General features: G+C 59.0%; 1 protein-coding gene across 7 annotated transcripts; it reads left to right on the top strand.

Moving 5' to 3' along the window:
- Nucleotides 1-7,859: 7,859 nt before the first annotated feature.
- On the top strand, nt 7,860-102,549 carry ADGRL1 (adhesion G protein-coupled receptor L1). 7 transcript variants are annotated; one of them, XM_043532836.1, is made up of 24 exons: nt 7,860-8,888; nt 45,754-45,933; nt 52,079-52,292; nt 58,592-58,701; nt 69,057-69,074; nt 77,178-77,978; nt 79,383-79,697; nt 80,496-80,599; nt 80,938-81,123; nt 82,809-82,847; nt 84,005-84,188; nt 85,659-85,781; nt 85,862-86,067; nt 86,338-86,508; nt 87,062-87,271; nt 87,731-87,951; nt 89,512-89,578; nt 90,239-90,330; nt 90,525-90,693; nt 91,336-91,464; nt 91,968-92,064; nt 92,651-92,779; nt 93,557-93,574; nt 94,835-102,549. In XM_043532836.1, the coding sequence occupies exons 2-24, from the start codon at nt 45,864-45,866 to the stop codon at nt 95,611-95,613; spliced, it is 4,452 nt and encodes a 1,483-aa protein (XP_043388771.1). In that variant the 5' UTR covers nt 7,860-8,888; nt 45,754-45,863; the 3' UTR covers nt 95,614-102,549. The 7 variants fall into 7 exon arrangements, with proteins under 7 accessions (XP_043388771.1, XP_037743853.1, XP_043388772.1 ...); XM_037887925.2 differs by having other exon boundaries at nt 69,060-69,074; XM_043532838.1 differs by having other exon boundaries at nt 7,861-8,888; nt 93,557-93,605; nt 94,835-95,058.
- The last annotated feature ends 13,302 nt before the right edge of the window (nt 102,550-115,851 follow it).

Consider the following 115,851-nt stretch of genomic DNA (forward strand, 5'->3'; position numbering starts at 1 on the left):
GTCCTGGTGGGAGCCTGCTATAGACCACCGGACCAGGGGGATGAGGTGGACGAGGCTTTCTTCCGGCAACTTATGGAAGTTACTGGATCGCAGGCCCTGGTTCTCATGGGAGGCTTCAATCACCCTGATATCTGCTGGGAGAGCAATACAGCGGTGCACAGACAAGCCAGGAAGTTTTTGGAAAGTGTAGGGGACAATTTCCTGGTGCAAGTGCTGGAGGAACCAACTAGGGGCAGAGCTCTTCTTGACCAGCTGCTCACAAACAGGGAAGAATTAGTAGGGGAGGCAAAAGTGGATGGAAACCTGGGAGACATGACCAGTTCAGGATCCTGACACAGGGAAGAAAGGAGAGCAGCAGAATACGACCCTGGACTTCAGAAAAGCAGACTTTGACTCCCTCAGGGAACTGATGGGCAGGATCCCCTGGGAGAATAACATGGGGGGGAACGGAGTCCAGGAGAGCTGGCTGTATTTTAAAGAATCCTTATTGAGGTTACAGGGACAAACCATCCCGATGTGTAGAAAGAATAGTAAATATGGCAGGCGACCAGCTTGGCTTAACAGTGAAATCCTTGCTGATCTTAAACACAAAAAAGAAGCTTACAAGAAGTGGAAGATTGGACAAATGACCAGGGAGGAGTATAAAAATATTGCTCGGGCATGCAGGAGTGAAGTCAGGAAGGCCAAATCACACTTGGAGTTGCAGCTAGCAAGAGATGTTAAGAGTAACAAGAAGGGTTTCTTCAGGTATGTTAGCAACAAGAAGAAAGTCAAGGAAAGTGTGGGCCCCTTACTGAATGAGGGAGGCAACTAGTGACAGAGGAAGTGGAAAAAGCTAATGTACTCAGTGCTTTTTTTGCCTTTGTCTTCACGAACAAGGTCAGCTCCCAGACTACTGCACTGGGCAGCACAGCATGGGGAAGAGGTGACCAGCCCTCTGTGGAGAAAGAAGTGGTTCGGGACTATTTAGAAAAGCTGGGCGAGCACAAGTCCATGGGGCCGGATGCGCTGCATCTGAGAGTGCTAAAGGAATTGGTGGATGTGATTGCAGAGCCATTGGCCATTATCTTTGAAAACTCATGGCAATCGGGGGAAGTCCCGGATGACTGGAAAAAGGCTAATGTAGTGCCCATCTTTAAAAAAAGGAAGAAGGAGGATCCTGGGAACTACAGGCCAGTCAGCCTCACCTCAGTCCCTGGAAAAATCATGGAGCAGGTCCTCAAGGAATCAATTCTGAAGCACTTAGAGGAGGGGAAAGTGATCAGGAACAGTCAGCATGGATTCACCAAGAGCAAGTCATGCCTGACTAACCTAATTGCCTTCTGTGACGAGATAACTGGCTCTGTGGATGAGGGAAAAGCAGTGGACATGTTATTCCTGGACTATAAGGTGGATAGAAAGCTGGCTAGATTGTCGGGCTCAAAGGGTAGTGATCAATGGCTCCATGTCTGGTTGGCAGCCGGTATCAAGTGGAGTGCCCCAAGGGTTGGTCCAGGGGCTGGTTAATATTTTCATTAATGATCTGGAGGATGGCGTGGATTGCACCCTCAGCAAGTTTGCAGATGACACTAAACTGGGAGGAGTGGTAGATACGCTGGAGGGTAGGGATAGGATACAGAGGGACCTAGACAAATTAGAGGATTGGGCCAAAAGAAATCTGATGGGGTTCAACAAGGACAAGTGCAGAGTCCTGCACTTAGGACGGAAGAATCGAATGCACCGCTACAGACTAGGGACCGAATGGCTCAGCAGCAGTTGTGCAGAAAAGGACCTAGGGGTTACAGTGGACGAGAAGCTAGATACGAGTCAAGAGTGTGCCCTTATTGCCAAGAAGGCCAATGGCATTTTGGGCCGTATAAGTAGGGGCATTGCCAGCAGATCGAGGGACATGATCATTCCCCTCTATTCGACATTGGTGAGGCCTTACCTTGAGTACTGTGTCCAGTTTTGGGCCCCACACTACAAGATGTGGAAAAACTGGAAAGCGTCCAGCGGAGGGCAACAAAAATGATTAGGGGACTGGAACACATGACTTATGAGGAGAGGCTGAGGGAACTGGGATTGTTTAGTCTGCGGAAGAGAAGAACGAGGGGGGATTTGATAGCTGCTTTCAACTACCTGAAAGGGGGTTCCAAAGAGGATGGCTCTAGACTGTTCTCAGTGGTAGCGGATAACAGAACAAGGAGTAATGGTCTCAAGTTGCAGTGGGGGAAGTTTAAGTTGGATATTAGGAAAAACTTTTTCACTAGGAGCGTGGTGAAGCACTGGAATGGGTTACCACTTTTGTAAAGCACTCTGAAACCTACTGATGATAAGACCTAAGAAGTGTTGCTATTCCACCTCCTCTCTGCTAGCAATGCATATGCTAGGGTTGAAAAACACACATTGATTAAATAATGTCATTAACCAATTACATCTGCTAGGTTTCTCCCTGTTCTCTGGCTTTGTATTCCTTAGCTAAAGTATGGAGTGAAGAATCACTATACACTGATGAGTTTTGTTAGCCAGAATAGCATGGAAAGCAGATAAGAAATCACAGAAAGCAAAAGGAGATGGTTAGATGATAGGCGTTTACAATATCAAAATTGAACTCTGCATGGGAAGTTACCATTTGTCAAGAGCTAATAAATCAGTTCCATTTGTTCATGGTCTTGGCACAACTCTGTTACACAGACAAACTTTGATGGCAGTTCTATACTACTCTGGCATCAGCATGAAGCTATGGATCTTTAAACATGGATCCAGTATTTAATTTGTGCCAGGGCTTGCCAGGGCTGAGCCCCAGAAGCTCTAGGTTGGCAGTTCAGAGCCCCAGGGCCTCTGTCCTTGCTGCAGCAGTTATGAAAATAACAATTTTTGCTTGAGCCCCAGCACCTAACTGCTTGCGCGCATTTCTTTATTTGTCTCCAGTCAAGCTGATCTGTCAGTTCCACCAAACCATCCTAAAGGAGAATTTGGACATTTAGACAAGTGTCTAAATGATCAAAAAATGTTAATTCAGTTCAGAATGACCATGTCTAGCGGATACTTCTAGCCAAGTTGTGCCAGTTATACATGCCCAACTTTATTACACGTTAATCCAAAAAATACATGCCGGCAATCATTTTGAATCTATTCTAATTTCGCTGGAATTTCACCCATACTGGGTGCTTTTATGCCACTTTAACCAAAGTTTCAGGCAGTGGTAAAATCTTTATCTTACAAGTCCGTTCCTCTGAGAAGTTGTCTAGGAATTGCCCGCACCCTTTATACCAAAATCTGTGGGACTTCGAAACTGAACTCTCGGAACTCAGGGTTTTTTGCAGTAACTTTTGCTGTAGGGAAGCCCAGTTTCCTGTTAGAAATAGGCTTAGCTAGGGCTTGTCTATACTCCAGGTTATGTTGGTATAACTTGTGTCGCTCAGGGAGGTGAATAAGCTGCGTTGCCGTAGCACTTCTAGTGTAGACTGGCCCCTAGTGCGATGAGTTTCTCCCAGAGCTCTCAATGAGTGTAAGTTCTAGACACATGTGAGTGAAACACAAGCTCACGTCCTGTGTTCAGACAGCTGTAATTCAGGTCCGGACTCTCAAAGAAGCATTTAGCTTAACATAACCGAGTCATAGAATCATAGAAGATCAGGGTTGGAAGGGACCTCAGGAGGTCATCTAGTCCAACCCCCTGCTCAAAGCAGGACCAACCCCAACTAGTCGCTACGTAGGGAAACAATACAAAACCTTGTTTTGCGACTTCTCCGTTGGAGCTGGCATGATGGGCTGCATTTCCAGGTCCCTGTTGCAATGACTCAAGATTAGAGCTGGGCAAACATTTTCAACCAACCCTTTTTTCCAGGAAAAAATACAGAGTCAGCAACAGCAAAATGTTTCGTGAATTCATGCCTCCTCCTCCTCCTCCCTGGCTTTAAAGGTCCTGGAGGTTCTAGGCAGCTCTCCCAATCTGCCCCAACCTCTTGGTGTCAAGGGCATACGGTCAGGAGACAGCTGATCTCCCTTCCCTCCCCGCGTGCTGGAGTTGGGACTGCACTTTGGTTCCTAGGCTTGATTCTCCACAGGCTTCCCGCAGTTCCCTATTAGATCTTCTACACACCTCACTGGCCCAAGAATTCATCTCTGCACTTTATTTTTAATGCATTTAGTTGGCTTTCTTTCTTCTTCCGAAGTGCCCAGGTCTCACATCCATATAAAACAGGCTTCATATAATGGTTGGGTCTAGCTGAAGCTTGGTCTTTTCTCAGTAGCTGTCTGGCGCTCAGATTTCTCTCGAGAAAATTAACACAGATTCCTGCTGCTTCAGATTGTTTTGGGACCTCACCCAAAAAAACCTCTCTAAAAGACAAACTCAGAATGTTTCGTGTCAACATTGTCCAGATGAAATCTTTCAATTCTTTGGCTCAATTCTTCATTCAGCCCTGAAATGAATTTTTTGCTACGTTTCCATTTGCGGAAAATTTCAAAACAATTCAGTTTCCATTTGACCCAAAAGGATTTCGTTTCAGCTGGAATTGACGGCGAAACGAAATGCCATTATTTGCCCAGCTCTGCTTGAGACAGAAAGTTCCTTCGGGTGATTCACTCAAGGTGTACGTCTGTATTCTCTATACTCTTCACAGATTTCACAGTGGTCTTCCTGGATCGGACAGAAAGACAGAGTTAATGGGACGCTTGTCAGTGACAAGACTTTAGTTGCTACCCAGCAGGGGGCAGTGTCTCTGGCCAAGCCATGATGGTCCCTGTCACAGGGTCTCTGGTCCATGTGTTTTGGTTTCAGAAAGCAACCTGATGAGCAAAACAGGGCATGGTATCCATTTCTGGCAGAGCACCTGGTTCCTCTTCTTGGCCAAGCTACGGTGAGACAAGCACAACGTGGCCCTGGTGAAGATCTGAAACCTCCACCCAAGGTATGAGTTGTGTCCCTTCTCAGAGAGAAAATGAGCTACCTCCTTTGTGGCTTCTTGCAACATTGTGTCTGAAAGACTCCAGTATTTTCCCTGAAAAAATTCTCAGTTGGCATCAGAGAGTTTGACCATCTGTTGGACGTCTGATGACTAAGCTCCAGCCAGTAACTGAGTCCCACAAGTTACTTCCTGTGGGCCCCTTTGCCGTGGGCTCCTTTGGCCAGATCTGTACAACTCCGTGCTGTTTCCGCCAGCACTCCTGGCTGTCCGCAGCCGTGTCCCGTTTGAGGTTAGTGGGTCTCTTCCCACTCCTGAATGGTTCTGTCTTGGTTTAGTTGCTCATCATGGAGCCACATAAAGTCATTCGACTCATTTGTTCCATCAACAACAATGAGGGAAACACAAAACAGCTCTTCACGCCTCTGTACCAGTATGTGAGAATTCCTCCTGTACCCATATGCCAGAATTCCCCCGTACCAGTATGCAGGATTCCCTCTGAACCGGTACGCCAGGATTCCCTACACCGCAGTGTTGAAGTTAGTAAATTCACTTCCTATATGAAATTCTCTCTTGTGCAGCTGCAAGTCATACAGATCAGGCTGGATAACATTTTGGTGGGGTCCCCTTTAAATATTTACACTTCACATTGGCTTTTTTACATACTACTTGACTGTATCGGCTTCTTTAATACAAAACAAACACCTTTCCGAAATATATGTATCTATACACACAGCTCTGATGTAAAGTAGCTACATATCTACCTGGATTAGTTCAAACTCAGCTTTAACCAAGGTGTGGGAATATATATATATATATATATATGGCAACTGTGTATCTCAAATGACAACAGGGCGAGCATCAGTCCAGGCCACTTAGAATGTCCAGCTGCAGCATCGCAAGTGGCTAAAAAGTCCAATTCTGGAGTGACAGCCTGGGCCCCAAAGTATGCAAACACAAGGCGCAGGGCCAGCGTAGATGCCAGAGCACTACGAGCACTTGAGGCCTGTTACACTTTCCTCTGCTCCCTTCACTTTCCTCCATCTCATCCACCTCTCTGTCGCCTTGGTGCAGCGCAGTGCTCCAGTGGGGCCTGTGGCTTTATATCTAAGGTATCTTATTGATTACTCTTCTATTGCAAACTATTTGCAATCCTTTTTGGGATCAGGTTGCCTGGGAAACTAAACTTCCCTCCAGCTGACTGGATCTGGTACCTTAGAGGATGCTGTTAGACAGCTTTAATGTCTGATATAGTTTTTTATATCTTAATGGATTTCTTCTCAATTGATTTTATCTAGTAATAAAATGACACCTTATGATGCTGGTTCAAATGGCATAGCCTGGCGTTCTGTATCTTTATTACAGATTGATGGGCACAAAGTGTATAAAACAGAAGAAAAAGGTAACTGAGGAAATTACTTTGCAGTTTAGCAGGAGTTTGTGGGTAACCCCAGCTGCTATAGTCACTCCACCTACATCTCCTTGAATCCCCTTCTGGAATACGGGCCAGGTTTTCTCTCCAGACAGCCACATACATGTGCAGTTTAGCCTCCCTTCTGGAATATCTGCCCTGCCATATGTCTATGGGGTCACCCAGGACTGGATTATCCTTAATCCCTTCTGCTAGAGCCCAAGCTCCTGGAATCCAGACCTGGGTTTGCCTTCTTCCAGCTGCCAGTCCTGTGACTTTGTAGGGTCTATTCCTTAATGGAGATATCCAGTCCAGATTTTGACTCCTTTCCACAGCTGATCAGGTGTAGTTTTCCCATCCGTTCCCATGTTGTAGAGTCCAGATCAGGTTTTATCTCATCCTGGCTGTTACTCAGGGGTATCTGCAGCCTACACTCCAGCAGGTGGGATCCAGTCCAGGTTTTGTCTCCTCCCTGCCTCCCGCAGGTGTCTGTGCAGTAGATCTCCAGGGCTGGGAATCCAGACTAGGACCTGCCTCCTCCCCATGGCCAGCCGGGAGGAGTCGGTTTATTCTTTGTCCAGTCCCATGCTCAGGAATCCAGTGCGGATTTTGCACTTTACCTGCTCCAGGTGTATTTCCCACGTCCCTTTCCATGGGTGATACTCGCTTCAGTGTTTTGTGTCCCTCCTCCGCCCCCTCCTCCATCCCCACCAGGTGTATTGCTCCCCTCTCCTTCCAGAGATAGGAACCCAGTCCGAGTTTTCCCTCCTTCCCCTTCCCCCCAGGTGTGCCCCTCCCCTCCAGCCCCTCCTCAATCCACCCCAGCTATTCCCCTCCCCCCAGGTGTGCCCCTCCCTTCCATCCCCTCCTCAGTCCATCCCAGCTATTCCCCTCCCCCAGGTGTGCCCCTCCCTTCCATCCCCTCCTCAGTCCATCCCAGCTATTCCCCTCCCCCAGGTGTGCCCATCCTTTCCATCCCCTCCTCAATCCACCCCAACTATTCCCCTCCCCCCAGGTGTGCTCCTCCTTTCCATCCCCTCCCCAATCCACCCCAGCTATTCCCCTCCCCCCAGGTGTGCCACTTTCCTCCTTCCCCCCTGAATCCACCCCAGCTATTCCCCTCCCCCCAGGTGTGCCCCTCCTTTCCATCCCCTCCCCAATCCACCCCAGCTATTCCCCTCCCCCCAGGTGTGCCCCTTCCTTCCATCCCCTCCCCAATCCACCCCAGCTATTCCCCTCCCCCCAGGTGTGCCCCTTCCTTCCATCCCCTCCTCAATCCACCCCAGCTATTCCCCTCCCCCCAGGTGTGCTCCTCCTTTCCATCCCCTCCCCAATCCACCCCAGCTATTCCCCTCCCCCCAGGTGTGCCCCTTTCCTCCTTCCCCCCTGAATCCACCCCAGCTATTCCCCTCCCCCCAGGTGTGCCCCTTTCCTCCTTCCCCCCTGAATCCACCCCGGTTTTTCCCTCCCCCCAGGTGTGCCCCTCCCCTCCCTCCCACCTTCCCCAGACTCCACTCCGGCTTTTCCTCCCTCCCGTCTCGCTGAGCCCTAGCGCTGAATGAAGCCCCTGGCGCCCCATTGCTGCCCGGTGCCCGGACCGTGCCGTGCCGCGGGGCGCTCCGCAGCCGCCCGGCCGAAGGACGGAGGGGGAGGCAGAGGGGCGCTCGCACCCCACCGTACGCCTGCGCCCGGCTGGCGGCTGCTGCCTGGTGCGGAGCAGGCGTGACCTCCCGGCCAGCCTCCCATCCCTGCAGCCCGGGACCCTGCCTCCCAGCCTCACCCCGGGGTGCCGGCGGCCGAGGGGCACCGATCGCGGGGCTACCGAAGGGGCGGAAGAGCGGGGAGCTGCCCTGCGCCCCCCTCCCGGCGCTGCGGGGGGGGCGACGGTGGCGGAGCCCAGCGGGGCTGCCCGGCTGCGAGGTCCGGGAGACGGCGACCCCCGGAGGAAGAGAAACGCCCCCGAACCTCCCCCCTGCTCCGTGGAATTGCGGGGTCCCCCCACCCCGCCCCGCGTGTGCGCGGGCAGGGCTGGCGGCGCTGATTTCGCTTGCACGCTGGCTCCCCAGTATGCCCGGACTGCCTGTCACGCGTGGATCTAGCCAGAGACACCCCCCGGCCGCGCTGGAGCGGACTGGGCGCCCGGCGGAGACTTCCTGAGAGCCGGGGGGTTGTTTTTTTTTTGGAGCGGGGGGATCGGGGTTATTCGGAGGCGGGGAGGGCCGGCTTGGACGATTTTTCTCCCCCTTCCTCTGCTGTGTTTGTGTGCGGGGGAGGGGATCCTTTCGGAGCAGCATCCAGCGGGGAGGAAAACGAGCCACCCGAGGACACCCCCGCCCCGGCACACTGCAGGGCAGAGGATCCGGAGCGATCCGCGCCAGCTTGGAGCCGACCCCCGAATCCAGCCCTAGCTCGGCAGACGCTGCCCACCGATCTCCATCGCTCGCTCGCTCCGATTTCGTAACACCTTGTGGGGGGGGGAGGGAGGGCGAGGGGGGGCAAGGAAAGCGAAATGTCTCGAGCCGGAGTGGAATTGGACTAGCTGAATGGAGCAGCCCGCTGGAAGGAGAAGTGAGGCTGGATCGCTAAAGGTAAGTCACTGGCTTGATTGTTTCTCGACTGGTGTGTGTGTGTGGTGGTGGTGGGGGGGGTAGATCTGACAGCCCCCCCCCCAGGTAAATAACCGATCCATTGACCCTCTCTCGCTTTGGGTTCTGTGCTAAGCTGCAGGGAGATGGGGAGGGGGCCGGGGGGGGAGAGGTGAGCGGGGGGGCAGGAAAAGGGGGAGAGGGAGGGTTGGGGCGATGGGAATGGCAGAGCGATCAGATCTCTGGAAATATGGACCCCCCCCATTGCTCAGATACCTTTCCCCCCCAAGCTGGAATAGAGGGGGGGGCTGTCATCTGTTTGGTGTTTTTTCCCTCCTCCTGTTTTCCCAGACAGGGATCGTTTTGCGCCAGTCCCCGGGAGAGGGAAGGGGGCGGGGGGGGGGGGGGGGGGGACACACGCTTCCTAGCAGCGATGCTCGCAGGAAGGGATGCATCCAAATCCGCCCCCCCCTTTCCTCGGGAGAATTGGTAGCGGGGAGGGGGGCGCCCCTGCGTCTGATCGGTGGGTGCAGCAGACAAAGCCACCTGCCCGGTACCCCGCGATCCGCTCTTACTGCAGTATTTTCTGGTGTGTGTGTGTGGGGGGGGGGGGAATTACCCCTGAGTACCGTAATCTGTGGAGGGGGAGGGCAGAAATAATTCTTCCAGCTCTGGGTGACTCTCGATCCCCTCTCGCTGCGGGGAGATGGGGGGGGGCAGGAATAGATATAGATACAGAACAGCTCGGACAGGGGATTGGGGCAGCCCCCTCCCCCCAGTACGTGTCTTTATGTAACGGGCTTTATCCGGGGGAGAGGGGACACACTTTGTTCATATGTACCCTTCCAAGATGGTAGGATGCGGGCGGAATGGCTAATAAGGGAGGGGTGGGGGCTGTTGCCAGCCGTAGGGTGCGGAAGAGCTGTGCCCAGCGCCCAGCACCCAGCCCTGGGGCCAATCCTGATTTGGGGGGGCGTTGAATTGGCCACCCCCTTAAAATGGGGTGGGGCGCCCCTTTATCCCCCCCCCGACCGGCCTGTGTGGCTGGAACCGGGGCGGCCTCACCTTTTGGCGCGGGGGAGGGGCCCGATCCTGCTCCCCTTACACGGGGGGGAGGGGTAGGTTCTGCTGTCTTCCCCTTCCCCCACGCCCAGTAAATGGGGAAGGGACTCCATGGTGCGGGGAAGGATTCGGCCCCCTTGGCATGTCTCAATCCGGATTGACGTCGGAATACAGCAGGATCCGGCCCAGAGAGAAGTAAACAAAGCGAGGAGGCGGTTAATACAGAGAGATCGGAGCCCCTCCTCCCCCACTGCACCCGCAATTATATCACCTCCTTTGCCCACCCCCCCTCACAAAAGCCCTAGACCCCGGTGTACCCCCCCCCACACACACACACACTCAGCCTTGGCCCTGAGATCGGTGGCGCGTCCGACGTGGGTGGGGGTGGGGGTGGCGTACGGGGGGGGGATCTCTGCAGCCGTGGCTGTGTGTGTTGGGTTTCTTTAAAGGATCGAGTCCAAAAATTCCGCCGATGGGGGTGGGGGGGGGACGAGCCCGGGGTGGCTCCTTTAAAGCCCGTTTGGGTTTTGGGGGAGAGGGTCCCCGCATCTCCGGCTGGGTCCGTGGATCTAGTGCACCCCGCTGGGCCGCCTCTGCTGACCTTCCCCCCACCCTCGATTGGGGGGGGGGAAGAAACAGGGTACATAGCTGCTTCCCCCGCACCCCAAAGCGGGGGGGGGGGATGGGACCGGACGCTCTCTGGGGGGCTTAGCCCCAGAGCGAGGATGGCTAGAAGGAGGGAGGGATGGAGGGAGGGAGAGATGGATGAGTGGACAGAAAACCCTGTTACTACGCTCAGCCTCCCGGTTCCCTCACTCCCACCCCCGCCCCAGGTTAATGGCATTTCCTGGATTTCGCCCCCATCTAGGATCTCAAGCCCCCTCCTCCAATTGCAAACGCCCCCCCCCTCCCACCCAAAATCAAATTCGCCCTGGGTTTTCATAATAAAATGGCGATTTGCCGGCGGATGGGGTGGGAGTAATTGCTTCGGGGGGAGGAAATTGAGGATGAGGGGGTTATCGTGGGGGTCCCTGGAGATCTCCCCACACACACACACGCACCCCAACGAGCAGAAGGAGGGCGTGGGATGTTGCAGGAGGGAGCTGGTTGGGGGAGTTGGCCCCCTGCCATCTGCTGGGGAGGTGGTACATGGGGGGCTCCCCCACTGTACCCCCCAGTGGAGGGGACCAATGCCCCAAGATAGGCACACTGTTGGGGAAGGGGGGAGCTTCCCAGTGCCATGCATTGGTCTCTCTGGCTCCCCTCCCCCCCACAAAAGCCTTAAAAATATCCCCTGGCTTCTCCCACCCCAGGGTGGTGGCCGGGGGTGGGGGGTAGATGCCTCTGGAATATTAACCAGGCAGCAGGGCTGGGACCCTGGAGCCCAGTTCACTGCTGGGGAGAGGTTCCTTCGGGAGAGAGATGCTGAATTTTGTCCCATGGTCCCGGCCCCTGGTCAGCCCCCCCTCGTGTCATGACAGCCCTCCCCCCGCCCAAGCTGTCCGGCTCTGGCGATTTGCTTTCTGCCCCCACAGGCAAATTGTGCAGGGGAGGGGCTGCTGGGCCAAACTCCAGCTTGACACCCCCCAGGATGCACAAAACACCACCCCCCCCCAAGCTGGGCAGTGAATATTAAGGCAACACACAGTAATTTGCTCATTGCTTCAGAGGCAGGTTATTGCTGGGTCTCAAGGTGCCCGCTGAGGTCGGGGATGGCTGACCCCATTGCGCCAGTCCCTGCCCTGAAAAACTCCCAGTCTGTACAGATGGGGAGAGGACAGACACTTGTTCCCATTTTACAGATGCGGAAACCGAGGCACAGAGCTAGCTGCAGGGACTGGCCCAAGGTCATGCAGGGAGTCAGTAGCAGAGCCAGGCTGTGAACCCACAAGTCCTGACTCCTTGCCTGGGGTCTTCCTCCCCCACCCCCTCCCGCCAAGGCTTTTGGCATGTGGGGCAGGGAGGGGGCTCCCTGTGGGCTGGGTTGCCCCTCATGCCCTCAGAGTGGGTCACAAGGACCTCCTTGCTGACTGGGGACCTTGGGGGGAGGGGTAACTGGAGCCTCTCCCCAGGAGATATAACTCACAGAGCACCACCCCACCCCTGTGGGAAAGTCCCTCCCATCTGGCCTGACAGAGCTGTTTGGGGGAGGGAGGAGGAGGCTCTGACCTTACAAAGCCCCCCTCCACCACATCTGGATCAGTCCCACTGGTTTGGGGGTGTAGAGGAGAGTTCATAGGAACCAGGATCTGGATCAAACTGAGTTGGGTTCCACAGAACCAGGGAGGGAGTGGAGGCCTGTTTTATCTTAGACTTTGAGTAGGGAGGTGTCTGGATAAACTGGTCTCCAAGCACTGCCCCTGCTAGTTCTGGATCCCGAGCTCCAGAGAGCCAGGACTCCTGGGTTCTCTGCTCCCTGCCCTGTGGTCTGGGGGTTAGAACAGGGGGAGGCTGGCAGCCAGGACTCCTGCAGTCAGTAGCCAGCGGGGGGTGCAATGGGTGGGCAGCCCCAAACTGGCAGAAGAGTGGGGGTGCCAAAGGCAGTGGTGTCTAGCGGCTAGAGAAGTGAGGCACGGGGACTCCTGGGTTCCGTCCCCAGCTCTGGGAAGGCAGTGGTGTCTAGCGGTTAGAGCTGGGGCCCAGGACTCCTGGGTTCTATTCCTGGCTCTTCCGAGGCCAGACCAGCAAACTCACATGGCTGCCAACCAAAGGGCTGCACATCCCCCGGGAAAAGCAGAGGAAGGGAATGTGACTGACGCATGCCTGCTGCACCCCACACACCCTTTGAATACACCCCCCCCCGAACTTCCTTCCCCTTCACAGATGCCGCCCAGCCCCTCAGTCTTTAGGACGCTCCCTACACCATGTGATTCAGCTGTGAGTGCCAATCTCTGCTAATCCCCGCCCGGCACTGCCTGCGAGTGGAGCTGGGACCCCCCGTGCCAGGTGCCCTGTGGCAGCCATAGGACTCCCTGCTCCCCCGCCGGGTCACTTTCCCTTGGTACCACGAGCAGGGGTCCACTGCACAGCCCGAGGTACCAAAGCCTCCTGCTCCCCCGAGTGGCGTAGCCAGGGCACGGCTGGATCATCACTCATGACCCTGCGGTCCCCTCTGGCTGCCCAGCCTGTGCTGCCTGGTGTTGCCACTAGGGGGCTCCCCTAAATCCCAGTCTGGACTCAGCCATGGAGGGTTACACTGCACCCCTGTCAGGTCCTAAAGTGACAGGGTCTTGCTTTCATGGGCGGGGCTAAGATTGGCTCCTCCTCTTGGGAACTGTCCTGGGGCTGGGGTGGGAGGTGAAAATACACCCCCGCTCCTGTGGGTTGAAGTAGGCTGTGTGTGTGCCCTGCTGCCGCCTCCTACCAATCACATCCCTGCTCCATGCCTCAGTTTCCCTTCAGGGACTGTGAGCTTTTTGGGGCAGGGCCTGTCTTTCACTCTGTGTCTGTGCAGCACCCAGCACAACAGGGGCCCTGATCTTGGTCTCTCTAGGAGCTGCCGCAGTAATAATAATTCCAGCTATGGTGGTGAAGTGTAAATGAAGCAGAGGATAAAAGCCTTAGTACTGCTGCAGTGAAGGGCAACTCCCCCGTTTAGCCTGGGCATCTCGATAGGGCTGTGTTCAATGCCGGACGCTTGCAGTGCAGCCCACAGAGCCATATTAGGTGGCACTCGGCAAACATCACCACCTCCCTCCCTGCAGGCAGATTTAGGGGCTGAATTTCCAGTGGGAGCTGGGGTGGGGGCAGCCCTCCAGTGCCCAGTGGGTTAATTGCACAAGGGAAAGGAAGCTTGCTTGTCTGGTGCTAGTTCACATGCAGGAATCACCATCTTGTTTTAGATCAGGGGCCCATCTAGCCCGGTATCCCGTCTGCAACGGTGGCCATAAGGAGACCCCTAGTAGGGTAATTCTAGGACCGCCTGACCCCAAGGAATGTTTCCCCAAATAGTAAGTAGCATTTGGCTCAAGGCTATAGATCCCTGCCCTGCATCTTGGGTCTGTTTTAATTCTTGTTATTGTTCCACGGGAAAGTCTCCTATTCTGTATAATTGTCCAGTTCTTCTTGGAACAGGGGGTTCTGGTGGCAATGAGTTCCACAGGCATCCCCCCCTCCAAGTTCCTGGGCTCAGTGCAGGAGAACTTGGGTAGAGTCCGTGGCCTGGAAGAAGTCAAGAGGTCAGACTGGCTGATCAGAACAGTCTCCCTGAACCTGGAAATCTAGGACTTGGGTTTGCCGAGGCCTTGAGAATTTCACCCCATTATAAAATGCACTGGGTGTTTTCATGACAACCCATAGACTCACAGAAGATTAGGGTTGGAAGGGACCTCAGGAGGTCATCAAGTCCAACCCCCTGCTCCAAGCAGGACCAACCCTGACTAAATCATCCCAAGCCGGGCCTTAAAAACCTCTAAGGAAGGAGATTCCACCACCTCCCTAGGGAACCCGTTCCAGTGCTTCACCACCCTCCTAGTGAAATAGTGTTTTCTAAAATCCAACCTAGACCTGTACGGTCTGAGGTGTGGGGAAAGGGGCTCCCGTGGGGCAGGCTTTGGTGCAGCAGACAAGTGGGCCAGACCCCCAGCTGGTGTCAATCAGCCATCACGCAATGGGAGCTGCCTGGGTATGAGCATCCGCCCTTCTGCTTCTCATGCTGCATCTGCCCGGGCCAGGGGCTGTCCTCTGGCCAGAGCCTGCACCCTGCGCCCACGACCTGTTGTAGTGAATCCACCCCCACCCCCGGGAACGCCCAAAACAGACATTGCAGAAAGAAAAAAACCCCAGGAGCTGAGAGCCCACGGCCTCATCTCAGCCGCCATCTCCCCCTGTCCTGAAGCATCTGCCCTGGGAAGCCAGCCCCGATGCCCCACGCGGGGGTGGGGGTGGGGGTGGAGGGGTGTCATGCCACAGTCAGAGAAGGCAGTTAGCACCCCGGAGCGGAGGGATCCCAGCTGGTTACCAACCCCCGGCCCCCAACACCTCGAGTCTTCATTTCCGGGGGAGACGTTCAATGCCCCCCCCCCCTCCGGCCAGTGCCTGCCATCCAGGGGTGATTCTGCAGACAGACAGGGCCAGGAGGGAGGCGATTTTGGGGTGTGGTTGGCAGAGGTGGCGATTTTAGCCCCAATTCCGGAATCCGGGGGGGCCGATCCGCTCCGCCCTTCTTTTCATGGTTATTATTTAGCCGGCGACAGAGCGGGGGCGTCTGCCATTGGTTTCTGGAGCCGCACTACCTGCCTGGCGCCCAGCTCCGGCGGGCGAGGAGGTGGGGGGGATATTTCCCAGGGGGCCTCCTGCGGTAGTGCTGAATGCATTACGGCCACCCCATCGGCTGATGCACACACATCTCGGGGCCAGCTCCCCGCCCCTGCCCAGGCAGATGATTTTGGGGGGTGGCTCACCAGTTTGGAATCACATCGGGGTGGGGCGCCGGGGGCGGGGGAGGGAGCATCAGACAGCGGGAGAGAGACAGAAATTAGGGATGGGAGAGAACTGCTGGGCTCTGCCTCTCCACGGATCTCCCCATCGCCATGTTATCGGCTCGCTCGCTCCCCCACCCCTGGGCAGGGGAGGAGGCTGGAGCTAGGGGGGCGGCGGGGGGGGCGGCAGTGCCCCCTGGCTTGAAGTGCTTTCCATCACGTACAGGGTTTACAGTTTGGTTCAATGGCTCTCGGCACCCCCACTATACAGATTGTTCCAATGCCGCTGTACCCCCCCATCTCTGTATCTATCCGCCCACCCATCCCCCACCCCACCCCGTCTCCGCCCATCCCCCCCACACCCCTTGATCTCTGTATCTATCCGCCCACCCATCCCCCACCCCACCCCGTCTCCGCCCATCCCCCCATCCCCCACCCACCCCTTGATCTCTGTATCTATCCGCATACCCATCCCCCACCCCACCCCATCTCCGTCCATCCATCCATCCCCCACCCACCCCATCTCTGTATCTGTCCACCCACCTGTCCCCCACCCCACCCTGTCTCCATCCATTCTCCCATCCCCCCCCACACCCCTCGATCTCTGTATCTATCCGCCCACCCATCCCCCACCCCACCCCATCTCTGTCCATCCACCCCCCAACACACCCCTCGATCTCTGTATCTATCTGCCTACCCATCCCCCACCCCACCCCATCTCCGTCCATCCACCCATCCCCCACCCACCCCATCTCTGTATCTGTCCACCCACCTGTCCCCCACCCCACCCTGTCTCCGTCCATTCCCCCATCCCTCCCCACACCCCTCGATCTCTGTATCTATCCGCCCACCCATCCCCCACCCCACCCCATCTCTGTCCATTCCCCCCCCACACCCCTCGATCTCTGTATCTATCTGCCCACCCATCCCCCACCCCACCCCGTCTCCGTCCATCCACCCATCCCCCACCCCATCTCTGTATCTGTCCACCCACCCATCCCCCACCCCACCCCATCTTTGTCCACCCATCCCCCGCACACCCCTTGATCTCTGTATCTATCCGCCCAACCCATCCCCCACCCCACCCCGTCTCTGTATCTGTCCCCCGCATTCCCCCCCACCCCTTGATCTCTGTGTCTATTCACCCATCCATCCCCGTCCCACCCCCCTCTGTATTTGTCTGTCCACCCACCCACCCCTCCATCCACCCACCCCACCTCTGTATCTGTCCATCCCCATATACCACCACCTATTGCTGTACCCAGCTAGGGTGGCCAGACAGCAAGTGTGAAAAATCAGGACCGGGGGGGGGGGGGAATAGACACCTATATAGGACAAAGTCCCACATATCAGGACTGTCCCTATAAAATTGGGACATCTGGTTACCCTAGTACCCACCCACCCTGTTATACCTCCATCTATTTCTGTGTCCACCCATCCACCCCCAGGCACCTCCCTATCTACCTATCTATCTGTCTATCTATCCCCATCCACCCCTCTATCTATCTATCTATCTATCTATCTATCTATCTATCTATCCCCATCCACCCCATCTATCTATCTATCTATCTATCTATCTATCTATCCCCATCCACCCCATCTATCTATCTATCTATCTATCTATCTATCCCCATCCACCCCCTCTATCTATCTATCTATCTATCCCCATCCACCCCCTCTATCTATCTACCTATCTATCTATCTATCTATCTATCCCCATCCACCCCCTCTATCTATCTATCTATCTATCTATCTATCTATCTATCTATCTATCCCCATCCACCCCCTCTATCTACCTATCTATCTACCTATCTATCTATCCCCATCCACCCCCTCTATCTACCTATCTATCTATCTATCTATCTATCTATCCCCATCCACCCCCTCTATCTACCTATCTATCTATCTATCTATCTATCTACCTATCCCCCAAAGATTTGCCCAACAAAACCACATGGATCCTCTTGGATTAAACCCAAGGATGAACCCTGTCCTGTTCCCCGTCTCACCCCATCCCACTGGGGCGAAGGTGCTGGGCCTGCTCCCACCTTGAGGCTGGTTTTAAGCCCTCGAGCGCTCTGAATGCTGTTCTGTTGGGGCGGGGGGCATTGTCTACGCTGGGGGGGGGTGGAGCAAGGTTACAGCAGAGAGAGAGGGAAATGAGGAACTTCACCCCACATTTGCTGTTAGGCCCCCCCCATCTCTCCTCTGGTGCCCATAATCTGCTGCCCTCAGGTCCCTCACTCTCCCTGCTCAGCTTCCCTGATCACGCCCGTGGCCGGGATGAGGTGGATCCCAGCTCGGGATCGGATCTCTCGGACACTAGGGGCCCCTTCAGAGAGCAGGATCCAGCAATTCACCCCAGCAAGGGATCTGCCCCATTGACTCCAACGGAGCGATGCCCAGGGACCTCAGCTGGGGAGCTGGACCCATTGACTTGGGATGAAACAGAGCCGTTCTGAGCTCCTACCCCTGTCAGCCCCCCAGGCCACCCCCTCAGAACCTGCCGCTGGCAGACCATTGGGGTGTTGTTTAGATATCTGCAGCATTTAGGTTCCAGCTGAGATCGGGGGCCCCGCTGGGCCGGGTGCTGCCCGGAGCCCGAGATCGGGGGCCGCGCTGGGCCGGGCGCTGCCCAGACATGCAATGAGAGACTGTCCCTCCCTGACCCAAAGAGTTTCCAGTTTAAACAAAGGGAGGATTATCTCCCTTTTGTAGGTGGAGAAACTGAGGCACAGAGCGGTGAAGCCTCTGGTCCAAAGTCACCCAGTGAGTCAATGGCAGACCCAGGAACTGAACCCAGACCTCCTGAGTCCCAGCCTAGCACCATGAGACCCTCCCTCCTCTTTTTCTGAGCACATGGCCCTGGCAAGATGCTTTAGCCCATTGTCTTTCCTGCCTCCCCCTCCACAGCCCCATGGAGCAGAGCAACGGGCCCATCTCACCCTGTATCTTGTCTCCACGATGGCTGGGGCTGTCACCTTTCTCCCAGCAACTGGTTGAGGCTCTCTGCAGACTCAGGCAGGCGCTGACACCAGTGACCTTCAGATCATTCCGATGGTGACACTGAGTCACCCCAGAAGTAGAGGCCCTGGGAGCTGGCCCATAGCTGGGGATCTGGCCCCGTCGACTCCAGCAGAGTGACACAGCTTTACACCCGTTGGGGATCCAGCCCATTGACTACAGGGGAGCTAGGGGTCGGTTCTGCCAGCCGGGGAGTAGGCCAGGGTGCGCTCCCCGTTACGTGTGTCCAGCGGTTGAGATGAGCAGCACTAGAGAAATGGCTGAGATAATTCTTGTCCCTCTGCCATCTTCCATCATCTCTCACCGCTCCTCATTCAATCACCCTCCCCACCCTCCGTCCCCCGTCCCGTCCCCCCTGCCCCTCTGTGGTTTCTCCACACACCCCTCCCGCCCCCTCCCTCCAGCCGTGGCATTGCCCGTCTCGCAGCCCAGCTCCCGTCCAAGGCAGTGGCTAATTGATATGATAACCCAGCGCAGACTTGATTAGGGAGATAATTGGCTGGTGCCGGGCCGGGAAGCACGGTCCCCGTTTAATTTGGCCGGAGTCCACAAGGGCTGTAAGAGTTTGGAAAATGCCCTAATCGAATTTCAGCCCAAGGAAACCCAACCCCCGACCCGGGCACCGTGCTGGATTTGGCCGCTCGTACGGGGGCACAGAAGTGGCTTTGGGCTGCATGCAGCAGCTCCCTCTAGGGCTGAGGGCTGTGGGGCAAGAGCCCTGGGAGTGCCGCTCCCTAGAGGACGATGCACCTGCTCGGGGACCAGAAGATTGAAGGTTCGAATCCTGGTTCTGCACTTGGGATTTTTCACCTGCCAGCTGTGATTGTCGCAGCTTCATTCCCGCTTCCTCTTGGCTTCTGGTGTGTTGTCCCAAAGCCATAGGAGGAGGTACAGCTGAGGACAAACCCAGGAGTCCTGATTCCCATCCCGCCCCTGCTCTAACCATTAGACCTCACTCCCCTCCCAGAGCTGGGGATAGAACCCAGACGTCCTGACTCTCAGCCCTGCCCCCAACCACTAGAACCCCCCTCCCCCAAGCCAGGGGAGAACCCAGGAGGTTCACATAAGAGGATAATAGCCTACTACTGCTGCCAGTGAAGAGAGTTCCCCGTTTAGCTGAAGTAGTAGAACCCCGCTGGGAGTGCTGTTTGGCATTCAGGGCCTAGATCTTAATATTAGGTGTATTAGGGGGGTGCCAGCCAAGAGTGGGGTGCCAGGTGCTGCAGAGACACTGAGCGAGAGAGTCCCGGCCTCGAAGAGCTGCCAGCCTGAACAGACCTAGGGTGGGTGGAGAAACTGAGGCACAGAGAGGGGAGGGGTTTGCCCAAGGTCGCCCAGCCAGGCAGCAGCCAAGCCAGGAATAAACCCCAGGTTTCATGCCCGAGCATCCCCGCCCACTAGGCCTCACAGCCACGGCCTGCGCTGCTTTGCGCCTGTGTTGTCTCAGCGGTCGGAGCGGTTAAGCTAAGGCCAGGGGCAAACATAAACGCAGCCTCCAGCACGCACAGCTCCTGGTGTCCCCCCAGACCCCTGCCACCGTTCAGCTGGGCCTCTGCATGACACTGGCCCTTTAAGACTCCAGGGTCATTGAGTGGCAGGGAAGCCTGTGAAGCAGGACTATAAAAATTGACCAACGCTGAGCGAGGGGAGTCCCTGCAAAAGCCAGCCGGGGGCTGTGTGTATTATCGATGGTTAATTAGCTGCGCGTGGCCCATCAGAGGGCCCCAAAGCGCTTCTCAGACAGGACTGAGCCAATGCTTGTGAGCTCAGAGTCAGTGCTGTCGCACGGGGAGGGAAACTGAGGCACGGGACGAGGAAGTGACTTGCCCAAGGTCATGCAGAAAGGCGCAGCTTGCGAGGAAACCTAGGAGTTCTGATCCCCAGCCCCCCCCCCATCTAACCACTAAACACCACTCCCCTCCCAGAGCTGGGGACAGAACCCAGGAGTCCTGGCTCCTCCCACCACCACTACCCACTCAACTTCATTCACCTCCAGCACAACGGGGCCCTGATCTCGGTTGGAGTCTGTGCAGTGCCCGGCACAACTGGGCCCTGATCTCAATCAGGGTCTGTGCAGTGCCCGGCACGATGCGGCCCTGATCTCGGTCGGGGTCTGTGCAGCGCCCGGCACAATGGGGGCCCTGATCTCGGTCAGGGTTTGTGCAGTGGGGTGCTGACGATGGTGGGTCTGAGTCCAGTGCTGCCCGCATGGTGTGGGCAGCCGTTCGCAATCCAGTCACGCCCCCTCCCCAGGGAATGGCTCGCGGGCCCACGCCGTCCTGTATCACAGCCACGGGGCCCTGCCATGGGCCTGGCGGGGCCCCTGGGCACAGGTTCGCTCTCCTGCAGGGCGGGTTCCGGGCCCTGTCGCTGGATCAGGAGCTAGAAAGGAACCGGACAGATCTGCAGGGTTGTTCCCCACTTCATCAGGGTTTCTAGGAGCAATGGAGACTTTCCCCCCACTTGACTTCCCAGGACATTAATTAGGTGTGTTATGGTAACATCTAGAGACCCCAGCTGAGATCAGGGCCCCATTGTGCCGGGCGCTGCACAGATCCCAGCTGAGATCAGGGCCCCATTGTGCCGGGCACTGCACAGACCCCAGCTGAGATCAGGGCCCCGTTGTGCCAGGCGCTGCACAGACCCCAGCTGAGATCAAGGCCCCGTTGTGCCGGGCACTGCACAGTCCCCAGCTGAGATCAGGGCCCCGTTGTGCCAGGCGCTGCACGGACCCCGACAGAGATCAGGGCCCCGTTGTGCCGGGCGCTGCACGGACCCCTACAGAGATCAGGGTCCCGTTGTGTCGGGCGCTGCACAGACCCCAGCTGAGATCAGGGCCCCATTGTGCCAGGCGCTGCACAGACCCCAGCTGAGATCAGGGCCCCGTTGTGCCAGGCCCGGCACAGCCCCTGCCCCAGAGAGCTGACACTTTACATAGACAAGTGGTGGAAGGTGAAACTGAGGCACAGAGAGGGGAAATGAATTTCCCAAGGTACCTAGCGGGTCAGAGGTGGAGACAGAACCCAAGTGTCCTGCGTCCCAGGCTACTGGCTCCTGATGCCTCCTTTTATGGATGGAGGGGGAATCTCTCTGTCTCATCCTGTCAGTTTCAGCCCTGTTGCAGCCTGGGGTTTGTAGTTCCCAGGGGTTCCGGGCATTAGGTTCCCAGCTAGATGAGGACAGTGCAGAGGAGGGGCAGAGTTAAGGGTATCTGGGCAACCTTTGAACTCCCCATTTCTGCCCTTGGGCTGGCGCATATCGTCCATGGGCAGCTCTGAGTTCTCTGCCCATTGCAGCCACCAAGGGGACGGGCATTTGCCCAGTGTCAATCTTCAGTCCCCTCTCGTGGCCACTTGGCACAACAGGACAAAAACCTACTGCCGCAGCTGGGTGGAGGCACCTGTCTGTTAGCTCGTGATGCTGGTGGTGCTTTTGGGGTTCCAGGCTTGTTGACGACCCAAGCAGGGAGCAGCCTGGCACCAGTACAGCTAATTAGACCCTTTTCCTGCCCCCCGGCCTGTGAGCTGAAAGCAGGGATCCCGACCTCACAGGTCATTGCCACCTGCCCCACACCCTTAATGCTGGATTCATTATTTAAAAGCAGGGTGGAGAGAAGAAGGAAAGCAACCTTCATTATCATATCGAGAAAATTACCCCCATCCCCCTAACTAGCAATTTTCCTGCCACATAGTTCAGCGCTGACTAGCCCATTAATTATAGAGATGAAAAATCATTTGGAAACCAGGAAAGGAAACTAATTGGCTCTTCCCCCAGCTAAAACGAGCCGGTGCTAGCTGGAGAGGGGAGCAGGGATCTCGGTCACGAGAGGGTCCCGACAGGGTCTCCTCCTTGGGAAGATTTCTCGAAACTCTCCCTTTGCTCAGAGCAGTCTAGGGAGTATGGCATGTGGTCAAGAGGAAAGAGGGGCCTGTGGTTAAGGTGTGGGGCTGGGGGAGATTTGGCTTCACTACCCTGCCTCAGGATGACCTCGGCTGAGTCAAGGCACCTCTGTGCCTCAGTTTTCCCATCTTTAAAATGGGGATAATGGATCTTCCTGTGTCTATTCAGACTGTGAGCTCTTCTGAGCAGGGGCTGCCTCTGACTCTGTGTCTGCAGCTCCCGGCACAATGGGGCCCTGATCTCGGTCGGGGTCTGGGCAGCGCCCGGCACACCGGGGCCCTGATCTCGATCGGGGTCTGGGCAGCGCCTGGCACACGGGGGCCCTGATCTCGGTCGGTGTCTGAGCAGCGCCCGGCACACCAGGGCCCTGATCTCGATCGGGGTCTGGGCAGCGCCCGGCACACCGGGGCCCTGATCTCGATCGGGGTCTGGGCAGCGCCCAGCACACCGGGGCCCTGATCTCAGTCGGGGTCTGGGCAGCGCCCGGCACAACGGGGCCCTGATCTCGGTCGGGGTCTGGGCAGCACCCTGCACACGAGGGCCCTGATCTCGGTCGGGGTCTGGGCAGCGCCCTGCACACGGGGGCCCTGATCTCGGTCGGGGTCTGGGCAGCGCCCGGCACAACGGGGCCCTGATCTCGGTCGGGGTCTGGGCAGCGCCCGGCACAACGGGGCCCTGATCTCGGTCGGGGTCTGGGCAGCGCCTGGCACAACGGGGCCCTGATCTCGATCGGGGTCTGGGCAGCGCCCGGCACACCGGGGCCCTGATCTCGGTTGGGGTCTGTGCAGCGCCCTGCACAACGGGGCCCTGATCTTGGTCGGGGTCTGGGCAGCGCCCTGCACAACGGGGCCCTGATCTTGGTCGGGGTCTGGGCAGCGCCTGGCACAACGGGGCCCTGATCTCGATCGGGGTCTGGGCAGCGCCCGGCACACCGGGGCCCTGATCTCGATCGGGGTCTGGGCAGCGCCTGGCACAACGGGGCCCTGATCTCGATCGGGGTCTGGGCAGCGCCCGGCACACCGGGGCCCTGATCTCGGTTGGGGTCTGTGCAGCGCCCTGCACAACGGGGCCCTGATCTTGGTCGGGGTCTGGGCAGCGCCCTGCACAACGGGGCCCTGATCTTCATTGGGTTTCTACCATAACATGAATAACAGCAGTGGATCAGAACCAGCCTCTTGGTTTTAAGACAGCTGGAGTCTAGGTTACTGAGCATTGGCTGAGGAGCCAGGACTCCTGGGTTCTACTCCTGCTCTGGAGGGGAGTGGGGTCTAGTGGCTACAGCAGGAGGGGGCTGGGAACCGGGACTCCTGGGGTCTTTCCCCAATCTGCTATCGACGTGCTGTGTGCGCCAGGGCCTGCAGCGTGGTTTGCCCGCAGCCCAGCGGCCCCGTTGACCTGCTCTGTGCCAGGCCCCAGCGCCGAGCGCAGACGCGCACTCCACACAGCCAGCTCCCCGGAGCGGGGGTGGGGCAGCATGTGCCCTCCTCCCGGCCCCCAGCGAAGGGGGCATGGCTGCTCTCCGCTGCGAGGGCCAGGGTCATTACAGGCCAGGACCAAGGGGCATTAGCGGAGCAAAGCCCAGCGAGGAGGAGGCTGGTCAGCATGGAAGCACGTCAGCAGGGCTGGGACAACGGAAGGGGCTGCGGGTCAGGAGTGAGGAGCACCCCGTTCCCCAGCCCGGGGCTCCCCCCCCGCACTGCTCAGCTGGTGCTCCTCACTCCTGACCCGCAGCCCCCGCTATCCCAGCCCTGGGCGCCCCTGAGCGGGGGACAGGTCCCTTCTCCATCCTGACCTTCGCTCCCAGGGAAAGTGCTGAAGCGAGGGAACCTAACACCGGGCTGGGGGGGCTCGAGGGCTGCCTGATCTCCACTCCCCTCCCCTCCTTGTCTTCCAATCCCTCCCCTGGGGGAGCCGCATGTCAAGGGCGTCCGGGCTCCTGTTTCATGCTGCGGTGTCCCGTGGCCAGGTGAGGCGGCTGGGGTGAAGGCCCGGCTCCCAGGGGGGCACCGCGTGATGACTCAGCCCCTCGGGGGCCAGGCCTGCAGCTCTGGAGCTGGCGGGGGGGAGGGGGGCCACGGTCACTCAGTGTCCTTCCCACGCAGCTGGGGTTTGGGCCAGGGGAGGAGCGCATCTGGGGAGGAGCGCGTCTGGGAGCTGTGCACACAGGGCCCCCAGGCTCCTGGCCTGCAAAGGGGCCCCCGGGCTGTGCAGCGCGGGGCCCGGGTTCCTGGCCGATGTAAAGGGGCCAGGCTGGACCCCGCTGGTGTAACGGGGATACAAGCCATTCTCCATGTCTCTGGCTCCATCATTGTGGCTGCAGCATCTGTAGGGGGCGCTCTCCCCCTCGCCGTCAGTGCTGGCTCTAGGGGGCCTACACAGGAGGGCATTGGGCTGGGGGCCGAGTGCTGAGGTTTGGGGGTTGTAAAGCCAAAGGGTCCCCTCCCCTCTGTCTCGGAGGAGGCCTCTGCCCCCCTGCGATGGACCCAAGCAGCTTTGCCGTCACTCCTGGGGAAGGAGCCGGGTGGGAGGAGATGGGGGAGGGGAAGGGAGTCTGGGAAAATGGACCCGAATTGCGGGAGCTGCCCCATTCAGTCCTGTCCCTGCTCCCAAACGATGGCCCCATCTGACCCAGATCACAGCCCATGTGAGGGTGCTGGATGGAACAGGGGCTTCCCATGGGGGCTGCTTTCCTGGGGGGATCCCCAGGGGTATGAACAGTGCCAGGGGCTCCCCACGGAGTGGGAGGGGCCAAGATCTTGCCGGAGCGGGCCTGCGGAGGCGCCCCGCCTCCCCCCATTTCAGCGCCTTTCTGAGCAGATCCAGGTAATTGGGGCCGGACCCTCGGCCCAAAGCGGTGGCAGGAAGGACTTCAGTGGGCTTGGACTCCCACTCCCGAGGTGGAAACACAGGCATGGCCCAGTGTGCCCATCTGCCCCAGCACATCACCACAAGCAACGGCTGGTACAGAGGAGGGGGAAAGCCCAGGGGAAGTGACTGGACACCCTGCAGCAGGGAGTTCCACACAGGTGGATCAAATGGAGGTGCTTCCCAGGAGAGGCCACTTGGAGGCGGTGACTCGGGATACCTGGGTCCTGTTCCCGTCTGACCGGCTTGCAGCCTTGTGCAAGTCCCCTGTGCCTTAGCTTCCCCTCCATTGTGTGTAAATCATTTATGTCAGGGACTGTCTCTCTCACTGGGGGTCTGTGCAGTGCCTGGCACAGTGGGGCCCTGGTCTTGCTCCAGGTCTGTGCTGTGCCTCCATCCCCAGGGTGCTACTGTGATATAAATAACAATGAGTTTGAAATGCATTGCCTTTTTGCTGATGCTGTCTTCTCCTGGTTGCTTGCGTCTCTGGAAAGGCACCTTTGCTCTGCCTCCATCCGATCCCGAATGGGGTGAGATCTGTTCCTGATGGGAGGGACCAATGAAAATCAGCTCTCTGGAGCTTGGCCTGGCTGCTTCAGTTGCGTTGTTGTTTGAGATCTGGGTTGATCAAAAATGGCAGTGACTCAGTTTCCTTTTTCCCGAGATCCCTGCTGAAAAGAGACAAGAAGTCAGGTGGCATTTGTAGGAAGAAAGAAATATTGACATCTCATCCGAGAAGAACATTAAGGTGGCAAAACCAAGAGCTACAATGTTGGGAAATGCCAGAATTAAGGCTGCCTGGGTAACCTTAACTCTTCCCTGTGGAGTGTCTGCATTGTGAGCCGCTCTTTCATGGCATCCAAAGCTATTCTTTTCACAGTACCCCTGCCTCATTCAGTGCACAGGATGGATGGCGTTCACCGGATGAGCAGTTATGCCAGCTTTCTTTTTATCATCCTCATTCAATGTGTGGCCCCATTCACTGCCATTCACTGCCCCATTCACTGCCACTGTCCGAACCCAGAGTTATTAATGTCCTCATTGACTTTTCTGTGGCACTCATCCCTGAGAGCTTCTGGGATATGAATGAGTTTCTCTTCCCAACACCCCGCGAGATGAGTAGTATCCCCACTTACCATCTCGGAAACGGCGATGCAGAGAGATTAAGGTCACCCCCCGCAGTCCCAGCACCCCAGTGCTAGCGAGTGCTGGGATCCTGTCATTCTGCTGAGCTCTGCAGTCCTGGTCCCCCCCCTTAACCACAAGACCCTCCCTGCTATTCCTGCCAGCCCCTGCCTCGTTCACTCCGCACCTTCCAGCTCTGCAACAAAGGAGGCAGGGTCCTAACACAGCTGTTTCGCTCCCTGCATAACAGGGATCCAGGCCTGGAGCAAGGCCAGCCAGTGCCCACCCTGGGACGGGGTCCTGTGGGTAGAACCAATGCGACTGTGTCACTAAAGAGCGTCTCTTAATGCAGATGCACCAGGCAGCAGTTACGGACGCCCGGGTAGCCGCTGTTCTGGGGTTCCCGATTCACCTGGGTCGCTGCAGGGAACGGGGCAGAGGCTCAGCAGGAGGCGCTGTCCCCGGCCGGCCGTGCTGACCCCAGGGCGCCCTGGGCGGCAGGGGAGGAGATGGTGGCTCAGAAACCGGTGGTCCCCCTGCACAATCAGGGCCGCCCCCCATGCCCCAGTGCTAGGGGGCGCTGCGCTGCCATCCCTAAGTGCAGCTCCGGACCCGAGGTTCCGGCTGCTCGTGGTCATTTGAGATCTGGTGGGCAGAGGGGGACAAAGCTGGAGTCTCGGTTAAATCCGGCCCCGGGGAGGGACATGCCAGCAGCAGAGAACTGCCCTGGCCCGAGCTGAGAATCAGCCACGATTGACAATCTACCCATTGGTCCACCCCCATCAGCCCCTCTGTCGGTCCATCTGTCCGTCCACCTCCATCACCCCCTCTGTCAGTCTGTCCAACCCCATCACCCCCTCTGTCCGTCCGTCCGTCCACCCCCATCAGCCCCTCTGTCGGTCTGTCTGTCCATCCACCCCCATCACCCCCTCTGTCTGTCCGACTGTCCGTCCACCCCCATCACCCCCTCTGTCCGTCCGTCCACCCCGATCATCCCCTGTCTGTCTGTCCGTCCACCCCCATCATCCCCTCTGTCCGTCTGTCCGTCCGTCCACCCCCATCACCCCCTCTGTCAGTCTGTCCACCCCCATCACCCCCTCTGTCCATCCATCCATCCACCCCCATCACCCCCTCTGACCATCCGTCTATCCATCCCCATCTCCCCCTCTGTCCGTCTGTCCACCCCCATTAACCCCTTCTGTTCATCTATACATCCCCATTCAGCCCCTATGTCCATCTGTCTACCCATTCCCATACACCCCTTTGTCCGTCCATCTATCCATCCCCATTCACCCCCTCTGTCCCCGTGTCTATTCATCCCCAGTCACCCCCTCTATCTATCCATCTATCCCATCCCTACCCACACACCCCCTCACTGTGGGCTGTGGCCAGGGCCCCTTCACCCTGTCAGCCCCATACGATTCCCGTGCTCTGGTGCTGCCATGAGTCGCAGGCTGGGCGGGGGGGACCCTGAAGCGCCCGCGTGCACCGGTGCCAGCAGCTCCCCGTGGCAGAGACTGTTAATCATCCCTGTCTGCCAGGGACGCTCCGCGAGGGGGTTCTCCAGCCAGGCCCGTCCCACTCCCGGCCCCCACCCAGGCTGGACCCACGCTGGGCACTCAGCAACCTCTGGACAGTCACACAGAGCAGGGCAGGGACAAGGCAGGAGGACACGGTGGGGGCTGTGAGTCGGGATTGGGGGGCACCGGCAGGGCTGTGATGGAGGATTCGAGGCTGGGCTAACAGGGGGCTGCGGGTCAGGTTTGGGGGGCACCGGCACAGCTGAGGGTGGAGGAGCCGAGGCTGGGCTAATGGGGGGCTGCGGGTTGGGATTGGGGGGCACCGGCAGAGCTGAGGGTGCAGGAGCCGAGGCTGGGATAACGGGGGCTGCGGGTCGGGTTTGGGGGGCACCGGCAGAGCTGAGGGTGGAGGAGCAGAGGCTGGGCTAATGGGGGGCTGCAGGTCGGGTTGGGGGGCACCGGCAGAGCTGAGGGTGGAGGAGCCGAGCTGGGCTAACGGGGGGCTGCGGGTTGGGTTTGGGGGGCACCGGCAGAGCTGAGGGTGGAGGAGCCGAGGCTGGGCTAACGGGGGGCTGCGGGTCGGGTTTGGGGGGCACCGGCAGAGCAGAGGGTGCAGAAGCCCAGGCTGGGATAACGGGGGGCTGTGGGTCGGGTTTGGGGGGCACCGGCAGAGCAGAGGGTGGAGGAGCCGAGGCTGGGCTAACGGGGGGCTGCGGGTTGGGATTGGGGGGCACCGGCAGAGCAGAGGGTGCAGGAGGCGAGGCTGGGAGAACGGGGGCTGCGGGTTGGGATTGGGGGGCACCAGCAGAGCAGAGGGTTCAGGTGCCGAGGCTGGGCTAACGAGGGGCTGCGGGTCGGGTTTGGGGGGCACCGGCAGAGCTGAGGGTGGAGGTTTCTCACTCAGAGCTGCGCTTGGCCTCCCCCCATTCTCGGGATTAGCCGGATCCCATTTCACCGAGGGAGGCAGGGACATGTCGCTCGTGCTCAGATTTGTGATTTACGCTGCTCGATGCTAATGAGGACACGGAGAACGGCCTGTTCCCAGCGAATTCGGCTAATCCTCCCGGCCGTGCTGCGATGCCCAAACAATGGCAGCGCGGCACCGACAGGCCGGATCCCCCCTCGGCTCCCCAAGCAGCTCCCCTCCAGCCCAGGCCCTGGGATCGGCAGAGCAGGGGGTGCCAGGGCTGGGCTGGCAGGGGGCTGCGGGGCGGGATTGAGGGGCACCGGCAGGGCAGGAGGGGGTGAGCCCAGAACCCAAATCCAAAATGTGCATGTGCCATTAACCCTCCCCCCGGCCCACACACTTCCTCTGGCTCTCGTCAGACTCTGGCCTCAGCCTCCAATCGCGGGGGGGGGGGGGGGGGTATAAAGAGCCCCAAGCTGGGGCCAGGGTGGAGGCGGGAGATGGAGCAAAACTGCAGAATTTCTAATCCGCCCCCCATACACACAGCCCCAGCCCTGCCCCCGTCCCAGCTCTGCTGGTGCCCCTCACTCCCGACCTGCAGCCCCCTGCTAGCCCAGCCCTGCGCCCCCCCGCCCCCAGCTCTGCCGGTGCCCCTCACTCCCAACCCGCAGCCCCCTGCTAGCCCAGCCCTGCGCCCCCCCGCCCCCAGCTCTGCCGGTGCCCTCCACTCCCGACCCGCAGCCCCCTGCTAGCCCAGCCCTGCACCCCGCCCACCCCCAGCTCTGCCAGTGCCCCCCACTCCCGACCCGCAGCCCCCTGCTAGCCCTCAGTCAGTCAGTCTCAGTCAGTCCGAAGCTATCTGGGGCTGCAGACATTAACCCTTTCTGTGCCACCCACCACCATCTTCCCCACTTGAGTCTTTGCACCGGACCTGGCTCCCCGCTGAGCTGCGCTGAAGGCTTTGGACCGTGCCTGGTGGGCAAATGGCGGGTCCCTGAGCTGAGGGCAGGGTCCCAGCCACACCACCGGGGGGCTGATAACAGGGGCTTCGCCGAGACAGGTTTGTGCCCCACTGCTGAGGGCGCTGGGGCGATCTACATGTGACACGGTGCTGTGGGATATTGGGGGTACCTGCCCCCTCCCCGCAATGCTTGGGGCCGCTGCCTCTCGCTGCATGGAAAGATTAAAGGGAACTACATTTCTCAGCAGCCCGCTCTCCTTACAACACCTGGAAAACCACAGCCCTGCCAATTACTGGCTGGGAGCTCCGAGCTGGCAGTGCAGCCTAGTGGGTAGGGCTCTGCCTTGGGTCTCAGGACTCCTGGGTTCTCTTCCTGCCTTTGCTGGGTGACCTTGGGCAAGTCCCTTCCCTTTTCTGTGCCTCCGTTTTCCTCCATTTAAAGAGTGAGCTCTTTGGACCAGGGACTATATCTGCGCAGCGCCTGGCACAACAGGGTCCTGATCTTGGTCAGGGTCTGTGCAGCGCCCTGCACAACAGAGGCCCTGATCTCAATCACAGCCTCTAGGAGCTCTTGTGAGACTCGTGCAAATTGCCCTTTGCTTGGCTACTGCTTCAAGGCCTGTTACAAAGATGGATCCCCCCCTCCCCCCAACGTGGCACTGTTTGGCAGGAAGATCGCAGCCTCGCGGTGTAGTTGGCAAATACCAAGAAAGAACATGCCCACAGGGCCCAAAGGGGATGGGCTGGACCATGGAGAGTGGGGCCGGTGCTGCATGGGCAGAAACTGAAACTGACCAGCAGCCGGAAGTCCTGGGAGCCCTTCACAGCCGCCCCCAGGGGCTGCTCATGGGCCCTTCAAAGCTGCCCCACCCTGTCCTGATGCTGCAGGGAAAGGTCTCTGTGCTCACAGCGGGGTGCGAGGGGAGGGGCTAAAAGGATCTGTAATAATGCCAAGTGTGTGGGGGGGGTGGAGGAGAAAGGGGATTAGGAGTGTCTGTTCGCTGAAAGGGGGCAGATTCAGAACTGACCAAAGAAAATCCCCTTTTCACACCAGGTGGCGTTAGCCTGTGGAACTCTCTGCCATTGGATGTTGGCGAGACCGAGAACCTAGCGAGCTTCCAAGGGGGATTGGACGTTTCTTGGAGAAGGAGACGATCCAGAGTTAATCGGTCCAGCCAGCGGCGTATTGGCAGGGAGATAAAGCCTCCTGCTTTGAGGCTTAAGCCGATCTCTGGCTATTAGTGTCCAGGCTAAAACCTGATGTGGGGGCAGATTATCTCCCGGCTGCCACTGCAGGGTTCTTACACTTTCCTCTGCAGCAGCTGGCCCCTGTCAGAGGTGGGACACTGGACTAGATGGGCTGTTCTGGGCTGGAAATGTTTTTATTCATCTCCACAGGAAATTGATTCATAGTTTCCCAGGCCAGAAGGGAGCATTGTGATCATCGAGGGCGACCTCCTGCGTAATACAAACCCTGGGGCTTCCCTGGAGTCATTCCTGTTGGAACCAGAGCACGGCTTTCAGGAAATCAGCCACCGGGGAGTCTGCTAGTGTAGACAGAACCTGCACAGGCCAGCCTCGATCAGGGCGCTACAGACCCACCAAGGGTCTTGCTGGATGCCCCTAGCCGGTGGTGGGAGGCTGATGTCACTGCCGAGCAGGGGCGAGGGTCGACGCTCCAGTAGTGAAGGAGAATGGGTGGGGGAGGGATGGCCCAGCTCCCAGAGCACGAAGCAATGTGACTCTCTCGTCTGTCCTGTGTGGTTCAGTCTCTCTCTCCAGGGTTAGAGCCGTGCGTGCTGTGCACTGGTTTGCTGTGATGGGGTCTGTTTTATATGCCTGGGCCGCACTTCTGGCAGAAGGCTGGTTGGAGGAAGGCACCCAGCTCCTGGTGCAGGATGTTTGGGCTGGTCCATAGTTCATGTGGCAGGTAGTTCCAATGTCCCAACCAGCCCCTGACAAAGTTCTGTCTCCTGTAGACACGAGCTTTACCCTGTGGCTAGAAAGTCCTCTCTGCTAAGAGCAATGATCATGCTGGAGGGGAACCATGTGATGTCCTAACAGCAGAACTGGGACATACAGAGATTCCCAGTGGCCAGAAGGAATGATTAGAATTAGATGATCTAGTCTGGCCTCCTGGATATCACAGGCCAGAGAATTTCACCCAGTTTCCCCCTGTATTGGGCGCAATAACTAGCCCAATTCCTAGGTTCCCAGGCAAGAACAGCCAAGGCCAGAGACTCAATCCCTGGGCCACTTGTTCCAATGGAAAATTCCCCCTCCCTGGTAGAAATTCACACCTGGTTTGTCCCATTGGATCTGGAGTGGCACAAGCTGGGTGTGAGCGAGCCCTGAATTGGTGATGCATGGTACAGCCAATTGTGTGACACACTTGCAAATAACCCGCCGAAGCCAAATGTATATTGTCTGAAGACAAAACAGTATGAAAAGGAGACCTACCCCGGGCTGGATCGGCACTGGGGGCTTCAGCCCAGGACCTCGGATTTTGAGGGCACCCCCGAAATACCCACCATTCACTGCATTGTTCTTCAGTTCCTATCTCACAGCATATTCCCCGTGTGCGGAAGATACACCCCCTAACCCCCCATGCGTTTATAGGACACGTTAGCGAGCGTGTGAGACCTCATCTAAGATCCAGCCCGCCAGGTGGTACCAGCTCGTGAGCTTGTTGTTCTGGTCTGGACCTTTCTCGGCTGTGTTTTGGCTGCTGGCGTTCCGGGTATCGGTCTGTGATATTTGTGCCAGGGCCGGATATTCACGCATTTTGCCTTTGCAAGTTTCCCTCTCCGCTTAGGTCAAGTGCTGAGCTGGCCTGTTGCGAGGTATTGTGGGGGATAGCGGTGAGCAGCACTGTGGGAAAACTGATACAGTTCAGCTGGTCTAACTGGCCAACACTCATGCCTACAGTATTCGTGTTGTGCACCTTACCGCGCGGTAATGGGGGGTGCGGGCTGTGTGCCTGTGGTTAACATGGCCCCCATCACCCTAGGTCTTTACCCTTCCAGCACCCCTGGGAGGCCAGCCAGTGCTAATAGTCCCATTGGGGGAAACTGAGTCACAGAGCGACTCATTGACTCACCCCGGGAGGCTGCGGCTGGGCAGAAAATTTAACCTAGGTCTCCTGTCACAGACTCACACGCCAGCCAGTGTGTCCCCTTCTTCTGTGAGATGTGCTGGCAAACGCTCTGCCAGCCCTGGATTGTTATTGCGAGGTGACGCTTCCAGGACCCTGTCATACCCAGAGCCAGCTGCAGCGTCTGCGTGGCCTGTCGTGAGTGGGTTTCTGGCAGCACACAGAGGCTCCAGCGTGGCAGGTACTGCACAGAAACACGGTCCCTGTCCCTAGCAGCTTTCAGGGAAACTGAGGTACAGAGTCAAGAAAGGACTTGCCCTAGGTCAGATCTCATGGGGAAAGCACAGTGCCCCCTAGACCTGTTCCAGGGGGAAAAGCAGCCCCTTCCAGAGCCACCCGCCCCCTCCGTTTCCTCACTCTCCCACCCAAGCACTAACCCCGCCTTGCGGTCCCCTGCACACCACAGTGACAAGCCCGGGTGTCGTCTGCTGTGGGTGACAACGGCTGTGTAATTGGCAGTTGCCCGCTGTAATGCGGAAGGTGTCTCTCTCCCGGTGATGGAGTTTATTGGCTCCAGCCTGGTTGAACGGTTGAGTGTAGCAATGTGACCGTCGCCTGCTAGGCTATCAGTCCTGACCCGGGGATCCAGGACCAGGCCGGGGCTGCGAGCGGCCGGGCAGGGACAAGACATAAACACAGGCCGGGCCGTGTGCCCAGCAGGGTCTGCCTGCAGACAGCGCCCAGCCCCCCGGATTTCGATGGACCCAGCTGATTGCCAACAGGACCCACCCCTGAGTGCTGCCTGGAAGCCCCAGGAAGGGGCAGATCTCCTGATCCTGGAAAAGGTGATTTGGGGACACTGGACCTCTGGGCTCCTGGGAAGTGTGGGAAGGACGGCGCAGCCATGGTTAGATTGTGGGAGGAGCTCGGAGTCAGGACTCCTGAGTTCTATCCCCAGCTCTGGGAGAGGAGTGGGGTCTAGTGGGTCAAGCAGGGAGCTGGGAATCAGGACGCCTGGGTTCCAGTCTCAGCTCTGTCACCCACTTGCTGTGAGACCTTGAGCAAGTCACTCCGGTGCCTCAGTTTCCCTGTCCCCCCAGCACTGATAAGGCCTCGCGTGCAGGGCTGCTCACTGGCTGCAGGGTGCTTGGAGACCCGTGTGAGGGCTGGGCACTAATCCTGGCCCCCAGGGGCGCTTTAGCGGCTCACTGAGGTGATTAGATGCCTTTCATTCCCGTTCCAGGAGATTTCATTTCCCTGAGTCATGGCTTTCAGGGGGGCAGAGCCGCCGGGTGGAATCGGAGGCAGCTCTCTTATCTCACCACGGGGTCCATAGTCTAGCCTCAGCCGGGGGGCCAAGGCCCAGAGTTTCCCAGCATGCACCAGCACAGCCAGGTCTGTAGTGGTGCATTGTGGTAGACTCCCCGGGGTGCCCCGCAGTCGCCAGGGGGGCCAGGCCCATTCCCTGGGCTGTGAACGGCTCCCACCGGCGGCCAGTCTGCCGTAGCCACGTGGCTAAAGCAGTTCCTGTCCAGGCTGCAGCTCCTGGCGTGGCCGGCTCGACATAGTCGCTCTCTGGGCATGACCACGGTGGGTCCAGCTGGGGTCTGTGGGTGCAATTGGAGCAGCAGGCAGATGGGACCCTGGCCGGTGCCACCATCTCGGCCCTTCCCTGCCCCGGACAGCTCCCTGAGCATCTCCCCATGGCGTGGATACTGTGCCCTGCGGTGAGCGGAGGATTTACCCAGAATGCAGTGCTGCCCCCCGTGGTGCCGTGGGACCCCTGGGTGTGCGCCCTGCCCATTCGCTGAGGCATTGTGGGATGGCAGCTGGCGTGCGGTCAGGCCCGCCGCCCCACACGCCGCAGGAGAGCGCCGTGAATTGCTAGGCCAACACGGGTGCGCCTGGTAGTGTGGACAGAACCTTCCTAGGGGAGCTGGGACCCGAGGCCGAGTCCACCCGCCCCATTGTGACAGCTCCCTGGTCATGGCTGCAGCCGGGAGGCCCCTGCCTGGGGCGATCTGCAGGGCCTGGCGGGGGCTCCGGGCCAGAGGGCAGGGATTAGCTGGCAGCAGGGCTGTGCCCGCCCGCAGGTGCGGGGGAGAGCAGGCGGTCCAGCCTGCAAATAGCTCTCGCCCGCTTCCGGGAGAGCCGTAGCAGAACATTGTGTTTCCTGCATAATGAGGAGACTAAATCCAGCCCCGGCGACTCCTCGCCCTCCCGCGCCGCATATGGGAGCCGGGAGCGCCAGGCCACACGGCCGCCGGGACAGGGGGGCAGAGCCACGCTTCCCTTCTATCTGCTGTGGGGCACCGTGCCATGGGGGAGGGCAGCGCCCACTGGCTTGGCGGGGGATAGAGGGGCCAGGGGCATCATCGAGGCGCGCTGAGGGGAGTAGGCAAGGGGGGGCTTGTATCTACCCCTGTTCACCACCCGTCTGTCTGTGCCCGTACATCCCCCTCTTTCTGTCCGTCTATCCCTGTACACCCCCTGTCTGTCTACTGGACGGGCAGCCTGTCAGATCCTATCAGCTCAGCAGGGGGCGCTGTGCTGCAGGGAGCGGGGTGGGGGCTCGGTAGGGGGCGCTCGCCTCACGCAGTCAGCGCTGACCCCAGTACCCCAGTGTGGTGCTAGGGGGCGCTGTGCTGCAGGGAGCGGGGTGGGGGCTCGGTAGGGGGCGCTCTCCTCACGCAGTCAGCGCTGACCCCAGTACCCCAGTGTGGTGCTAGGGGGCACTGTGCTGCAGGGAGCGGGGTGGGGGATCGGTAGGGGGTGCTCTCTTCACGCAGTCAGGGCTGACCCCAGTGTGGTGCTAGGGGGCGCTGTGCTGCAGGGAGCGGGATGGGGGCTCGGGACGGGGGGCTCTCTTCACGCAGTCAGGGCTGACCCCAGTGTGGTGCTAGGGGGCGCTGTGCTGCAGGGAGCGGGGTGGGGGCTCGGGACGGGGGTGCTCTCCCCACGCAGTCAGCGCTGACCCCAGTACCCCAGTGTGGTGCTAGGGGGCGCTGTGCTGCAGGGAGCGGGGTGGGGGCTCGGGACGGGGGGCTCTCTTCACGCAGTCAGGGCTGACCCCAGTGTGGTGCTAGGGGGTGCTGTGCTGCAGGGAGCGGGATGGGGGCTCGGGACGGGGGGCTCTCTTCACGCAGTCAGGGCTGACCCCAGTGTGGTGCTAGGGGGCGCTGTGCTGCAGGGAGCGGGGTGGGGGATCGGTAGGGGGTGCTCCCTTCACGCAGTCAGGGCTGACCCCAGTGTGGTGCTAGGGGGCGCTGTGCTGCAGGGAGCGGGGTGGGGGCTCGGGAGGGGGTGCTCTCTTCACGCAGTCAGGGCTGACCCCAGTGTGGTGCTAGGGGGTGCTGTGCTGCAGTTTCTGGTTTTCGCACAAAGGGTCGAAGCAAAGCTGTGACTGTCGTTAAAGATCCCTTGTAATAACCCGGGTGTAAAATTCTCTCCTTCCGTAAATCCTCAGCCCATCCCTGTCCTGCGTGATAGGAACTAGGGCTGACAGCCAGAACTCCTGGGTTCTATCCCGGCTGTGTGAGGGGAGTGGGGCCTAGAGGAGGCAGAAGCTGGGCGTCAGGACTCCTGGGTTCTGTTCCGAGCTCTGGATGGGTTGTGCCATTTGAGGAGGGAGGCTGGACTCGTGGGAGGGGAATGAGATTCAGTGGTTACTGCAGCGGGATGAAGTTCTGAACTCCTGGGTTCTGTTCCCAACTCCGCTACTGACTTCCCTCGGGGCAAGTCACTCCATGCCTCAGTTTCCCCATGGCAGTAGGAACTTTACGAAGCCGTTGGAGCTGTCCGGATAGATTATTATAAACCGGTCTAGTTAAAATGGTGCAACCCCCTCCTGCAGATGCAGTCACGCTCGTGTAAATGTGCTTATTTCAGTGTAACTCTTCCCCTTCGGGAGGGGGTGAAGGGTACAAGCCAGTTTAGCTGCGTCCACCGTAGAATTTGGATCACTATCACTGTCGGTAAAATAATCACACTCCTAGCTCCCCGGCGATGCTGGTGCAAACTCTGTCTGTAGCTAGCCTGGGCAGGATTCCATTTTCATCCAGAGATGTTGGCAAACGTCCATTTCACCGGACACACACGAACCCGCGAAAAAAACCCCAGCGAGGATATTTAGAGGCGAAGTAAGAAATATGCTGCTTGCGAAGGTTTGATTTAAGGCAATTTACTGGGTGTGTTTTGAGATGTGACAGTGACAATGTGCATTGGAATGGTTATAAACTGGTTTGAATCTCAACCTCTACTGTCATCAGAGAATTATTGTCTTTCACACACCCCCATAATTTCCCGCGAGTGTGAAAACTGAAACGGATAAAACTGGGGGGGGGGGCAGGGGAGGAGGAAATGGTTAAAAATAAACATTGATCTTATCTGCCGAAACTATACAAAAATGGACTTCTGCCAAGGCTAGCTATAGGCCAGGCGTCACTGACACCTTCTGTAGTTTGGCCAGAACAAAATCATTGTAAAAACCCACGGTAGCTGCGATTGGCACTGGGGTTTTCATTTGAGTTAAGCTAGCTTGAGGGAGCTAACTTGATTGCAAGAAAGCTACCTGCTCCCTCCTCCATGTGGACTGCTAGACCATGTCCGCTGCTTTGGCTACCCCGGCTCGTTTTTCCGTGTAACCTAAGCTGTGAATTTATTTGTTCTATGGGCCAAAACCCCTAGGGGATGAAGCCCCGAACTGGGACTCTATTCCCAGCTCTGCCACTAGTCTGATGGATAACCTTGGGCGAGTCACTTTCCTGCTCTCTGCCTCAGTTTCCCTATCTGCAAATTGGTCCTGCCCTCCTTTGTGAAGGGCTTTGAGATCTACGGATGCTGGGTGATCGATGAGAGCTAGGGATTATTGTTATTCTAAGAGGGGCGGTGGGGGGGAGGTAGGTTAGACCTGCTGTAGTTTTTGTACCAGTATAATGATGTCGCACGGAGTGATTTGTTCCAGAGACAGTTATATCAACACAGCCTTAAAAACCCAGGGCCTAAAACGGGTGTGCACAAGACAATGTGGATTTTCAGCCCATGCTAACTGGCTGAGTAGGAGCAAATTCAACACAACTAGCTAGTGCAGGGGTGGGCAAACTACGGCCCGGAGACACATCTGACCCTCCAGACATTTAATCCGGCCCTCAAGCTCCCACTGGGGAGCAGGGTCCAGGGCTTGCTCTGCTCTGGTGCTCCAGCCAGGGAGCAGGGGAGGCTTGCCCCACCCCGCATGGCTCCTGGAAACAGTGGCATGTCCCTCCTCCAGCTCCTACGCGTAGGGGCAGCCAGGGGGCTCCGCCCGCTGCCCCCGCCCCACGTGCCATCCCCACAGCTCCCATTGGCCGGGAACTGCAGCCAATGGGAGCTGCAGGGGTGGCGCCTGTGGAGGGGGCGGCGCACAGAGCTGCCTGTCCGTGCCTCCACGTAGGAGCTGGATGGGGGACATGCCGCTGCTTCCAGGAGCTGTTTGAGGTAAGCTGCTTGAGGTAAGCGCCACCCAGAGCATGCACCCCTGACCCCCTCCCACGCCCCAACCCCCTGCCCCAGCCGTGTTCCCCCTCCTGCCTTTGAACCCCTCGATCCCAGCTCCTGCACCCCCAACCCCTCATCCCCAGCCCTATCCCAGAGACCGCACCCCGAGCTGGAGCCCTCATCCCCTCCCACACCCCAACCCCCAATTTTGTGAGCATTCATGGCCCGCCATACAATTTCCATACCCAGATGTGGCCCTCGGGCCAAAAAGTTTGCCCACCCCTGAGCTAGTACCTCAGAGCAGGTCTAGACTAGGTGTATTTTAAAAACGGATTCGCTCACATGTTTTAGAAGTCCAATGTGGACAGGCCAGGTTGTATTTCAGCTCATGTCTCTGCTTTGCTGTCCTGGGCTTCATCCTGACTAGCTAATGTGAGTAAAAATACAACTTGCCCGGTCTAAATAATGTTAGCTAACCTGGGTTAAAACAAGCCTTCTATCCCCATCTAGACACGCCCTTAACCAGCCGATGTTAGCAACCACGTTTTAACGACAGAGATTGAAATCAGAGAAATCAGCTCTAATTGGAAGCGCAAGGGGGTGAGGTGTTGCTTCTTTAACAGAGGCATATTTTCTCCCAGCTGCTCCTTGGGTGTTTGAGTTCAATAGCCATCACCAGTACTAAATGCAAACTCTGCTCCTGGTTGATCCATGACTTTGAGTGCTCATTTGCACCAGCGTAAGGGGAGTGTGAAACGGCTGTGTTTGACGTACACCATGCCCTGGTGTAAAAGGGCAAAGCAGTGGGAGCGTCGGACCCTGGGATTTGAAACAGCTCAGATATTTTTTCAAACCCTCTCACTTCCCAGTGTGAATGAGCTGTGGTGTGCGTGGAATCACTGCTCTCAGAACCCGGTCTGATCCCTAGTTTTCCACAGAGACACGCAGAGTGGACGGGACTTGAATTTCAAGCAGGAAAACCAACCATTTCAGGCTTTCTTTGCCCCAGATAAAGGAGCAGGGATGACCCTGATTTCCCAGCTCAGTTCCAAGACTCCTTCAATACACGGCACCTTAACCACTTGCCCGGGGCTGTCGATTGCCCCATGCCAGGACGCCGGGCTAGATGGGCCTGCTGGCAGCTCAGAGCAGCTGCCATTCGCACAGGCTGGGAGAGCACAACGTTTGCGGGGGGAGGGCGGCTGGGCCGGGATGCGGCTGACAAGGGCTCGGCCAAGGAAATGGGTCGTTTCTCTCTGGGCACCCCCAGATCCGGGGGCAGGGTGGATGCAGGTGGGTTTGATTTTGCCTGATGAGCAGCCGGGGGCTTGATTGCTGATTTCAAAGCCATCCCGCTCCCCCTCTCTTTGTCCCCCTCCCCCCTTCGCCTCCCCCTCCATCCTCCAGCTCCCCCCAGCCTAACATGGATCTGAGTGTCAAGGAGCTGCGAAGATGAGCTGTTACCATGGAGATGCGTCACGGGTTCTAGAGTAAGGGCCTTTGTCAGTAAAGATCCCACTGTCTAACGGGAGGGGGGCTTGCCGGGGAGCCAGGACTCCTGGGTTCTCTTCCCAGCTCCAGGAGGGGAGTGAGGTCGGCTGGGTAGAGCTGGGGGTGGGGTAGGGTCTGAAAGCCAGGACTCCTGGGTTCTCTTCCCAGCTCTGAGAGGGGAGTGAGGTCTGCTGGGTAGAGCCAGGTAGTGGGGGCGCTGGGAGTCAGGACTCCTGGGTTCTATTTCCGGCTCTGGGAGTGGAGGGAGGTTGAGAAAGGCAGCAGGGACTCCTGGGTTCTCTTCCCCGCGCTGCCATTCACTCGCACCCGGGTGAGCTGGAGTAAGTTCCCCGACCCTCCTCGGGAAACCAGGGCGTGTGATCCGGAGCCCACCCACGAAAGAGCTCGGCGGCGTGGTGAAAGGACCAGAGGGAGAGCTCCAGCAGGCTACCAAGGCCGGAGGGCCGGCTACTCACCCAGGGCCGGCCCGTGGCCGATAGCACAATCCACCGCTGCGGCTTTGCTGGATCTTGGGTTTGCTGCCCCACTCATGCAGCATGACGTCGTCCCGTTAATTGCGGCTTTTAATTGCAAACCCTGGCGGAGCTGCAGGGGCGAGTCTGCCTGGCAGGCTGTGCTGTGCCCGCTGGCCACATGGCGAGGGCTGCGGTGGAGGAGACTCTCTTGCCCTGGGAGGAAGGATTGTGGGTGGAGCCAGGATCCACAAAGGCCCCCTCGCCCTGGGTCGGTCCTATCCAGTGCATGTCCCCTCGGATAACCTCTCCATGCAGTCAGAGACTGGACATAGACTGTCGGTTCTTGGGGGCGGGGCCAGCTTTGTGCTCTGTGTCTGTGCAGCGCCTGGCACAATGGGGTCCTGATCCGTATTGGGGGCTCCTGGGTGCTACCACATTACAAGTGGATCACGATCCCTGACTCTGACCTAGCCCTTTTCATCAGTCGGGCGCCAAGCACTTTACAAAGGAAGGTCAAAAGCATTATCCCCTCTTTACAGCTGGGGAAACTGAGGCACAGAGCGGGGCAGGACTTGCCCCAGGTGACCCAGCAGGCTGGCAGCAGAGCCGAAAATAGAGCCCAGGGCTCCGGAGTCCCAGTCCTAGGCCACGCAGCCCCACCCCAGAATAATAAAGAATGGCACCAACTGAGCTCAGCACCCGTTGTGCCAGGGGCTGTACAAACATAGCAAGAGATGGCAGCGTTGCCAGCCCCGGACATGAACCGGGCCCCCGACACTGTGAGACGGGCTTAAAAATCATGAGATTTGTTTTACAAAATAGCAATGAATTCGGGTTTCTTTTTTTCTCCTCTGAAGCCAGCTTTTCCCTGCTGCCCTCAGGGCCACAGGAGCCAAGGTTCTTCTGCTGGGGCTTGAAACCCCTCACCGCCGTGGTACTAAGGCAATCCCAGCCCCTAAGAACCCCCTTCCCATAGTATCTGAGTCCCCCTGTGCGGTAGGGCAGGACTGTTATCTCCATGTTACCTATGGGGAAATGGAGGAACAGAGAGACTCCCACAGGGGTCGCAGAGAATATTTGCCGCGGAGGGGAGCCCATTTCCTCATAGCCCGTCTTAGCGCCCTAGCTGCCTTACTCTAAGCCCAGCATCGTCCTTCTAACAGACCGAGAGAGGATTTGCAAATTGCAGGAGAAATGGGGGTACAAAGCAGTGAATTGATTCACCCGGCCTGCTGGTGTTAGCGGTGGGATTTGAGCCCAGATTTCCCGCATCCTGCCCCAGTGCTTTACCACATGACCACGCTGCACTTGAGTTTAAAATCTCCTCTCAAATAATTCCCGTCCCACCCACCCCCCGTTCAATATTTACATCCTTCAGCTACTCCCAGACAATTATCTGAGCACTCCTTAGCCGCCGTCTAGCCAAGCTAGTCGTGTTTAGTTCTTTTAATCTCCCCTTGTAATTTAATCCTCCGAGACCCTTAATAATTTTCGCTGCACTGCTCCAAATTCCCTCTCATTTGACGGCAGCTTCCGTGCCCCGGAGCGCAGAGGCAGGATCCAGGCTGGAAGGGTCCCTGGAGAGGGTTGAGGGGGTGGGGACCGTCCTGCCCACCGGGCACTGAGATATGGCATGTCCTAAAATAGCCCCGGCCCTATAGCTGGAGCAGCCAGACAGGCACACAGGGGTGCTGCAAAAGGCCCGGCCCTTCGCTGCAGGGCTAACAGGTCGTGACCCACTGATGCAGGTTGGGCTTGTGGGTCAGATGCTGGGAGTCAGGAGAGCTGAGCTCAATTCCTGCTTTGCCACTGACTCCCCATGCAGCCTGGTGTGAGTCACTGCGTCCCCTGGTGCCTCAGTTTCCCCTTCTGTAAAATAAGGGGGTATGATCCTTCCCTTTGTCTGTTGCGGTGAGCTCTACGGGGTAGGGGCAACCTCTCGCTGTGTCTGTGCAGCGCCTGGCACAAGGGGGCTCTGATCTTATTCGGGGTCTGTGCGGCACCTTGCACAATGGGGCCCTGATCTCGGTCAGGGTCTGTGCAGCAACTGGCACAACGGGGCCCCCCACATCCTGGTCACAACCTATGCCGTAGAAAGGAGCCTCTTGTATGTGCAGACTTAGCAGCCCCATTGCAGGCTGTGGGGAGTTTCCAGGGAGCCGCTGTTGCTGGGTCAGGAATCCAGGGCTCCGAAAGCCAATAAATCTGTTGGTGCTGGAGTAGGAGATTTTCAGGCACTTGTTCATCTCGCTGCCCTTTGCTGGGGCTTTCCAGGGAGCTTGGGAGGCACCTTTGTGAGGAGAAGCTAAAGCAGGGACATGCCGCAAGCAGGGTGTGGGGGGATGAAACCCACTTTGTGGCTCCAGGATTAGTCTTGGGTTTCAGACAGTGTATTGCACCCTAATGGAGCTAGGGTGCTTTATAAACTGAGCATTGCAGCCAGCTCTGGGGTGGGGTGCGGTTGCTCTTTAACAGCCATGCAGTAACACTGTATGAGACTTGCCTGCCCAGCATTGAAAGGCAGCCACCTCTGGTGTGGAGCATGGCAGCTGCTTTTCAGGATTTATTGACACTACACAGGGGCCTCTTGGCCAGTACTGAGATTCTGCCACCTCTGGGATGGGGCACAGCCAGAGTATAAGCACACAGTACTCAAAAGTCACTCGTTCAGAGCAGAGAAAAACAGCCACCTCTGGGGTGAAGCATGGCAGCTGCTTGGCAGCACACAGAGACACCACATGGGGCTCATTCACCCAGCACTGAGGTTCCACTGCCTCGGGGGTAGGGCTCACTCAGCAGCTGTTTAGCAGTCACAGGGATCCTTCACCCAACCCTGAGATGCAGCCACTTCTGGGGTGAGGCATGGCAGCCGGTTCACTGCCACCCACCATCACTGCCAGACACTTTAGAACAAGAACAAGTGGCTATTCCACGGGAAGAAGCGACAGGAGGGAAATTAGGGGACCAGGATTGTAGAATTAATGCTAGAATTTGGCCTGGACCCCTCAGTTCCCACTCCGACTTGCTGGGAAAGGACTCTGATGCAGGGCCCTCATCTGAGTGATTTGCCTGGCCCTAGCTAGGTCACCATGGTGATCATTTTGCCCCACAGCGACCCCTGCAGTAGTGTGAGGGTCCCGTTCTGGTTCTTCCTGATAACGATCAGCACCCGACTTGCATCTAGCAAGGGTCCCAAAGCGTTCGCATCACCAAAACCTTCCAGGTCGCCTGAGCGTTGGGCCCACCTTCATTAGTTTCATTCTACACATGGGGAAACCGAGGCACAGAAGGGAGCAAAGCACTTGCTCGTGAGTCACACCAGGATGTGGCAAGGGAACCCAGGAGGCCAGATGCCCAACCTCCCTGCTGTGACCACTAGACCCAGCTCCCCTCCAAGAGCCGGGAATAGAACCCAGGAGTCCTGGCTCCCAGCTGCCTGCTCTGACCAATAACCCCTACTGCTCTCCCCCGAGCTGGGGCTAGAGCCCAGGCATGTGTTCCGCCTGCTACACACCAGACCCCGCCCCTCCCAGCGGACCTGCCATAATTTGGCAGTTTTAGATGTAATTAGGCAGTTTCTTAAACCGCGATGTCTTCGCCCAAGAGACCGAGCCGCCTCCTGGAGAGACCAGGAAGCCGTAATTAGGAGAGCCTTGGAAAGCTCCGCTCACATGGGCTGCCTGCACGCCAGGCCCCGCTCCTGCTGCCGGGCAGGAGGGAGAGATGCGTGTGGATGGCACAGCCGGGGTCCTGCTGGCCAGGGCCCCAGGCCACGGGGGACCTCCCAGTGTCTGGGATCCCTCGCCAAACCCAGCGTCACTCAGCCTGGCCTGTTCGAACCGCTACGCCCCAGCCCTCTTCCAGAGCCGGGAAAAGAACCCAGGAGTCCTGACTCCCAGCCCTCCAGCTGTAACCACTAGATCCCATCTCTGGTTAAGCAGGGATGAGCTGGGCCCGCAGATGGTGGGGAGATCCGCGGCCTGTCTCTAAGGGGCGAGGCCAGGGGCTCTCCCCTCACAGTCGGTGCTGACCCCAGTGCAGTGCTGGAGGAGGGAGGGGCTGGGTTGCCATCTCCCGTGCCTGGGGACTGGGAGATGAGTGGTTAGGATGTGCTGGCCTCAAGACATAGCCGGGGGGAGGCCCTCCTTCCCAGCACACGCTGTTCTTCCCAGGCTGTAATATTGGGGGGGGCAGCTCCACCCCCAGCCAGCCTCCTTTGTTCTCCACTCAGGGGCTGGGAAATTTATGAGGGGCTCAGACACCCCTGCGCCCTGCCCTCCTGCTGGCCCATGCCCCGGGCCCATTGCTACGTGTTGGCATCCCTGGCTTGGCTCATCCCCGGGTGAATGACTAGAACCCCCTGCTCCGGGGGGGCTGCTGGGGCTGCCCTGTCCTCAGCCCCCCCCATGCCCCCAAGAGCCGCCTGTCTCTGACCTTCCCCCCCAATCCACCCTCTCTCCTGCCCAAGTGTCATCCCCCACAAGCCCAGTGCAGGGCTCTGGGGGCCCCCAGCCCCATTCAGTGCTATGAGGCCTCCAGCAACAGCTGAGGGGGACAGAGCTCTAGTTTTTCGTGACTATAGAAGCTCTGAGAGCCTCACCCCTGCCCCCACCGGAGTTAGGAAGGGCTCTTCTTCCCATATCAGGGGTGGAGAAACTGAGGCACAAGGGGGACTGACCCAAGTTCACTCAGCAGAGCTGGGAGTCGAACCTTAGTCCTTACTCATCTTCCCCTCCCATAGCCAGGGATGGAACCCAGGAGTTCTGACTCCCAGCCCCCCTGCTCTCCACACTAGCTCCCCCTCCCCTCCGCAGGCAGGGGGAACGGGACCCAGGAGTCCTGTCTGAAGCCAGCTCTGTGATCCAGCACTCTGCTCTTTGCCCAAGGTGGTTCCACCTTCATGGCTCAGCTGTTCTCCCCCGGGGCCCCCTCGAGTCGCCAGGGTCCCCCGGGGCCACCGAGTCGCTGCGCTGGAGCTGTGACACGGATGAGCGCAGAGGCCCCAGCCGAGCCGTCGGGCAGGAACCTGCAGGGGCCTTGCCAGCCGGGGCACTGGAGCCTGGCACGCAGGTGTCAGCACTGCCCTGCGGGAGCTGGCATTACCCGCCCGGCTGGGCCCCCGGCCCGCGGCCCCCGGGAGCAGCGCTCCCCACTAAGGCACAGGAACACCAGAGCTGGGGAGGGAACCCAGGAGTCCTGGCTTCCAGCCCCCCTCCTCCGTTACCACGACACCCCACTCTCCCTCGGATCTCACAGAGCTGTGTCAGCCCGTTATTAACCCTTCCCGTGCCAGGGTTGGCCCTACCTGGCAGTGGACTTGGGAAGCCAGTGGGGCTGGGTGTCATCAATCCCTGCCCTGGAGAATAGATGGTCTGGGGCGGGGGGCACCCCTGTTAGCCCCCGGGTCAGAGGGGGGAACTCCCCTCTCCCATGGTGGTGCTACTGGTGTGGGAGATGGAGGAGGGGGCTCTTGCCGCGCTTGGGATGGGGTGAACCCTGCAGCCCCCCCCCAGCTTGTTTCATGGCTTCTCCCCGCTCCCTCCCCCAGGCTTGCCGTCTGCCGGATCGTCCCTCCTGTGTGATGCCGGGAGAGGCCCCGAGCTTGGGCCACTGAGAGCCCTGCCAAGGAGCGAGTGTGCCAATCGCCCGGCCGGCACCATGGCCCGCCTCGCCCACGCCCTCTGGAGCCTTTGCGTCACCGCCATCCTCGTCACCTCAGCCACACAAGGTAGGACGGGGGCTCCACAGCGGGTGGGGGAGTATGGTGGGAGAGGGGCTCTGGGGATCTCCAGGGCGCGCCCGATCTCCAGCTGCACCAGGGACGCAGATAGACCCTGGGTTCCCCCAGGATCTGCAGCCTGCATTGCCTAGTGTTACCACTAGGGGCTGCTGAAAAGCCTGCCCCCCTCCCCCTGCAGTGCCCCCCAGAGGGGAGACGTGTCCCCCAGTGCTCGCAGCGATAGGGAAAGGGGAGCGCTGCAGGGCTGGGAGGGGGAGCGGAGGGACACTCCTGGCTCTTTGGGGGGTGGGGGGTTGTGGTCCCATGGGGGTCTTGGCTTCTTAGATTCTGCCATCCAGCTTCAGGGTCCGACAGCGCCAGTGGGGAGAATATTGCCATGGGTGCCCCCCAGCTGCGCAGATCCCCTCGGCCCGACCCACAGCCCCTGCCCTGGGCTCCCCCTCTCCCCAGCTCTGCTGGTGCCCCTCAATCCTGACCGCAGCCCCCTGCTAGCCCAGCTCTGGTCTCCCCCCACCACAGCACCTCTGTAAGAAAGAAGCACATGCAGGAAGGAAGATTCTCTTGTGATCCACGACTGGCACAATGGGGGCCCTGACCTCGGTCAGGGTCTGGGCAGCACCTAGGGTTGCCAACTTTCTAATAGCAGAAAACTGAACACCCTTGCCCCGCCCCCCTACCCCACCCCTTCTCTGAGGCCTCGCCCCCTGTTCACTCCATTCCCCCCCCTCCTTTGTCCCTCAATCTCCCCCACCCTCACTCACTCGCTCATTTTCACAGGCTGGGGCAGGGGGTTAAGGTGCGGGCTCCGGCTGGGGGTGTGGCCTCTGGGGTGGGGCCAGAAATGAGGGGTTCAGGGGACGTGAGGGGGGCTGGGGCAGGGGGTTGGGGTGTGGAAGGGGGTGAGGGCTGCGGGCTCCGGGCTTACCTCAGGGGGCTTCCTGGAAGTGGCGACATCCCTTGGCAGCTGGGCGGAGGCATGGCCAGGCGGCTCTGCACGCTGCCTCCACCCGCAGGCACCGCCCCCGCAGCTCCCATTGGCTGCAGTTCCCAGTCGGGGTCTGGGCAGCGCCTGGCACAAGGGGGCCCTGATCTCATTCACCACCCGCAGTACCCTCCAAGCTGTTACCATGAGTCCCTGGCTGGTGTCTCTGACTCCTTGCTGTTCAGACAGCCCCTTGCTCGCTCAGGGTCAGTTATTATCATTAAGCGCTTGTGCCTGGATTGCCCACGCTCTGCTCAAGGGCAATCTGGGGGCGCTGGGTTCCCTGTGCGGGTGGGTCCCGCTGTCCAGCTGTTAACCCTTCGGGGTGCAGCTGAGCAGGGGGAGAGCTAGCAGAGAGCCAGAGGGGGCATCTTTGGGGGGCTCCCATGGGGGGCTTGAGATCCCCAGATGCTGCCATCCCCTGCGTTGTTCCTTTGCTCTACTCCTCCATCCCCCCCCTTTCCAGCCGGCACCCCGTGAGGCGCTCGCCCAGGCCTGCCGCAGCGGGAGCTCTGGGCAGGGCGTCCAAAGGGGGGCAGGGTGCCAGGCCAGGAGACTTCAAAGAGGGCACGGGGAGGGGCACATGGGACCCAAAGGGTAATCTGGTCCCTTCCCAGCTTCGATCAGGGCGTTGAGCAGAGGGAGCTGAATGCAGAGGTGCCGGGGCGGGGGGGGGCGGGTATATGGGGGAGAGGAGAGCGATGACAGGCTGCAGCCCAATGTCGGTTACACCTGGCTCAGGGGAGAGCAGGAGCTGGGTTTGGTGGAGTTACTCCAGATTTACACCCAGGTCTAACCGAGAGCAGGATCTGGGCTTAGTGGAGTTACTCTGGATTTACACCCCAGAGAAGCTTCAATTCAGCTCTATCCCTGGGGCTCCGAGGTTCCTGGGTGACATTAATGAGAGCCACCAGGACTGGTGGTCGGGTGAGTCAGCAGAGCAGCTCTGTGAAGGCAGCCCAGCCTCACCAGCTGTCAGGGAGGGAGGAGATGGAAATCAGGGTAGTGGGGGATGAATCTATGCTAACAAGAGCGAAACAGGGTGCCCTGGGGCCCCAATGTGGGTGGGGCAAGGGGGTAGACATAGGACAGGTCACCAGAGAGAAACGTCCCCTTGCTCTAGATGGTGGCTCAGGTTCTGGTGGTGTGTAGTGGATAGAGGGTGGGTGGGAGTCAGGACTCCTGGGTTCCAACCCCAGCTCTGGGAGGGGAGTGGTGTCTAGTGGTTAGAGTATGGCGGGGAGGGGAGGCTAGGAATCAGGGTTCCTGGGTTGTATCCCTGGCTCTTCCACTGTCTTGCTGTGTGACACTGGGCAAATCATTTCCACGCTCTGTGCCTCAGTTTCCCGTTCTCTTTAGTTTGGGGTAGGGACTGTCTCTTGCTGTCACTGGGGGAAACCATGTTATGGGAGCAGGTAGGGGGCTTGTTAAGAGGACACAGCAGAGATGGAAGAGCATGGAAGGGGCTGAGTTCGCTTTGCACGGGACCCTTTGCACAGACTTACGGCTGCCTCGTCTCACCCCACCCCCACCCCATGGGTAGCGTTGTCATGGTCCCCACGCCAGGGAGGGGGGTGGAGGTGGGGGGTGGGGGAGATTCCTGTTTAATCTGATCATCTCAACGCTATCTGCTTCCGCTTCTAAAGTTAGATCCGGGAAGAGACGGTGGAGGAGGGGAGGAGGGTTTCAAACTAGGACTCTACTGTGAGTGAGGGGGGCTGGGCCCCAAGGCTTGGCTTGCCCCCAGCCCCACCGGAGAGCAAAGGCTGAACATGAGGCTGATGGGACTGATCCACCACTAGGAGGCGCCGTTCTGGGGACTGAGCTAGGTCGTCAGTATCACATCTGCAGAGGGCGTGGTCGTACGTACCACACGCCATGGTGTGTTCCTGTATCCTAGGGGCAAAGTGCATCTCAGATATTATTGTTATTCCCATTTCAGCCAGAATCACTGGAGAATCCCCACTGGCTGGGGGAAGTGTAGGGCATAGGACACAGAGCTGAGTGGTTCAGATTGTGCCCACCAGAGGGCAGTGATGTGAAGACACAAATGCATGCGCCCTAACCCCTACAGCCCGTGGACACACAGCCCAAGGCACACCCATGCACAAGAACATACACAGAAGTACACACACACTCACATCCAGGCAAATGGAAACACATGCATGCATGCAAAGTTGCACACACAAATGGACAATTGCACACAGAAACACACCCCTTTGCACACACAAACATGCATGTGCATGCACACAAACACACTTGCACACACAAACACACACTTTGTCCACACAAACACATGCTCCCCCACCCCCACATCAAACACTCACAAAGACCCGCTCGCACGCTCCAGCCCCCCACAATTCACCCAGCCTGTCCCCCCTCCCCCTTTCTCCCCTGTCAGGCCCCGTGCTCGCCACAGGGGCCCGTGCCAGAGACGGCTCCATTCTCCACTCCCCTTTGAGGGGTAGCTGCCAAGGTCGGGGGAGCATGAGCAAATCTCCCATAATGCACCTGCCATCCCTTTAATCACCTGCCTGGCTCTGTCTCCTGCGGCTCCCGCTTCAGTCCCTGGCTCCTGGCGTTTCAAGCCCTGGCCTCGGGCACCTTTGTGCTGTTCAAAGCCGCCAACAAGGGGAGACGGGGGGGCTCACACCATGGCCCATTGTCTGCACTGCCCTGTCCCCCGCCCCGCTCCTCAGGATGCTGCAGGGCCTGACGCCCGGACCCATCCTCCACCAGTGCCATAAAAGGGCTGCACGTGGCCCCCTGAGAATCCCCTCCCCCCCGATTTGGAAATGGTGTAAGGGCCCTGCACCTGCCCTGCTCCCAGACCCTGGCATTGAGGGTGGATCAGGGGCGTGGCCGGGGCACCCTGGGCTGTGGCTATTATCTGCCCCAGGGACAGAGCCCTTAGGGACAGGAGGACTGGGAATCTCTGCCTCGGGCTTCAGGAAATGGGATGGGGGCAGTTGTGGGGAGACATGGCAGGGATCGCAGACGACAGGCGTTTGAGACCGAGGTTGTTCCAGGATCCCCACCAGGGGAGGTGGCTGAGGTGTAACACACTAGCTAAATACACTGTGCTCCCGCCCCATAAGGGCAGCGGCTGGTCCACATAGGGGATAACAACCTCCTTCAGCTGCCAGCTAACGAAGCAGGTCTTTTAGCTCGCATGGTAGGAGCTCATATGCTTTTAATGCTGGAGGTCCCAGGTTCAACCCCCTCCTGCCCCATTGGCCAGGGTGGGCACCATCCCCCTCCCTGTCTGCCCATATTGGACAGCGGACAAATTCCAATTTGTGAACGTCCCCCATGACAGGAATGGCCAGAACAATGTGGGGAATCTCAGGCCAACCAGCGCCTCCTGGTGGTGGGTCTGGAACCAGCAGCAGCCAGGGCTCCCCAAAGGCCTGGCAGAAGGAGGCTGGTCTCCTTGGTTTCCTCCCCGTACCACTGCCAGGGCACGAGCTGCCAGCCCGCCTGCGAGCCCAGCTGCACCAACCTGGAGGGAGGGGGCCCCCCACTGTGCACCGCCTCTGCCCTTCCCCTTCTCTGTTCACAGCACTGCGTGGCAGCAGAACACCTGGGTTCTGTCTGCAGCTCTGGGAGGGGAGTCTAGTGGTTAGAGCGCATGCCGACTCTTAGACCTCCCTTCACCCCCCTCTCTGCTTCTGCCCCACCTGTCTATGTGGCGGGGGGGGGGGGGGGGGATTACATAGGCAGCAGAGCAGCCATGTTGGTAGCCAGTCCCCACCTTCTCTTTGGGGGCACAGCCCCCCCTCCCTCAGGGAGCCTCCCAGTCCGTGCCCCCTGTCCCCCCAGCAGGACTTGAACCCACAGCCTGCAGCTCTGGAAAGGAAACACTCTCCCCTAGCCGCCAGTGGAGGCCGTGCCAGGCGCTGCCTCCAGGGGGCAGATGCTGCTGAGAGGGGGCAGCAGCATGTGTCTGTGCAGCCAGCCGCCCCTTGAGGCAGCGCCCCCTGGTGCGCGCATCAGGCAGTGCAGCTGCTTCTTCCGGCCTGTTCTGTTCCATTGGCCTTAATGCAACCAGGCTGGTGTCCCACTGGGGAGGCGAGCAGTGGAGAGATCCACAGCCTGCCTCAGGGTCACACAGCAAGTTAGTGCAAAGCCGGGAACAGAACCCAGGCCCCAAGCTGCCCCCAACCCCCCTGCTCTAACCCCTAGACCCCACTCCCCTCCCAGAGCTGGGGACAGAACCAGGAGTCCTGGTTTCCTCTTTAAAATCCCTCTGGGTGGTTTTAATTCTCGTCTCTCCTCCCGGCTGGTCCTTGTGACACGGGAGATGGGGGGGGGGGGAATTCGGAGGGATTGCAGGGAATTTGCTCAGCACATTGGCGAGACTGTCGGCTCAGCCGCTGCCTGGAAAGTGGGTCACGGGCGGTGCGGGGAGCTGAGCGCGTGGTGAGAGACGTCTGGATCTGGGCAAAACATCCAGCCACACGTGAGCCTTAAAATGCAGCCCTGGGGCAAGGGACCAGATTCCCTCCATGAGGGGCCTGATCCTGTCTCTTCATGTGGGCAGCTACAACCCCCTCCCTCAGCTGGGAAAGATAGAGGAGCTTTCTCTTATATTATGTGGATTACGGTAGCGCCTACAAATCCTAACCGATACCAGGGCCCCGTTGCACAGACACCCAAGAGACAGCCCCTGCCCCAAAGCCTAGCTAACCAAAGGGCAGGGGAAACTGAGGCACGGAGAGCGGCAGGGACTTGTCCAAGGTCACCCAGCAGGTCAGTGGCAGAGCCAGGAATGGAACCCAGGTTCCCACTCCAGTGCCTCACTCACTAGACCACACTGCTACTCAAACATTGGCGCTGTCCTCAGCCTGTGAAGTCCTGGCAGGTGGTTCCATTTAGACTCCAGTTCATGGGAACTAGACTGGAACCCGGGTCCCCTGCCTCCACCTGGTCTGACCGCTAGACCCCTCTCCCCTCCCAGGGCTGGGAATGGAACCCAGGAGTCCGGGTTCCCAGTGCCATGATCTGGCTGCTCACTCCATGGGCAGGTGGGAAGGTGAATTACACATGCCACCTGAGCTTCAGCAGGTGGGGAAACTGAGGCAGAGGATGGCGGGCGGGAGTGGCCTCTCACCGCGCCTCTCACCGTCTTGTCCTGTCTCTCTCCCGCAGGTCTGAGCCGCGCCGGGCTGCCCTTTGGCCTGGTGCGGCGGGAACTGGCCTGCGAGGGCTACCCCATCGAGCTGCGTTGCCCAGGCAGTGACGTCATCATGGTGGAGAACGCCAACTACGGGCGCACAGACGACAAGATCTGTGACGCCGACCCCTTCCAGATGGAGAACGTGCAGTGCTACCTTCCTGACGCCTTCAAGATCATGTCCCAGAGGTGAGAGTGCCGCACCCACACCCCATCCGTCACCCCTGGGCCACGGGGGGCCCTGTCTCTCCCTGGGTGCCCAGGGCTGTCACCTTGTCGTCCCGCCCCGCCTCCAGCGAGAGGAAGAATCACTTGTGTTTAACTAGGTGCCAGCTCCCTGCCCGCCCCAGCCTGTTAGCCCCCCAACGAGCTCCCCAGGTGCACCCCAATCCCCGAGCCCCTGTGACATCCAGCCCCCATCACTGGCTACCCCCCGAAATCCCCACGGGGGCAGGGCACACGCCAGCTTGTTTGAGTCACCTGCCCCTCAGCGTTCCCTGCCCTCGCAGCCTGGAGATCGAGTGAGAATGAAAACAAGCCGGTTTCCGAGCTGGGGACCAAGGGTGGGGGAGAGTAAAGGTTCCCCGGAGAACAAAACCAAGACATACGGTCTAGAGGCTGCACTTAACCTGAGCAGGCAAATCCGCTGTCGTCTGTCTGTCTATCCCCATCCACCCCTTCTATCTATCTATCTATCTATCTATCTATCTATCTATCTATCTATATATCTATCTCTCTATCTATCCCCCCACACACCATCTATCTATCTATCTATCTATCTATCTATCTATCTATCTATCTATCCCCATCCACCCCTTCTTTCTATCTATCCCCATCCACCCCATCTATCTATCTATCTATCTATCTAATCTCCATCCACCCCATCCATCTATCTATCTATCTATCTATCTATCTATCTATCTATCTATCTATCCCCACACACACCATCTATCTATCTATCTATCTATCTATCTATCTATCTATCCGCATCCACCCCTTCTATCTATCTATCTATCTATCTATCTATAACCCATCCACCCCATCTACCTATCTATCTATCCCCATCCACCCCTTCTATCTATCTACCTATCTATCTATCTATCCGCATCCACCCCTTCTATCTATCTATCTATCTATCTATCTATCTATCTATCTATCTATCTATCTATCTATCCCCATCCCCATCTATCTAGCTATCTATCTATCTATCCCCATCCACCCCTTCTATCTATCTCTCTCTCTCTATCTATCTATCCCCACACACCTCCTGGATGGGGCTGGTGGAGGAAGCCTGTGGCAGACCTGTGGCATGGCTCCCCATGCCAGGTCCATGTGGCATCTGCCAGGGAGGGTTGCAGGCATTCCACACAACCCCATGCTGTGCACCTAAGTCACCAAGCAGCTGTGTGGGAGGGGGTGCTCCAAGGCAGGCTGTACCGGGGGGGGGCAGGCTGGGGGGCAGTGAGATCTGGGGGTGAGGTGGAGTCCAGCAGAAGAAAGGGCAGGCAGGAAGCATGTGGTCTGAGGGCACATGCGGATGACCAGCGTTTCTGCCTTTTCCAAAGAGGGTTTCCTTCCTGGGTACCGTGTGCCTAGTTCCTGGAACCAGCGCTCAGCTGTGTCTTCTCTCCCTGCACCACTGCCCCTCCCCTGGCAGGCCTTGTCCCCTCTCCTCCCCCCCCCCCCACGCCCCCAGCCTGGGACAGCCCCAGTCTGGCACAGCTACCCCCCAGTCTGGCAAAGCCCCCGCATCTGGCACAGCTCCCCCCTCTCCTGCCCCAGCCTGGTGCTGTCCCCCCACAACTTGGCACAGCTTTCCCTGCACCTGGCTCCGTCCCCCCCCACACACACACAGCCTGGCACAGCCCAGGGGAGAATGGCTACCTGGCTGGCAGAGGGGCTGCCTGGTTTAGGGAGGACCCATCTCTGCAGCAGTGAGACATCCACAGAGGTTGGGGGAGCAGGGTCTAGTGGTTAAAGCGGCGGGGGGTGGCTGGGAGTCAGGACTCCTGGGTTCTATCCCTGGTTCTGGAAGGAAGTAAGTGTCCACTGTCTGGAGCAGCTAACGACTGGGGGGTGCCAACCTCAGGGCAGACTGTCGCAAACAGGGCAAACCCCTCAAGCTGGTGGTGTGTTGTATAATGAGATTTCACCCAGCCAGTAACTCCCGGATCTGTTGCTGACAGTCCTTTAGCCTCGCCCGTCTATCCCGCCACCCAGACACACGGGACTTAGTGACAAATGGTCACTCACACCAAAAATCACACCACGCTCAGGTTGCTTCCAGCCCTAAGAGACCGGTCACTGACCCCGGATTGTTGGTACTCTAGATCCTACACCAAAGACAGCACCTGTAGCCAGGCCAGGACCAAACTAGCTAAAGGTTTATTAATTAGGGAGAAGAAATCTGAGTTAGTGACAGAGTAAAACAAGCGAACACACACACACCAGTGAGTTACCAGCTAGCTCCGAAGAGTTGTCGTGATCTGTCAGTTCGACGTGTCTCTCAGGGCAGACCCAGGAGGCAGCCCCTGGGGCTCTCTGGCTTCAGTTTGCTTTCTCTGCCCCCCGAGTTCAAACAGCCAAAGAGATGGAAGATTTTCCCGTAGCTTTGTTTTAGTTCCTTCATTCAGATCCAACCAGCATTTCCCAGGTGCCATGAACCCACCCTTTGTCCTGCGATGGTCCTTGATGGCCCATCTGATCTGGCTAGTCCTGCTGGATGTGTGGCAGACCAAGGGCAAACATTTTCACTGTTATAAAGCAAAGTCAGGACTCCTGGGTTCTATCCCTGGCTCTGGGAGAAGGTGGTGCCTAGTGGTTAGAGCAGAGGGTGGCTGGGAGTCAGGACTCCTAGCTTCAATTCCCACCATTGGGCCTATGAGCCAGACTCCCAGAAGCCCTTGCAGCAGGGAACAGGAGCCTTGCAGGGTAGGGTGGGTGGAGAGATCACCACCTTCCTCCTCCTGGCAATGCCACCCCCCCCCCGCATCCCTGCTGCCAGAGAGCTCTGACAACGCCCCCCCATACCCGCCCCCCCCAATCCCTCCCTCGTTAGCTCCTGCCACCTGCTCTCCCTGGCAAGGCTGATGCAATCGGAGAAGGGGTGGACGGGGCTGTTCCCCGGGGCCGTCGGCTGCTAGAGCAACCTGGGCTCATGTCCCCGGGACCCAGGCAGGGCTCCCCCAGGGCAGGGCAGCTGCCGCCTCATTAGCCACGGCTGTTTGCCAGAGATGGGCAGGGAAGGGAGGGGGGGCCCTCTCCAGGCTGCCACCACCTGCTCCCCCAGCTGGTTGGCACCAGGCAGCTCCCAAATCCGCCCTGCCCTCTGGGGCGCCCTGGCTCCAGCCTTGGCAAGGGCTGGGTGAACTTCATGGGGGTCAGGGTGTGGGAGCAGGACTCCTGGGTTCGATCCCCCGCTCTGGGAGGGGAATGGGGTCTGGTGGTTAGTTCAGGGGGGCTGGGTCCCACACTCTTGCTGTGGAGGTCACAGGAGACTTTGAACCTCTTTCTCCTGTACCCCCCCCCATTTGATGCATCCTCCAAGGGACTGGGCCAGATGTTTGTTCATTTCCACTTTCTCCCCCCTTCTTTCCTCTCCCTTCCATTACCCCCCCCCGCCCATGGCCTCTGAGTTTGCCTGTCCTCAGCTATGACCTGGGGGCGGGGAACAGAGACCCCACCCCCACCCTGGCATAGGCAGGTCAGGGGTTCAGCAGGCTGGGGCCCAGGCTGCGGAGGGGGGGGATGAGTGGAGCAATGTCGCCCTCTCATGGCCAGTCTCTGCAATTACAACAGTGTGCTCTTGACTCCCAGCTGGGGGAGCAACACCGGGGGCTCAGTTCCAGCTGCCTCTGGACTCTGCTCACGCCTAAACACTGACCCCTCCCCCGAGGCCTCCCCCTACCCCCTCATGGCTCCATCTCGGACCTGGGACATCAGATTGGCCAGGACACCTGGGTTCTTTCATCTTTGACACCAGAGGTACCCTCAGGGTGACATCTTGTCAGAGAACTCCCAGGAGTCACCCCCCCCCCGCCAGGAATCTGCATCCTGGGGCACAGGCACCAGGAGTCACCCCCCAACCCCTCCGAGGGGTCCATGCCCTGGGGCACAGGCACTAGGGGGAGGTGGGAGTGGGTCATTCCAGCATCTTCTCCCTCCCATTGGGGAGTCTTTGAACCCTACTTAGTTTTACCGGGTGACTCCCCCGGCCCCTCCCTGCTCCCCCTTTGGGGGCCGCACGCTGGGTCCCCTGGGGCAGAGTCCTCTTGACTGATGAGCTTAGAACCCCCAAAAGGAAACGTGTTACCTGTTACCCTGCAGGACTCCCTGCCCCAGGAGGCAGCGCAGCCAAGGGGAGCTGGGATGGGTGGGCCTGAAGGAGGGCTCCCTAATCCCCCCCTTCTCTCTTTATACCCCTCCTCTTGCCGTCCCACCTGTCCCACCGTACCCCCTCCGGCTTGCCTCATTCGTTCTTACATCCATTCCTTCTTTCATGCCCTGCTCTTCTTTCTTTCTTTTGTTCTTTCTGTTTCTTTCTTCCCTTCTGGCTTCCTTTCATGCTGTTCTTCTTTCTCTCTCCCTCCCTTGCTTTGTTCTCTCCCGCTCTCTGCGGTTCTAGCTGTGGGACGGAGCTGGAGAGGCTGTTAAAGATGAAATACCATCAGGGAAGCAGGTCTTCCTGGATATTTATTACTCCACTCTTGGACTTTCAGCCTCGGCTCGGATACAATAGCGAGCAGAACAATGAGGGGCCCCCAGCCCGGGGCTCTCAGCCCCCCAGGAAACCCCCTCCACAGAGCTAATGTGGTTTGGGCAATTATCCTGCAGTGCTTGCTGGGAAAAATACCCCCAAGCCAAACCTCCCCCTCACCCACACCCGGCCTGCCACAGAGACATGATTGTAACCGGCAGCATGTTGGTGAGAACCCACAACCCCTGAGTGTGTGGGGGTGCATGGGGGGAGGGGGTGTAGATTGGGCTGTGCTGACATGGGCGTGCGGAAAGGGGAGTTTGTCCATGGAGGGGGGTGCAGGTGTGTGGGAGGGCATGTGCAGGGGGGGGGGTGGAGCTGTATGTAGTAAGCATGGTGGGGGGGTGAATCTGCACACACAGGAATGAGTAGGTTGGGGGGGGGGGTTGTGTGTCTGGAACCTGGAATCACCTTCCCGATGGGCCCATCTACCCTGGTCTCCCGGCTCCAGCCATTCACACCAGCTGCTTCAGAGGCTGGTGCAGGGAGCCCCCTAGGGGGAAGTGATGGAATAACAAGCCTAGATGGGGCCCTTTACCCCTTCAATCAGCGCCCGGGGTTCTAGCCCTGATTTCACGTTTTTTCTCCTCCCGGGGATGCTCTGGTGACCCAGCCGTGCCCGACCTGTCCTGCTGCATTTTTGGCCCAGTCTCATTCTGTGGCAGTGGGTTCCACAGGCCAATTCTGCACCCTATCTAAAGCAGTCCCTTCTTTCAGCCTGGTCGTGGGTGCCCTGGGCCCCGTGTTCTGATCAGGGCCCAGCAGAGGGAATAGTTTTTACTCTGGGCTCAGGCTGAGATACTCAGTGGGACGGAGTGAAAGGCAAGACAGCCCTGGGGATGGTCTGCCCTGGATTGAGACACCACAGAGACCTCCAGCCGAGCAGACGTACATCACACCTTGCAGACGGCGCTTGTTCGGTGCCATCTCCCCCTTTCACAGCTGTGGAAACCAAGACACTGAAATGGGAATGGGTTTCTGCACGGCGACTCTGTATCAGGGCTGGGAATAGAACCCAGGTGTCCTGACCCCCAGCCATCTCAGCCCCACTCTAACCCCTAGGCACCACTTCCCTGAGCTGGGAATAGAACCCAGGTGTCCTGACCCCAACCCCCTGCTCTAATCCCTAGGCACTACTCCCCAGACATGGAAATAGAACCCAGGTGTCCTGACCCCCAGCCCTCCCCACTGTAACCCCTAGGCACTACTCCCCTGAGGTGGGAATAGAACTCAGGTGTCATGACCCCAATCCCCCCGCTCTAACTCCTAGGCACCATTCCCTAGACGTAGGAATAGAACCCAGGTGTCCTGACCCCCAGCCCTTCCCCCCTCCCCGCTGTAATCCCTAGGCACCACTCCCCTGAGCTGGGACTAGAACCCAGGTGTCCAGACTCCCAGTCTGAGGCTTAAATGTGCTGCCTTTAGGACAAGATGTAAAACCAAGGCCCTGACCCCCTGAAGCTAACTGAAGGCTTCCCCCTAGCCCCCCGTGCCTTCCCCATGTGTCTCACAAAAGTCAGGGCATGAAGCCCAGCTTCCTGGCCCCATCCCAAGGCCAGCCATCTCCTCGTGTCCTGACATCCCTCTCCTGCCCAGCCCTGCTCCTGTTTCAGCCAGGGTTCTGCACTGCCCTGACACACCCCAGTAGTGGCTGCATTTCGGCCCCATTATGTAGCATCACTACGGGACTGTCTTTAATTTAACGGCCCCCGGGCCTTCTCTCTCCCCCCAGGTGCAATAACCGGACGCAGTGCGTGGTGGTGGCTGGATCGGACGCCTTCCCGGACCCCTGCCCCGGAACCTACAAGTACCTGGAGGTCCAGTATGACTGTGTCCCATACAGTGAGTCCCATTCTCATTGCTCTTTACAACCATGTTCGGGTCCGACTTGTTGGCTTCCCTCCTCGCTGTGAAAAACCTTCCACCCAAAGCGGGGGGAGACCCCCCCCAGAACCGGCTCCCTGATCCCTGGCGCTGGGGGGAGGACTTGTGGGGGGGGATGACTGGGGCCAGGGCTAAAGGATTTGGGTGCCTCGCTTTGGCTCTATCCTTTGGGGGAGAACATGCCACAGGGGGTGTGGGGAAGGGAGATGCTAATGGAGGAGATTCTCCGCCCCCTGCTGGCCCCAGTGTGGTGCTAGGGGGCGCTGTGCTGCAAGGAGAGGGTGGCTCACTAGGGGGTGCGCCCCCCTCGCACTCAGTGCGGGCCCCAAGAAGTAATAGAGAAGCCGGCAAGCCCCGGGGTGCGGGAGGGGCCGGGGCGTATCGCGTGCCTCGCCGCTGAGGGGGCTGGACACAGACAGACCCTGCGGTTCCCTCAGCCTATCCAGCCGGCGCGGCCCAGCGTCACCCCTAGAGGTCGCCTCGCGTCCCAGCCACGCCTAAGGCTACCCAGCAGTACCCTGCCCATCCCAAGGGGGTGCTGAGGAGCAAGGCTAGGATGGGGGCCTGCCCTGCTTGTTCCGGGGTCGGGGGGGGGAATTGTGCCTGTCCCAGGAGGGGGCTGAGTGGGGAGAAGTGATTGGCGACCCATGTGTCCCCACGTGGTGGGAGGGGAGTGGGGTCGAGTGGTTAGACCTGTGGGGGAGGGTGGAAGTCAGGACTCAGGTGGGAAGGATCCTGGAGCTACATTGGAGGAGGGCGAGTCCTTCTGGGGCAGTTTTCAGGCAACGGGGGCCCCTGGGCTAGGCTGGGTTTGGGGAGCACCTGCCCTAGGCCAGAGCAGGGTCGGGGGGTGTGTGTGTGTGTACATGAGTGTGCTCCGCATGTGTATGCATGTGCTCCCTATGTGCTGTGCGTGTGGATGTGGGCACATGCGTGTGTCTGTGTGTGCACATGTGTGAACATGGGCGTGTGCTCTGCATGTGCACAGACCCCTCTGCCCCCCCACAACTTCCCTTCCCAACACACACCCAGCGGTGTCTGAGCCGAGCCATCGGAGCCGCGAGTGTGTTGGAACCGGGCCAGGCTGTCAGTCCCCTACTCCTCTCGGGCCTGGGAAATTCCCTCCTGAGGAGCAGGTCCTCCTGCTTAGAAACAGGAAGTGGGTTTCAGGGAACAAACAGGAAGTTAGGGTTGGAAAAAACAGGAAGCGGGTCTGGAAAAAACAGGAAGTCCCACCTTGGCAGGCTGAGCTGGCTCTGTGACAGCTCCCTGGTCTCCAAGGGAGACAGGTCTAGGGTTGCCAGTTTTGGTTGGGAGTATTCCTGGAGATTTCATCACATGACATAATCTTTGATTACAAATTAATCTTTAATTCCTGGAGACTCCAGGACAATCCTGGAGGGTGGCAACCCTAGCCAGGTCCCAGCATAGAAAGCAATAGGAGGTGCGCTGCACCCCAAATCCTGCCTCTGTGGGTTGCTCAGCGCCTGTCCCCACTGGGTTCCGCAAACCAGAGGTACCCCGAAGGGATCCCGGGAGAGTGACCTCAGCTCTGGAGTGCATGGTGGGATCTGTGCTCCAGCCCATCCATGCCCACTGGGGGTCAAAAGAGAAGGAACAGTGGGCGGCAGGCGTGGTGGGAGGAATGAAGCCAGCGCCGCTGTCTAAGGGGGCCGGTTTTGGGGTGCCTCTCTCCCTCTGGGTCTGCAGCAAACACCCCCTCTCCCCTCCCTGCCGCTTTGCGTAGCGTGAGCCAGGGCATGTCATTTCCAGGGTCGGGGGCGTTGCTTCCTGTTGTTTGACCCACTGTCTTTTTCCGGGGGGCTGGGCTGTGGGGGGAGGGGAGCCCTGGTAACACCCCCTTTGGTTTCTCCTCGCAGACAGAGCCGGAGCCGAGAGGCGGGCGTCAGCGTCCAGCGCATCCTCTTAACCGATTTAACTCCGATTCCTGTTCCTTTTCCTTTCAGCTCCGCAGCGGACGCACCCAGACAACCTCCCTCATCTCAGGATATAACTGACTCTGCCCCACAACAGCACGGGGGCACCCCGCTGAGACTGGGCTGGGATCTCAGACAGGCAGGGCTGCGAGCGGGATGGGGCTGGAGAGAGGGCTCCGCAGGAAGGGTGGGGGGCCAGCACAAGGGGGGATGGATGGCAGGGAGGAGCGACGGAGCGTGGAGAGGAGAGAGCTGCAGAGATGGAGGGCCGGAAATCGGACCCTGCTGGGCTCCGCTGATTTACCCCAGCTCAGGGCCTGGCCCTGAGGTCCCAGCTGAATGAGTTTTCACGCACATGCATGTATACGCACACACATGTACCACTGCACACAGATGCAGGTGTATACACTGCACATGTGTGTATGCTGCATATGTCTATTCACGGCACACACGCATGCCCCCAGATGCACACGCCTGCACATTGCACACGTCTGTATCCTGCACACACGCATGCCCCCAGATGCACACGCCTGCACATTGCACACGTCTGTGTCCTGTACACACGCATGCCCCCAGATGCACACGCCTGCACATTGCACACATCTGTACACAGCACACATGCATGCACCCAGATGCACACGCCTGCACATTGCACAGGTCTGTACCCTGCACACACACATGCACACAGATGCACACGCCTGCACATTACACACATCTGTATCCTGCACACACACATGCACACAGATGCACACGCCTGCACATTGCACAGGTCTGTATCCTGCACACACGCATGCCCCCAGATGCACACGGCTGCACATTGCACACATCTGTACACAGCATTCACGCACGCACCCAGATGCACACCCGTGAATGTTGCCCATGCCCGCACTCACACCCGGTATCCGAGAGGCAGAGAATTCCTGTCCCTGCCTCCTCACCATGTGGCTGCCCGTGTCAGCTGGGCCAGATCCAAGCCGTTGTGATTTGGCGTAGGGTTTATCCCTTGCCCGTTTACACCAGCTGGGTCCCTCTGCCACTCCTTGATTTCCATTCCCATCTGCCGCTCCTTCCTTGGGAGAAATGGAAATTGACAGGTCCCCCCCCCACTCCCACCCGTTCATGCAACACATTTCAAGGCGACATACGCGCTGCCCAAATGCTTGCCGGGTGGCATCGCTGCAGCGGATTGGCCACCCCGCTCCTCACATTTCAAGGCGCGGCTGTTCTCCTGGTGCTGGCTCGGTGCCCACCATCTGCTCTCCCCCGCGCTGCCACTCACCCAACAGCCAACGTCAGCAAGGGACAGGCGAGGTTCGGGGCGTGGGACTAGCGACGAGAGAGAGAGCGGGGGTGGAGGCGGATTCGGAGCTCCGCAACACTGGTATGACGGTGCTGAATCCGGATCTGGCTCTCAGTTACGCTGGGGTGTAAACCCGCAGTGGCTCCCTGGAAGTCCAGCTCTGCTCCCCCCTTGGCCAGCGTGGAAAGCAGGAGTTAGCGCCACCAAAACCAGAGTGTACATCCAGAGTAACTCGGAGGCCGCAAAATCCTGCTCTCGCTTACACCCAGGTGTAAATCTGGAGTCACTGCCTGGAAGCCGGACTCTGATCCCAGTTACACCAGGGTGCAAAGCAAGAGTTAACTCCAGCCAAACCAGATTCAAACCAGAGTAACTCAGATGAAGCAAAATTCTGCTCTCGTTTACACCAAGGTGTAAATCTGACATCACTCTCTGAAAAGCAGATTCCCAAGTGGGGTAAACTGATGTAGCTCCATTGACTTTAATGGCTCTACACCCGTTTACACCAGCTGGGTATCTGCTCCTCCGATTTCATTGACTCAGGGGTGTAAATCCAGAGCTACCTCACAGTGGGTCTGGCAGAGCAGGACAGGGAGCGGCTTTCTCAGCTCCAGAGCCCCCTGGCTAGGGTCAGAGGCACCTTCTGGGCCTCGTGCTGAGGCAGAAACCAGTTGGGAATCACTGGGAAGTGGGCACGTTGGCCCCAGGCTTTCCCACAGGGAAAGGAGCACAGCCAAGGCAGTGGGGCCGACCGAGGGATCTGGGGCAGAAGGGGCCAGATCCAGAGCTGGCGTAAAGCGATGCCACACCATTGGCGTCGCTCGTCTGCTCCATCCCTGCTCAGGAGGGTCCAGCCAGCCCAGGCCGGGGACCAGCCCGTCCTGGAGTCCCCAGCACCAGGAGCTGAGACCCAGCTGCAAGAGGGGCCCCGGCGCCTGCTGCTCCCCCCTGCGAGGGCTCAATGGCCCACTGACTAGCCCAGGGCTCGGGGATGCGCTAGACTCGGGGTCAAGCTGCTGCTGTGAATCGGGCCGAGCGGGGCCTTGGTCTCCCATCGGCCAAGTGATGCCTCAGCCATGGGGCTCTTGGCCCTTCTGGGAGCTCGCCCGAGGAACCGTCCCGACCAGGGTTTCATCAGAACCGAGCCGGGGCCCGTTTTGACCTCTCTGCATTTTTTAAATGGCGAGGGAGAGATCTGGGGAAAAGCTTTCAGCCAGCTCAGCTGCGTGTGCAGAGTTTGGGCCTCTGCCCGGCCCTGGGCGTAACACCGCGGGGGCCGGCATCGGCGGGAGAGCGGAGAAGGAGGCAGCATGGGCCAGTGACCTCCAAGTCAGGACTCCTGGGTTCTGTTCTCAGCTCCGAAAAGGCAGGGAGCCAGGGCTAGATCCCAGGAGGACAAGCCCAAAGCTGGGCATCACCACGGCATTGTGGGAAGCAGCTGTGATTTCGCAAAGCTGCATGCCCAACACGTGCCCCCAACTCCCCACTGCTTAACCGCGAGGTGGAGCATGATGGGAGTCGTGCTAACATGAAGCAGAGCATGATGGGAGTCACGCCAACCCTACCAGGCCTCATTCAACTCACCACGACAAAAGCGTGCTTCGTCCGGCGCCTTCTAACTCACAATGCAGATCGCTCCCCCCACCCCCCCCCGCCCCATGCAGCTCCTCCTCTCTCTCTGCACTCAATGCTGCCCCCTGCCCTCTGATTGTCCCTTCCTGCTCTCCCGAGGGGTGCCTCAGTGCTGTTGATCTTTGGGGGTCAGGGCAGGGCAGGGGTCCAGAAAGCGGGGAGATGGGGGAGGGGGACGGAGGGTGCGTGTCAAACTCCCCGCTTTCTTCCTTTGCAGCTGCCTCCGTTCTAACCAAACGGCCTGTTTTCCTTCTTCAGGTGCCAATTGTCCTTGTGTTAATTGAATGCCTCTAATTTTGGTTGGGTCTTTTTGTTTGTTCGTTTTTCTTATCTATTTAATTTATTTTGGAGGGGGCAGGATTATAAAAATATAATTGTTAGAACTGTGCAAACAGAAAAAAACCCAACCCCTTTTCTCAGCCCTCCTCCTCCCCCCCCTTCTTTTATTTCCTGTCACATTGTTTCTTTCCCTTCCTTCCCCCGGGATCTCGAGGGGGCGCCTCTGTTTTTCCCACAAGGGATTTGTTAGTCATTGGCAGCAGCTGTGTATATTCCAGGCAAGGCCGGGGCTGCCTTTAGTCAGTTGGGTGAGCAGTTATTCCCTGGTTTATTATTACAGCAATGCCTAGAGGCCTCAGCCAAGACCCAGGCCGCCCCATTGTGCCGGGTGCTGCGCAGCCAGAGAAGCAGACAGCCCCCCTGCCCCAAAGAGCTTCCTGAAGCAGCCAAGAAAAGGGGCACAGGCCCATTCTGATTCCTTTGCTCTGCCCCCCGCCCCATACACACACAGACACGCCGCCCGGTTTACAGCATCACCAGCCCTGAACGGTCCAAAATCCAGTGCCCAAAAGCTCAGAAATCATTAGATTTCATCATCAGCTGGCTCTGCCTAGCTGCCGTCTGCTTCGGGAGCCTCTCCGTCTCCGGGGCTTGTTTCTGTGCAGCCACAAGGGCTACCCGTCGAGGGCCAGATCCTCCGCTGGGGTTGGGCCGTTCTGAGCTGTCGGGCCAGCCAACATGATGGGGGCTGCCCCAGGGCTCCTGAGAGCTACACCCCTTGAGCTAGAGAGGTCTCTGGCCTGGCCGTAACAGACTCAGCCCTCAGCAGAGCGGCACGGGGGACCCGTCGCCCACAGCCAGCGCCCGTGTGTACCAGCCAACAATCTCGCCCCAAGCTTTAAGCCCCAGGTCTCGTGCAGCTCCGTAGGCGGCAAGGCAGTTCGCCCCTGCCCCGACATCCCCCCCCGACCCCACAGTGTCCCCAGAGCTGGGCACCGATTTGCCCCCCGCCCTGGCACAAACGCATGTGGCTGGAGATTTCTACCTGGCTGGTTTGCTCTTTGCCGCTGAGCGGATTGTCAGATGTTAATTTCCGGCTGGAGCTGTTTTTTCCCCTTCCCAAGCACTATTTTTAACTCGCTTCCCCCCCTGTATTTAATACCCCCCCCCGCCCCGCCAGTCCCCTTTTCACAAGTTCACCAGCTTGGCACTACTGCTGCAGCAGGATGCCGAGGAGGCCAGGCCCAGGCCAGCCCTCGGGGCTCCCATGGAGCAAGGCAGGGCCCCACCCCACACCGCCCCACACCGCCTTAGCCCCATGCCCTTCCAGAGCCATCCCCAGTGCGGGAGCTCAGCCTGGCCGGCTGTCAGCGCCGCCCCACAGAACTCGCTGCCAAGGGCCACGGGCCTCTGCACTGGGGAGAACGGCCGACCCCAGAGCGTGACCGGTGAGGGGCAACGAGGGGGTGAGAGTCAGATGTTAGCACTGGTAGATTGTCAGTCTGTGCATCTCCATACACACCCCTCTGTCTGTCCATCCAGCCCCATACACATCCCTCATCTATCCATCCCCATAGACATCCCTCTGTCCATCCAGCCCCATGCACACCCCTCCCTCCATCCATCCATCCCCATGCACACCCTTCTGTCCATCCAGCCCCATGCACACCCCTCCATCCATCCATCCATCCCCATACACACCCCTCTGTCTGTCCATCAAGCCCCATGCACACCCCTCTGTCTATCCAGCCCCACGCACACCCCTCCATCCATTCATCCATCCATCCCTCCCCATACACACCCCTCGATCCATCCATCCATCCCCATACACACCCCTCTGTCTGTCCATCCAGCCCCATGCACACCCCTCCCTCCATCCATCCAGCCCCATACACACCCCTCCATCCATCCATCCCCATACACACCCCTCTGTCTGTCCATCCAGTCCCAAACACCTGATCCATCCATCCCCATGTACACCCACCCATCCATCCCATACCCACCCCTCAATCCAGCCAGCCCCATACACTCTCTATTTACTCTCAAACACCCCTTCTCTGTATCTACTCAGCCCCATACACAGCGCTCTATCTATCCTCACACACCCGGTATCCATCTATCTATCCCCTTTCACCCCCTGTCTACCCAGCCCCATACAACCCTTTGTCCGTCTGTCAGGCATCAGTAACCTCTGTTGGGGTAGAATTCCCAAGGTGGCAGGACCATAAGCCCAGCCCAGGCCCAGCTCCTCAGACCTCCCTGTCCTTCGGGTCACGCCTCACACTCAGGCCTGAATACACGTGTAGCAAAGGAGCCCCTGGCAGGTTGGGGTGTGAACCCCGGTGTCCGTCCTGGCCAAACGCCAACCTGGAGAATTCCCTCCTCTCTGCCTGAACTGCACTGAAAGCTGTCATCAGACAAAGAGGGACCAAAAGTGGTGGCCCCTAGAGGGGAAAGGCCCTGTGTCCCATTCCCTGCCCCCTGAGCCATCCAGCCCCTGCCCTGGTGTAAGATCAGAGCCGGTGCCCCCTAGAGAGGAAAGGCCCCATGTCCCATTCCCTGCCCCCCAGAGCTGCCCTGGCGTCAGACTGGAGCCAGCCCCCCCCTTGCCCCACAGAGGAGGAAGTTTCCATTCAAAGTGTAGTTAAAAAACAAGGTCATTTGTATTTAATTGGGGCCAGAGCTCTCGGCACAAACAAGCCACAGCGCTGCGGCCGGTGCTGCTCACATTGACTCCTGGATTTTGGTGAAGCTCTGTGCTGTTTCCCCAGGCTCTTCAATGGACTCAAGCAGCCATTTGAGGGCTCTGTGGGCTCTGAGCTAGGAGGGCACCGTCCACTACTAACAGGATCAAGAAGGCAGCGTGGTCTAGTGGCAAGAGCACTGCACTGAGACGCAGAAGAGCTGGGCTCTATTTCTGGCTCTTCTGGATGAGCTGGGAGGGGTTGCTTCCCTGCTCTGTGCCTCAGTTTCCCCACTGGTATATGGGGTGGGGGGAGGGTGTTAGGATGCTGACCGCCTTTGTAAAGCATCAGGAATTATCGTCACAGGGTGGAGGCATTAGAGAGCAAGGAGCAGATGGAGCGTGGTCGAGGTGCAGTGGGGCGTGGGAGGGCTGTGTCTGAGCAGGGGATAGGGGGGCAGGCCCGTCAATCACGACAGAAACAATCCTGGTTTACAGAGCACAGGGGGTTTTCCTCAGTGGGGTTGGAGCTTTCAAAGGTGATGAGAAAGGGAGCTGGGATTCCCAGCGCATCTGGGAGTGAGAGACGAGGGGCTTTGGGACAGGGACCTAGGGGTGTGATGGATCTGTGCCTAGGAACCAGGCTGAGCTGCAGAATGGGGGTGGGGAGTATGGGGCTAGATAGACAGGCAGTGGGGGTGTCTGGAGAGAGAGCGAGGTGTATACGTCCACGGTGCCCCCACACCTCGAATCTTCCCTGCAGTTCCGGTCGCCCCATTGCAAAAAAGGATATATTGGGACTGGGGAAAGTGCAGAGAAGGGAACAAAAATGATCAGGGGGATGGAACAGCGGCCGCATGAGGAGAGATTAACAGGCCTGGGACTGTTCAGCTTGGAAAAGAGACGACTGAGGGGGGATCTGATAGAGGGCTATGAAATCACGGCTGGGGCGGAGACAGTGTCTAGAGAAGTGTTATTGACCGCTACATAGCACAAAGTCAGGGCTCGCCCGATGCGATGAGCAGGCAGCTGATTTAAAACAACCCTAAGTACTTCTGCAAGCACCACACCGTCCGCCTGTGGAATGCGCTGCTGGGAAGGCCAAAAGGATACTGGGGTCAAAAATCCATCGGAGGTGTTCTTGGAGGACAGGTCCATCAATGGCTATCAGCCAAGCTAGTCAGGGACGCAGCCCCATGCTCTGGGTGACTCTAAAGTACACTTTTGATGGCCAGAAGCTGGGACTGGATGACAGGGATGAGTCACGTGATCATTGCCCTGTTCTGTTAGTTCACTTTGAAGCACCTGGCACCAGCCTCTCTCAGAAGACAGGACACTGGGCTAGCTGGACCACTGGGCTGACCCAGCCTGGCTGTTCTTATGAGATAGATAGATAGATAGATAGATAGATAGATAGATAGATAGATAGATAGATGGGGTGGATGGGGATAGATAGATAGATAGATAGATAGATAGATAGATAGATAGATAGATAGATGAGGTGTATGGGGATAGATAGATAGATAGATTAGATAGATCTGATTATCTACTCAGACATCTTGCATGTCCCAGACCAGGGAATACACCCATTTAGATCTAGGGTGATGAGTGGGCTGATATTGACAAGAGCGGATTGGTGTCAGCTTGAAGCTAAGCAACAGAAGATCAGCAGTTGAGGGTGGGGGCGGATGTCTATGGGCCACCTGGGCCTCTTAATTCAGCTGAGATCCCAGAATCCTGGTTCTTTTGACTGATCGATCAATCTGTCTATCCTCATACACCCCCTCTATCTATCAGGGAAGATTCGAGGTGTGGGGGCACCGTGGACGTATACACCTCGCTCTCTCTCCAGACACCCCCACTGCCTGTCTATCTATCCCCATACACCCCCTCTATCTAACTGCCTATCCCCATACACATCTATCTATCTATCTATCTATCTATCTATCTATCTATCTATCTATCCCCATACACAACCATCCATCTGTCCATCCCTATCTATCTCCTACTGTCCTTTCTGTTCCTGGGGTGCTCAGAGTTTTGCATTTGGTTTTTTTTTTTTAATTCTTATAATTTTGGGTTGTTGCGACATTTCTTATTATTTTATTATTTGCATTGGGGCGGGGGGGGCAGTTCTTGATGTTTCTCTTTCCAAGGGCGTCGCTGCTGGAGCAAAAACCCATTGAATCCTAAAAACAAATCAAACCTGATTTATAAAATCCTCCAACAAAAATCCAACACACGTTTTTCTCTCTCTCTTTGCCTAAAACAAGCAACAATTTTAACAATTAAAAAGGGCGGAGGGTGGGCTCTGAAATGGGGGTCGGAAGGGTGGGGCGGAAAAAGTTGCGATAAAGAAAAGGTTTCTTCGGGGCGGGGGGAAAAGCAATTTAATCTCTTCTCTCTTTTTTTTTCTCCTTTCCTTGCACTTTTTTTTTTTTTCAATCTATTTTTTTTTTCTTCTTTCTTCCGATGCTTAAAGTAGAAGTGGAACAAAAAGGTAAACAGAACATTACCCCTGACCCCCTAAACCTAACACCTTGTTATATTCTCTGTGGCCATATTAAATGTGAATTCCGCCTCCTCTGATCCTACCCCGACCCCTCTTTCCCTAACTTTCCTTTTTCCTCCCAGAACCTTCCCTCTCCCCCCCCAACCCTTCCCCCCAATTTTCTCTCTCTGGTCTTGTTAATTCCAATTGGCCTCCCTAGCTAAAATACAGGCCCCTTTCGCCACCTGCCCGATGCAAAATACAAGCCACCAGCTCCAATCTGGAAAGGATTTTTGTAACCAAACTGGAATCCAAAGTCTGATCCATGAGTCCTTGGCTCGCCTGCTCGTGGGGGGTGGGGGCTGGGGGGGCAACCATTAATGTCTGCTCGACTTTTTACCTCCTTCAGGGGAACTAGTCATGGGGGCTTCCTCTCCGTCTTTTTTTAATCATTCAACTGAGTTTCTCTGCTCCTCTGTTCATGTTTCCATGGCAACCAGTCGGGTATCTACCTCAGTCACCGGCTTTCTCTTTCTCCTCTTGATTTCGGTTCTGTCTCTTTTTTATGATTATTATTTCCTAATTCCTTCTTCCCCCCCCCCCCAACATGGAATTTAAAAAAAAACATGGTTAATATGAGCGGGAGGGAGCTGACGGGTCAGATGGGCTTATTGATTGATTTTTTACAAAAAAAATTCCATCAATTTGATTCCAATCGGCAAATTCGCTTTTTGACTCACTCTCCTTCGTGGCCAGGCATTTGGCCAGGGGCGGGGTGGATATCCACGGATTTGGGTGCTTACATTCATCCAGCCTGGGCGTGCCGCTATCCCTTCTTTGGGACAGCGCGCGACCCTGTGCGTAAATCCCCATGACATCAAGGGGACTTTCACTCCCGCTGAAAGTTATCTCCTTCCCAGTAGTAGTATTTATTATTCATGATACACAAGGAGACTTCGAACATTAGAACAGAAGCCCATGCTTAAAGTTAAGCACCTGCTTTACCACAGTGCCGATTCAGAATTCTTCCCCACACCCCCACGCAGGAGCTCCTAAACCTCTTGGGTTCTTTTCCTAAAAGTGCCCACTTTCATTTTCTTTGACTTTGTCTCATTCCTCCCGGCTTGTCCTCTCCGTTAACCCCTGGAACGCTATGCTAACGAGATGACGCGCAACTAAAAAAACCACCCCGATTTGTTTATATATATATTTATGTCTACACGTATATATATATATAAACCAGCTTTTTAACACTAGCCATAGTAATCTGGTGGGTACGTTTGTTTGGTTTTTGTTTGGTTTTACTAACCACTTTAATATGGAATTCTATGTTATTTCTTTTTTTTGTTCCTTTATTTCTTTTCTTCCGATAAATCCAGGGGTTGGGATTCTTCTTATTTTTTTCCTGCCTGTTAAAAGAAATTAAATTAAGCAAAAGCTGCACTCAGGGTCTTTAACTCGATCTGTTATTGCCAGAAGGGGCGGGGATGCAATCGATTTTATATTTATATATATATTTTAATTTGACCATCTCAGCCCTTTGTGGAGGTTTCTAGTTTAATGTAAGTACCAGGGCATGGAGAAAACGAGATTTTTCTAACGAGCATTGGGGCTGTCAGAGGCAGCAGTAGGAAGCCAGTAAATTAACAAATTGATAATTGCTTAAGAGACAACAGCAAAAAAAAAAAGCCAGGCTTGATTCTTTCCAATCCATGTTTTTCTCTCCTTCTCTCAGCTTATTTTGTATTTCCAAATGCACTGGGGTGGGGAGGGCAGGGGCAGATATATATTTATTTTTGCTGGGGGCTAAACATGCTTTTTTCCCACAGGTCCAGCAAGGATCCCATGGTTCTGGGGTGTTAAAAACCTTCCTGATGTGGCTTTTTTTGTTTGTTTTAAGTTGATTGCTTCCTTGTCCATTTCGGCCCCGGCTGCCTCAGACTGTGGACAGCCCACTCCCATCCCCTGTGCGCCCAGGAGGGATAGAAACCAGCTAACCCACCCTCACCCCGTCTTTAACAATGTGTTTCTCCTCCTCCTCCTCCCGCCAGGAGCCCTCCATCCATCCCACCTCACCACCCCCAGCCTGGGCTGTGGGGCCAGCCCAACTGAACCTGTGAGTCTGAGAGAGGAGCCTATGATCACCCAGAGTGGGACAGGAATGGGGTCAGATCACACAGCTGGGGCTAGAGCCCCCAGCATGGCCCAACCCCCCAGCCCAGCACCCGCGCTAAAGAGCAAGTCTGCTGGTTTGCGCTAGCTGTAGATCCTTTATCCCTCCATGGCCTGTGCCACAAGAGGGCAACGCACGCAACCGCACACACCTACTCAGATGTGCATGCACAGAACACAGGACACCCTGCACACATATGGCAACATGCATGCCTGTGGGAACACGCACACACACGCCAAAAGGCAAGCACAGATGCACCCACCGGAACACACACACCCATGCGTGCCCATGCACACACAAAGGAACACGCATGCAAACATGCCCGCATACACGGGAGCACATGCATCGCAATATACGTACCCATGCACACACACTCTCTGATTGCATCCCCCCGTGCAGCTCTCCCTCGACTCTCAGAGCATTGGCCTGGATTTACCCCTAGCTCCGGATCTGGGTTTACCCCAGGCCCGGGGAAGCTGGGCAGCAAAGGTGGGCCGAGGGTGGCACCAGGTGATTGAGACAGGAGTGGGCGGGTTACAAATTTCAGAGCAGATGCAAACACTCCGGAACTGCCCCCCATCTCTGGCTCAGAGGAACCAGCACCGGCTGGCTAACATCAGGAACTGAGGGCATCCCCAGCACTGGCCTCGGGGCAGGTAGGGGATGGCAAAGGCAGGAACATCTCCCCTCTTCCCCCAGGCATACATCCCTGTCTCTCTGCTGCCCGTGGCTGGCAGGAACTGGGCAGTGCATGAGGCAGGTTGGATGGGAGCCCCTCTGGGGCAGCACAGGGGGCCAGTGCGGTTGAGAGCAGGGAAAGGCCCAGGGCTGCCAAGGGCATGAGGATGAGCCCAGAGGGTCCCCGCAGCTGGAGCTCACAGGTTCAGGGGGAAAGGTCCCACATCCCGCTCCAGCTCGTCCTACCAGGCTTCCTCCCCACCCCCACCCCCCCCCACCCCCCCGGCTGCCACCCCCAGCTCGATAACGACCTTCTGTGCTGGCAGAGGAACCGCGGCTCAGATCCTGGCTGGAGACCCGCGTGTGTGTAACACCCATCGGGGTTCAATGGACACACTGGCCATGCTAATGCAGGAGGGACGTGGGCGGGTGCTGGGAGAGACACCCCGGCGTGGGGCCTGGACCTGCCTCCCCCGGCTGTAATGATTCCATGCAGGGGGGGATGGGCCTTGAGCAGGTTAGCTCAGAGCTCAGCCCCATGCTCTGCCCTTTGGGGGGCGCGGGGAGCTGGATCAGGCTGTCAAAAGGAAAGAGGCGTCCCGCTGAATTGGTAAGGCTGGAATATGGACTAGATGGGGCTGCCTGGGAATAGATTAGATTAGATTAGATTAGAGGGGGTGTCTGGAGTAGGTGGATTGCCATCTCCCCAGCTTTCCCCCATCCTCCAAATTAAATGGGAGTTTGCACCTGAGCACAGAGTAGGGTCAGCGGTGACTTGATCATAGCACGTGGGGAGGACAGAGCCGGGGAGGAAATGTGGCCCAGTGGTTAGGGGCTCGAGATCCAGGGTCAGCTCCCTGCCAGACTCCCTGTGTGATGGGGCAAATTCCTCAGTCTCGCTGGTTTGTGTGGTGGTAGCACCCAGGTGCCCCAATCACAGCCCAGGGCCCCACCGTGCCAGGCGCTGTACAAACCCACAGCAGAAACTAAGAAATAATAGTACTTGCCTCTCACAAGTGTAGTGGGAGGACCGATCTATTAATGATTGGGAGGTGCTCAGCTACTGTGTGAATGGGGCCATAGAGCTTAGGTAGAGGGGTGATGTGTATGGAGATGGATGGAGCGAGCAGGGGGAATGAGGGTGGCTGGATAGAGAGGTGGGGGTGTATCAGGATAAGTACATAGAGGGGAGTGTACAGGGATAGGGATAGGTAGATGGGAAGTCTGAGGATGGATGAATAGGTATAGGATAGGTAGGGGGTGTATAGGGATGGATGAATAGAGGTGTGTGTACAGGGGTATATGGGGGGAATATGGGCATGGTTGGATAGAGGGACATATACAGCGATAGGTAGAGGCTGTCTGTGGATGGATGAATAGAGGGGGTGTGTACAGGAATAGCTGGGGGAGTATGAGGATAAGTGGTTAGAGGGGCATGTTCAGGGAAAGTTAGGGGGTGTATGGGGATAGGTGGGTGGGGGTGTGTACAGGGATGGGTAGGGGGTGTATGAGGATAGGTGGATAGTGGGGTATGTACAGGGATCGGTAGGGGTGGATGGGGATAGGTGGATAGAGGGTATGTTCAGGGATAGGTAGGGAGTGGATGGGGATAGGTAGATAGAGGGGTATGTAGAGGGATCGGTAGGGGTGTATGGGGATAGGTGGATAGAGGGGTGTGTACAGGGATCAGTAGGGGGTGTATGGGGATAGGTGGATAGAGGGGTGTGTACAGGGATCGGTAGGGGGTGTATGGGGATAGGTGGATAGAGGGGTGTGTACAGGGATCGGTAGGGGGTGTATGGGGATAGGTGGATGGGGGCATGTACAGTGATAGAAACGGGGCTAGGTGGATAGAGGGGTATGTACAGGGAGATGGGGATAAAGGGGCGTGTACGGGGTAGATGGAGATGGTTGGATGGGTGCATAGAGGGGTGGCATTGGTGGGGCGGACAACCCATTGTGTCCAGTTGCGGGGGCCTCGCTGAAAAGAGGAAGGGGGATGGGGCGAGATGCCAGGATGACTGGAGGCCTGGAAACCTGCCTTGGCGAGAGCGTGCAGGAGCTTCAGCTCCAGGCTTATGGGAGAGCCGGGCCGAGGTGACTCGATCACAGCCATGGGCAGCGAGCAGGGGGCTGGTCAGTCTCCCCGACAAAGGCAAAGCAAGAGCCAGCGGTTGGAAGCTGAGTAAATTCAGACTGGAAACACAGGGCTTGTTTTTAGCTGTGATGGGGAATTACCCGTTGGATTAATGGCGAAAAGGCTGGGGTGGGTTGTCCCTCACTTGAGCTAGACAGACACTGTGTCTAGGGAGAGATGGGGGAGCGGTAAATGAGGATAGATGGATGGACAGACTGGCCCAAGGCTGAGCAGCAAACCCAGATATGGAACCCAGGGGTCCTGATTCCCAGCCCGTTTGCTCCATTCACTAACCTCGCTCCAGGAGACTGTTATTTGATTAGAGCGGGAGGGGCTGGGAGCCAGGACTCCTGGGTTCTGTGCCTGTCTCTGGGCGGGGAGAGACCTCCCCGGGTCCTGTCGCCCAGTCCCCTCATGCCAAAGGCTCCTGCTGTGATTCTCATCGGTCCAAACACCCACAGCAAGGGGCAGGCAGCAGGTGCAGTGACCAGGAGGCAGGAGGGGGTTAATTCCTCTGGGGGCCAGCAGGGGGCGATGTAGCTGGCAGTCTGGGCCCGCCAGGGAATTATTGCCGGGACATTCCCTCTGCCGTACGTGCCAGAGCCTGTCGTGTGGCTGCAGGCCGCAGGGCTCCCGGCTTGGCATAGCCAATTGGACTGGAGCCTGCTGGCCCCACGGGCACTCGGCCCATCCTGCGCGCCAAACCCAGAGCAGAGGATTCGCTTGGCGCTGGATCAGGCCCCTCCAAGCCCCGGTGATGCCGGGATGGCTGCCGGCCGCGGCCCTTTCCCCATCCTGCCCCCGCCACAAAGTGGTGTCTGCAGCGGGCGAGGGATAAATAGGCCCCGTCTGGGGGAGGCAAATGGGAGACGGGCTGGGCACGGATGCAGGGGGGTGTGAGGCCCCCAGGGCCAGCCGCCCCACCCTGACAGGGTGCTTGATCCCCCCCCTTACACTCCCACCCCCAGGGAGGCGGTGCCATTCGTACTGACACCACCTCCAGTTGACTCTGTCTCCCCCTCTGGCCGCCTGGGGATTTGCGTCCAATCCCGTCCCGTTCGGCACCTGCGATCGCTGCTGCGGATCCTCTGCTCTGGCCCGTGGCTTCATTTCTTTCCTTGCAGCACTAACCCACCCCACCCCCGTTTTCTTCCCCAGCCTCTCTCCAGCTGCCCGGACACACCCAGAGGACGGCTGCGCCTGCCCCCCGCCCCCCACCTTCCCTGCTCCGTTTTCCTCGCTAACAGCTTTTCCTCTTGGCTCGGAACCCAAGATCCTCCCAGGGTCATGTCTGGGTCGGGGGGGGGGGTCTGCTCACTGTCTCACCCCACCCCTCCATCTTCCCCGGCTGTCACTTCACCACCCCACCCCATGTGCACCAGTTCTCATGACTCATGCTGATCTGAATCAAACCTGGCTGTTAAGGTCACTCCAGAGGCATCCAGGGTGGGGCGAGATGTGGGAGCGTGGGAGGGCCTGGGGCTGCGGGTGGGGGTGGGGAGCAGACCAGACTGCTTTGATCTTCTGTCGTCCTTCCATCAGCTGTTCGTCCCAGGAGGGAATCCGGCACCGTCTGCTAACCCCACAGGCTGCTGATCCCAGAATCTTTCCAAGGGGCAGGATCTCTCTGCAGGGCTCTACACTAACCCTTCCCTGCCCCCCAGGGCCATGGGACACCCCCTTAACCCCCCACGCCCAGCGAGACGTCAGCTGGACACAGGATCCCAACCGGGGCTCTGCCGCTATTCCTTTTGAATTGGCAGAATGTTGGATCTTTTGCTTTGCTTATTTTTCATTCCAACTGTGTGTCCCCACCCCCAAATCGGTGTCACTCCAATCAATGTGTAGGAACAGGGGCTAGAGGGGGACGCGTCCATTACCCACCCATCCCACCTTCCGAGGGGAAAGGATTTCTCACCTGAAGAATATCTGGCGACAGAGGGAGAATCTGGAAGAATGTTAACCAGAGGGGAGTGGGGTCTAGTGGTTAGAGCGGGGGGAGGGGGGCTGGGAGCCAGGACTCCTGGGTTCTATTCACAGCTGTGGGAGTGTAGCCTAGTGATTAGGGTCAGGGGCTGGCCATCAGGATTTCTAGATTTTATTTCTACATCCTCGAGGAAGTGGGATCCTAGTGGAGAAACTGGAGGGGCTGGAAGTCAGGACTCCTGGGTTCTATCCCCAGGTCTTCCACTGACTTCCCTTTGAAGGAAGTCACTTTGTTCCTCCGTGCCTCAGTTTCACCACCTATTAAGATACAGATTATAGTGCTGACCTGGCTCCCAGCCAGGAGGGAGTCTCAGCTAAGAGCTAGGCAGGGTCCTTCCAACCACCGGCTGATTGCTCGCTGACTTTTCACCAGCATTCTTCATTTACCGGAGCTAAGCTAGGTTCCCTCCAAGAAACCCTGCACCACAAAGCTGGGGACCCGAGTCTGTGCACCCTGCAGCCTGGGCAGTCATTGGCAAATGGGCCAGATCTCATCGCTCCATTGGAGTCCATGTGACCCTGCCCAGCCGAGGGTCTGCCCCTCCCGACAGACCTTTCTGACGCGGTGGCATTTCACCCGCACTTTGTGCCAGCGTAAATGAATCGCCCCTGGTGCAGGGTGGCAGGGACCCGGCTGTGTCTCGTGGCATTCGGGCTGGCTGTGAAACCAGACCTGGTTCCCGCAGGGCCGGCCCAGCCCACGCCCGGTCCCTCAACAGCCGGGGCGGCTGAACCCAGCTCTCTGGAGCAAGTGACCATGCTGCCTTTACGCTGAGATCGGGCAGGCCACACCCTTCCAAAGTCTTTTCTTTCTTTAGATCTGGGTTCCCCCTCCATCCCCTGTCCTTCACAATGCCCCCCAGCCTTCCCACGCCCCCCAAAAAGTACCCCCCAAGCACTCTGCCCAGTAACAGAGATGAATCACCCATGACTGCAGCTGATCTGGGAACCAAGAGTTGATTTTCATTCCTCCAGCCGACAGCCTGTTACAAATTTATTCTTTCTTCTCTTTTCTCTCTTCCTTTCTCTCTCTCTCTCTCTCTCTCGTTCTATCGCTCACTCACTCTCTTGATCCTCCTCTTCCTCCCTCCCCACTTGCCCCAATCTCCCTCCCCTCCCTGCTCCCTCCCCCCCCCAGTATTCGTTTGCCCGGGGACCCTACAGAAGGTGCTGGAGGCCACGTCCACCCACGAATCGGAGCATCAGTCGGGCGCCTGGTGCAAAGACCCGCTGCAAGCCGGCGACCGGATCTATGTCATGCCGTGGATTCCCTACCGGACGGACACGCTGACAGAGTACGCCTCGTGGGACGACTACGTGGGCGCCCGCCACACCACCACCTACCGCCTGCCCAACCGCGTGGACGGCACGGGCTTCGTGGTGTACGACGGGGCCGTCTTCTACAACAAGGAGCGGACCCGCAACATCATCAAGTACGACCTGCGGACCCGCATCAAGAGCGGCGAGACGGTGATCAACACGGCCAACTACCACGACACCTCGCCTTACCGCTGGGGGGGGAAGACCGACATCGACCTGGCGGTGGACGAGAACGGGCTGTGGGTCATCTACGCCACCGAGGGCAACAACGGGCGCCTGGTGGTGAGCCAGCTCAACCCCTACACCCTGCGCTTCGAGGGCACCTGGGAGACGGGCTACGACAAGCGCTCGGCCTCCAATGCCTTCATGGTGTGCGGGGTGCTGTACGTGGTGCGCTCCGTCTACGTGGACGACGACAGCGAGGCCGCCGGCAACCGGGTGGACTACGCCTTCAACACCAACCTCAACCGGGAGGAGCCCGTCTCGCTGGCCTTCCCCAACCCCTACCAGTACGTCTCCTCCGTGGACTACAACCCCCGCGACAACCAGCTCTACGTCTGGAACAACTACTTCGTGGTGCGCTACGCCCTGGAGTTCGGGCCCCCCGACCCCAGCACGGGTGAGCGCAAGCTACACACCCCTCCCCCGCCACTGGGCACCGCCAGCCCCTCGGGGGGGCAGGGCTTGTGAGGGAGGGGAAAGACGGGAAGCACCCCTAGAGCTAGGAGAGCCGCTCCCAATGGTGGGGTCACAGCCCGGCCCCCACCAGTGCGGGAACCCAAATGTCTGCTCTCCTCGGGTGGAGGAGGGGGCGCAGCCCTTCAGAATTTGGGGGTTTGGGGGCTATTGCGGGGGAGGCTCATAGCGGGGTGGGGGTCGGCTGGAGATGTCTGGGGGGGCTGCTGGGGGACCTCAGGAGGGCTCAGAGCTCTGTGTGGAGTTCAAGAGGTGGAGGCTCTCAGTGAGGGGGTTTGCAGGGGGGCGGTGGGGGGCTCCAAGGGAGTCAGAGTTATGGGGGGGCTCTGTAGGATTTGGGCGGGCTCAGAGGAGCCTGTAGAGGAGTCTGGAGGGAAATTGTGGTGGATCATCACTGGGGGGTGGATCTCATGGGGAGGGGCCCACAGGGGCTCATGCTGGGGGTGTCTCAGGGACTTGGGTGTGTGGTGTCAGGGGGCCTGGGTGGGGGAGAGGGTCTCAGGTGTGTGTGGGGGGGGGCTGTTGGAAGGGTCAAAAGGGGGTGGAGCCCAGGGGGGCAGGTGGAAGGGGTGCAGGTGGAGGGCGGGAGGGATTACCAGGGAGTGTATGGGGACCAAAAGGTGTGCAAGGGGGGGAAATAGGGGTGTGTGGGAGGGGAGGGAGGAGTTCAGGGTTGTGCATGATCGTGTCTGGGGGAGCGGAACCAGGCGTGTGCAGAGGATCCATGGAGCCAGGGGATGTTCAGGTTGGGGGTTCCCACGGCTGTGCGTGGGGATGGGGGGCTTCGGGTAGAGGGTTCCCAGGACCATAGCGGGGGTGGGGATCTGGGGGGGGGTTCCCAGGGCCATGAGGGAGTAGGGGACTCAGGAGGTTCCCAGGGCCATGGGGGCAGACTTGGTGGGTTCCTAGGGCAGGAGGGAGGGAGGAGGGGGACCAAGCGGGGTCCCAGGGCCATAGGTGGGTGGGGGATTGGCGTGCCCTGGGCTGTAGGGGGGGAGCGGGACTCAGGGGGGGTCCCAGGGCTGTAGGGACGGAGGGGGACTCTGCGGGTTCCCAGGGCAGTAGGGAGGAATGTAGGGAGGACTCGGGGGGGTCCGAGGGCCATAGGAAGGATAGGGGACTCGGGGGTCCCAGGGCCATAGGGAGGAAGGGGGACTTGGAGGTCCCAGGGCCATGGGGGGAGACTTGGTGGGTTCCTAGGGCAGGAGGGAGGGAGCAGGACTCGGGGGGAGGGTGTCCCAGGGCCATAGGGAGGAAGGGGGACTCGGGGGTCCCAGGGCCATAGGTGGGGTGTCTGGGTCTCTAACCTCCCTCCTCCCGCCCCCAGGCCCTGTCACCTCCACGCCACTCAGCACCACCACCACGGTGCGGCCCACCACGGTCACCACCACGGCCTCGCCCGCCGCCACCACCACGGTGCGCAGGGCCCCCCTCACCACCCACCCCATTGGCGCCATCAACCAGAAGGGCACGGAGCTGCACCCCGTCACAGCCGCCGCCCCCAGCACCCGCAAGCCCCCCTCCTCCAACCAGCACGTCTCCCCCGAGCTCTTCTGTGAGCCCAAGGAGGTCAGACGGGTCCAGTGGCCGGCCACGCAGCAGGGCATGCTGGTGGAGCGGCCCTGCCCCAAGGGCACCAGAGGTAACGGGCGGCTGGGGGGGGCAACGGGATGGAGTGGCAGGGGGCATTGCCCCCCTCAGAGTCTGCCGGCCAGCAGGGAAGATGAGGAGAGTGGGGTCTAGTGGGTAAAGCAGGGGGCTAGGTGCCAGGACTCCTGGGTTCTCTCCCTATCTCTGGGAGGGGAGTGGGCTGCGGTGGTTACAGCAGGGTCGGGTGCCAGGACTCCTGGGTTCTCTCCCCATCCCAGTCCCTGTCTCGCTGAGCTGGGCAGCATGGGGCTGTGTGTTAACTGCATGGCGCCGATGCGCTGGGTTGGGGGGGGGGTCAGCGCTTCACAGCCAGAGCCCGTGGCCACACCCATCTGCCCCGTCCCCAGATCTCGCTGGCCCTGCCCCTCTGTGCTGGAGCAGGGATTTCCCTGCACTGGGGAGCCAGCCTGCGGCGCTTATCTGCTTCGAGGGGGCCATGGTCTGTCGAGGGCTGCGGCCCCGACACAGGGGCTGGTGGGGAGACACCCCTGTTTCTTCTACCTGCCATGGGAGCGCTCCCTCCACTCATAGCTATAGCAGGGCCTTTATACCCTCTGCCAGCCTGACCCCTAGAGGGCGACGTGGCCACACAAAGGGGGGGACTGCTGCCTCTTCAGGCACTGCACCCTCCAGAGCAGAGCCCCCACCCCCAAAGCCCACATACCCCTTGGGGGCGTGGATGGGCACTGCCTACACTGGGGAATCAGGGGCTGGGCTAGGCTGACAGGGGGCCCCGGCCATCTCCCTTCTCCCCTTCTCTGGTGCCTCCCGCCTCCCTCTCTGCCCGCAGGCATTGCCTCCTTCCAGTGCCTGCCAGCCCTGGGGATCTGGAACCCGCGTGGCCCCGACCTCAGCAACTGCACCAGCCCCTGGGTCAACCAGGTGGCACAGAAGGTACCGCTGCCCCCCCTTTCCTCCACCCTCCCTGTGCCCACCATGCCTACTGTGTCCCCCATACTCTCCTCTCTGCTTTGGGGGGGCATCACTCGCACCCTATGTGGGAGCTGGGGGGGCATCACTCATACCCTACAGAGTGGGACGCGGGGCATGGCTTGTACCCTACAGAGGGCCTGGGGGGAGAGCATGGTTCGTACCCTATGGGGCGGGATCTGGCAGGTCGCTTGTACCCTGTGGGGCGGGGCGAGGGGCACTTCTACCCTGTGTGGGGAGAACTGGGCCTGGCACCCGGCTCCCCGGGGCTAAGCAGGGTCTCTTCCCCCTTGTCCCGGCAGATCAAGAGTGGAGAGAATGCGGCCAACATCGCCAGCGAACTGGCACGGCACACACGGGGACCCATCTACGCTGGCGATGTCAGCTCCTCTGTCAAGCTGATGGAGCAGCTGCTGGACATCCTGGACGCCCAGCTACAAGCGCTGCGCCCCATTGAGAGGGAGTCGGCTGGCAAGAACTACAACAAGGTGTGGGCGGCTGGGAGTCAGGGCTCCTGGGTTCTATCACCCACGGGGACCTTGGGCGAGTCACTGCTGCCATTCTGTGCCTCAGTTTCCCCACCTGTAAATGAGGATAATGCTAGCCAGGCAACAGGCTGTAGGGAGGTGTCCATGCAGCTTAGCTCTGGGGCACCCAGGCTGTGGGTGCTCTGGCAGCGCCTATGTGGGTAACCCCCTACCGGGGAGCCCTATGGAACCACGCCCCCGGCCCCATGTGCCAGGGCATCTCTCACATCCCATCACACAGAGAAAGGTCCCTTCAGGGCATCTGCATCCCGGTCTATTCCTCCGTGCCAACCCCTGTGGTGTCCCCATGCGGGGCCGTTTCTGTATGATGATATCATCATGACTTCTTAATGGTGTCATCATGATGTACAATGACGTGAGAGGTCTTTGTGATGTCATCACTTGCTGCTGTGATGGGCTGGTGCCCACTTGTGATGTCATGACATGCCCTGTGACAGGAAGACACCTATTTGTGAGGCAATCACATGGTGCCGTGACGGGAGGGTGCCCACCTGCGATGTCATCACATGGTGCCGTAATGGGAGGGTGCCCATCTGTGATGTCATCACATGGTGCCGTAATGGGAGGGTGCCCACCTGCGATGTCATCTCATGGTGCCATGATGGGAGGGTGCCCATCTGTGATGTCATCACATGGTACCGTAATGGGAGGGTGCCCACCTGCGATGTCATCTCATGATGCCGTGATGGGAGGGTGCCCATTTGTGATGTCATCACATGGTGCTGTGACGGGAGGGTGCCCACCTGTGATGTCATCACATGCCATCAGGACATGAGGCTTCCTACTGGAGCCTCCTACGTTATGTCACAATATGACGACAGGTTTTGTGACACTGCGTCACATCACGAGATGACAACTCTTCATCCGACGCCACGACGTGGTGACGTTCCTTCAGGACCTTATCCCGCTGGGGCACAGTCTGCTGTCCCACCGTCGCTGGGGGTCCAGCCCGCTGGGTCACAGTATGATGCCCTCTTCAGGGGTCGTTCTTCTCACCAGCCACTGGCAGCCGGCTGGCTTTTGAAAGCCTGGGCCCCCCACGCACTCAAGGGGTCCCAGCAGGAACTGGCGACAGGAACCATTGCACTCAGCTAATTATCAGCTCATTACCCAGTGGTTATTGGCTAGTTATCGAACAATCGTTGGCTAATTATCAGCTAGTTAGCCAGTGGTTATCAGCTAGTTATTGGCTAGTTACTCAGTGGTCATCAGCTAGTTATCCAATGGTCATTGCTTCTAGTTATCAGCTAGTTATCCAATGGTTATCAGTTAGTTACCTAATGGTTATTGGCTAGTTATTGGCTAGTTACTCAGTGGTTATCAGCTAGTTACCCAATGCTTATTGGCTAGTTATTGGCTAGTTACACAATCATTATTGGCTAGTTACCCCATGGGTATTGGCTCGTTGTCAGCTAGTTACCCAATGGTTATCGACCGGTACCTGTGACTGATACTGGGGCTAGCAGGGATCTGATGCAGATTTGGCTCCAAGGCCCCAAGGTGGGAACGTATCCTGGAGAATCAAAGCCCAGGCCCTCGGTGCTGGGATCTGGCCCTAACCTTGCCTTCTTGTCTGTTCCCTGCTTTCCTCCCTGCTCTGTGTTCCGGGTGTCTGGCGCCTTCAGATGCACAAGCGAGAGCGGACCTGTAAAGACTACATCAAGGTGAGTGGAGGGGCGCCAACCCTAATCAGCCCTGCAGCTGGCCCCCGAGAAACCGCCACAGATGGGCAGCTAGTTACGGGGTTCTCGGCCCTGAGAGTGCCCTGCTCTTACACTAGGTTGCCAGCAACATAACTGATTTCAGGAGGGCTACTCCAGATTTACACCGGGGACTGAGTGGGGAGTCGGCCCCAATGGAGTTATTTTGGATTTACACCACAGAGGGAGAGGGGAATTGTGATGGGATCCTGGGGTACAACCTGGAACTGTGGGACCGCTGTGCCCCTTTAACTGTCCAGCCTGAGCTGTCTCATACAAAGCTATGCCAGTGACAAGCAGCAAACCCCTCCAGGCACTTTGATCACTCAGCCATCAGCACGTGGAGCCCCACACCCAGCAAGATTGCGTGAATGCTCCCTGAGCCACTCTTGAATTGTACAGAGAGAGGCACCAGCCAGTCACCCCAGCCCCTGGCCTTGCACCCCAGAAATACACCATCTTACACTGCTCAAGACACCCTTGGACAGTGCAAGCTCATTAATTAGTTCACCACTCCAACAAAAGGGTAATGGATCTGCAACAGCCCTTGTTAACCTGAGCTGAGATTCCCCCAGCACTTCAACCAAAACCACACTGTTTTAGGTCAAATATAAACCAGATTTGTTAACTACAGGGAGACCAATTGTAAGTGATTAGAAGTAGCAGACATAGAGATTAACGATAGTAGCCGGCATTGAGATCCAAATTTGTTACCTAAGAAATAAAAACAAATTTTCCATCTAAACTCTAGAGACTGAGCAAGATCGTCAGTCTGCCAACCCCAGCTTGGCAGAGGTGGATCCCCCGTTCCAGGGCTAGCTATTGGCCAGGGGAGACATGGAGAGACACCCACTCACCCCCTAGCCCTGAGCCAAGCAGGCATGGGGAGGAGGCAGAGCAGTTGCTCCGGGTGGGGTAGGGGTAGCTCTGGTGCCCTGGGGCATCGGGGCAGGCAGTCTGGGGGGCGAGAGAGGGGGCTGTGGCTGTAGAGGGGAGCTTGCCCCGCCCGAGTAAACCCCGGAGTCTGTCTGAGAATCCCCATTGGCTCCCAGCCCTGGCTCCCCTCTCGGGTGTGGGGCCCAGCGCGGGGCTGAGCCGTGTCACACCCGCCTGCCCCCCAGGCTGTGGTGGAGACCGTGGACAATCTGCTGCGGCCCGAGGCGCTGGAGTCGTGGAAGGACATGAACGCCACAGAGCAGGTGCACACGGCCACCATGCTGCTGGACATCCTGGAGGAGGGCGCCTTCCTGCTGGCCGACAACGTCAAGGAGCCCGCGCGCTTCGTCACCACCCGGCAGAATGTGGGTGAGTGGCCCCCACGCCGCCGCCACCCGGACACCTGGGTCCTCCAGGGATCAGTGGGGGTAGTGATGTGGGGGGCAGGAACGCTCATCCTGGCCCAAAAAGGCAGAGACCCCAATAATACCCTTGTATCCCCAGCATCCTGGTCCTCAAGAGGCAGAAGGGAAAGCTGATTCTGGGTCAGGCCTCTTACCTGGATGCCTGGGTCCTCTAGGGTTAGGGACGTGGAAGGCAGTCCGCAAGGCCTATCCTGGCCTACAGTGGCAGAGACCCCAATATCCCCACTATCAATAGGCAGGAACCAATAGGCAGATAGGGAAGATGACCCTGGGCTTGGCCTCTTGCCTGGATTCCTGGGTCCTCCAGGGATTGGATCGGTGGGTGACCCCTATTCACAGCATGGCAAGGTGGGTCTGGTGGGTGGCTGGGGCAGCTGGTGTTTCTCAGAGCAAACTCCACCCATGTGCAGAACAGATGTGTGTGCGATGCATCCAGGACGGCTGCATGTGCAGGATGGATGCATGTTCGATGTGTGGGCAGGATGGATGCACGTGTGGGACGGACGCATGTGCATGTGATGCATGTTCAGGATGGATGCGTGTACAGGATGGATGCAGGTGCGATGTGTGTTCAGGACAGATGAATGTGTAGGACGGATGAGTGTGCATGTGATGTGTGTGCAGGACAGATGCGTGTGCAATGCACGGGCAGGATGAATGCATGTGCAATGCATGGACAGGACGGATGCATGTGCAGGGCGGATGCAGGATGAGTGTGCAGCACGGATGTCTGTGTGTGAGATGCGGGTGCAGGACAGCTGTGGGTGCAGGACGGATGCGTGTGTGGGATGCATGCTTGTGCAGGACAGGTGTGTGCAATGCATGGGCAGGACGGATGCGTGTGCAGGGCAGATGGGTGTGCAATGCATGGGTAGGACGGATGTGTGTGCAGGGGGGAGGCAGGACAGATGCGGGTGCAGGACGGATGCATGTGTGAGATGGATGCTTGTGCAGGATGGATGCGTGTGCAATGCATGGACAGGACGGATGCATGTGCAGGGCGGATGCAGGATGGATACATGTGCGGGATGGATGCGTGTACGATGCATGGGCAGGACGGATGCGTGTGTGGGACAGATGCGTGTGCGGGGCGGATACAGGATGGATGTGTGTCCGTGCAATATGTGTGCGGGACGGATGCGTGTGCGATGCGTGGGCACGACGGATGCGTGTGTGGGGCAGATGCGGATGCAGGATGGATGTGTGTCCGTGCGATGTGTGTGCAGGACGGATGCGTGTGCGTGCGATGCGTGTGCGTGCGATGCGTGTGCAGGACCGATGCAGATGCAGGACGGATGCGTGTGCATGCGATGTGTGTGCAGGACGGATGCGTGTGCGTGCGATGCGTGTGCAGGACGGCTGGGCTGCGTCGCTGAGGCAGCATGCGCCCCCCCTCACGGCTCTCCCCCCGCAGTGCTGGAGGTGACGGTGCTGAACACGGAGGGGCAGGTGCAGGAGCTGGTCTTCCCGCAGGAGTACGCCAGCGAGAACTCCATCCAGCTCTCGGCCAAAACCATCAAGCAGAACAGCCGCAATGGTGAGTAGGGGGGCCAGCCCCCGCCCTGGGCCCAGGGGGGAACCCCAGGGAGCGCACTAACCCCGCCCTCTCCTCCCTAGGGGTGGTCAAGGTGGTCTTCATCCTCTACAATAACCTGGGCTTCTTCCTCTCCACCGAGAACGCCACGGTCAAGCTGAGCGGGGAGGCGGGCGCCCCCAGCCCTGCCCTGGTCGTCAACTCGCAGGTCATCGCCGCCTCCATCAACAAGGAGTCCAGCCGCGTCTTCCTCATGGACCCCGTCATCTTCACCCTCTCCCACCTGGAGGTGAGACACGCCCCGGCCACCAGGGGGTGCTGGGCTGCTGGGGCGCTGCCCCCAGTATCCTGGCTGTGCCTTGTCCCCGTACACACCCCAGCCTGACACCAGGGGGCGCTGTGCTGCTGGGGTGCTCTCAATGAGAATCTGGACGCACGAATTCCAGTGTATCCCTCCATCCTTCTATGCCCACCCACCCCTGTCCCTGGGTCCCCTGTGATGCTCGAGCTCCCGTCACCCCCACGGTCACTGACACGTCCCCCCGGCTGCTCCCCACAGGCGAAGAACCACTTCAACGCCAACTGCTCCTTCTGGAACTACTCGGAGCGCTCCATGATGGGCTACTGGTCGACGCAGGGCTGCCGCCTGGTGGAGACCAACAAGACGCACACGACCTGCGCCTGCAGCCACCTCACCAACTTCGCCGTGCTCATGGCGCACCGCGAGATCGTAAGGGCCTCGGCTCAGGGGCAGGGCAGGCACCGGGAGCACCTCCTCGCGCAGCCCTCGGCTCGCTGTGTGTCCCCCCCTATTGCTGTTCTGTGCGTGCTGTGTTCCCCCGCCCCCCAGTGGCTGGTCTGTGTGCACTGTCCCTCCCAGTGACTGGTCTGCGTGCGCTGTCCCCTTCTAGTGGCTGGTCGGAGGATAACAGCCTACTGCTCCTTTGCAAGTTGCAGAACGTCCCAGCTCCAATCCCCGCTGATGGCACCTGCTGGGGAGTGGGGGGGAGGGAGTCAGCAAAGGGGCAAAGAGGAAGGAGGGTGCAGGGGAGGGGAGGCATTGCTGGAGCAATGGCAGAGGTGGGGGGATGCATCTTTGAATTGTCCAGGTTAGGAGGAGGGGGAAGCCAGGAGTGGGGAGGATCGCTGGTGAGAAGGAGGAGAAGTGCCTGGAGGGGAGCACCCCAGGGTGCTGGGGTGAGCTCCGGCTTTGGGCGGGGCTTCCCCGCAGCACAGCAGCCCCGGGGGCACCCGTCCTAATCCCCCTTCTCCTCCCGCCCCAGTACCAGGGCCGCATCAACGAGCTGCTGCTGTCGGTGATCACCTGGGTGGGCATCGTCATCTCGCTGGTGTGCCTGGCCATCTGCATCTCCACCTTCTGCTTCCTGCGCGGGCTGCAGACCGACCGCAACACCATCCACAAGAACCTCTGCATCAGCCTCTTCCTCGCCGAGCTCCTCTTCCTCATCGGCATTGACAAGACGCAGTACGAGGTGGGGCCCAGAAGGGGGCATCCTGCCCTGGCCGTCACAGCTGACCCCAGGGCCCCAGCGTGGCGCTGGGAGGCGCTGTGCTGCAGGAATGGCCGGCCGGGCATTTATTCCACCTCTCCTAAAAACTCCCTGCAGTTTTATTCTGGGTCCCATCTTTCATTACTGTGTTGCTGTAAGGCTCTTAAACAGGCTGCATCTCAGCGCCGGGTGAGGGATCCCTGTATAAACAGCCCCCACGTCCCACCCCAGAGGTGGCTGCATCTCAGCGCCGGGTGAGGGATCCCTGTATACACAGCCCCCGCGTCCCACCCCAGAGGTGGCTGCATCTCACCACAGAGAGGGGGATCCTGTATAAACAGACCCCACATGCCCACACCCCAGAAGCGGCTGCATCTCTGCACTGGGCGAAGGATCCCTGGGTGTATCGCTAACCCCCTTGTCCCTCTTCCCCCTCCCCAGATCGCCTGCCCCATCTTCGCGGGGCTGCTGCATTACTTTTTCCTGGCAGCCTTCTCCTGGATGTGCCTGGAGGGTGTGCACCTCTACCTCATGCTGGTGGAGGTCTTCGAGAGCGAGTACTCCCGCAAGAAGTACTACTACCTGGGCGGCTACTGCTTCCCGGCCCTCGTGGTGGGCATCGCCGCCGCCATCGACTACCGCAGCTACGGCACCGACAAGGCGTGAGTGCCGGGGGCGGGGCTAAGGCCCTGATGTGGCCGGAGCGCTGGGGGCGGGGCTAAGGCCCTGTTGGGGCGTGAGTGCCGGGGGCGGGGCTAAGGCACTGATGGGTTGTGAGTGCCAGGGGTGATGCTAAGGCCCTGATGGGGCCGGAGCGCTGCAGGTGGGGCTGAGGCCCTGATGGGGCATGACTGCTGGGGGCAGGGCTAAGGCACTGATGGGGCATGACTGCTGGGGGCGGGGCTAAGGCACTGATGAGACATGAGTGATGGGGTGGGGGTGGGACTAAGGCAGGAATGGGACGTGAGTGGTGGAGGGTGGGGCTATGGCACAAAGAAGGCATGAGTGCTAGTGGGTGGGGCATGAGTGCCCAGATGGGCGGGGCTATGACGCCAATCGGTGTGAGTTCCAGCGGCAGGTTGGATAAAAATTGATATTAAAAAAAATTTAAAATCTCATTTTTGAAATTAATTCCCTCTTTCTCTATAAAAACAAAGCTATTCAAAATTGAATTTGAAATCGACAAACTGATGTTAAGGCCTAACAATAATAGGCAGCAGTAAACATTTGCTGCCAAACTTTAAAGAAAGTCAAACCCCCTGAACGGGTGGAAGCCACTGGCTCAGCACCTGGAGCTGGAGTTTGCTGACGAACTAAACCAACTCATGACAGCAGTAGCCTCATCTGTGTCCTTTCTTGCATTTTATCCAATGAGTTCAACTCAGTTCGTTCAAAGTTGAAAACCCAACTGGGAGCTGAAAACGCAGGACAGCTTGTTTTGCTTTTCCAATCTGTGAATAAAACCAAGTGTGAGAGGATGAGATCTACTAGTTCTAAAATCTCGATGTTCAGGGTGACCAGCAACAATCACTTTGATTTATTAACTCCGGATAATACTCCCTTCATTTAATAAATTGGTTTGGTTTAAATGCAAACCAGCGTTTGAGAAATTTGCTTTTTCCCCAGCACTTTTAAGGGAGTTTTAAGCATTTTTAAAATTGTTCCTTTTTAATTGAATTCCAATTTCCAGCCCAAGGCAGCTTGACACAAATCCCAAGTAAAAAATGACTCTGGTGAATAAGAAATGCATCATTCACCATTTTCTAACATCATACAAAAATGTAAAGAGCAAGAGTCTAAAGAAGCTATGAAGAAGTCTATGAAGCTATAGACTTGCTTAAATAAATTCGGCTAGATCAAGCGAATCGCCCTGCTTAGCAAGCCCAATGGAGTGTAACAGATACATTTAGATGCAAATCAACATGTGTTAAGTGTTTCCATCCAATGAGGCTTCACCGTCCTTCAGGAAAATGTCGAAAAAGTACAAACCCGTATGCTCTGGTCAGGGTCAGGGCACTGGCATTGATGTGGCATGAGTGCTGAAGCATATGGGGGAAATCCAGAGTGGTCCTTGTGCCCCACAGCTGTTGGGGGGGCTTCTCTGCAGTGCCCAGCCTCCTCAGGCGGCCCCAGAAGGGGTGAGGGAGATGTGGGTGTCCTCCCCCATGGGGCCATCAAGTCAGCTTGCCTGCAGCTAACGCTCCCTCCCTCACGTCCCACAGCTGCTGGCTCCGAGTGGACAATTATTTCATCTGGAGCTTCATCGGCCCCGTCTCCTTCATCATCACGGTGAGTGCGGAGATGCCCCAGCACCCAGTGTGACAGGCTGTTCCCCCAGCCTCAGGCAACCCCCCCAGGAAGGGATCAGCATCACTATCCCCACTGCCAAGGCAGGGATAGAACCCGGGAGTCCTGGCTCCCAGCCCCACCTGCTGTAACTACTAGACCCCACCCCCCTCCCACAGCCAGGGCTAGAACGCTGACGTCCCAGCCACTCCCACCTGCTCTGGCCATTGGCCCCTCACACAGCAGGGGGCGCTCTCCCCTAAGTCTAACCCCAACAGCCAGCCCAGAGCTCTTAGTCAGTTTGCCCTGGCTCTGATCTGTCCCTGGGTAAAGCCCCCCTGGAACCCACTAACCCCCAGCGGGGAATAAGTGGCCATTTGAGCCGTATCCTGGCTCACAGAAATGGGGCTCAGACAAACAGCAAAAGAAACCCTCCTATAGCCCTTCTCAGAGTGGGGCAGAGACACAACCCCTCCCAGAGGGGGCAGAGGGGTCATGGGGGGAGGGGCAGAAACACAGACCCTCCCAATGTGAGGCAGTGGGGGAGGGATTGCATGAGTGGTAGGGGGAGAGGAGGCCTCGCAGCCAGCAGGGGTAGAGGGCCGGGGGGGCAGGGGGCGGGTCTGCTGCAGAGCTGGGGTCTCACGGCTCCCCCGCCCCCAGGTCAACCTGCTCTTCCTCATGATCACGCTGCACAAGATGAGCCGCAGCACGGCCGTGCTCAAGCCCGACACCAGCCGCCTGGACAACATCAAGTGAGTGAGGCCCGGGTCAGCAGGCGCTGGGGTCCCCCCACTGACACCCTCGCCCCCAGGGGAGCTGGGGACACACTGCACTGGCCACAGCCCCAGCTGGACAGGGCACGGGTGACCCCCGAGGGGGCTGCATCTCAGCACTGGGCGAAGTGTGTGGAGGATGCCATGGGCAACCCTCTGCCTCTCCCCTGCAGGTCCTGGGCGCTGGGCGCCATCGCTCTCCTCTTCCTCTTGGGACTCACCTGGGCCTTTGGCCTCCTCTTCATCAACAAGGAGTCCATTGTCATGGCCTATCTCTTCACCACCTTCAACGCCTTCCAGGGCATGTTCATCTTCGTCTTCCACTGTGCCCTGCAGAAGAAGGTCAGGCAGTGCCCTCGCCCAAGAGAGGGGCACCGGCAGAGCCGGGGGGAGCCCAGGGCTGGTGTAGCAGGGGCTGCGGGTCGGGAGTGAGGGGCACTGGCAGAGCCCAGGGGAGCCCAGGGCTGGGGTAGCAGGGTCTGCGGGTCGGGAGTGAGGGGCACTGGCAGAGCCAGGGGGAGCCCAGGGCTGGGGTAGCAGGGGGCTGCGGTTGGGAGTGAGGGGCACTGGCAGAGCTGGGGGGAGCCCAGGGCTGTGGTAGCAGGGGGCTGTGGGTCGGGAGTGAGGGGCACCAGCAGAGCGGGGGGGAGCCCAGGGCTGGGGTAGCAGGGGGCTGCGGGTCGGGAGTGAGGGGCACTGGCAGAGCCGGGGGGAGCCCAGGGCTGGGGTAGCAGGGGGCTGCGGGTCGGGAGTGAGGGGCACTGGCAGAGCCGGGGGGAGCCCAGGGCTGGGGTAGCAGGGGGCTGCGGTTGGGAGTGAGGGGCACCGGCAGAGCCGGGGGGAGCCCAGGGCTGGGGTAGCAGGGGGCTGCGGGTCGGGAGTGAGGGGCACCGGCAGAGCAGGGGGGAGCCCGAGGCTGAGCTAGAGGGGGTCTCCCAGCCCTGTGCACTAATCCTGGTTGCCCTCCTGCCCCCCCCCGCACAGGTGCACAGGGAGTTCAGTAAATGCCTGCGTCATGCGTCCTGCTGCCTGCGCAGCCCCCCAGGGGCCACACTCGGCTCCCTCAAGACTTCAGCCATTCGGAGCAACAACCGCTACTACACGGGCACGCAGGTACGGGGGGGCGGAGCCCTGCCTGGGCTGGGGGGGGCACGGAGCCCTGCCTGGGCTGGGGGGGGGGGCGGAGCCCTGCCTGGGCTGGGGGGGGGCATGGAGCCCTGCCTGGGCTGGGGGGACGGGGGACAGAGCCTTCCTTGCGTGGGGGCCAGGGGGACGGAGCCCTCCCTGGGCTAGGGATGGGATCGGAGTCGGGGGGGGGGGAAATGGGGACAGACATACAGAGCCCTCTCCTAGGGCTGGGGACAGATGGACAGAACCCTGCCTAGAGCTGGGGTGGGATGGGGGGCGGGGGACAGAGCCCTCCCCTAGGGCTACAGGTGGACAGACAGAGTCCCCCCTAGGAGTGGGAGCAGGGCCGGGGGGAGGTGCTACACGCTGTCTCAGGCAGGGCTGGGGTCTCTGGGGGTGGGACAGGCAGCCAGGGGTGTCAGTGTCTGAGCTCCCACCCATGACAAACACCCACCCCCCCAACCCTCCCCCCTCCGAATCTCTCACAGAGTCGGATCCGGAGAATGTGGAATGACACCGTCCGGAAACAGACGGAGTCGAGCTTCATGGCGGGGGACATCAACAGCACCCCCACCCTGAACCGAGGTGAGACGCCCCCACCCAGCACCCCCTGCCCAGCACCCCCACGCAGCACCCCCACCCTGAACCGAGATGAGACCCCCCCACGCAGCACCCCCACCCTGAACCATGGTGAGACTCCCACCCACCCAGCACCCCCTGCCCAGCACCCCCAGCCTGAATCAAGGTGAGACTCCCTCATGCAGCACCCCCACCCTGAACCGAGGTGAGACTCCCATCCACCCAGCACCCCCTGCCCAACACCCCCACCCAGTATCTCCACCCTGAACCGAGGTGAGACTCCCACCCACCCAGCACCCCCTGCCCAACATCCCCACCCAGTATCCTCACCCTGAACCAAGGTGAGACCCCCCCACCCAGCACCCCAGGAAAACCCCCCCAAGGACCCCCACCCTGCTCTCTGCAACCCCTGGACTCTCCCCCTTGGTGGCGTCAGATCCCTGCACCGTCCCAGCCAGCCCTGCTCAGCGTGGTGTGCTGGAGTTGGCTGTGTGCCTGTGGGGGGATACATTCCCCGTTACCCCTTGGGCGTGGGGGGGACGCGGGGTGCCCTGCAGGGGAGCTGACATGCCTGCCTCTCCTGCCGCTGCAGGGACCATGGGGAACCACTTGCTGACCAACCCGGTGCTGCAGACCCGGGGCGGCACCAGCCCCTACAACACCCTCATTGCCGAGTCCGTGGGCTTCAACCCCTCCTCACCCCCCGTCTTCAACTCCCCAGGTAAGACCCCCCGGCTCCCCGCGTCCACCCCCAGGTGTGAGGACACACCCCGCCGCCCCCCAAAGTCCCCCGGTCTGGGGATACCCCTGGAGGGGACCCACTCCCTGGGATCCCACTTTCCTTCCTGAGGGGTGCCCAGTATTTTGGGGGAGCCCTGCAGGGGGTGTGGTGTGGTCCCCTTAAATCTTCTCCCAAGAAGGGAGTTCTTGAATCTTGCGCCTTTCTCAGCAGGGGGCGCCGGGGGAGCGAGACAGGAGCACTGGCTGTGGGGTGGGTTCCTGACTACTCCAGCCCTGAGCTCTCCCAGCCGGGGGCGCTGTGGGGAGCGAGACAGGAGCACCAGCTTGTGGGTGGGGGGGGTCCTGGCTATTCCAGCCCCGGCGTCTCCCAGCAGGGGGCACTGTGGGGAGCGAGACAGGAGCACCAGCTTGCGGATGGGGGGGTCCTGGCTACTCCAGCCCCGGCGTCTCCCAGCAGGGGGCGCTGTGGGGAGCGAGATAGGAGCACCAGCTTGCGGGTGGGGGGGGTCCTGGCTATTCCAGCCCCGGCGTCTCCCAGCAGGGGGCACTGTGGGGAGCGAGACAGGAGCACCAGCTTGCGGGGGGGGGGGGGGTCCTGGCTACTCCAGCCCCGGCGTCTCCCAGCAGGAGGCGCCGTAGGGAAGCACAGAGGGGTCCACGGGAAGGTCAGTGTTTGCTTTGGGGGTGCTGCCCCCTGCCTGCCCTATAACCTTCTCTCTCTTGTCTCCCCCTCTCCACTCGCTGGCCCCACCTGCAGGGAGCTTCCGAGAGTCCAGTACGTCCCTCCTTTCCAGTTCCATTTCCCAGTAATGTTTCCTTCATTGCTAGTTTGACTGGCAGGCTGGGGGTGGGGCACAGCCAGGACACGACAGTGCAGGCAGCCCGGAGCTGGCGTGGAGCCTGGCCTCTCCAGCAAGGGGCGCTGTAGGGAGCAGGGCGGGAACGCTGGCTGTGGGAGGAGCTCCCAGCTACTCCAGTCCCGGCCTCTCCCAGTAGGGGGCGCTGTGGGCTGTTCTATAATGGGGTTCAGCTCTTGCATTCACTGCCTTGGACAAGAGAGGGAGATAGACGCTGAACTGTCCCTGGGACCGTGTGTCAGTGGCCTATGGGAATGCATCCATCTCGCCCTCCTGCTGGGCTCGATTGTACCTGTGGTCCCTATAGTCCCGTATCGCCCTCCTGCTGAGCCATATTGGACCCCTGGTCCCTATAGGCCTGTATTGCCCACCTGTTGAACCAGCTCAGACTCATGGTCCCTATAGTCTCATATCACCCTCCTGCTGGGGCATGTTGGTCTGTACAGTCCCGTATGTGACCAGCAGGCAATATTTGGTGTTTCAGAGCGAGGCAGCCCCCATGATGCACCTGAGCAGCAGAATGCTCTCTGTGAGCAGGGGGGCCGGCTCCCCAGCTTGGGAGATGGGTCCCCCAGATCTCAACACTAGGGGTCCCAATATTTTGGAGCTCAGGCGGGGGGAAAGGGGCCCACTATCTCAGACCCTCAGAGGCTTGGTTGCAGCTCGGGGGGGTGGCAGGTATGTGTGTTGGGGGAGGCGCATGGGACTGGGTTGGGGACTCAGCCCCCCACCCAGCAGGGGAGTGGGGCTTCTGCTATGTCTGGCCAGCTTGTGTCCCACCCCCAGATCTGGGGGGCTGGGTTCTCAGCTCCCATCAGAAAGCCCAGCCCAAAGCAGCACCTGGCTCTGGCTGAAGATGGGGGTGTGTGGGGGGAACCAGCCGTGACCCATTTCCACCCCCCGAGGCTGGGTCTGACCTGGCAGCGGGAGCTGAGGAGTCTTGGATCAGACACCACATGGGAGCTCTGGGCCAATCACACCCCCATGGCGGTGATGGGGGGTGGGGGTGCGACCTCTGACCCTGCCACCAATCCCCTGCCGAGCTCCCTGCTCACACCTACCCCCTGCCCTTTTCCAGAAATTCCCGGGAGCACCCCGTGCACCCCCCCCATCCGGTGCCTCCCTCTCGTCCCCCCACTAACTCCCCCTCTCTCTCTTCCCTGCCCTACCCCCGGCAGAGCACCCCCTGAACAACAGCCGGGACGCCTGCGGCATGGACACCCTGCCCCTCAACGGCAACTTCAACAACAGCTACTCCCTCCGCAGTGCTGACTTCCCGGCCGAGGGCGCCAAGATGGCCGACTGCCGGCGCAACCTCAGCGACGCCGCTGCCTTCGAGAAGATGATCATCTCGGAGCTGGTGCACAACAACCTGCGTGGGGGCGCCGGCGGCCCGGCCAAGGGGGCGCCCCCTCCGGGGGGGGCCGGCCCAGCCGAGCCCAGCAACCCCTCCGGCCCGCCCGCCCTCCCCAGCGGCGGCGGGCCCGGCGAGGAGGAGGCGGCGGCGCCTGAGGGCCCGGCCCTGAGCCACGAGGAGAACCTGGAGATCGAACTCATGTACAAGGCCCTGGAGGAGCCGCTGCTGCTGCAGCGGGCTCAGTCGATCCTCTACCAGAGCGACCTGGAGGAGTCGGAGAGCTGCACGGCCGACCTGACCGAGGGCGGAGACGGCCAGGTCCCCTCCCCCAACAGGGACTCCTTGTACACCAGTATGACCAACCTGAGAGACTCCCCTTACCCGGACAGCAGCCCCGAGGCGGTGGGGGAAATCCTCCCCCACACCCAAGCCATCAACGAAATCTACTACACCAACCGGCCCGCCTTGGTGCCCCGCAGCCAGCTCCAAGCCTACTACCAGGTCCGGAGACCGAGCACTGACGGCTACTTGGTTCAAGCCGGCTTAGAGGGCCCAGTGCCGGAGGGAGACGGTCAAATGCAGCTGGTCACCAGTCTCTGAAAGCCAGGAGCGGACTGAGGAGCCGTCCCGAGCCGCCGACTCTCCCCCCCACCTCATCCCACCTTTGCCAAAAGGAGCCCCTCCCCCCGGGCCGTGGCCTGGAGTTTTTAATTTTTGTCCTGGGATGCTGAGAGCGGGTGGGAGGGGCACTGCAGAAGGACACAGGCCAAGGGAAGGAGGAGAGGTATGCGTTGATCTCCTCTGGGAAGGGGGGGCCGTATTGTCCAGCTTCCTCCTGCCCACCTGGTGGAGACGGGAGGATGGAAATCAGGGGGTTGCTGCTTTTGTTTTTGAAGGAAAGGAAGGAGGAGGGGCAGGAAGGAAGGAATGAAAAAGGCCCTGGGCCAGACGACAGGATCTCACTTTTTCATTTTTTAAGGTCGTCCCTCTTCCGTTTCTTTACGTTCGTTTTGTGGGGACGGAAGATCAAAAAGAAGTGGAGCAGGGAAACCAATTTCCTTTTTAAGTCGTTAAGAAACAGATCAGAACCATGGGGGAAGGGCCGGCTCAGCCTGTATCAGAGCCCCAGAACAACCCCCCACACACACACCGGCACCCACGTATAGGCCATCCCTGCTCCTCCACGTACGCACCTTGGCAATGTCAAACAGGGATCGGATTGGTCAGGAGAGAGAGGGGCAGATGGAGCATCCTCCTGTGGCCTCCACTTTCTTCTATACGAACTTTGCCAAAACCCATAAATTGTATAGATATATAGAGAGCTATAAAGAGAGAGCTATATCAAGAGAGAGAGGTGGGGGTGGGGGTTGCTTTGGGGTCCTGATAGAAATTATGTTGAATCCGGTGCTGACCTTCCAGTATTTGTCAGCTGGGGGAAACTGAGGCATGGTGGGGCAGGGACTCTTAAAGTCACTCATTGACAGGATTTTGAATTCAGTTCTTTTCTATGCCAAACCATCAGCAAAGTCTGCCGGAGGGGTGCATTTTTTTTCTTTCAAAAGCATCCTGGGCACCAGGAAGGGCTGATGCACAAGGTTATTTCCAGTGGAGGAGGAGATGGCACTGAGGTGGCCATCTTTGAGTTGGAGTTTTGTTTTCCTTTGCTGTGTGGCGCACCCCTCGCCCCCGCCATCCCTTTACAAATCAAACACACATCACCACCCTGCTCTGGGAGCTGGCAGAGGAAACCATGAGCCGAGGGGTTCTTCCTGGGCCGTCGGTGTAATTGGTCAATCCGCATTCCCCACTCTCGCCCACCGCTGCCCCGCTTCTGTCAAGATGTGCTCGCCATTTTCCTATGGCTCAACGGGAAGCTCGGAACTCCTGTAGCTCTCGCCCCTTCTACGTTTTCCACCTCTGCTTTTATTTCCTCCTTTGAAGACATGCAGGAGTCAGGTGCCTCGTGGGAGCTGCTGTCTGAACCCGGTTGGGTCAAGATGAGGGTGAGGAGAATTTTTTGGGGGGGCAATTTGACAATTGAACCATTTCCTTCCCCCCAAATCAGTCGGATCATCTTTGAGCAAAAGAACAACAGAAACCCAAACGGCACTTTTTTCTTTCTTTCTTTCAAAGGACAAAACAACAAAAAATTCTCCCTTTTCAAGCACAACTCTGAATTCTCTCACCCTCTTCCCGAGAGAGACCATGGGAGCCAATATCACATGAAGACGTCATTTTGCCGGGGGGGGGCTTAGGGTGGGGTGGAGGGTTAATTTAGGGGTGGCGGGCAGGGATACAGATTGAAATGCTGTAAATATGAAATTTCAAACAAACAACAAAAAGGGGAAGTGAGGAATCCCTTGAAAAATGAAACAGGGATTTCAAAAAAAAAAAATACAACCAAGCAACCACAGTCCCGGGGACCAGTTTGTGTCCTGGAATTAAAATATATATCTATAGATCTATAGGTATATAGATATATACTGAGCTCTGCTCCAGCCCCATTGACTGTAGTGGGGGGGGCAGGCGACGGGAACAAGGAGACCCCCCCTCCCCTTTTGACGAAGACAGGGGAAGTGATCGCAAAAACGAAGAGCAGATTTTTACAATCAAAACAAAAAGAAAAAAAGAACTGTTTTTGGCACAATTTTTATGTAATATATACATATAATGCGTCATTTCTGTGACTTCCTCAACATTCCCTTTCCCTGCTGGATAAGGTACCTTTTTCATACATCTCGACATGAATCGGTCATTTTCTCACTCACTGCCACTGTGGAATTGTGGGTAAAAAAAAAAATTACTGTAAGACCCAAAGATGCTGTAACTGTAGGTTAGGAAAATTGTTTGGGGTTTATTTTGCTTTTTTCTGGCCGGGGCTGTTGGGTGTAAGGAGTTTTTAAGTCTATGGTTATTTACTTGCATCCCTCTAGGCTGGAAGGCATTTGACGGGGTCGAGTTGAAGGGGCAGGTGGGCCATGTGGTTCAGATTCATGGAGTGTGGGAAGGTTTCGCTTTCTGGTTCCTTTTCTCCCAGCCTGTGGAACTACTGAAGAGTGTGTGAGAGATTATCACGGGGTGGGGGGTTAGGAGGGTCCTGGGCTTCATCAGCTTGGATTTAGTGACTTAGACGTTGGCTAGAAGGGTGGAGACGTAAGGGGCAGGATCCCTAGCTGGTATGAATGGATGCTGCTCCACTGATGTCCATGTAGCTATGCTTATGGTTCCCCCGCTGGGGATGTGTCCCAAGGAGCTTGGGGCAATGAGGAAACTCAAGCTCCCACTCCCAGTGGCCAGCAAACGCCTTGGGTGAACAGTAGGGTACAGGGGACAAGTGGGTGATATTTGCAGTGTTGCCTTTGCCGGTGGTCTCTGGCCAGACACAAGGCCAGCAAAGGGCTGGACAGGCCTTGAAAGGCTCTTTCCAGCTCGAGGCCTTGGTGAGGGTAGATGGACCACCCACTAGTGTCATTCCCCTGCCCCCATGCAGAGCAACCGGCCCTCAACCACCAGGGCCATCGCTGAGATCTGAGTCCCTGTGAAACTCCAGGGTTTCAGCGCAGCCACCGTCCCACCTCACTGGAGCAAAACCCACAGACAGGATGGCTGGCAGCTCCCCACCCAAGCCAAGTGGCCAATAGGACAGCTGAGGCATGCAGGGAAACTGGCCTGCAAAGCCTCCTGGGATACTGAGGGCTGCTTCAGTGGCTCAGTTGGGGCTGTATGCCAGGCCACGAACCCCCCCACCCCAAGTTCTCCCCTGAACACCACTGCTTGCACCAGAGTCAATGCAGGGTCCAAGCCTGTTACTCTAGGATATTTGAGTGTTTTATTCAACAACCGATGACTTACCCAGCTCATTCCCCCCCAGCCTCCTCCTTTTGTCCAATGCCCAGCCAGGGCCCTGGGCTCAACAGAGCCTGAGCCGAGAGGGTGGAATGGGGGTGTCTGCAACACAATCCCTTCTGCATCTCTGGGATAACACAGCACAGTTTGTCCTGCCCACCCTGGCCTTGGGACGGGGCCAGCTGCAGCTCCCATTGCACTGAGGGGAGCCATTCCCAGCCACCCCCCCAATGGGAACTGCCCCATCAATCCCCTGATGGGACCTTGTCTGGGGTCTGGTCTCCAACCCTCGCCTGTACGGTCAGGGCAGCCACGCCCTTGTAGGACATTCCTGCCTACCGGGCTTCTCCAGGAGCGTGCATTTCACACACACACACACACACCCATCACAAGTGCAATGAGTTCATTGGCTGAGCCGGGCTCAGCCCTGATGGACGGTGGGTTTTTCAAGCTGCTGGGGGATGTTTAAGCAGCAGGTTTGTTTTCTTGCTGGGTGTGGCATTTGGAGGCTATTTGAAAGCTGAGGGTGGGGGCGATTGGAGCCGCGTTACTTTTGCGCCTATGAAATCTTCGCAGGGCAACTGGGGGTTGGGACGGCTTCCTCGCGACACCGCCCAGGGAGCAGCCGTCCAACCAGGGCCGGATTTGGTTGCGTGGGCTGTTGCTCTCCTGTGGCTTAGAGCCCAGATCCGTTTGGAGGGAGAGGTCAATTCTGCACCTCCTCTTCTGGGGGTTTGGAAATTCCTCTGCTCACAACCTGGCAAACCAACCAGCCTTATTCCCTCCCGTCTTGCACATGGCTGGTGCCGCCTGGACGTTTCTTCATCCGAGATGCATCCCTTCAGCAGACCTAGCCCCACCCTCACCCCAAAACCAAAGACATACCCAGCGGAGCAAGGGGCTGGCTGCCTCCAGCTAGCCCTGGCGGTAGCCAACAGTGCTTGGGGAGGGCAGGCCTCCCGGGTTGGCAGGTTATAGCTAGGGTGGGTAGAGCGTGGCATGGCCCAACCTGGAGACCCTCAGCAGCCCAGCTGGGCTGGGCCCATTGGCCTGAGCCCCATTAGCTGCAGCTGGATTAGCGCGTAATCCCGTTTCTTCATTGCCTTTACCCCCAGTGCCCACTGCTACCGTGTGGGAGTGGCATGTGCCCACTGGCACTCGTAGCCACGCCTTGCGCCACGTGGGGCAGCAGCCTTCCTTCCAGCCCCAGCAGAGTGAGCGGAAAGCCGTTGGTGGTTTTCCTCCGTGAGGCAGGAGCCCAGATAGTGCAGTGATGGACTCCTAACGTACTCTGGCCAAAGAGACCCCAGGGCCAAAGTCACTGGGTGGGGAGTGTTCCCAGGGCTGGGGTATTGCAGGGGGATGCAGTCATGTCTCTGTGCAGGGGGGTTCCTGGGGCTGGGGTATCGCAGGGGGGTGCAGTTGTGTCTGGGTGTGGGGGGTTCCTGGTGGATGGGACATAGCAAGGGGATGCAGTTGTCTCTTGGTGCACGGGGAGGGGGGCAGTTCCCAGGGGCTAGGGTATCTCAGGGGAATGCAGTTGTGTCTCGTCGGCGGGGCGGTTCCTGGGGTATCACGGGGGGTGCAGTCATGTCTCGGGGGGGGGGCGGTTCCTGGGGTATTGCAGGGGGGTGCAGTCATGTCTGGGGGGGGAGGTTCCTGGGGTACAACAGGGGGATGCAGTCATGTTTCGGTTGGGGGGGGGCGGTTCCTGGGGTACAAGAGGGGGGTACAGTCGTGTTTTCTACCCGGGTGGCTCTAACGTGGTTTCCTATCCAGGCCCTTGAGCTGATCTGGCACCAGTGCCACACCCCCCCCCCCCATTTTCTTTACGTTTTGCTGACGCCTCGGGGGGACCCTTGTCACTTGGCGGCTCTTGGGGGTTGGCCCCAGCTCCCCATCTCTGGGAGGGGGCCTTAGGGACCCTCCTTTCAATGCCATTCCCTGGCTCAGTGCGTTTGACCACGTCGCCCCCTGCTGGCTGGCAGCAGCTCTAACAGCCTCTTGCTGACCCTCAGTAGCATGTACCTGCTCCTGGAGTTTGGGGGGGTGGGCTCTGGGGTGAAGGTCTCTGGGTCTAATCCCAGTGGTGACGCAGCGTGATCTGGGATCGGACTCATCAGCCCCCCCCCACCCCACTGACTGACGAGCCAGCTCTGATCTGAAGGATGGAAAGGGGGTGCCTGTCACTGGGGTTTCAGGGGGGCCCTGCCAGTGCTCCGATGTATTGAATGTTGCTCGCTCTCTTTGTATGTGGCTCTTTTCATTTATCTGTGTGGGGGATTAGCCCTTCTGAGAGTGGGATCGGGGATGGGGATACAATGTATCGGGGAGGTTGATTTGTGGGGGTGACCTCCCTTTAAGCCCCTCCTCCCATCTCCCCCGTTGGCCCCCACACCCGCCAGCCTCTTATTTCATGGGTGGAAGCTGCTGGTAGACACTCGCTGTCGGGGCAATCTCTCGCCCCAGTTCGGGGGGCTCCCATGGCCTTTTGCTCCCCCTCCCTTGCTGGTAAACTGGCCCCCAGACATGGGGAGCCCTGCTCTCCCGGCTCAGCCTTCCCCCCACCCCGCCATCTCTTTGGGACTAGTGTAATGCCCAGGACCTGGGCAAACTCCCAGCTCCAGCGTCTTTAAAGTTGGGGAAGGGGCCCTTCCCTCGTCCCCCAACCCATCCTGGCTACCCCCCTCTGACGCATGCCCCAAACCCCTTCCCAGCCCCCAGCTTCAACTGAAGCCAGAGAGCCACAGAATCTTGAGTCCATTCGCACCACTGCATGAGCCCTTCCCCACCCCCGGCCCTCCATGATCCCCACCCCGGTCAGTCCACGTCAAGCTCTCCAATCAGCTTCCAACTCCAGCTTCACCCACCAAGGAGAAGCCTGTGCCTCCCCCGTCCCATGAGAGATCTCCCTTGTGATTGGCTAGCTGCTAGCTAATGGCTAGGAAGATGTGCTTATTTGGTGACTCCATTTCCCTTGGGGTCATGGGCCAAGTTGGGATGGAGCAGCTGCAGCCCCACAAAAGCCACAGTCCCATGAGCCATAAGGGGGATTAGAACCCATGACCTGCCGAGCCCAAAGCTAGCTGTGCAAATTCTGCACCCAGCCAGTAGGGGGCGGTGATGCAGGCACCACCGCATTGCAGCAGGGATGGGGGAGATGCTGCTGCCCATTGCCCATGGACAAGGTGTCTCTGAGCCCTTCCCTCGCCAGAAGATGGCAAAAGGGTGGGGGGACCCCTTAGTCACACCACATGGCCAGCCACCCATGGGGACCCACCTGGGGCCCTTCAGGCACCCAACCCTCCCCCCCTCCTTAAGCTGAGCGTGCAGCTCTCCCAGCTGGGAGCTAGTAGAAGGTTGTTGTCCTCATTAGCCAGTGCTTCCTGTACCAGGCCCTGTGGGTTGAGCTCCCCCATTTCCCATCGCACCCCTCGTTGGCCCAATGCCGCCACGTGTTACCAGGGCTGCCCAGTGGGTGCCTGAAGAATAGCACTACCATCTTGCCCACTGGGTCTTGGGACTGGCCTTCCATGGCGGCCGCAGCCAGGGAGGAACCTGTCCAGATTTTTTGGTCCTCTCAGCACCACCTGGTGGTGACTAAAGAAACTCAAATACCAAATACCAAGAGCATCAGTTCTGCGGCAACCCAACTGAGATCGGGGCCCCTGTTGTGCCGGACGCTGCACAGACCTACAAGACCCCCCACACACACACACACACCTCAAAGACCTGACTCTCTAGATAGCCAAGAGTTGGGGAAGGGAAACTGAGGCACAGAGAGGGGTGGCGACTTGCCCAAGGTCACCCAGTAGGGAAAAGCTGGAAACAGAACCCGGCCTAGTGCCTCATCAGCCCCGGTTCCCATCGCCAACCCGCCTGGAGCCGCAGTGCATCCTGGCTGGCTGAAAAAGCCAGAAGAGTCCCTGTGCCTTTAGACGTGACCTCGCCCCCCGCCCCCCGCGTCACCCCAAACCATGGGCCAGTGGGAGCCTCAGGGCCGCACACTAGGGGCAATGATTTCCTGTGCGGAACGCAGTTTCCTTCGTGCGCTGGGGCCTGTACTAACCTCGCTGAGCGTCGGTGGTTCCGATCCGTCCCCTCCCCTGTCTGCGCTTTCTCGTTCCTTCTTTTCTCTGTTTCTCTCCTGCTCTCTCTGTCTCTCACTTGGAATTCCGTTGCTCCTCCCTTCTTCTATTCAATATGCCAAACCAATTTTGGGTCGAGTGCATTAAACAGAACAAAAGACAAAAAGAATTATAACAATAACGATGATGCAGATCATTTAAAAAAAAAAAAAGAACAAAAAAAAATACAAAAAACATGGCAACTATCGTTGAGTTACAAACGAGAAATTCAAACAATAAAGGAAACAAGAGTTCTTGGAACCAAGGGGCCGAGCGCTGGGTGGTTTTGTTCCTGCGGGCGCGGCGGCCAGGGCAGGTGGAATGGCGCTGCGGGCGGGACAATGAATGCCTGGGGGCAGGGATGGTGCCAGGGGAAGGTGCCAGGCAGTGGGGGGTGATGCCAGGGGCTGGGGAGGGGATGCCTGAGCGGGTGGGATGATGCCAGGGGGCACGGGGGTGCGTGGTCGGCTGTTAAGGGCTATTCCTCCCCCACCCCATTCTCTGTTCATTAGCCCCTTCTGTGTCAGCCCAGCAGCTAGGGAGCCCCCTAGTGGTGGCCCCGGGAAGCTGCTGAACCAGAGAACAGCTGGGCTGGGTCAGGGTCCGTCAGCCCCGAGACAGAATCCACCTTTATGGTCACCACGAGGGAGGCCTGCGTATTTCCACCACCAGGGGGTGCTGTGCACGCCCACCCCTCAATCTCATGCAGACAGACAGACAGCTGCGGGGGCGGGGGGGGGGTAGCTCTGGCCACAGGGAGGCCCCATCGCTGGGGATGTGAAGGAACGTGACCCCAAGGGGGCATGGCCTCAGCCTGGTTCTTGTTTCCAGAGGCCCATTGGGAGCTGGGAGCCTGGCACCACCCCCACGTTCTGGGAGCCCCATCTCTGTGGCCCTGGCAGCTCCGGTGCCCCCACTACGCAGACCATGGGGGCTGTTGAAAGGCAGTTGCCACCTCCACACATGCTGGAGCTGAGACCCCCCCAAACTCCTTTCATACCAGGCCCAGGCCCCATTCCCTGCCCTGGGGCTGTATCAGAGCCAGCGCCCCCGAGAGTGGCAGGGCCCGGTGTCCTATTCCTGCCCCTGAGCCAGGCTGAATTTGATAATAGTGATTTGATCGGGGCCGGGGGCGGGGGGAGGCTGGGAGTCAGGACTCCTGGGTTCTATCCCCAGCTCCAGGGAGGGGGAGATGAGGCTGTGCCAGCCTCCTGCAGACAGCAGCTACCTTGCACCAGAATCAGGCCTGGCTTGGAACTGGGAGACTCCCAGGGAATTGGAGGAATTGGAGGATGGGGGGTGTAGAGACTGCTCGGGGGGAGGGCTGTGTGTGAAAGGCCTTGGGGGTCTCCATCCCGCCTTTCCTCAGCCAGCCGGGAGATGGCAGCAAACCCTGGCGAGCAGGGCGAGCCCTGCCGGGGTGAGCCAGGAAGGGAGGGAGGGATCAGATACAACCCCAACCCTGGGCACGGCCAGGCTAGCAGCCCCCCATGCTGCTCCCGTCTCCCCTGACCCTGAGGCACCCGCGGGAGCAGCTGGCAGGAGCCGGGGACCAGGGTGGGGAACTGGCCTGGCAGGATGAATGGGGAGAGGGTGGCAGGTCCGTATGTGCTACATCGTTCTGTCCTTCGGGTGGGGGGGTCTATCCTCACTCTAACCACTAGACCTCCCGCCCCCCAGCCTCCCCTCCATCCAGTGTGTCCTTGCCCCCCACCCCAACCAGCGGGTAGGGGGACCTGAGCAACCTCCCCAGAGCAGAGCAGAGGATGGCCCAGCATGGGGCTGTGGGGCTCAGCCCCCTGCTCGGCTTGGCTGCTGCACGGCTGCCTTTGGGACAGAGATTATCACCGTGCTAACTTGGCACCAAACTGCGGGGGTGACTCCTTCAAACCGTTATCTTCCCTGGTTCGATGGGGAGCTCTTTGGGCAGGGACTGACTCTCGCTGTGGGTCTGCAAGGCACAACGGGGGCCCTGATCTCAGTCGGGGTCTGCGTAGCGCCCAGCACAATGGGGCCCTGATCTCAATTCTCATCTGCCCCCTGTCTGGCGAGACACAGCAGGGCTCTGGCTGTGTGTGATCCATTATGTTGCCCACTCGTGACCAGGACCACTGTGCGGTTAAGAGACCTAATGCTGCAAGCTGCTGAGGGAGCTCTCCCGTAGCTCAGCTGGGTTGGGACCTGTCTCAGTCCCCCCCGTGTGGTCTCCAGCTGGAGCTGTCATTTGTTTTCTTCATTTCCACACTGCTCTGTGTTGTTGTTGCATGGCTGTTCAGCAGCCCCTGCACCCCGCCCCAGAGGTGGCTGCATCTCAGTGCTGGGCGAGGGATCCCAGTATAAACAGCCCCCATGCCCCACCCCAGAGGCGGCTGCATCTCAGTGAGCTGAGAACTCATCCCTCTGTAAACAGCCAGAAGTGATCCCTAGGTGCCGCGGCGAAGAGCTGACCCCAGGACAGCCCAGGCTGGGAGCAGCAGCTGTGGCCCATTGCCAGGCCAGCGCTTCCGGTCCATGGGCCAGGCCCACGGTCGGGGTAACTCCGTGTCACAACCCTGCAGCTCACAGCTCTCTGTCCAGAACCCCGCCTGGGCCCTGCCGCATGGACCCTGATGGAGAGACAGCTGATTTCCACCAGCTGGGGACCTGGCCCCATTGACACCAGTTTCCCCCAGCTGGGGCCCTGACTCGCTGTCTGCCCCCATCCTCACAGCCCGAGCGCTGAACTTCGCTCCAAGATTGGCCACAATAAAACCAGCTGGCTCCTTGGATGGAAAAACGATTCCTGCCCTCAACCCCTTCCCCCCGCACCACGCCAGCCCATGGTCCCCCATGTCTACATTGAATTGCACAATATTTACTGGGGGGCGGGGGAGCAGGGCCAGCTAGCCAGAGCATCCCTGACAGCTGTATGCCTGCTGCACTCCACCCCCTAAGCTAAAGGAGTCGCTCCCTCAGCCAGCAGCTTGAGTTGGCTGTTATCCGCCCTAGGGTGCAGGCACTATGCACCCCCGTGTTACCTCAGCACTGTGACCCCCGTTGGTCTCCAGCCATTTTGTCGCTGCTGCCCGGGGGCCCCATTGTCAGCCACAAAAGAAGCAGCGTTGCATGGTTAGACCCCTCTGTACCAAAAGCCCTGACCCGCTGAGCTACAGGGAACTCGCTGTGGGCCATATAGGGCATATGGGACATATGTGCCATTCTGACTCTGTCCAGAAGGGGGCAGACTCGAGCTGTCTCTCACACCCGCAGGGTGTCACAGCCACTCGCTGAGAGCCAGACCAGAAAATTCCCCACTGAGCTTTAAACAGCCCTGACACCTTCCAGCGCCCCCCCTAAATTAAGAACTGCACTCACATATGCCAGCCAACCCGGAGGACAGGGTAGGAGTCAGGACTCCTGGGTCCTTTCTGCTGCTTTCTGATCTCCCCACCCCCCACCAGCGTTTTTCTCACGTTGCCGCCCAGGCAGGCGAAATCGCCAACTCAGCAAAAGAAAAAAATAAACTCGGAGCGGAAAAAGCTCTTATGGGTGAAGCTGGCGTGACGCAGACGGGTTGGGAGCTGGGGAGGGTTGGGGAGGGGGGCCGAGGAAAGGTGGAAGTGCCAGGCTGCCCGCTGGAGACGTTTGTCTCTCCTTCCACACGCACCTGCACCTTCCCCCTTCACTGCAAAAGGGTTCTGGGGCCAGATCCCCGCCTGGTGTCAATGGAATCAATGGGCCAGGCCAGAGCCCTGGCTGGTGGCAATGGGCCAGATCCCCGGCTGGGGGCAATGGGCGTCGCTGCGCTGCAGGGTGGACTGGGGGGCACTTCAAGGGACGCCGCAGGTGTTGCTGGAAAGGCTGTTGGGGAGATTGCGGGGGGACTCGTCTTGCCGAGTCCATGTTAAACCAGATGCCCCAGCGGTGCTGGGGGCACTGTGCTGCGGGGAGCAGGGCAGGGACTCAGAAGGGGGTGTCCCAGCATGGCACTAGGGGGCGCTGTGCTGCGGAGAGCAGGGCAGGGACTCAGAAGGGGGTGTCCCAGCATGGCACTAGGGGGCGCTGTGCTGCAGGGAGCAGGGCAGGGTGAAGGTCTCCTCATTAACCCTTCATCTCCTGGACAAATCCACATGTGCTATGTCAATCCTGTTGTTTCTCTTGAGGGCTATTTTCAGGGGCACCTGCCTGGCTTTGCACTGCCAGCCAGTTCCATTAAACCTGGACTGCAAGTCGACAAGGGATTCTGCTTCACTCCCTGACCTAGTATGTTGTACCGTGTAGCTGTTAAACAGCCCCTGCACCCCAGCCCAGAGGCAGCTGCATCTCTGCACTGAGCAAAGGAGCCCTGTAAAAACAGCCCTTGCACCCCACCCCAGAGGCAGCTGCTTCTCAGCTCTGGGTGAGGGAGCCCCACACCCCAGCCCAGAGCTGGTTGCATCTGAGCTCCAGGTGAGGGATTCCTGAATAAACAGCCCCTGCACCCACCCCAGAGACAGCTGCATCTCAGCACTGGGTGGGCGATCCCTGTGTTTATAGGGTTTAATGTACTTTGTGATTCTTCCTGACCACCCCGCTTCTGGCAGTGACTTGCACAGGCTGCAGGTCAGCAAGTTCACCACCCAGCCCCCAGCACATCTGTCCCCAGAATGCCCCCCACCCCCAGCCTCCCACCGGTGCCCCAGCCAGCAGCCGCAGCTTGGCTCCCGATGCTGAGCGGTGTCAGAGCTCCCTGGTTCGCTCTGGCTCTGGGCGCAGGAGGTGGAGGGTGCAGGGCGAGCAGGTGGCAGCTAGGTACGAGAGCTGGGATATCCTGTACCGACCAGGTAGGGGAAAGCAGCAGGATGTGGCTTCTCGGGTCTGTGCGCTGCCTCGAGGAGCGCGTAAGAACTGCCAGTTCAGCAAACGGCCACTGGAGCCCCGCAGCTCAGTGTCGGGCTCCGGGCCCCAGATCCCCCCCACACTGGAGCCAAATTCAGGTCTCTGCCCCCCGAGCTGAATTCAGGACTCTGGCCCCAGATCCCTCCTTCCCTCCCCCCCGTGCTGAATTCAGGACTCTGGCCCCAGATCCCACCAACACACACCGCCAGAGCTGAATTTAGGCCTCCGGGCTCCAGATCCCCCCCAAGCTGAATTCAGGGGGCCCCAGATCCCTCCCTCCCTCCCCCCAGAGCTAAATTCAGGCTCTGGGCCCAAGATCCCTCCCTCCCTCCCCCCCGCGCTGAATTCAGGCTCTGGGCCCCAGATCCCTCCCTCCCTTCCCCCCCCAGAGCTGACTTTAGGGTTCTGGGTCCAAGCCGCCATGCGCCCAGGTCCTGCCACACAGGTCGCTCCCGGCACCGCGGGCTGCCTGCCCCCTGCTGCTCCAGTCTTTGCCACTGCCAAGCAGGTGAAGCAGAGCAGGGAGGTGTGAAGGTCTCCCCGGCGGCTGGGGGTGCAGGAGAGTCCTGCAGCGAGGCGGGGGGTGGGGGAGGGTGTACGTGGGCAGCGAGCGAGCAGGGCTCTCCACATCTGAACCACTTGGGCCACAGTTCCCCCTCGGTGTGACCACACCAGATGTCCATGCGCACGGCAGCAGTACCGGGAGGAAAGAGACAAGAGCAGCAGGGCCTCCGGGCTTCTGTGCAGCAGGGGAACCAGCTGGCACCTGGCACCAGCCTCCCGGGCAATCTGCCCGAGGAAGCCAGCAAAGCCCAGGTCAGCGCCTGGATGGGAGACCTCGGCGTACAGCAGGGATCAGGGTAGGGGTCTCCAGGGAGCTCGCTCCCCTCACAGTCAGTGCTGGCCCAATGCCCCAGTGCAGTGCTAGGGGTGTGGGTGACTCCATAGAGGGCACTGGGCTTGGCACTGCGCTGTGGGATTCGCCATCTCCCCAGGGAACTGCCGTCTTCTTGTTCTCGTGCTATGAGACAGAGGCAACAGAAGGTCCTGATCCCCCTTCTCTAGACCAGTCAGGAGTTCATAGACTTTTATCGCGCCCCCCTCTTATCCGTCTCCTTTCTAAGGTAAACTGGTATAAAGAGCTGCGGTGCCCCCACTCCGGAAACAGCAGCTTCTCTGTGCCAGGCAAGGGCCCCCTGCATAAACAGCCGCTGCGCCCCACCTCAGCACCGGTTGATGCAATCCCAGTGCGACTTATAAACTATCCCAGTGGTCCCCAAACTTTTTACCTTGTGGCCCCCCTTATCCTTGTCCACCCCCCCCCCGAGCCAGGAGTGGGGCCGCGGCTCCAGGAGGGGAGACATGGAGAGAGGTAAGGGGGCCGAGGCTGGGGCCACAGCTGGGGCAGGGGCGGGAGCGGATCCCGGGCAGATCCCCGGGCGCAGGGCCAGCAGCCAGGACCTCGAGCGTGGGGCCGGCAGCCGATCCCTGGGCGCGGGGCCAGGAGCGGATCCCGGGTGCGGGGCCTGGAGCAGATCCCCAGGCATGGGGCCAGCAGCCAGTCCCGGGCACAGAGCTGAGAGCAGAGTCCCAGGCACGCACACACACTTGTGGTGGGACAGGGGGAGTTCACACCCTGTAACTGCCCCCACACACGCCTGGGGGGGGAAGGGGAGTTCACACCCTGTAACTGCCCCCACACACGCCTGGGGAGGGCAGGGGGAGTTCACACCCTGTAACTGCCCCCACACACGCCTGGGGAGGGCAGGGGGAGTTCACACCCTGTAACTGCCCCCACACATGCCTGGGGGGGCAGGGGGAGTTCACACCCTGTAACTGCCCCCACACACGCCTGGGGAGGGCAGGGGGAGTTCACACCCTGTAACTGGCCCTACACACGCCTGGGGGGGCAGGGGGAGTTCACACCCTGTAACTGCCCCCACACAAGCCTGGGGGGGCAGGGGGAGTTCACACCCTGTAACTGGCCCTACACACACTTGAGGGGGGACAGGGGGAGTTCAGAATAACAAAAGACAACCCCCCTGACCACAAGCTCATCTTTTTTTTACTAAAATCTTCTAATCTGGGGGGTTCATCTCGATCTCCTGGCGCTGTTAATGATCAGCTCCCTCCGAGAGCAGAGAGAGCCTGACCCACCCGGCCTCTAGGGGGAGCTGTTCGCTCAGTGACATTTAATATCTGATTATTACGAAGCCCTGGTGATTATTTCCCATGCACCCTGCTCTTGCAGGCGCCGCGGAGGCCCCGACATGAGGTTCAGGCTGTCGGCCTCACGCTCTCTCTCACTTGCTCCCTCTGTCTCGTTCTCGCGCCCCGGGTGCAACTTCCTCAGCCGGTGCCGGCCTTATAAACGCTGCTATTTCCAGCCTGCCCCGCTCGTGCCCCGCCTCCCCGCGCTGCGGCCCTCATTGGCACAGTGAGAAAGAGGAACTGGCCCCGGCCACTGTGGTGTACGTGGGTCTGAGGGAACAGGTTGTACTTCTAGGTTAAGCGCAACTGTATAAACACACGAGGCCACAAATGCAATTGTGCGACTGCAACCGTGCAAGCGCGCTGGAGCCACAGCTGTGCAAACACAATCGGCTGCACGTGCAGCCGGGCAGCTGTCAAGGTCTCGTGCAGCCACCACGTAACTACAGCCTTGCAGGCACAGTCGGCTGCAAGTGCGGCTCGAACCAGGGCAGTCCGCCGCACCGCAGCTCCCACTGGCTAACGCCGGCCGTGCACGCACACAGCGCAGCGAGCACAGCGGTGCAGCTGCACAAACGCTACACGACAGGTGCAACGGGGCCCCCACGACTGTACGAAGGCACCACGCTGCACGGGCCGACTGTGCAGAGCGACGCCGGAAGTACAATTGCACAACGGTGCAAGCGCATCGTACGACGAGTGCGACCAGGCCCAGCACCTTTAGGCTGGAAGTGCAATGGTGCAACAAGCTGGCAAGCTCACCAGTACACCCACAGCCATGCAAGCGCACCACAATGAAAGTGCGACTGTGCAGACACACGATGCTACCAGTGCAGCCCCACGAGGCTTCAAGGGCACCGTGCAAATCTAGATGTGCAAGCCCAATACACACCACGACGGCGTAAGCCCATTGCTCTGCAGTAGCCTTGCTCGGGTCCAGTCCCTGTGCCCAGGCCGTGACCCTCTCGGCGGAGCTACTAACAACAAGCAGGCTGGTGCCTGAGTTTGTCCCAGTGCATTCTGGGAAACTCTGGGCTGGGATTGGGAATTACTTGCTAGCTCAGGTCCAGTCCCCCTGCTCCAATGCAGATTTAAGTATTTCGACAAAGCGGAGCGGCTTCAAGAGGAGAGGGTAAGAACACCCCAGCTCTGCATATCCCATAAGGTGTGTGTTTGGGATCCCTGTGCTGCATCCGGCAGAGCGGAGATTAGAACCTGAGCCTCCCACAGCCTGGAAGAGGCTCTGTCACTGGGATAAGCAGGGCACCCCCCATGATCCTTTGTGCAGGACTCAGTTTGGGCTGGAAACTGACTGGGAGGCAGATGGCAAATGAACAGAGCCCAGTGGTTCTTATTTTGGAAGATCGCCTGGTTTGCAAGCTGTGCTGGTGATTCTCTGAGGGTCTGAGGCGTGACGACGACATGCAGCACCGAGGAGACACAAACCTCCACCTTCCTTTCATCTACAGCCCATGGGCGGCTGGAGTCCCCGGCGATGCTCTGGAACGACTCCCTACGAAGCCAATCAGGACTCTGGGGGAGCCTCCTCTCTCTGAGCAGACTGTCTCCAGGGCAAGAAGCTCACACAGCTTCGACCTTCCTGAGTCTGACCTCGGAGCATTCAGCATCCCCTTTTCACACCGTGCGCTTCCCCCAGGGAATCCGCACCGGCGGGGCTCCTGGGGAAGCCAGAGGGTCCTGAACCCCAACTCTGCAGTCAGACTTGACTCTCAGCCAGCCAGTAAAACAGAAGGTTTATTAAGACAACAGGAACATGGTCTAAAACAGAGCTTGTAGGTACAGAGAACAGGACCCCTCAGTCAGGTCTGTCTTGGGGGGCAGGGAGCCCAGAGGCCCATCTGGGCCTCCCTCTGTTTCCCCAGCCAGCTCCAAACTGAAACTCTCCAGCCCCTCCTCTGGCCTTTGTCTCTTTCCTGGGCCAGGTGGCCACCTGATCTCTTTGTTCTCCAACACCTTCAGTGGGCACCTTTGCAGAGGAGGGGCCCAGGCCATCAGTTGCCAGGAGACAGGGTGTTGGCCATTCTCTGTGCAGACAGCATCACACTGGCCCTCTAGGGCTCTGCAACAATCACACACCCTTATCCCACCACCTAGATACTTAAGAAATGCCTAGGGGAAACTGAGGCATCCACACAGTATTCAGAGAAAACATTAAGAACATGCCCACTTCGTCACAGGGTTTGTACCACAGTTCGTACGCTGTAAAGCCAGATGGGACAAGTGTGACCATCCCATCTGACCGCCTGCATAACACAGGCCCTAGGACTTCCCCTGCTTAATTCCTGTGGGAACTGGAGCAGATCTGCTAGAAAAACATCCAGCCTTGATTTAAAAATAGCCAGCGATGGAGAATCCACCATGGCCCTTGGTAAATTGTTCCAATGCTTTGTTCCCCACACTGTTAAAAATCTGTGTCTTATTTCCAGTCTGAATGTGTCTAGTTTCAACTTCCAGCTTTGCTCGATTGACGAGCACATGATCAATATTTTGTTCCCCATGACGGTACTTATAGACTGTGATCAAGTTGTGCCTTAACCTTCTCTTTGTGGGGCTCTGGGTTCTTTGCCCAGCTCTGGGAAAGGAGCAGGGTCTAGTGGTTAGAGCAGGAGGGCTCTGGGAATCAGGACACCTGGGTTCCATTCCCAGTGCTGGGAGGGCAGCGGGGTCTAGTGGTTAGAGCAGGAGGGCTCTGGGAATCAGGACACCTGGGTTCCATTCCCAGTGCTGGGAGGGCAGCGGGGTCTAGTGGTTAGAGCAGGAGGGCTCTGGGAATCAGGACACCTGGGTTCCATTCCTAGTGCTGGGAGGGCAGTGGGGTCTAGTGGTTAGAGCAGGAGGGCTCTGGGAATCAGGACTCCTGGGTTCCATTCCTAGTGCTGGGAGGGCAGCGGGGTCTAGTGGTTAGAGCAGGAGGGCGCTGGGAATCAGGACTCCTGGGTTCCATTCCCAGCTCTGGGAGGGGAGTGGGGTCTAGTGGTTAGGGCATGAGGGGGCTGTGAGGCAGAACTACTAGACCCCACTCCTCTCCCAGAGCTGGTCCATGGCTGGCGTTTCTACATGTACAGTATTCAAGATAAATAATCCATGCAGTTACCTGGCTCTGAAATGGCCCCATTTGAGTATGTCAGGGATGCACTCTGGTCCCCTGTATGTTGAAACCGTCACAGCTGCCTGTAGTGATAAGGACTCAAAAAACAGAGAAATCATAAATAAACCCTTCCCCATGTAGTGCAGATCTTCCCCCGGATAAAGCAAATATTAAATATACGGCACTGGCTATTTTTGGCCTCTCGGCCTGGGCTGTCCCGTGCTGTGTTGGTTGTTCAAACACGATGGAAGTGCGGGGTGGGGGCTAGGCGACCAGTTTATTTAATAAAACAAACTCTTCCCTTCCAGCCGCACAAAAGAGCAGACAGGGCTGGAGCCATCCCTGCATCTCGCTGGGGAATAAGGGGACAGGACAATGAGCGGATCAAAGGGATGATTTGGAGTGGGGTCTAGAGGTTAGAGCAGAGGGGCTAGGAGTCAGGACTCCTGGGTTCGATTATGACCCCATTCTCCTTCCAGAGCTGGAAATAGAACCCAGGAGTCCTGACCCCCAGCACACCATCCCACCACCCTTCTAACCCAGCAGACCCCCGATGTCATTTGCACCACTAACGTAGAAGATGATGGACAAAATTTGACCCAGTCCGGGCGGGTAAGTAGATCCAATTTGTGGCTCTGATTTCCAAAGACTGGATCCCCCCGCCCCGTTTGTGGGATGCCCGGTTTCCCCCGCCCCCCAGCTCCGGGGCAGGAGCTGCCCATGCGGCACAGACTCGGGCGGAGCACGGGTGCCAGAGGAAGGAGCCGGCCCACGCTCCAGCACAATAGGCCGTCGCCCAGAGCCAGCGCCAGGGCGTCCGAGTCCCTGCGCTGCGGCCGGCCCAGGGCAACCACTTCCCCCAGAACAACAGCAGGAGCCCGCGAGCGAGGAGGGGCCCCGGTTTGTCGGCACTTTCACTTCTCCTGCTCCTGAGCTTTCCTGCCCATTGTTCAGCTTGGGAGTCGTTGCAGACGCTTCCTTACGGCACCGCAGCTGATATCCCACGAGAGCCGGGGCACATGTGCAGCTGCATCCCCAGCCTGGCGCCAGGGGGCACTGAGCTGCTGGGGGTCCTGCCCCCAATGCCCTGCGTGTGCCCTGTCCCCCTACACGCCCCAGCCTGGCGCCAGGGGGCGCTGAGCTGCTGGGGGTCCTGCCCCCAATGCCCTGCGTGTGCCCCATCCCCCTACACGCCCCAGCCTGGTGCCAGGGGGCGCTGTGCTGCTGGGGGTCCTGCCCCCAATGTCCTGCGTGTGCCCCGTCCCCCTACACGCCCCAGCCTGGCGCCAGGGGGCGCTGTGCTGCTGGGGGTCTTGCCCCCACTGCCCTGCGTGTGCCCCGTCCCCCTACACGCCCCAGCCTGGCGCCAGGGGGCGCTGTGCTGCTGGGGGTGCTGCCACCAATGCCCTGCGTGTGCCCCGTCCCCCTACACGCCCCAGCCTGGCGCCAGGGGGCGCTGTGCTGCTGGGGGTCTTGCCCCCAATGCCCTGCGTGTGCCCCGTCCCCCTACACGCCCCAGCCTGGCGCCAGGGGGTGCTGTGCTGCTGGGGGTCCTGCCCCCAATGCCCTGCGTGTGCCCCGTCCCCCTACACGCCCCAGCCTGGCGCCAGGGGGTGCTGTGCTGCTGGGGGTCCTGCCCCCAATGCCCTGCGTGTGCCCCGTCCCCCTACACGCCCCAGCCTGGCGCCAGGGGGTGCTGTGCTGCTGGGGGTCCTACCCCCAATGCCCTGCGTGTGCCCCGTCCCCCTACACGCCCCAGCCTGGCGCCAGGGGGTGCTGTGCTGCTGGGGGTCCTGCCCCCAATGCCCTGCGTGTGCCCCGTCCCCCTACACGCCCCAGCCTGGCGCCAGGGGGCGCTGAGCTGCTGGGGGTGCTGACCCCACTGCCCTGCGTGTGCCCTGTCCCCCTACACGCCCCAGCCTGGCGCCAGGGGGCGCTGTGCTGCTGGGGGTCCTGCCCCCACTGCCCTGCGTGTGCCCCGTCCCCCTACACGCCCCAGCCTGGCGCCAGGGGGCGCTGTGCTGCTGGGGGTCCTGCCCCCAATGCCCTGCGTGTGCCCCGTCCCCCTACACGCCCCAGCCTGGCGCCAGGGGGCGCTGTGCTGCTGGGGGTGCTGACCCCACTGCCCTGCGTGTGCCCCGTCCCCCTACACGCCCCAGCCTGGCGCCAGGGGGCGCTGTGCTGCTGGGGGTGCTGCCCCCACTGCCCTGCGTGTGCCCCGTCCCCCTACACGCCCCAGCCTGGCGCCAGGGGGCGCTGTGCTGCTGGGGGTGCTGCCCCCACTGCCCTGCGTGTGCCCCGTCCCCCTACATACCCCAGCCTGGCGCCAGGGGGCGCTGTGCTGCTGGGGGTCCTGCCCCCACTGCCCTGCGTGTGTCCCGTCCCCCTACACGCCCCGCCAGGTGCCAGGGGGCGCTGTGCTGCTGGGGGTGCTGCCCCCAATGCCCTGCTTGTGCCCCATCCCCCTACACGCCCCAGCCTGGCGCCAGGGGGTGCTGTGCTGCTGGGGGTCCTGCCCCCACTGCCCTGCGTGTGCCCCGTCCCCCTACATGCCCCAGCCTGGCGCCAGGGGGCGCTGAGCTGCTGGGGGTGCTGACCCCACTGCCCTGCGTGTGCCCCGTCCCCCTACACGCCCCAGCCTGGCGCCAGGGGGCGCTGTGCTGCTGGGGGTGCTGCCCCCACTGCCCT

The sequence above is a fragment of the Chelonia mydas genome, chromosome 20 (assembly GCF_015237465.2).
Source record: "Chelonia mydas isolate rCheMyd1 chromosome 20, rCheMyd1.pri.v2, whole genome shotgun sequence".
NCBI classification, from domain to species: Eukaryota; Metazoa; Chordata; order Testudines; family Cheloniidae; genus Chelonia; species Chelonia mydas.

Coding starts and splice junctions, on each gene's coding strand:
- ADGRL1 (XM_043532836.1), top strand. CDS start 45,864: ATGGCCCGCCTCGCCCACGCCCTCTGGAGCCTTTGCGTCACCGCCATC. Junction 86,509..87,061: donor TCATGGCGCACCGCGAGATC/GTAAGGGCCTCG, acceptor CTCCCGCCCCAG/TACCAGGGCCGCATCAACGA. Junction 87,952..89,511: donor AGCTACGGCACCGACAAGGC/GTGAGTGCCGGG, acceptor CACGTCCCACAG/CTGCTGGCTCCGAGTGGACA.